The following is a 113,152-nucleotide window of genomic DNA, read 5'->3' on the forward strand; positions in this document are numbered from 1 at the left end:
TATGTGATTGCTGGCTGCAGCCCTGGCTTTATGGTGCAGTGCCTTTGTGACTATCCCACCTGCCATTTCCATGCTGGGGATAGTCCCATGGCCAAGTGCACGGAGCAGTGGATGGACACACTACAGCATGTGCAGGTATCACTGCTGTGGCAGGCAGCTGAGTCTGCCCAAAACTCATACTGGCTGCTGTAGGTACACAGTATGCTGTATCTGTACACAGATAACACCTGACATAGGATTTTAAAGGGCCGATTGTACACTCCACAAGCTGCTTTTTAACAATGTCTCAGTTGTCCAAGTCATTAAAGTGTTATCCTCATTCCTTCTATTAAAATTAATATTGATCATTCATACAATATATTGTGGTGTAATAATGTGCTTTTAAATTACTTTTTAATTTTTACTTGATGTAATAATGTGTTTTCACACTGCTGTGTCTCTAATGACAGATACATAACCAGAAACTGTCGGGTTCGGCTGTCCATCTCTGCCCCGACACGGGTAGAGTGGTTCTTGGGTGGCACGCGATTCAAAGGACGAGTCTGGACTCTTCAGCTTTTCGATCTTCAGGTTGTTTATTATTTCTTATCTACAAAATTTTCTGTCTGCCCAACAGAGGTCTGATCTGCAAGCAGTCACAGGCACTCTCTGACCACCCACGGGGCGGTCATGTCTTTTTATACTAAAATCTACGTACACAATATTTACCTTTATTTCCCAATGCTTTTCACCCATGTTAGCAAGTGCACCTTCACCAGAAACCAATCCCCAAGTGCCAACATCATCACAGGAGATGGAGGACAAGAAGAAGAAAGAAGAAGGACGAGACACGCCCTGATCCCTCCATCTTGTCTCCATAACCCCCCTGTACCAAAAACCTTAAAGTTTATATTTCACCCTCTAAATGTGTCTCTTTTACACCTTTTACTCTAAAGTGATTCTCTTGTCCTCAAACTCTTGTTACTTCTGTGGATGGATCAAAATCAAGCCACCAAACACTCTTGGCAACATTTCAGGATTTTCGAGACCTCCAAGGGTTCTCCTGGCATCTCTGGACATCGGGAACGATGTGCTGAGATCCCACAAGAAACTACTTTTTTTTTGACACTTCCTTCAATGAGAGTTCAAAACCTGACTGGATGCAGTCTGTAAAGTCAGACATTTTCTGTTGAATATCACATCTTACTACAGCTCCACCTTCTTCTTTCCTGTGAGGTTCTGGGGTAAAGGTACAGACATAGAAGAGGATGGCTGGGAAAAAAAAATGAATGCTTGACTCCTTTCTCAACTCTTAATGCCTATATAGGTATGACCATAAAGAAGTTTAATCATTATATTATTTTTCAGTTCCTAGAATCAAGATATGGAAGTGTTCAAGGAAAGGATCAGGTGTCTTGGTGAGAGCAATAAGATTGAGCAGCATCTCAACAGCAATTTATTTCTTTGCTGCTGGTACTTTCATAGCCTGCTGCTTTTGGGACAAGCCATATAAACCATGACATTTATCCTTCCACAGCATAAGAATCAAAAGGCATCTCTTCTACCTGTATGCTGCATAGATTATTACAGCAAGAGAAATTATAGTTCCTACATCTTACAAACCAAGAGAGAATCAGAATGAGCTGCAAATATAAGAGTCATGCAAACTACTAATTTGGTCCAGAATGTTTCCCAAGCTCAGTTTAAATGCATGCAACAACAACAACTATGATTTTGAGCATATACCTCAGTCAGACATGGTTCATACAGCACAGCATTTAGAATTCTGATGACTATTTTCCAACTCACACAGTTGAAAGACTAGAGCTGCTAAAGAATGAAAACAGTCACTTTGAGAGTAAAAAATAAATAATTTAATGCAAAATAATATCATCATATTACTCCTAAATAAACTAGTAATATTAGAAAGAGAAAAAAAAATTTCATTACATTTCTAACAGTACAAAATGCTTCTTAAAATAAAAGTTCTATCCAATAGTACTAACATTTATAAGACTATAAATAAATGACAAGATGTAGTTCACTCACATGGTAGTGAATATGTTCCATTCTGCATAAAGGTAATGCTTAATTTTTATGTTATAGCCAGTTGCTGCCTGTAACTTTTGTGCCACTCTGGCCTATCTCTTCTGCTCCAGCACCATCTTCTTGGCACTGATTCATTTCCTCTGGTCTCTCATCAACAAGAGCTACTATTTACTGCCTTATTAAGGCAAATACCTTACATCTGTTCATTTTTATCCCAGTGCTAGGCAGGAACTATAATTAAGGACATAGACTAGTCTTCAGATTTACAAAAACAGGTCAAGTATCTGTCTATTCACTAGTAGCAATAGCTAACTGTAAAAGCACACTGCTAATTCAACCCTTAAAATATTCCTGTGACATTCAGCTGCATTAGTGAACAAGACATGTCTCTTCATGCTGTTGCTTTCTTCTTTTGTATTTCACATTGAAGAAGAGAAAAATAGAGCAAGAGCACCTTATCCAAGGAGGCTGTAGGAAGAATAAGAAAATTATGAAAGCTAAAGCATTCTTAAGAAGCTAGTGCAAAGGCCTTGCATGTAATTAAAGAATACAAATACATATATATACACATACACACACACACATATATATCTATATTTAGGTTTTCAAGCTGTTTTACAAGGAAAGACCAACAAATAAATTTGTCATAAGAAGTGCGGAGAGAAAAAAATAACATATATGGATTTGAGTGGAAGTGAGCATTGAAGATGAAGCTGTACAGATAATTTTGCATAAGCCAAGAGAAAAAGAAAGGAGCCATGTGCAAGACTGCTTTCAAAGCTCATGCAGAACATTCAGATTTAATCATAAGGCAAGACAAAGCAGAGGTTTCAAAGTCAACAGAGCATGCATCAAATACATGACTTTCTCAAGGGTGAAACGGATTACTGAGATATAGAAGAAGGAGGTGGTGCTATAGCAATACAACACTGTCATATATATACCACATTTTCCATTTACAGTATTGCACCACAGGCAGTATTTACAGGACAACAATTTTAGAAGTATTTCTACCTAATGAATAGTTCCCTGCCCTGGGATTACTTGTAGATAGGGAATCGCATCTCTTCAAGGTAGTGATGAAGATGAAGAATCTTTCCATAATTTCTCTGAAAGTTAAAATGGTACTGTATTAACATTAAAACAAAACTTTAAACAGTCATTTCAACATATTCTTTCCTGTCCTCTTTTACACTCTTTTCCTAAGAATCCTGTCATTATATAAGGAATAAAATTCTTCTAAAAATTGGAACTCATGACCTGTTGATCTCGTCCCTTGGTAAGAATCCCATGAAAAACCAATACAAGTTAATTACAAACCTTACTTACCTACACTGCAATGACGAATTGTTAGCCTAGGAATATTCTAAAAGCACACAGGTGTGACTCAGTAAATTGGCACTGGGGGGAGGCAGTTCCATGCATTTAGTATAGCTTCAAAGCTCATAGGATTTTTATATGGGCATTTCTATCAGGACAAATATAAATGCATTGGAATCTCTACCTAGTCACTGGTAGTCATTGCCTAGAAAACCTGGAAGAATAAACATTTGTTTCCTTTACAGGTATTTCTGTATATAATAAATTTTCCAGAAAACTACAGAAAGACAAAAATCAGGACTCTTTTTCATCCCTTGGATTAAAATTTGTTTTGTTAGCATTCAAAACCAAATGTACAATAAGGAGAAATATTTTTAATTATTTGTCTCCCCATTATGGTACACATACATACAAGGAGAATTTTTCTGTACAGATAAAATGCAATATTAAATCAGAAAAGTTTGGTTGGAGTCCACAGCTAACCAGTCTCATCACTATTCCCTTTCTCATCAGAGGACCAAACAGTGAGTCCCAGGTTTTAAGTTAAGCATATCAAGACTTTCTGAAAGCTATTTTAAAATATCCTTAATACTGTTATGCAAATCATATAATCTAATGAATCTCAATATCTTTCTAGAAGTATTTCCCTCCTTTCACATAAATACTTCTGCTCTCTGTAAAGAAACAGTTTCTCTAAGGTACAGCACTTACATGTGAGAGAAGTCGGGTTGAGCTTTAACCTGTCACATTCAGATGTCCCAGGATTAAGAGTATCTTCATCATAAATATTTTGACGTAAAATGTTCCTTATAAAATCTGGGTTCATACTGTTTTCTATAAATCCTTCTGTTGATGGTGGTACAGAAAACACTAGCTGATAAATTACGGTGGAGCTTTCATTACTGAAAAACAAAGTCAAGGATGAATGTCTTCAAGTGTCAACAGTGTCTTTTCTTTTTTTTGAAAGACTGACTTTTCGTATCAATGTTGGGATAGATTTTTAAAAAAAAACATTTCCCCAAAAAAGAAAACAGCCGAAGATGCCAGTTTCTGCCTCCCTTCTCAGAACAGCTCTTGAAACTGGGTACGTACTTGAAGCCAGCCAGAGACATGTTTTCAAAACCATGAGGGGCAAATGGACATGTGTTCTGATGGGATGCAGTTTTCAGTACTGGTGCTTCACAAGAAGCTACTTAAAAGAAGTGTTGCAATATCCTGTGCATAGTTTCACTAGAAACCTGTAGGAATGTTTCTTTTCCTGCTAGCAGTATCTGTGACCATGCAGCTGTGCTCCTGACTCAGCTCTGGAGTGGATTACACAAACCAGTGAACTGGAGACCATCTGTGGAGATTTCATTTTTTGTGGTCTACCAAAACTGACTACAATTCAACAGCTATCTTCTATACTCACAGAATTCAAAACATTTTCAAAAAGTACTTGAATGGGGGAAAATAAAAGGAAAGAAAGAGAGGGAGAGAACAAGAGAGAGGCATCAAAGAGGCAGAGAGAGTTACTATCTAATCAATATATGTGTAGAACTACAGCTTTGTACTTGATGGTCTAAATCATAGTTAGTACCCATAAGGCTAAGGAGCTACAGTTCACTGTTGAACAAAGCTGGCATGCCCAAGGCTGGCAGGGCAAGGGAGCATATTGCTCAAGGGAGCAAAGTGCCTTTGCAACTGCCACTAGCCACATGGCAATGTGGCTATTCCTTTGTCATTGCTATCTCAAAGCACCTGGGACTTTGCAAAACTACTTCCCTTGATTTTGTCCCATCTTTCTAATTTCTTTTGTAAGAGTTCTTTTTCAGAAGTCCTTGGGAAAGCTCGCTGTCTTCCCATGCCTTTCTGCTATCTCTCCATGACAGGAGACATGTATATCCTCTTGCCTTTATGTTTTTTGGGAACAAAATGATTCTCTCCTCCCTATGAACCCTGTTTCATATATTTAAGATTATTTAAACTACATCAATCTTAAGCGTTTCCAGCAATTAATTTTTCTTTTAATAAGTATCCTTGAATATGTTTCTTAAGGGCTGCAATTGGAACCAAAGATAACAGAGATGATACTTCACAGCAACAATATGTTGCTGTCATTATGTAATTTTAGCAGCATTTACCACTTACATCAGATGATCCTTTGACCAGTTTTCACTGCCTATACACATAATTTTCCCCAAACAAACCTATTTTTCAGAGATTTAAATAGTGTACATATTTACATAAGCACATGTATGTCTTATCAGAAGCCTGTAATTTTCAGATAACTTTGGGGACAGAAATTGCTTACCTGAAAGAAATCACCTGAGCTGACCTAAAGTAACGTCCTAAAGCTGGAGATGAGCTGTAGACCTCTGTTAGCTGAGAGAGAGAGAAAAAAAATGTTTCTTCTATTCAATCTCTTTTTTGCTCTCACAAAGAAAAAAAAAGCACAGCAAATCATTTTCACAAAGTGCTTTAACTAGCATAAAAACAGGGGCCGAAGGTCAAATAACAGCAAATATCTGCCCTCGAAAAGGTAGAGAGTAATTTAAATTTGACAGACAAGTTAATTGTACATTTGAGTGATTGCTTTGTAACCTTAACACAATGGGGGCACTCAAGGTGAACTAAAAGTGTGTGCTCATGTTGCTATGTGCAACTAATGCTGTTAGGTTAGGGATCTAATTAGTACCAAAAGGCTCTTCTAACTCTTACTTTGTGGGGGGGAGAGTCTCTGTCTTGAGACTGCCTTCCCACCATGTCCAAATGATAACTGCCATGTATGCTGAGCATATTTCATCTGTAACGCAGAGCTGTGCTGGCTCAGCAGAAATCACATCTATAAACCCAGACTGTAATCATGTACTCATAAGAGAATGCTGCACACAGGATGTTTAGCCCATATTATGCTTGGATGACTTTCCCAGATCTCTCCTAAATTATTCAATGATTCTATGAAAAAGGTGAAGACAATGTCTTTACAAATGGTCAAATTTATGGGAATAAAGTCAATACTTTATTGTGCTTAAAAGCAGACAATTATTTTTTTTTCTAGATTGTGACTTTAAAAAGTACAACACAATTTATTTGTGGACTTGCAAATGACTGAGTTGCTACGCAGAGAAACAGAAACTTAAAAGGCAAAACACTGAAGCAGAATCAACTTTGCCAAGAATCACATAAACACTTACCCTCTTAGTAATGTCCTCGGAGGAGAAGTGTGGGAGACCACACATTAACTCCAATGTTCCTGAAAAATTATGAAAATTTCCATTGCTTAGTAATTCATCAGGATCCCAGTAGTCATCCTCATCTGTGTAAACATCTAATAATTAAAAGGAGACACAAAGGGGAGAAAAAAGTTTCAGATAGCTGAAGTATTGAAAAACAACCCACTTGGCTTTCTCATAGATTTCTTAGGTAAGGACTGACTGGGAAAGACAGAAAGAAAGTGCAAGTCACCTGAAAAAAGTGACAGCACCAGGAAGTGAACCACCAACCTCCATTAGCAAAAGTCATCTGCTCTGGGAGTCTGACAGGCAATGACCCCATGGGACCTAAGTCATCCATGGCACTTGTTCCAACATTACAAACATAATTTCTGTCCTCATATCCTAATCTCTGCTTGTGATATTTTCTTATTTTCTACAAACTTGAACTGTCACCTGATCAGGATACAAGTGGCTTGCTGCCTGCTAAGATAAAAGCATTCACAAGAACTACTGAACTACAATACCACCCTCTTCAGTCAGTATCCCAGTTCCTTCAGCAGTTTACTGAAGGACATTAACGGATGTTATTGTTGCATTTGTGTTCTATTAGAGTGTACATATTGCATGTTTGTATTACTGTAGTCAAGAGCAAGATACTTACTAGAATAAAGAATTAGGCTGATGAGAATGACCAGGAAGATCACTAGAAATATTGTAGATATAACCATCCATAGTTTACACTTCCAGAAAACTACATTCCTGCATGATTTCCAGGCATCTCTCTCCTAGGTATAAAAGAGAAGGGCATATTGATTAATCAAATAAGGCAGGAAAAAAATACTGAAAAATGTCTCGGCTGTCACACTTAGAAACAAAACCCCCACATAGATGGGAGAACCTCATTGGTAAGCAATGCCCTGCATCAGGGGTTCCCAGCCTTGCAGGAAAAAATGCAGACCTAAAGAAGGTAAAGGACATTCACTTGAGAGAGATAATTCCCCTTTGCGCAGAAGTTCCAACTCCTGAATGGCCCATAAAGCTAAAGTACTGCAAAGGTGATTTCTTGGCTCCACGTTTGTTTTTTTTTAACTACGTGAATTAAATTTGTATATTCCACAAGCGCTCCTTTTAATGTTTTTCATCTCTCCCAACTAAAAACGTGTCTCTGGAGGTATTTCCAAAATCATTCACCTCTGCAGCATTGATGATGTCAACCTGCACAGCTTCTGGATGCCAGCATCCAATGCAAAGGCAGTGCTATTCAATAGATACTATTGTCTTAAACCCTCTGTAAAATAATTGAGAATTTTATAGTTGACTTATTTTTTTTTCAGAAGATTGGAAACTTGAAGGCTATTGAGTGTATTTAACAGAAAATTTAATGCAAATCTCACCTGCTCTATGAGGTCAAAAGAAAACTTGACTCAAAGCAACTGTGCAGGTATGTACATTCATACAGGAGAGAAAGGATCTTGCCTGTTATTTAATTTTTATAAGATTTAAAACCATGACAGAAATTAGTCTTTTAATGAGTTAATCCAACAGGATAAGTATTAAAAAAAAAAGGTGGGGGGGAAAGGAGTAAGCTTAGGTGATGGCAAAACAGATAATTTCATCTGTTTTGTTCCACAGCCAGAAGAATCAGAAGACTGAAGCAAGGCTTGAATTCATAAGCAGACCATGCTGTCTTTTTAATTACTTCTCTCCCTCCCTCTCCAACCACCATAATGGTAGTAACAAATCCTATGTCTTTTCTGTCATCAGTACCAGGTAAGGAAAAGCACGAGCTGCAAGTTGTCTGGGACACACATGCAGATTGGCAGAAACCAGCTGCTGCTGGAGGCAATAATCCAGGTTTCCTTCCTTTAGTTTTTGAACTTTCTAAGAACACAGACTAACAGAGAGGCTTTTACTGAATTTAACTGAATTGAGCAGCTGGCTAAAAGCTTCCATGTGGTGGCAGGGGAACAGGGAGAGAAAACAGACACATAGAGAAAGCGCTTACAAGAGAGATTCCTTCAGGAACAGAGGCAGAAAAAGGAAAACACTCTCTGTAGACACCTCTGCACACAGAACTTTGCTCTGCTAGAGCATGAAAGGCAAACACGGGGTATGGTTTTGTTGACAGCACGCTTTCAGCTGTCATCTCATTTACTTTTTTTGTTATTCGATTTTTAAAATATTTTATAGAAATATATATATATTTTATAGAAGTATGAATTTCAATTTAATACTTAACACTAGCATATAGTTTTGTATTTTAAAAAATTTTAAAAGCCAGTAACCACTGCCTAGAGTGCAACTGTGAAATCAGCCATAGCCCCATCAGTTGAGACAGGCAGCTGTCAAGCCCAAGTTTTGATTGAGCCACCATATAGTAAAATCAGGACCCCCGACAAAGGCAAATTATTTGCATCTGACTCTAAAACTTCGGAATGCTGAATACTTGCTTTTTAAAAATTATATTATATTATGTTATGTTATATTATAACTATACTACAAAGAATACTAAAGAATACTTACCACTAACTAACAACTCGTGACTGTCTGCAGACCGACAGTCCACACAGCTTGGACCCGATAAGCTAATTAACATAAACAATCTCCGCCAGAATCCAGTTACCAAATTCCTTCAAGTAAACAACCTTCCCAACACATTCCACATGTGCAAAACACCAGGAGCAGCAAGCAGAGATAAATTTTTTTTCCCTCTGTGCTTCTCCAGGAAAAAACCTGAGAGAGAGAATTATGTCTCTGTTCAGAGGGCATGTTAATACCACACCACCGCATGTTTAGGCTATCACAAAACACAACTCTTAATCATACATAGCAAACTGGCTTGATCCCAAGAAAACATTCAGTTCCACAACTAGTCCAACACCTTCCGAACTTTGCCAATAGGCCAGAGGGAAGCAACAACAGCCGAGAAATATCTCTCCCTGGTGGGCAGGACAGCTCTGATTACTCTGCCAGCTGAGCAGAAAGCAGAGCACTGTAACTTCCAGTAATCTGTATAGGACGGGAAGCCACTTGCTATAATCAGCATAAAGACAGCTCAAATGAAAACTCAGCTTTGGAAAGGGGAAGGATAAGCCCAAGGGTAAGGTTTCTCGAGATAGTCCAGCAGACCTAGCTGATCCCTGGCTCTCCTCCCCCCTCTGCTGCTCCTCTTTGCACCTCCTGGAATGTGCCTGGCCCTGCAGCGAGCTGATTCAGCTTTCCAGACCACGGGAGAAGTAACTTGACCCCTGATACAAGAGAACAAAGGGGGTTTTTGCCTAGTCAGCGGAATGAATGAGCCCCAGCGATGAGCAGCGGGGCTCCCCCAAGGCAGAAGTGAAGTCACAAGAGCGGGAAGGGACGGGCGGTGCCTCAGGCAGACAGCTCCCGGCACTCAGCCGTGCCCACAGAAAAACAGGAAACATCTTCGCACAACCACAAATACTCCTGCAGTATGTAGTGTAATTCACTGTACAGCAGTCACGTATGAATATGTTATTCCTCTGCCAGAATTAGTCTGTTCTGTAGCTTTAAAATGGGGACTAGGAGCCACGTCCCTTAGGATTCACGTGCTGATCTTAACTGAGGGCTTGGAGCATTCTGTTAATACAAATTCATAATGGTTTGCAACTGAAAATTACTCAGAGATAAAGAGAATCCAGTGTGCTCTGTTCGAGGACATCTTATTTTTGTTGGGTAGCACTGTTTCCTGGTTAACTTCTACTGAAAGAAAGCCTGGTTTTAAAACTTATTTCAACTTTTCTGGTTTTGAGCCCAATCCCACTGATAGCACTTTAGAAGAGAAAGCAAAACTCAGAGAACCAATTATAGTTTCACTTCCTAAATTAATGCTTAAAATCCCACTCTCAGAACACTTTATTGATAAAGAAAAAGAATTACATTTAACATTTTTTTAGCCTCTTTCCCTCAAACAGGAAATTAAATAACCTCAACAAAATGTTCCTTCAAGTGTCATTTCTCTTGCTGTGTAGTATTTCCCCCACAGGAAGGATTAAATGACCAAATGAAATTCCTACCTTTCTCGTTTGAGCATTTAGAGGCTTGTCACGATCAGTCTCACTTTCCTCCACATTATGTTCCCGTAATTCAATAATCTCTTGCTCCTGAGCAGAACTCTGCCTTTTCATTGCTTTTGTCTCTGAAGAGGGTCCTCTGTGAGAACCTCTGTCTCTGAAGTGAGCATGGAGCCAGCTCATTTCCTTCTTGTTTCAGCTGCAATTATGGTCAGTGGTTGCTCTGACACGAGGCTGGAAACAGGAAGAGTGGGGATAGTGTTCACAGGAGAGGTCTCAAAATACTGTTAAATTAGGGGAATTCCGTGGAAGAGCAAATAAAGTCGGCTGCCCTAGCTGCAGAGAAAGGGAAGGCAGAGGAAGTATCGATTTGCATAGCCATGAGAACTCTGACTCTCAGCTGTGCAATACTAGGTTTTCCAGTTTGCCTACCTGCCTGTACCAGCCCTTGACAAGCAAGTGACTAAACCTTCAGCAATGCTGGGATGATTTTGAAAGGAACCAGTGTTTTCTCTGCTGCTGTCAGCCAAAACAATAAAATGTTATTACTGTTATCCATGTAGCTAAACAGATGCGGTGCTGATCAGCACGAACAGAGTAAAAGTTCATAGAGCATGTTGTTTGCTTATGCTGGGACTCTGTCCACACTTGTGATTCTAGTCTCCCTCTATAGTCAATAAAGAAATGAACACTAACGACCTTTGTGCTATAAATTGTTCTTCCTCTAGCTATTATATTGCCTAAAATCATATCTAGTGTTAAAGAACCATTTATGTCCTTTAACATACTATCCAACCTAAACCTGAGAACTGCTTTTAGGTAAAAAACCCCAGAGGACAGAGATAAAGAGAAGAGAAAGATGGGCTTCAATTTCATTCTGTGCTCTACAGGACATGCTTTTATGAAACAACCGTGGTGATTTGGTCTGCACTAGCTTCCCACATGCACTCTCATGTGCACTAGGAGTCACTCATAACAGCTTACTGTAGCCAGGGGCTGATTACGACCCCAGCCTCCTAAATATCCTTGATCCTACCTCATCTTATTTCTCCTGTTCACGCTCCATCCCCATTTTCTTCTTCCTTCCCACAGAACATCTCTCTCCCCTCTGACTCAAAAGGTCTGGGCAGACAGCTGGTGACCACACCCTTCTTTACTCTTTTGTCCCAGCACGGGGAGTATCATGCTCTTTTGAGAACCAAACACAGCCTCTCTCCCTAACCCCCTTTCCACTCACAGCACCAATCCTTTTTCCTGCCAAAAGCTCAGGGAGTTCTCCCCTTGTCCCACCACTCCAATTTTCTCTTTGTGCAACTCACCTTGGTTCTGCTGCCTGAAGTACACCCAGGGTTTGCATTCCTGATGTCACGTCACACCCATCCACACAAAGGCACTCCATGAAAGTGAGCATGTCTTAGGTTTATTCCATAAGTAAAAAGAAATACAAATTGTATACCCCACACATTTTGGTTCTGAGAATCTTTAAAGCTCTGGAGGACTGAAGGTGAAACTGAGCAGTCATCAAGATCATAACATGTATCTGGATCTACAAAATCTTACTTGGGACATCTGACACTAGAAAAGCCTTTATCTGGTTCTCACTACTCCTGCAGAATATTGGACTCAATTATTTAATTTCTACTCACAGTAGACCTTCCTACTGGATTGTCTGAAATCAAAACTGTTCCTCTAAAACAAAGAGTTAATGATTATACAGATCTCACCATGCAAAGGCCAAAGTCCTTATTTTATTTTATGTATTTATGAAGAAACTGCTTGAAGTCTTTCTTTCATCTGGGGGATCTAACTTCCACACTTTTTGTGCATTTCTTCCATGTGAAATTCTGACCCTTCAGCTTTGCAAAAACAGGAAAGTCCAAGGCACCAATGCAGTTCTGATTACACATGGAGTTTAGAGTTTCAGAGGCACATCCAAACAAACAAAACATAGCCCCTTGCAGTTTTAGCACATGTTTATTAAAAAGGAAGATGTGAATAATTGAGTAGCCACTAAAGAAACAACCCTCCTAATATACTGGCTTTGAATATAGCTTATGCTGTAAATTTGACACAAGCTGGGGCAAGATGCCCAACAGGAGAAAGGAAGGAAAAGAAATAACAGTGTTAGAAAGAGCAGTCTCACTGCATGCAGATTACAGTGCTAGCTCTTTTCAACATTTCACCCACATGCTGCCAAGGTACATCTGACATTAAACAAAGATCACATACTTATGTACTGCAGAGTAAGTGTGCTGTGTGGACAGCAATAAAAGGTGTTCAAACTGCCAGTTTCATCTTTTAAATATATATATTAAAGGTCAAAGCTAAACACTTCCAAATATTGAGCACAGCTTAAAGACCATCTAAATGATCTTAAGGCCATCTAGACAATTCTTTTATTAAGCTAAGTACTGTTATTCTGAAGTCCCATAAACAGCTTTGGAAACCTTAAATTGGCTAGATTTGGAGTGATAAGCTCATCAGGAGATTAAAATTAAAAAAGTTAGATTTACTACCAGGGTTAAAGGAATGTTGCTGTCATTTCTTATGTTACTTTCATTGAGCCCAAAGATGCATCCAACCACATAAATCCATTTTCCTTCTATGTCCATTTCAATTTAGTGTGGCCTTGTGGGGACAGCCCAGAAAGATACACAAAAAAAAAAAAATTTCCTGAGCCTGAAACTCTGCTTAGTGTGGACTGAGGACAGGACGAAAAAAAATCCTAACCTACCAGGAACATGCTAAAAATTCACAATGGATGCCAGAGCTGGAGAACTACACATGTAACATGTTGCAAATATTAAACCCTACAGTTGGTTCAAATTCTGAAGGGAATTTAAGAAAGCATTATAGTTTCTCTTTGTTCAATTTGAATGAATTACAACTCATTCATTCCTTCCTTTTATTTAGACATCATCCCAAAGAACCTAAACAATACTCTTCCAGTTACTTAATGAAAATTGCTTGCATCCTAGCATTTTTGAGCTATATATCTGGTATTTTTAAGAAAACACAGTAGAGACCCCAAAAGTTACAGCCCAGAAAGTAAAAGTCATGCAGTCACACATAACTGGAAAGAAATAATCTCAGGTTTATACACAATACACTATTTATATTTTTGAGAACAATGAAATAATTATTTATGTTTAGAATCCTGTAACATACCTAAAGAGTATGGTAATATATGGTATGTGGCCATTTTTATCCAGATAACATGTGGAAATAAATATAGATAACAAGGGACAAGGAAGGAGAGAAGGGTTATGAATGAGGTATGGCTGGATTTTTGTTACAGGTTATAATCCATTTTATTTTGTTTCTAAGGCAGTGCTGTTTCTGCAAATAGCCATAAGGAAGATGGATCCATAAGGAGCCTGGAGTTCCTCTGAGGCTGAACAGTTATTGCTAGATGAACCACAAGTGATAGTTTCTTCATTTAAAAAATGTATTCTTTCACCAAGGAACAGTCAATGGCATTTTCATGTTGTATCATCAAATTGACTACAGCAGGAAGCAGCTTTCACACAGAGGTGATCGGCATTTTGTCCTTGGCTCACCAGTTTGTATTCCGACGGATCCAGTCGTAAAGTCCTGTCACCTTGGTGTACTCACCAGGACGATTGCGCCGAGCACACCCTTCACCCCAGTTCGCGATGCCAGCAAGGTACCATCTACTGCCCTTCCCTGTGCAGGCCAAGGGACCTCCAGAATCTCCCCAAAATGAAGGAATCCAGCCATTAGTGCACACACAGAGAGCCCTGTAAGAAAAATTAGGTTATTTAAGAACAGTAAATACCTGCCCCTCTTTTTCTCAAATATTAATTAAACCTTACTTCTTGATATAATGTACCCAGCCAGATGCCATATTTATTCAATTGTTTTAAATTATGGATGCAGCACACTTACCAATATAAAGCAACAGTGAGAAGCAGTTTATAAAATTACTCTTTGATAATGTCTCATTGCAGGATTCATAGAATAACTCACCACAGCTCAAATAGGGAGAGAAGAAGACAGGGATGGAAATAGGGAATTCTACTACAACTTGAAATGGGGAATTCTACTGCAATTTGAAATCTACTATAAATTGTTCACAGGTTGAAGGCAGATCTCTTATACTGTGTGTTCAATAGGAACAGAAAAATACCACACACCCTGTGACTGCTGTCACAAGGGTTTTCAGGATGAAGAAGAGACGAGAATGTTGACTCCATGATCAGAAGGCTTGATTTATTATTTTATGATATATGTTACATTAAGACTATACTAAAAAGCAATAGAAAGGAAAAGGTTTCTTCAGCAGCTAGCTAAGCTAAGAATAGACAAGAATGAATAACAAAGATCTGTGTCTCAGACAGAGCAAGAGCCAGCTCTGCCATGAGTGGTCAAGAAATCCAAACACCCACAAGAGACCAATCACGGGTCTACCTGTTGCATTCCACAGCAGCAGATAACCATTGTTTACTTTGATTGCTGAAACTGCAGCTTCTCACAAGGAAAAATCCTAAGAAAGGATTTTTCATGAAAGATGTCTGCGATAACACCCCAAATCAAAAAAGCCAACTAACCAAAATAAACTCAAACCCAACAAACAAACCAGGCACAATTAAGTATTATCAGCAGTTTTATAATCAAGACTGACTCTACAGTAGACTACTTTGTAGAGGCAGAAGAAGGAACAAAGACTAAGGAATGTGCAAATAAGAACATGCTTCTCAAATGGAACATGCAGGTTTGCACAGCAGGGTAGAAAAATAAAAAGTTCTATTCAATTCAGTTCACAGGATCAAAGTGCATTTGGGCTCATCAATGGTTTTTTTTTGCCTTCCATTACTTTAACCTTGTGGTAGGCCAGGGACAGGCGCTCGGAAGATTTCGGGCTGTAACGGAAAGTTACAGGAATCCTTCTACCCCCCTCCCCATAGATAAGGATCACCCTTGGAATGTAGCCAGACGTGTAGCCCCCCTAACCTATGCATGCCAGTAACTTTCCACTCCATACTAACCCTAGAAAGTATAGCCAAACCCCTGTCTGACGTAGAGAGACCCCTTAGTCCATAAATACCCTTAAGACCCCTCAATAAAGGCCTTTAACCGTCCACCACATTGGTGTCAGCGTCCGTTATTGGCCACAAGGGATCCCACAAAGGAGATCGAAGTGCTGGGCCCCTGAAACCAGGTCATCGCGGCCTTCACAAGAAGGCAACATAGTGGTGCCGAAACCCGGGATCGGGACGAAGCGACGAGTCCGGGCGACGGGGGTACTCCTGGCCAGGGGACAGCACTCAACGCCGGAACGGCCATAGCGAAGAAGGGGGACGCCCCAGAGACCCGCGATTCGTATGGAAGCGATAGCGAAGGTCGTAAGTTTGATACATATGCAATGGGGAATCAAATGCGAGCTCAGGAATTTTAATCTCGCTTTGACGAGACTCCTAGAGATTGGGGTCATTTCTCGACCCATAGATATATTACACCCTGGGGTGTGGCAGAAATGTACTGTCGCGCTAGCAGAGGACACAAAAGCCACAGGCAGCAGCAAAAGCCTGAAAGCGTGGGGGAAGGCAGAAGCCGCCCTACGCAAAGCATTAGAAGAACAGGAGACGTGGAACGTTGCGCGTTCCTGTTTGTTAATCGCGCCACAGCAGGGGGAGGGGGCGGGAACGCGAAACGCCCCTGGTGGCGACTCGATTGAGAGCGGGGAGACGGGGGGGCCGGGCGCATCCCATCCCTCCTCCAGCCCAAAGCCCCCGGAGCCCTCGGAGCCCCCGGGGGACCCCCTGACCATTTCGGGGGACCCGCCGGGGCCCAGACCACCTCCGGAGCCCCCCGGGGTGCCCACGGACCCCTCGCCCAACCCTTCCCCGCCGCTAGCCGACTTAGCGCAAGAAGCGGAGGGACTCGCACGGTCCTTTTGGGAGGGGCTGGCGGCAGAAGCCCGAAATATCGAGAGGGCAAGCGCGCGGGCGAGCGGCGGAGGGGATCCGCCGCCCTACCCGTTTGAATATGGCGCGGGTGGCCGGGGAGAGGGGTGGAGCCCGCCGGCCCGCGGCGGGAAGAACCCAGAACCGCGGCCAGCCGCGAACACGCATGTGCGGGAAACCAGCGCTGAGCCCATGCACGGCCGAGAGCCGAGGGTCCCAGCAGACGCGCATGCGTGGGGGTGCGACAGAGGGCGGGCACTCGCTCGGGAGCCGCGCCCACTGATGCCACCATATATGGGAGAAATCCCTCCCTGCGGGAGGCAGGGCGAGCCCAGGGGGCGGCACCGCCAGCAATATCAGCACCGCCCCCGAGGGGAGGAGCGGGGCCGTAGCCGGACAAAACGGCAGCAGAGACCGGAAGTATATTGGCAGTCGACTTCCGACTCTGAAGGGAGCCACAGCTCCCCGGATCGCTCTACGGAGCCCACTGAGTCCAGCAGCGACTCGGAGGCAGAGAAAACAGAATCAATGCGGTTTCGGACGAAACCAATTAAAACTTTTAACACAACCGGGAACCAGCCCCAATACGAACTCACCGACTGGGGTAAAATCAAAATCGAATGCGCGGAATGGGCATCCGCAGCATCGGTGCATGCCTTCCCGGTGAGAATTACGGGACCCCAGGGGAACCAGCAAAGAACGTATACTCCCGTTAATTCCAAAGACGTTCAAACAACAGTAAAAGCCATCTCAGAAAAAGGAATTAACTCAGGGGTGGTTTCCACTCTCGTGGATGGTCTTTTTAGCAATGATGATTTACTCCCTTTTCATATAGTGCAAATAAGCCGTATGCTTTTTGAGAGGGAGGGGACGTGCGGGATTCAGCCCCCTCCCGCTATGGATGCGAGACGGCCCATCTATGCCAACCCATAGTGGGGCAGGGGATCTTCATACCCTATGCTCCCACAGGCAAAAGCACACAGAAAGGGAGAAACATGACCTACCCCAAAGCCCTACCCACAAGGGTCACCGACGTCCCGACTGGCGATGAGGAAGCCTTCCAGATAGGCCGCTCAGCCAGGTCAGGCTCGGACCCAATCCTTCGCATGTTGGAAGCTACCTTTCTATCCCTGAATGAATCTAACCCTAACCTAACCGACTCCTGCTGGCTTTGCTACGATGTTAAACCCCCCTTTTACGAAGGAGTCGCTTTAGATACCCCCTTCAGCTATTCCACAGCCGATGCCCCTCGCCAGTGCAGATGGGACACACCCCGCAAAGGAATTACCCTGAGTCAAGTCACAGGTCAGGGCAGATGCTTCGGCAATGCAACCCTAGCTAAGCGGAAAGGCGACGTCTGCACCGAAGTAGTTGAGCCCAACAGGAAGAATAATAAGTGGGTTGTCCCATCCACATCTGGGATGTGGGTTTGCCAGAGATCTGGAGTGAGTCCCTGCGTGTCTCTTGCCAAATTCGATAACTCTAACGACTTTTGTGTTCAAGTTCTGATCGTCCCTAGGATCCTGTACCACTCAGACGAAGAGGTGTACCACCTTTCCGAAAATAACAACCGGCTCCACAAGAGAGAAATATTAACAGGTATAACTATCGCAATGCTGCTCGGCCTAGGGGCGGCTGGAACGGCAACAGGGGTCTCAGCCCTAGCAACTCAACACCAAGGACTGTCCCAGCTGCAGATGACCATCGATGAGGACCTGCAGAGGATCGAGAAATCCATTTCCTTTCTAGAAAAGTCAGTCTCTTCACTCTCAGAAGTGGTCCTGCAGAACAGGCGAGGACTGGATCTCCTGTTCATGCAGCAAGGGGGCCTGTGTGCTGCCTTGAAAGAGGAATGCTGTTTCTACGCTGACCACACAGGAGTCGTTAGAGACTCCATGGCAGAACTCCGAAACAGACTGGCTCAGAGACAGAAAGACAGGGAAGCCCAACAGAACTGGTTCGAATCCTGGTTCAATCAATCACCATGGCTAACCACCCTGATTTCTACCCTAATAGGTCCATTGGCAGTGCTGCTTTTAGCTATTACCTTCGGGCTGAACAAGCTAGTCTCATTCGTTCAGGCCCGCCTGGAACGGGCTAACATCCTGTTCGTGGGGCAGCCACAATTCCTGTGAATTCAACAGGGAACGCTGCCAGTCACGAGAGACTTGCCTGGCAGAAACTCACTCAGGTTTCCCAAGACCCTTTTCCCTAGTCAGATCTCAACTTCCTACCTCATTTTAGTGCCTATGTATAAGACTACCTCGTTCATTTGTGAAAGAGGGGGGGGAAGTGTGGTAGGCCAGGGACAGGCGCTCGGAAGATTTCGGGCTGTAACGGAAAGTTACAGGAATCCTTCTACCCCCCTCCCCATAGATAAGGATCACCCTTGGAATGTAGCCAGACGTGTAGCCCCCCTAACCTATGCATGCCAGTAACTTTCCACTCCATACTAACCCTAGAAAGTATAGCCAAACCCCTGTCTGACGTAGAGAGACCCCTTAGTCCATAAATACCCTTAAGACCCCTCAATAAAGGCCTTTAACCATCCACCACATTGGTGTCAGCGTCCGTTATTGGCCACAAGGGATCCCACAAAGGAGATCGAAGTGCTGGGCCCCTGAAACCAGGTCATCGCGGCCTTCACAAGAAGGCAACAAACCTTCTCTGACCTAGTCTGTTGACAGAACTCTGGGCAACTACAGTGCAGCTCCTCTCTGCAGCTGTTCCTAATGCATACAGGGCAGTCAGCAGCCTCCAAATTCACTCCGGGGCTTGTTTGAGCCCCCAGGTGGAGCCAAAACATGTAAGAGGTCAGGAGAAAGCCATGTGCTGAGAAAAGAGTAATAACACAAAGCTTTCATCACCCAACCAAACAAAATTATCTATTATGATGGTACAAAATTATCTAGAGATAAGAAAAGCAGCCAGAGTTCTTCCTTTCTCCCAGGCTGCTGTCATACTAGAAATGTTGCTAATCCAAGAGACTGATGTCAAAATGACTTGAGAAAGGAGGCTCAGCCAATTACTCAGCCAGCTCTGAAAGACCAAAGGGGTTGTATATCTCTCAGGAAAGGAAGGATCCTAAGCAGAAGAACCAAGATCAAAGAACATTCTAGAGTGATAAGAAAACAGAATGAAAGGGTGATATTTTTATTTCTTGTGTATCAGGTCCTTTAAAGATGAAAGGTATTTGGAAGCTTCACTTGTGCAACATATGCACAGCTTACATGTCCAGGAAGGAGTAAAACAGAACAGGGCCCTCACAAGTCTGAAAGCATAGTAAAGCAGGTTTAGGGTGTTATGGGGCTTTCCTGAGTTCCCAGTGTCATTCCTCTCTAGCACTGTACAGGAAACACATACCATATATTACAGTGATATAATATACTGTGACAGAAAGTATATATAATATATATACTAGTATATTTAATATATATACTAGTGACAGAAAGAAAGGGAAAAAAAAAAAAAACAACCCCAAAAAAGGGTAAAGATGCTACCCAGACTAAGAACTTAAAGACCCAGAGGGCCAACATGCTAGAACTTAGACCAAGATGCTAAAACTCAGACATAGCATATCATGCTGGAAAATGTCCAGTATGATATACAGATGAATAGGTTAAAAATGCCCATCTGAAAATTCAAGGGCATTTCTTAAGCAACACATTTTTTGGAGGAACACCACCCCTTTGACATATTTTAGCAAAACAGTTCCAAGGTCAAAGTTTGCAGATAAACTCTATGTAATGTTAATAAAAATAATAATTAATTTAATTAGGTCTTTGACACTATAAGAAAATTCTACAAATAGTCTATTGTGTTAAATAAGTTTGACCCATCATAAGGTACAATCTTGCAAAAGCTATCCTATTGCATTAAAATAATAAAATATATACATTACGCAAAATTCATACCAAATTGCCTCAGTCTAATATTCAGTAACAAATTTCTATCCCTTTTGCATGGTAACTGGTACAAAAAACATGTTTGTAAAGTTGATACTCATCATCAGAAATTTGAACACCAATGAAGTACACAACTAGTGTACTAGGAGAAAGAAGGCAGAGTCAGGACAGGGAAGTATAACCAAAAGGCAGTTTCTGATTGTGCGTGTAAACAAGCTGGGGTTTATAACTTACTCTACTGTGATGTAGTCACAACTTGTAATTATACACATGAATGAATGTTCGAAATTTAAAAGCACCATTGCAGCTGCAGTTCCAAAACTTAGCTTAGCTTTTCCTTTTGTATTTCTTTTCAACTGTAACAATAAATTACTCATCATACTTTTACAGTATTTTAGCAATTCCACATTCAGATATTAAAAAAGATAAAAAGAAATTAATACAAATAGCAGAATTCACAGGTGGACCTTTTAGCTCAGATGATTCCTTTTATCTTTATATTTTTGTTCTCTGGTATGAAATATAACTGTTGAAGAAGAAAAATAACTCTTCTTGATACATTTTACTCCTTGCATTTGCAAAATGATATTTCTCAAGAGAGTCAGAGATTATCCATGATGAATTTTCTTCCTTATTTTGGGGGGCTTTTAGTTGCCATGTTAAATTAACCATAAATTTGCACTCAATAAAAAAAGAAAAACCAAAAAAACCCAAAAAAACTCTCACCACACAAACAACCTAAAACTGAAGAGTTTTCCAATGAAAGCAAACATTCCTTTGTAGTTTTCCTACCAGTTCCATATTACCTGGCATGTATGAACGCCACCATTAAGTTTCCCAGCACAGAGCATATGTGAAGTAGTAAGATAATCATAGAGCTTGTTGCAAACACTTTGGTTAATCATTCTCACTTGAGCTTCCTGCAGTTTTTTGGTAAGATGACCTAGAAAAAAATACGAAGAGTATTGCAGAGGTTACGGTGGCACAAATTTCTTACAGAGATACCAATTATCAAAACAAAAGAGAATTGATTCTAACTCAAAATCTACCCAGCTAATGACAGCAGAGTAATTCCCTTGCCTTCAAATGGTGCCTGCCCTAAATTTTGAAAGCTGGGTTGTTCACACTACCCCATAGCCATAGATGTTCCAATGCACCAGGCACCTCCTTTCCATTTCCCTAGCCTTTATCCTTATGACCTTATTCTGTCAGAAAGTAGTAAAAGTGCCATGCAAATTGTAAGATAAGACTGCACACAGGGAGACTAAATTTGAATGCCATTTCAAATTATGCCTGAAGCTTTTTGTTATTATTTAAACCATGGCCGTGCTCCAAACAACATCCCAGTCCTACAAAATGCAATTTCTATATTGTTTTCCATTCTCTCAATTCTAGGGAAGAAATTGAGGAATAAAGCTGAGCATGGAAAAACAAATAATTTTAAAGAAACACCAAAGAACAGTCTGTAACTCACAAATGATGCTAAGACTTTAATTCTGAACTATGGTATTGACATGAGGTGCCCTTGTGAGCTAAATGTCCTGATACCTCTGATGTGCTGAGATGCTGCCCAAGTCTAGGTTTCAAGCTGTCTAATGCTGAAACAGGGCAAGGATCCCACAGGCTCCATTGCAAGCCCTCTCTAACTCAGTGTGCTTTTTTCTGCCTCCCCAATGCAGCTGGCTGCTCCAAGATACACAGAGGCAGAACTTCATGAGGCCTTTGATTAAGACAGAGAAAATGAAAGGTCCTCCACATTTTTTTGCAATTGCAATTATTGCTGCTTATGGCTCTATGTTGTCAATCAGAAACAAATTCTATCTCTGCAATAGTTGCAAGTTATTGATCTCTTTACTTGCAAGGTTCTATTCATCAGATTAAATGAGTCATGAACATGAAAATGGGCACATTTTTATAAATCTATGATCATTTGCTTTTCAATGATCTGTGACACCTGAGTATGCATTTTGTCACTTATCACTTGCTATCCAAGCAACTATTCAGAATTCACAGACTGTAGCTAAGGAGATCTTTTCTGGCTTTTTATAGACACACTAAGTAAATGTCATGGGTTTGGTTTTGGTTTTTTTTGGGTTTTTTTTTTTTTTTTTTGGCTTTTTTTGTTTGGGTTTTTTTTTTTTTTTTTGCTTACAAGTATAAATATTCCATTGTTAGAGTTTAAAACCAAGCCAAACTTGAAAAAAGTGTATCCAGGAAATGAACATACTATTTTCTTTTATGGCTCTCCAGCTAGTTACATAGCAGACAGTTCCATAAAAAAACACTCTAGAGGTGCTAGGTAAACAAATGGGCTCTATCAGCTCACTGAAGAGTACAGGTGTCTCCATTTCCAACAGAGCAATGTCATAGTCTGAGATAGTTTGGTCAAGCTGTGGGTGTACAATAATCCTTACGATTGATCTCATAGCTACATGATTGCTCTTTTCATTTATAGTATGTGAGCCCATATACACTCTCCATCCCATTGGAACAGAGTATCTGTAAAAAAAAAGTATTTTTAGAACATCCCATTGGAAAGCAACACAATGTTAGTTCACTCTGTTTTAAGTACTTTTCAGTATTTGAGGACATTCATCAAAACCATGGTGCATGGAGTAGAATGTGACTTCAGAAGATAGATGCACTCTAGGTCTCTCTGCTAAAAGATTAAGCAATGTTTTTACTTGCTATTATGAACTTAATTAATCTCCTGGATCTATAAGAGCAACTCATTGCTATGCGTCATGCTTTGGAACTCATAAAAGTGTATTCTTAAACTCTATCTCCTTCTTAACACATGTAGGAGGTATGCATTTTCAATTTCCACTACCTAAACTGAACATCAATGAGGTTTTCACTCATTGATCAATATATAGGACATGTATTGGGATAAAAGGCCATAGTTCTATTCAGAAAATTCCTGCCTTTTGAAAAGCAGGGGAAAAAAACAATGGTGTTTACCCTACATCTAACAGAACAGTGTTCTTTCATCCAGGTTTTACTGGCAATGGAAGCAAAAGAATAACTTCAAAAACCGAAGACTTTTGAAGCCAGCAGACAACACCAAGTGTTTGTGTAGTGAGGTCATGTCACCGAGTTATTACCTGGATCAACTTATCTAGACAAGGAATAGCTTCTACAAATTATTGAAAGCACCTTTGTAAAGTTATTAAACTGCAAATACTCTAGAACAGTATAATTTCTTCACGCCTTGCAGAATCAGAATCCAGGAAGCAATGGGTAACAGATACGAGCCACCTGTTGGAGATCACAGATGCACCACACACGTGGCCACGTGCCCCCATCTGTAAACTTACTTGCCAAGGCCACTTCTCAGATCTCGCATCTTCACCTCCAATGATTCTGTTTTTTATAGGCTGGTGTCTTCCACAAGCTAACAGAAATAATTTAATAAATTAGTAAAAAGCCCACCAGTTAATTCACTTTGCCATGCTTGACACAAACTTTTACCCTTAGACCTTACTGCGCAATTGGTAAAAAGGTGAGTACTTGCCCATTTTCACTCAATGGGCAGGTCAGATATAAAGCATTGTCTATGTTCCTGTGTAGCTTTCTAAAGAGTTGAATAACTCAAAAAGAGGTTAAGCACAATTTAAAAGTTCACTTGAGTAATTCTTGTCTCTATTCCCTCCTTACAAACACAGCTTGACTGCATTTCATTCAGCTCAAAAAAGCAGCAAGACCTACCAGATTATCCAGGAAGTGTATTGCTTGAAATAAGTCATCATAGACAGAATGGATGAGCTGATTTGAAAGAAACAGTGCAAAATTCAAGACAGACATTTGCATACAGCGTTACCAGGAAATTAATTTTTTTAAAATTCATATTTGATTAACAAATTCTTAATCCAATAATGCTTAAGAATAACACAAATTGCTGATTTAGTTTCCCAAGTAACTAACAAATTTTAAAATAAATGTTACCACACCACAGTGTGATCCATCTGCACAGTCTCTTTTCCCATCACACTCCGGATTTGGTTTCAGCAAGCATTTTCCATTGAGGCATTTGTATGCATGAGGGGAGCAACTTTGGTGGGCTGAAATAAGAGAGAGAAGATAGTGTCACATGTTTGGAGTGATGCTTTCTAATTATTAACAACACCTTGCACATTCAGCAAGTTGTTCAAAGCTACACATTCTAGTCTGCTTAAAGTAGTAGTCTATGCTAGTGTAAACTGGTCCCACTATAGAGAGGGAACAGGGGAATGACCCACTCTAATTAATGATCACACTAATTTCAGTCTCCACTGTCCCTGACAAAAAAGAAGACCCTTCACCTTTCCGCACTCCCATTTTGCATAACTCTAACCTGAGTAAGTGAGGCTTCTCAGATCTGTTCTTTTGCCTTCACCAGAACCACAGGCATTACAAAGAATAAAAATTCACAGCATCTTTTAATTTTCAAGTGAAATTTAGAAAACTGCAGAAGAGCTTTATACCTCCCTCCAATAAATTTCTGACTAAAGACTATCACAGTTTACTATGTGAGAAGCCTGATAGATCTCATCAATTGGCTTCCATTACTATTATTTTTATTACCAGTTGTTTACAAGGACCTCTAAACAGTGGGAGGTAGGTTTTTTTTTGAAAAAATATTTACTCCTGGTTACCCCAAGATTGAAAGCAAGACAAAAAGTACATAAGCAAAATGAGGCAAGTCACTAGGGAGCCATTGGTAGTATCAGCCATGTCCTCAACCATTGTGGATCTACAGTAAAAAGACCATAAATGTGACAAAAGTCCCCAGCCTACTATGTCCCTGTTCCTTAAATTATGTGGTACTGATCAGGTAGCATTTGGGGGAAAAGTGCTCTTCCCACAGGATCACCAGCAAAATGTGGTTTGGTTTTCTTACTAAAATCCCTGTTATCTTGGATTTTTCTTCATTAATTGTCTAAACTCTCCCAAAACTTAGTTTTACTCTGCATGATTTATGTTCACGATTATGAAACTTTTACTTTGTGCCATGAAAAAAAAGAAATCTAGAAACAACTCATGCAACCATTAAAAAAGGTATATTCCTGCTTCTGTCTTCTACCATCTTTTGGAAAATACCTAAAATTACATACTTACAGCAGTTGTTTTCATCACTATCCTGTCCGAGGCTGTTATCATCTTTACAAGACTTATACTGAAGTTTACAGTTCCCATCACCACAGTTCAATTGTTCTGGATTACAACCTGAAGAAAAATTGTCTGTAAATTTCTAATACAAGCAGCAGACCAACAGCCACATGCTACACTCCCTACTAGAGGTCACCTGGACGTTTCTGTGCCATTTCTGTCAGGCATTTATCTACCTTGGTTTTGGTAGTATACAGCGACAGAGAGACTTGTGCTGTACTATCTGACCTTGGATTACCTTCTGGTCACTGTTTCTGGTATCTTTTGAATGTTCCCTATCTTCTTTGACATGCAACACCTAGTTTAGGTACAGTATACTAGCTGAAGCCTTCCCACTGGTGATCAGGAAGGCATTTTCAATTTCCTGTCTTATATCCTAGTGTGACACTTAAAAACCCCAGAACAAAGACAACCAACCAACAAAACAACCAACCAACAAAGCACTAAATACAAATAAAACTCACAGAGCATTTTGTGACTCTGACTCACAAGTCAGCTTTTGAGCAACAGTCATCCCCTCTGCCATTTTTTCACAAAAAAGCAACTTAGGCAATCCATGTCTGTTTAATTATCTCCATTCAGATCTTCACAGAATCACAGAGTATTCTGAGTTGAAAGGGACCCACAAGGATCAACTTTACAGTTCAACTCCTGGCCCTGCACAGCAACACCCCCAAGAGTTACACCCTGTGCCTGAGAGCATTGTCCAAATGCTTCTTGAGCCCTGGCAGCCTTGGGGCTGTGACAACTTCCCTGGGGAGCCTGTTCCAGTGACCAATCACCCTATGGGGGAAGAACCTTTTCCTAATATCGAACCTAGTCTTCCCCTGATACCACTTCAGACCATTCCCTCGGGAATGTCACTGGTCACCAGAGAGCAGAAATCAGACAGCTGCCCCTCCTGTTCCCCTCAGAAGGAAGCTGTAACTGCAATGAGGTCTCCCCTCAGTCTCCTCCACGCTGAACAGACCAAGTAACCTCAGCTGTTCCTCATACAGTTTTCCCTCAAGGCCCTTCACCATCTTTGTTACCCCCCCCCCCCGTGGACATTCTCTTAAAGATTATTATTTTTTATATTGTGGTGCTCAAAACTACCCCCATCACTCGAGGTGAGGCTGCCCCAGTGCAGAGCAGAGCAGGACAATCCCCTCCCTCACCTGGCTGACGATGCTGTGCCTGATGCACCTCCGGACAAGGATGTCTCTCCTGGCTGCCAGGGCACTGATGACTCATATTCTTGTTTTTATTTTTCTCCATACATATTCTACAGCACTTACAAATGCATCCCTCTTAAATACATCCATCTTTCTATTGTGTAACACTTTTCTATTTCATAAGCACCTACTCTAATCCATAATTTAGATCATGAACAAAAATTATGTGACAATCTGTAACAATATTGACAGAATGATTTTAAAAATAACCTTTCTCTTTGGCAATGAGTCTTGACCAATCATTCAGTGGAAACAGTTTCCTGTATTTTTTTCTCCCCACATTTTCTTTACTTATTGATAAGCTTGTCACAGAAAACAGTGTCAAAGTACAATTTATCTATTTATCCTCTCACAGCAGAGAACTAAAACAAAATTTTAAAGCTCCATGCTGGTTTTAATATTCTTTTCACTATTTACAAATAGCTTACTTTGACTATTTCTTGTGCATTTTTTTCCCTTTGGAAAGTTAACTTATAAAGATTGGTGTGAAATTCCCTCTTGATTTTTCTGTTCTCCTACTCTTTAAAGAGACACATTACACAGCCTCTTTTCCACACTTTTACATCTTCACCCACATGTTTCATGTGATCTTAAAGATTGCCAGCAGTAGTTTAGAGATAATTTCAACTCGTGTCTCAACTTTGTGGAAAAAAGTTGAGTGGAAAGAGTGGAAAAAGTCTCTTTACAGAAAACAACAAACAAGAAATAATTGCTCTACCCCAATCCAATTCAGCACTACTACCTGGGCAGCCTTTCCATCATTCAAACTAATTTCTTGAAGGAATACACATTCTGTCTGCATATCAAAGGACAAGCTAGAAAAATAAGAAATCAATGACACTGGAAATATTGATACAGCCTAAATGCAGTAATGCAGAACTCTACCATGAAGAAATATTAAAATTATTATTAAAAATTAAAGTTTGTGTAATTTGTAAAATAAAATGAATATTTAAAAAAAATCTTGGCACAATCTGTCAAAGATTTTTGTCAAGCAGTCTGAATTAAATGTGTCACCTAAATATACTTAGCAAATCGAATTTACATTAATTGCCTCTACTCTAAGGGTTGAAAGTTATTCACCACAGATACATAACTACTGATAGGAAGCATTTCTTTAACTTCTTAAGGAAAGTATTTAATACAGGAAAAGGAAAATAAAATCAAAATTTATTTTTCTAAGGAAAAGGAATATAAAATCAAAGCTAGGCATTCTCTTTAGTATTACAAATACATATTTCCTCATATTAAAATTCTGTACAAATTAATCTCTATGTTACTACACTCAGTATCTGATGTGAATAAGTGCTTTATCAAACACTTCCCAAAACTTGCAGTCTCATATGCAACAGCCCTTGACCAAGAATTTCTTTCACATTCACATTAACTAACTACTAGTTAGTTTAGATGGTAAGTTGTTTCTTTACAATATATTAAAATGTTTGTTCTCTTTGACTCTTTCAGATGTGCAAGAAAAAAAAAGTCTCTGAAAGACTAAGTGGCTCAAACCACTCCTCTTTCTGCCCAAGTGAAGTAAAATGAAATTTTCTCCGATTCAGCACCATAGGCAAATTAAGAGCTACATCAGATTGAAGGACCAAATCCATTTCTCCCACAGTCGTCTAATCAGTTCCAATCTGGAGTAAATTAGTCTTCTTCACTGCCTTGCATGTGATGTCAGTGGGAGGAAAGCACACACCACCCAGCCAGCACAAGCTCAAAGCAGGAGTGTCTGCATTTTCTTGTCACCTCTCCCTGAAGTTATAGAGCTGATGGCTGGCATTTGCTTTCCAGGTCAGCTCAGAGCAGAGCCTGTGATTTTTAGCAACTGTGCTTTGATAGGCACCCAACAATGGGGAAAAAACTAACCTTAGGTGGGTGATTGCAGGTACTTAAGATATGGGAAAACATGACTTTATTTTTTTCCTACTCCTGTTACTACTGCTGAAGGGAAGGCTGATATAGGCCAGCGCTCTCAATCCATGCTGGTGTCTGAGATAGCATTCCCCAAACTACTGCATCAACTTGATACTGACGCATGACAGCCATTCCACTCCTCCTGAGTCTTTAAACAGAGCCTCCTGACTGTGACTAAGAACTGATTAAATAACTTTGACCCATCTGCTTCCTGCCTCAGTGCTAGGAGCAGAGCACACAGATACACACAATAAAGGCAGTGGATTTTGTTAAAAGAGGTATTCCTAGGCTTAGACTCTTAACCATTTTTGAGGCAGAAACCAGAGTAACCACAGAACTAAGAATAGTTGGTAACTTTTTCTGGTAGAAAGAGGACCCACATTGTTGGAAGAAGAAATCTCTGAAAATTTGTGTCTTATAGAATGACTTACTGGATTCAGGACGGCCCTTATGAAGGAAGGAATGATGAGGAGGACTCCATCTTATCAGAAGGCTAATTAATTACTTTATTATACTATATTACACTATGTTACATTACATCAAAGCTGAATCTGCCAAGCACTCAACTGCACTGACTTGTGACTGTCCACTGACAGTCCTGACACACACATGGATTCAATTGGCCAGTGAATCAAAACACTCACACCAGAATCCAATTACCAATTCCCTTCAGGTAAACAACATTCCACAGTGCATTCCACTTGTGAACAACACAGGCGCAGCAAATGAGATAAGAATTGTTTTGATCATTCTTTTCTCTGCTTCTCTCAGGTTCAGAGAATGTGAATCCCACAATGACTGACCAAAAAATGTGCCATTTATTAGAGTGAAAGGCCATGAAACAAAAATCTTTACCAGAAACCTTAAAACTTAAATGCTTCTATGTCAACAATAAACAGAACTACATTCTGACAAGCAAGCTGAGGATTTGAAGAGGCTTCTCAAAATGAACTGATCTCATGAAATCACAGAGAACTTTAGCTACCTAGACATTAATTGGGTAAAAAACCCTGGCATTTAAAAAAATCTGAAATTGCATCTTTTCTAAGAAATGTCACAAGTAAATATACTTGTATCTCTTGAAAATTCCTGTTCCACCATCTGGAAGACCCCTAAAATCTAACATTGATCCAGAGCATTTTCCATTTCAGGGGAGGGTCCTGCCTTCCTTAGCAGACACCTGTCTGTCAATACCAAGACAGATTTTGGTGCCCAACATGAGGCTTAAGGGCATAGAAACAAAAAGGGAATAACAGTTCTTGAGTAATCTAATTTTTGTGTGCTGCTATAGAAACCTTGTTAAGTGACACCATGTGGTCCAGCTTACCCTAGTTTGGGTGGCATGTGATTGTGGCTATATTTCTTCCATTTGCAGACGCTTATCTAAACAAGGGTCCTATAACCAAGGCTACTGTGGCTGTTATCCAGTTTGTTTTATGGGTGAATAAGGTGAGGAATTCATGGATTTTTAATTTCCTCTGGAAAGCAGGCACCTGGATTCAGAGCTATCACACACTAACTGTATGTTTTTGGGCTTACTTTAATAATGGCACCTACCATAAGGAAATGACACTGGGGAAAATTTTCTCCCAACCCTTTAACCATCTCTTTGGGTCTGCCCCACCATTTTTTGAAGTGTTTAGATCCACTCTAAATACTAATGATATCATACAGTGGCTGGTGTTGCTGATAGGCTTGTTCTATTTAGCATTTAGAGATAAGGGAAGATTAACGTGGACAACCACCCTGACACCTACTCCAGAACCTGACATGGCACCAGAGACTAGGGATGCTGATGCCCCAGAGCCTAACCCTGCCCCACAGCCCACCCCAGATATGAACAACCCAGACTGGGTGGGGGGTCTGGTGAAGGAGATAAGTGAGATGGGCCGGATGCTGAAGGAGTACATTTCCCCAGCTGGTGAGAAACCCTTCCCCTGCCTCAAAGAGGGAGAGTCTAACAGCGCAGCAGTGGAACCTACAGATGTTGCAACTGTCCAGGTTCCAGCTGAACTGCAAAGGCAGGCATAGCCAGCAGCAGTTGCCCCTATAGAAACAAGGAGATCTAGGATGAAATCGGAGCACCCAGATAGGGGAGGGTCCTCACAACCCACAGGGGAGCCAGAGGTTGCAATTATCACTGAGTCCCTGACGTATGAAAGTCTCTGTTATCTGCACAAAGACATTGTATGATGGGGATGTCAGGCTTATACTTTGGGTCTGAGACCTTATGGGTAAAGGTGTCCAGCTGGCTACTTTGGGTCTGGTACCTTATGGGTACAGGTGTCCGGCTGGATGGTGGTGAGGCAAGGAATCTGGGACCCTTGACCCAGGACTCAGGTATGAATCAGATTTTTGTAAAGGAGCCAGGGTCCCTTTTCCTCTGGGAGTGGTTTGTAATAAGTGTCAGAGAGAGGTTTGTTGACAGGGAGAGAATGCAGGAACACCACCATAGAATGTGCTGGAACACCCTTGAGGAAGGGATCCAACAGCTGAGAGAAATGGCAGTATGGGAGGTACTCTTTGGGAGGGATGGACATCATGGTAATGACCCCAACAAGGTCAGGTTCACAGGGCAAATGTTGTGGAGTCTGGCAAATTTAGGGCCATCTCAATACACCACCTTCATTGCAACGATTAATGCTGATACCAACTGAGAGACAGTGGGTTCTGTTGCCAACAAGCTTAGAAATTATGGAAGTATGATCAATGGCCCAATGCAGGCTCATGTCTCTGCTGTGGTCAAGGAACTCAAAGAGGAGATGAGGGAGGTGAGGGAGGAGGTGAGGAGGAACAGTTCCCACATTGCACCAGTGCCAGTCACAGGCCCCAAAGCCAGAGCCCAACGTTCCCCAGCTAGAGAGAGAGGGTACACCCCATGGGCTGACCTATGGTTCTTTCTACGTGACCATGGGGAAGATGTGGGAAGGTGGGATGGGAAACCCACTTCTGTCCTGGCAGCGGGGGTGTGTCAACTCAAGGAGGGAAACCCTAACTAAGGGAATTCCAGTAAAGTGAAGGTAACCTCAACCTCCCATGATGGAGCTGCCGATTATGATCTGTCAGATCCCCTTGAAGGTACGTCTATCATGAATGTCCAGGAAAGAGATAATAACCAGGTTAAAGGGGCCCTGCCTCTATCCAGGGAGAGGCATGGGAAAACTGGATCTTCTGGATGGTGTGGATCCGATGGTCTGGCACATCAGAACCACAAAAATACAATGCCTTAGTTGATACTGGTGTGCAGTGTACCCTGATACCATCGGGACATGTGGGAGCAGAACCTCTTTCCATTGCCAGGGTGACGGGGGGATCACAGCAATTGATCCTGTTGGGAGCCAAGGTGAACCTGACTGGGAAAGAGTGGAAGAAACATCCTATTGTGACTGGCCCAGAGGCCCTGTGTATTCTGGGCATAGACTTCCTCCAGAATGGCTATTACAAGGACCCAAAGAGACTCAGATGGGCTTTTGGCATAGCTGCTGTAGAGGCAGAGAACATTAAGCAGTTGAACACTTTGCCTGGACTATCGGAAAACCCATCTGCAGTAGGACTCCTGAAGGTGGAAGAGCAACAAGTGCCAATTGCCACCTCGACGGTGTACTGCCAGCAGTATTGGACAGTTGAGATGCCGTGATCCCCATCCACAAAATGATCTGTGAACTGGAAAGCCAAGGCATGGTCAGTAAAACCCACTCACCCTTCAGCAGTCCCATCTGGCCTGTGCACAAGTCTGACAGAGAATGGAGGTTGACTGTGGACTATTGTGGCTTGAATGAAGTGACTCCACCACTGAGTGCTGTTGTGCATGCTGGAACTCCAATACGAGCTGGAGTCCAAGGCAGCAAAGTGGTACGCCACTATTGACATTGCTAATGTGTTTTTCTCCATTCCTCTGACAACAGAATGCAGGCCTCAGTTGGCTTTACCTGGAGGGTGCAGTACACCTGGAACCAACTGCCCTAGGGGTAGAAACACAGCCCCACCATCTGCCATGGACTGATCAAGGCTGCACTGGAAAAGGGTGCAGAAGCTCCAGTACATCAATGACATCATTGTATGGGGGAACATGGCAATGGAAGTATTTGAGAAAGGGAGAGGATCATCCAGATTCTGCTAGAAGCCAGCTTCCCCATCAAGAAGAGCAAAGTCAAGGGACATGCCAGAGAGATCCAGTTCCTGGGAGTAAAGTGGGAAGACGGATGGTGTCAGATTCCAACTGAGGTCATTGACAAGATCACAATATCTCCACCAACCAGCAAGAAGGAAAACAACCTTTCCTAGGTGCCATAGGTTTTTGGAGAATATACATTCCCGAGTACAGTCAGATGGTGAGCCCTCTTTACCTGGTGACCCGCAAGAAGAACACTTTCCACTGGGGCCCTGAGCAGCAACAAGCTTTTGCCCAGATCAAGCAGGAGATCGCTCATGCGGTAGCTCTTGGCCCAGTCAGGACAGGACCAGAGGTGAAGAATGTGCTCTACACTGCAACCGGGAACAATGTCTTGTCCTGGAGCCTTTGTCAGAAGATGCCTAGGGAGACTTGAGGCCAACCACTAGGATTTTGGAGTTGACACTACAGAGGGTCCAAAGCCAACTACACTCCCACAGAGAAGGAAATCTTGGCTGCCTGTGAAGGAGTTCAAGACACCTTAGAGGAGATTGGCATGGAAGCACAACTCCTCCTGGCATCCTGACTACTGGTGCGGGGGTGGATGTTTAAAGGAAAGGTTCCCTCTACCCACCATGCCACTGACACTATATGGAGCAAGTGGATTGCTCTCATCACACAGCATGCCCATATTGGAAACCTGAATTGCCCTGGGATTTTGGAGATAATTATAAACTGGCCAGGAAGTGAAAGCTTCGTTCTCACTGATGAAGAGGAACAAGAGCAAGTGACATGTGCTGAAGAAGCTCCACCATACAACCATCAACCACCAGAGAAAACACACTATGCTCTTTTCACTGATCGATCCTGTCGCATCATAGGGATGAACCAGAAGTGGAAAGCAGCCGTATGGAGCCCCACATAACAGGTTGCACAGGCTACCGAAGGAGAAGGTGGATCAAGTCAACTTGCTGAACTCAAAGCTGTTCAGCTGGCCCTGGACATTGCTGAGAGAGAGAAGTGGCCAAAGCTCTACCTTTATATTGATTCTTGGATGGTAGCCAATGCTCTGTGGGGCTGGCTGGAAAGGTGGATAAAGGCCAACTGGCAGCATAGAGGAAAGCCAGTCTGTGCTGCTGATGAATGGAAAGACATTGCTACTTGGGTGGAGAAGCTACCTGTGAAAGTCCATCATGTAGATGCCTGTGTCCCCAAGAGTTGGGCTAATGAGGAACACTGAAACAACGAGCAGGTAGATCAGGCAGCAAAAATAGAGGTGTAGAAGATAGACATAGATTGGCAACATACAGGGGAGTTGTTCCCCCTTAGCTCGATGGGCCCATGATGCCTCAGGCCATCAGGGTAGAGATGCCACCTATAAGTGGGCATGGGACCGAGGGGTGGATTTAACCATGGGCAGTATTTCTCAGGTTATCCATGACTGTGAGACATGTGCTGCCATCATGCAGGCCAAGCAAGTGAAGCCCCTGTGGTATGGTGGGCGGTGGTCCAAGTACAAGTATGGGGAGGCCTGGCAGATTGACTACATCACACTGCCCCAGACACGTCAAGGCGAGCACTATGTGCTGACCATGGTAGAAGCCACCACAGAATGGTTGGAAACCTACCCTGTATCTCACGCTACTACTCAGAACACCATCCTGGGCCTGAAAAAGCAAATCCTGTGGAGACATGGCACCCCTGAAAGAATTGAGTCAGAAAACAAGACCCATTTCAAGAATTGCCTTATCAACACCTGGGCCAGAGAACATGGTATTGAATGGATATATCATATTCCTTATCATGCACCAGCTGCCAGGAAAGTTGAATGGTGCAATGGACTACTTAAGACTACCCTGAAAGCACTTGGCAGGGGAACTTTTATAAATTGGGAAATGAACTTAACAAAAGCCACCTGGATGGTTGACACCCGAGGGTCCATCAATCCAGCTGGTCTTGCCCAGTCTGAACCCTTGCACACAGTGGATGGAGATAAAGTCCCTGTGGTACATATGAAAGATATTTTGGGAAAGACTGTTTGGATTAATCCCACCTCAGGCAAAGACAAACCCATCCGTGGGATTGTTTTTGCTCAAGGACCTGGTTACATTTGGTGGGTAATGCAGAAAGATGGAGAAAGCCATTGTGTACCACAGGGAAACCTAGTCTTAAGTGAGAACTGTGTGTAAGGTTTCATTGTGATGCAGATGGAAAATAGAATAAGGGATGGATCATGTCCTGGATTGCCAAGCAAATTGTTTTCTATTTGCCATCTGTATGGCAGTTGTCTTCTGTTAAGTGGGCAGTTTTCCTTATCTTTTCCACAACCAATCCTCTCTCAGGGGAGACATCTGCTGATAACAGCCTATTGAGTGTCACTGCATGACTGATAAGAACTATAGCATCCCATTGTGAGATGCTCTGCCCAAAGGGAGGAGCCAAACATTTCTACCTGGATATCATCTTGAGTTTCTGGAACACCAGCATGGCTTCTCCACTGGATTTCCCAGAGGAACAGCTGCCTCTTCCACCGGAGTTTCAGAGGAAGAATACACCCTTTCTACAGGATCCCTGCTCCAACAGAACCACACCTGACACTCCAGGAGGACTGCAGCCACATCTCCAATTGGACTGCTACCAACACCCTGACCAACAGGGCGTCAGGTTGTGTTCTGACTCAGTCAGCGTTGTTTTGGTTTTCTACATTGTTTATTTTATCTTTTTATTTTCTTCCCTAATAAAGAACTGTTATCCCTGCTCCCATATTTTTGCCTGAGAGCCTCTTAATTTAAAATTTATAGCAATTTGGAGGGAGGGGGTTTTTATTTTCCAATTCAGGGGAGGCTCCTGTCTTCCTTAGCAGACACCTGTCTCTTGAAACCAAAATAAGAAAAGATTAGGTATTCATGGTTAACTTTGGTTGGGAGAAGAGTCATGCTTAGAGGCCCTCTGCCATTCTATTTTCATATTGCAGCTTGGCTATTTTAAATTGTCAGCAAAGTGCCATATAGTAGATCTACAGAAATTGAGAAATTTTACTCCTCATTTTACAGAATAGTTGATAAATGTTAGAAAATAAGTACTAGCTTATAAATACGTCTTATATCTAAATTTGTAGCTCTATTTGGTCAACCAAAGACATAACATTTTACACATTTGTCTCCTGCAATAAGGTTAAGAAAGTAGGCAGGTTGAGTTGTATGCTCATCTGTCAAGCAGGATTTCTGAAAGATTTCTCCTTGAAAATTAAATTGTGTGCTTATTAACTTACGTTCTGTGGGACTGAAAGCTTTGTATTCAATATAAAACCCTCTGTGGGTGACCAGCTCATCAGAATGGAAGTTGATTGCAACAGAATAGCCATATTCTCTGTTTCTGTTGTTTTCTGAAAGAGTTTTACAGTATCTAGCAAGGCAAAAGTGAGAAATACTAATTTCTAACCAAACTGACCACTACCATCCAGCTATGTCTCCTTTTACTGAGTGGTAGTGATGTCAAAAAAGCTTTAAGATAATGCAGTAAGGATCAACTGTATTTTGGTGTTAAAAATGGCCCAACAAAAGTTTTAGAAAGCCTCTTTATGAATTTCTCCCACTCTGCAACTTTTTTGGGATTAGCAGACTTTGAAACAAAATACAGCAAGATGATCAATATCAGGGTCTACCTTGTAAACACAAGCTGCTTCAGGCATGCTTGATTTCATATTGCCCATTTAGGTTTGCAAACACAGAAGTTCCACATCCAGGAAAGGATTAAATCATTCAGCCAAATCCAACAGCTGTTGCTTGTTTCAATATGCTCCTTCCAAGAGACAAATTTCTCTGAATAGTGTTATTTTTAATGTTTGTGTAAAAATTTCAATCACTGAAGAGCAAGTGATAAAGAAAATTAAACTTCTGATTACACAAACTCCTCATCTGCATCAAGACCACAGCCAGGAATTTACAGTTCAGCTGCAGCTGCATAAGATCCCGTAGTTTTCTACATTATTGTTCTAAGGGGAACAAAAGAAAAAGTAAATACCTGCAAGAAAAAACCCAGGATGCTTAAATGTGCAGAACTTCAAAGTGTAAATCAATGTCAGAAAACAATGTATTTACTCACCTAACTCCACCAATTTCTAGCCAGTCTTTATCACATTTACTGGAGTCTGGAGACTTGTCTTGAATTTGTATTATAAGAATTTTTATTGAGAGTTTGTAGCCAGGCAATGATGCCTAAAAATGAAAAGATTAAAACCCTGACATGCATTCACAAAATGAAAACAGCCTTTGCTTCCAAGTTGTTCTACCAGTTCCTGGATTGAAAGTACTGCTTTTGTATTATTGAAATTAGTGCCTCTGAAGAGCCAAAAAACCTTGCTAATTTAAACATCTATAGGAGTCTTTTTAGACCCAACTTTGGCTAGACTGTGCCTGATGAAGGAGCGTAAGACTTTCTGCAGCCAGCATAAAGCACTATATCTGAGGTTCATGCTAGGTTTGTAATGCCATGTGTTCCTGTTTGGCACAGAGGTGAGATTTTTGTGCTATAAGCTGCTAATAATACTGTGAAAGGTAGAGATGTATCAAGTTATATACATGAAAAGTCTTCTTTACTGGGGAAACTAAAAAAGTAGTTAAATGCTGAACAGAACAATATACCGACACATTAAGCGGTTGGTAGAAATCACAAGTAGATTTTAAGTCCTGCCAAAGGACTTACTTGACATTCAGAGGTGAATTTCTGAACCAGAGAATGTCCTGGCTCTGCAGAATTCAGAGAAATGTGGTATCCATCATGTGAGGCATGATTTACATGACCATTTTTTCTTTTTGACATAGAAGAAAAGCTCTGATAATTATTAATTTTCTCTGGCTGCTGGGATTTGTCATCTTACACATTAATTTGTTGCAGTCAAAAAAATTCTCAAACTTCTGGAAGTTGGCAATATTTCCATCCCATAGTTCGTGCCTGTACATAGGACAGGAAAGAAATGCGTGCCTGAGAAGAAGTCAGGTTCAGTGGCTTCACTAGGTTTTCTCTGTTTCATCTACATCAAAAGCCATTTCTCCCAATTTTGTGTCTACATAAGATAAAGAAAAGTCATCAATACTCAGAAGAGTTCCTAGCATTTACCTTGATGATCCAGGTGCAGTCAATGTTTGGTGAGTAGTAACTCGGATAATAAGGAGAACTCAGTGTCACATTCCAGGCAATATATTGACCACCACATACTAGGAGAGAAATACATCATCAAGGAGCACAGTTATCTCAGCTGTATGAAAGTGCAGAGTCTTCTCTACATACAGAGGTCGAAGAATGCATTGTGACAGTATTCAACTCACATTTTTCCTGTATTAACTGAAAATCACTTAACTTCCACCTCCACATAAAACTGAATTTCTCTTTTCTTGGATCAAATTACAACTAAGGGTAAGTACAAAAAAACCTCTGACTGAAGTTTTTCTTTTTTAAAAAAACATTCTTTCATGGTAAGTGAAAGAAGCAACCAGATGTGGATGCAACAAACCTCCCCCTTCCAATCTACTTCTGACTGTTCTGTAGGTATTTTCAAAATTAAAAAGCAATCAGCCCAGTGAAGGGATAACTGATTAATTTAATGTAAACAAGGAAGTTTGTATATCAGTTCTCAGTTTGAAAATGCCATATTTGAAGAATTCCTTTGAGGTTTTATTTTCTACCAAGGACTCTATTAGATATCCAGTCCTTAGTGCTTTTGGTTCCCTTTAGGTAACATGGTGAATGCAAATATGAACATAACAGAAAATAAGATAATTTTGAAATTAAAAAAATATTGTAGCAAAACCTGGGCTAAATGTAATTTGAAATGCCCATCCTCAGAACAATAAAGCCATTTTAATTCATAATGTGCAAGGGATAAGTATTTGGATAAGCAGCATGCAGAGAGACATAAGCTGAAATGTGGCAGTTTTGGAGGAATTTGTCCTCAGTGACTTGTTCCACACATTAAAGAAAAGTCACTTGCTTCACTGTCAAAACTCTTTCACTTATACCTTACCAAATAACTGTGGCTAAACTTGGTCCTGTGAAGCCCCTTTATCTCTTCTAAAATTAGTACTACAGTTTGGCATTACTCAAAATATTTCACCCCACAGCACTCATGTAAAATCCATAGTACCTCATAGATTTGGAATGTAGGTCTTAGGTGTGGAACACATTTTTCTTATTCAGTTAACTACACTGAACAATGCATTCAGAAAAAGAACAAAGATAAACTAGAAGTGTTTGCTCTTTTCCATTTTCTTTAAACACACATTCTGTGATCTGTGGATACATTGCCAAAACTGACAAAAGTAGCTACTCTGTCACTGGGGCTATATAGTGCCTGTAGTTGTCTGTCTGTCTGCTTCCCTGCCGCTACTCGGTGTTACCCATGCAATGACTGGCAAGTAAGGCTTCAGTAGTTATCAGGAAGACAAAGTCTCCCAGGCCAAAGGGTGTTCTCTCTTCTTTGTTCAATTCTCAGTCTTTTGTAAAGTGGATCTCAATGATAATTCCCTGCTTTATATGCCAACATTCCCTCCCCCAGATATGGTCAAGGCAATATCAACTTTTTTAAAGGCAAAATCAGTAATAAGTGTGCTTCCATCAGATGCTTGTTTCTATTAACTACTTACTGATTTTAGGAACAGCTTGAAAGCGAACTTTTAATATGTTGCTTTCTCCTCTTTGGTCCAGTGAGAAGGTAAGCAACATCACATTACTCAATGAAGTTAAACACACAACCAAAGGAGTCCAGGCCCCAGGCCCACACCATCTGGAAGGTTACCAAAAAAAAGCATTAAAAAAATAATCCCAAAACATTTCTCACATTCCTGTTGTCTTTGCTGGGAAACTGGGCAGAAGTAACACTGATCTGGGCATCTGTGTTCCAGAATATTTCCCTGGTTACCATTTCCCTTTTATTCTTCCACCCAGCTGATAGTACACAGGATGCTTGGGCTTCCCAGCATTGATGACTAGTCACTCTGTGTGTACGTCACCGTTTTATTGCTTAACAAGTGCCCTGGAGTTTCTGTACCTATAGAAGCATCAGAAAGACAATGCCAGATTATGTTACTTCAGTGGTGATAGTGGCACTGAGAAACAGAGGTTAGGAATGAAAATGCGACAAGTGCCAGTGCAGCAGTGTTAAGCAGCATCTGTGCAACAGATGAACCCAAAGCATTTTCAATCTATCCATGTTCAGCCTGGTTTTGTGTCACAAAAACTATCACACAAAATGTGGAGCCCCATGCTTAGCAACTATTACTTCCTGCTGTTCTTTTACTTGTAATGTGAGATGCTATTTCTTGCATCTAATTCACTCTTATGCTTATTCCATTTTGCACCTGCATTGTATTTTGGACTTTTTAAATTTATTTATAACTCAATGATCCTCGTGGGTCACTTCCAACTCAGAATATTTTGCGATATCTGTGAATCTATACGTTAAAAATTTCTAACAGGTTTCTCTTTTTCTATGCACAGCAAATGAAAGCAAATAAGATTAGACCTCACAGTAACAGATTATTTCTATCACAGCCCTGCATCAAGTTCTTTGATGTAACTGAGGCCCAGATTGGCAGCATTAAATCAAAGTTTTTAACCTTCAATTGAAAGTACTTGTCTTCTCCTTTAGCAGGATATTCCTTTCATGCGTTTGAAGTGAGCCACTAGTGAATGAATCTCTGCTTTGCCTCTCCTGCAGACATTATTAAATACTTTCTATCATAATAGCTGACAAAACATTTATAAAATAACAATTTAAGTACCTCCACATTGCCATGTGAAAATATTTCAGCATCTTCATCAACCCAGTCAACGGCCTGGTTTATCTTCTATCTGTACCTTCTGTCACAGTATCATCAGAAAAGCAAGGCAAGCTATGAGAAGAGTTGTCCACGTGAGATACTTACTCTCACAGCACACCTCCCTATCTCAGCTTGAGCATGCTTTAGGATTTGTCACTGAACAGATTTATTACTGCAGTTTACAGAAACTGGAGAGAATCAGTTCAGTCACCACGTGTGACCCTGGACCTCAACATCAGGGAATAATGGCTATCATAGTTACTGGCTGTCACAGAGGGACATGCTGTTATTATTAGTTCTACTGCATGTGTAATAAGTATGTCACTAGGCTGCTTTTGATCCAAGAACAAAACGAATAGACATATGCAAAACAATGCATTTTTTAGGGTGGCAGTAAAAGCAACCGAAAAAGTCCATTTTTCTGAAGTACTATCAGGCTTTTAACATCATTTCAGTCACCAAATTCTGTTTTGGTTCTTTAATAGACAGACATCAATGCACATTTGTGACTGTGTTCACAGGGGTTCTTGGATGAGGGAAGAGACGAGAATGTTGACTCCATGATCAGAAGCCTTGATTTATTATTTTATGATATATATATATATATATATTACATTATAACTATACTAAAAAGAGAAGAAAGGAAAAGGTTTCCTCAGAACCTAGCTAAGCTAAGAATAGAATAGAAAAGAATGATTTTTGCCTAACAAAGGCAGCTCTCTCGGACTCTGCCTGAGATAGCTCAGTCTTGTTGGCCATTAATTATAAACATCCAAGAGGGGCCAATCACAGGTGGACCTGTTGCATTCCACAGCAGCAGATAATAATTGTTTACATTTGTTGCTGAAACTTCTCAGCTTCATCAGGAAAATCCTAAAGAAAAGATTTTCACAAAAAGATGTCTGACACACACATTCTTGAATTTTGTCTTACAGCTTACTGCATCAATATTCTCTGAATGTCTTATATCAGACACCTGTGTTGGTCTTGCTGTCTTCCAGGTGTTTTCATGCTCATGGCCAGCTCTACATTTGTGGTTCCTAAAAAGCTGAGCCAGTGTTAATAATACACAATGGAGTAACAGTCACAGCAATAATCCATAATAAGTAGCAGAACAAATGCAGGCCTACATCAGGAACAGGATTCTCCTTTGAAGTTTGAGAGTAACTCCTTACAAAAACCTTCTGTCCATTTCATGCCAACAATGGCAATCTGTTATGTCTTGTTGCATAGAGAGCAGTTAATTTTAGTACATTAATAGAGCTGAAGAGGACTACTCAATTTAGTTAAACCACTCCTAAACAAGTGCATTTCAGATTCCTAGCTGAATCTTCATGCCCAGCTAACCTCTTCCTGAAAGTTCCAAAAATTTAAGTAAAGTTCCCCTCTTGAAACCATCCATCCTCAGATGCTACAACTTGTTCATTCATTTGATTGAGGAAGACAGATTCCTTGTGCTCATACATGAAATTCAGCTCTGAAAAGTAGGAGCAGTGTAGCCTCTCAAATTTAAATATCATCTGAACCCACTTATGCAAATACACTACAGTGACTCTGAGGATGTAGCCTTCCAACCCCCTATTATGAGGAGGAATTCAGCTGTGACTGGACTGCCATAAAACGTACATTTTCTGAAAGTAAGAGAATATAATACTCTAAAATAAATTCTGTATGTTTTTGAGTTGTAAATGTAATTTTATGGAAAGGAACCCATTAGAATTAGTCATAGTGTAGAATAAACCCCACAGAAATTTGTAATAGGTTCCCCAGGGAAGGGGTGATGGCACCAAGCTTGTCAAAGTTTAAGGAACATCTGGACAATGTTCTTAATCAGATGGTTTCATTTTAGGTAGTCCTCTGAGGAGCAGGGAGTTGGACTTGGAAACACTTATCAGTGCCTTTCAACTTTATTAGAAGATATTTTTATTACACTATCCAAGACTTTTAATTAAGTTGTATTTCAAATCTCACATTTTATCCATCTGGTATGGTTTCAGAGAGCTTCTGTACAGCTCAGTAAAACGTCTTTGCTCTGTATATTACTTCATAATGATCTTGTTCTGCAGTGGAAGAAGGAAATCATATGTTGACAAGTGGTATGATGCACAGCTCTCTGGAGTGACACCATGCAGAGTGATAACTACCACGTAATTAGGAGGAACTTACAGTCTCCATTGATAAAAAGACTTTTTGAGATTCATCAGAGTTAGAGTCCTGTTGTTGCCTGGCTTGGCATACAGGTCAAAAGATACTGCTACAAAATAGAGTGTAGATCAGTATGGAGAAACTGTTAGATTGAAAGATAGGTTCTTGGGTAAGATTTCTGACAAGGCAGAAAAAAATCACCTATCCATATGACTCCTCTATTCCTTTTTTGCTCTTACGTTTACAGTTCTGTTCCCTTTTTCCTATCAGACTGCATCACCTTCTCCTGCTCTGGCCAAGGGAGTACTAAGCCTCACCATCATGAGCAGGAACTGATTCAACTGCAATTGGTATGATATCTGCCTAATTGTTCACTAACAATATAAAACCAAAATTATCTAATCACAAGCCAAATTATGTACAATTTCTTAGAGGTTTTGTTGGGTGTTTTTTTGTTTGCTTGTTTGTTTTGTTTTTGTTTTTTTTTTTAGAAATGGCAAAAATTGGAGCCACAGCTCACTGCAATAGTGGGAGCTATTAAATTTCAGCCATTCTGGAAGACTGGAACATCCAGCCTTCATTTGAAACATAAGACATGGAGATTCCATAGCCTAGTTTAGTTCATAAGCACTACAGATATAAGAATAACTCAAAAAATGCCATTTTTCTATCACAGGATTCCACTCCCCCTCAAAGTGGCATCACTTGGGATTGAAGCGTAATTTCCTGATTTTATCATCACATCATATTCTCTGGAATCTGAAACTGAAATGTAATAATTATGAGCTACACAAGCCAAAGACACAAAGTGGAGAGAGAAAAATAGACAGAATAAGTATTAAATGACAGGTACATTGATACCAAAAAGCTCCATGGTAACAAGATCAAAATCTTCTTCCCCAGAACTGAGCAAGGGAACTGCTTGTTTACTACAGATTTCTTTTTGTTCCACTGGGGTTAGTTTTTTAAGAGAAGCAACCATATCTTGTGGTGCCCAGAATGTATTCCAGAAGTAAGCTTGCAGCCCACATTCTCCTTCACTGTGAAAGGAAAAGAAATTCACTATAAATAGTCTAATTACTATTTTGGACATGGTTTTCACTGGTCTGCATTTTTGGCTGGCACAGTTTCATAGGCAGCTGAACTTCTGTGCCCGATAGTTGCTGCTAAACATGGTGACAAAAAGCTCTTTTGTTTAACAATTATTTTTGTTGCATTTTTATACAGTAAGACTATTTTTGACATATACAGATTAACCAGCTACACACTGAGACTGAAAACCACACCTTGAAATCCTTCAATAGGATGTTACCATCCCAGCTGTATAATTATACACTTTTAAGATCATATGACAGCTCCAGACACATCGCAATTAATTTTTTAATGGAAGCTATCACCATACAATGACATGATTTTACGCTCGCGATTTTTTTGCTCACACAATTTTTGTTGAAATAAAGAATCCTTGAGCATACACATACAAGTTAGTACTACAGTGATTCCACCACAATCTATTTGAAATCACCTGTGCACTGACCCTTCAGGATTTTCAGAAACTACCAGGATTGTAATAAACTGCTGCTCAGTGGATTTACATTTCTTACCAGGAGCTCAAATAGTGTTTTGCCCCAAATTACATATATAAGGATTTGTTTACAGAGGTTGAAAGATAACTTTATTTGAATGGATGAAATAAGATCCTGCAAGAGCTGAATTATTATTTCAAAAATTAAAAGTAGATTAACAGACAAAAAAAATACCCATAGACTCAGGAATGATTAATCAGACTTCATTTCTCACAAATTCTACAGGGCAGGACAGAAGTCACACTATAAGCTTAGATCATATACTTAAATGCATTTCTGCATTTTTAATTCTCTTACAGAGATGTGCATTTTCTTCTAGATAGCAAATTTAAAATGCATTAAAGAAAAACAGGAAAACAAATCTGAATATATCAAATTGCTACCATATGCTGAAACAGCACCTACCTGAAAGCAGCCACTACAGACTTCAAGTAGTACTTTCAAGTAGTACAAGGAAGTAGTACAAGGAAGATTCATATGTTTCTGCCAACTGACAATGAAATAGTAGTAAAAGAAAATAGAAAATTATATTGGAATGCCAACATAATCGCTAATACTATAAAGTGCTTGTCTTTTTCATTCTTTCCTCTTCCTCGCCACCCTCCCCCACATTACAAGCACTGTCCATAATTTTCACAAAATGTATCAAATAAGGATCATAAATGTGCATTAAATTCCCCTAAAAATTTGCTTTTCCACATCACATTTCAAGGCCATTGAGACAGTTCTTGATAACTAGTTGTGAAAAAAGTCTTTATGAATACATTTATATTTTTGTTTCAGTCTTTAAACTTCCAGAATCACTAACTTGTATTGGCTATGCACAAACCAGCTTTGAGACACTAGATTAGTTCTTTTGGGAAATACAAGCTAACAGAGAACAGCTTTGTATTCAAAACTGCTGTCCACATGTACCTAGCAAACAGTACTGATCTCACAAATAGAAACTCATAAGAAGGGCAAGAAACCAAGCACTGTTGTGAGTGATAAGGAAAATTTAAAAAGTGAAGCACTGAATTGGAGGTAAAATTAAAAAGAAAAAGGAAAATGTAAAAGGAAAGGAGTTTGAATAAAGTAAAATAAAACAAACCCCACTCTCCTATTTCCTTCAAGACAAGTAACTCGTCCATAACCCTGAAACCTTATTACCTAGAAAATATTGACCTTACTCTTAAGACACACAGCCCCATCTGTCTAGCTGCATTTCTAAATCTGAAAGCTGCCAAGGTTCTTTCTTTAAACTTACTATTTCCAAGGGAAATAAAAAATGGCTAACCCTAGTCCTCTCCTCATTCCCAACTGCTTCTGTATAAATATTTACAAAATATTGCTCTACTTATGTGGAAACTTACATAATTTTGGATTGCGTTTGTTTGCAGGGAAGGGAAGGGAAGGGAAGGGAAGGGAAGGGAAGGGAAGGGAAGGGAAGGGAAGGGAAGGGAAGGAAAGGAAAGGAAAGGAAAGGAAAGGAAAGGAAAGGAAAGGAAAGGAAAGGAAAGGAAAGGAAAGGAAAGGAAAGGAAAGGAAAGGAAAGGAAAGGAAAGGGATAAAGGTTTAGGCAGGTGTTTTTACTAGAAAGATTTCATTGTTAAGTTTCCATTTCTTTTGCAGTACTCTCCTCCTGAAGAGGCATGGCTTTAATGGCTATGTGTTGACATTTGGGAAAGTACATAAACAATTTAAGTACCCATTCTGTTTTTAAAGAAAGTGAAGAGAAAATAGACAAAGAATTCCTATAGGTTCCTGCAAAAGATAACATTTAATACCAATAATGATGGTATTCACAAGCACTGACAAAAAATAATTAGTGATAAAATGCTCTTTCAATATTCTTGTGCAACTACTCACTGCTAATTACTGTGTATTTTGTTGCTTTAACAAAGACATTAAGAAGGGAAAGTCAGTAGTTTATATATGCACATTTTGTGCTCAGCTGCTTAGTGCAGAGCTTTTCATAGTGTGAAACATCCATCCCACCTAATCCATGCTGAGGAGTAACACTTACAGAGTGAGTAGTGCAGGACTAACATGATTGCTGTAATTGTTAAAGAAACTGTAGGTAATATTCCTAGAAGACATCTCCTCCAGAAACACAACTTCATCCATTTGGAGAAATGATACTTTTGGCACAAACCTTCTTGGTAGGATGGGCAGTAGCAAACATCCAGTCTTTCCTAGAGAAAGACCATGGATGGCATCAGTGTAAAAAAAGAAGAGCTATTGTATCATCTTTTCATGTATTTACTCTCATAGTTTTAAAGAGATAAAAATATTGAAAATTGAGATAAGATCTTTCATGTTATCAGCTACATCACACCTGAAACCCTTATCTCTCTGGGCTATTTCCTTTTTGTATGCATCTCAGTCTGGGAAAGTGTGGGGAGGGGGGAAGGGATTTTTTATAATTTTAGTTAAGAGCAATTTATGAAGAATGGGGGTCAGTGGACACAGGAGTAGACAGAGATAATTTTTTTACTCTGTTCCTACTGCAAAGCTTAGCTGGTGGCTCTTACTTGCCCTGCAGCCGGTTCAGCATCTGGAACTGGAATGCTGTACACAGAAATCCAGCTGGAGGGAAAAGCCTGCAGCATGATGCCATGACAAATGCCTTTTGACAAAGCTAGCAGCAACCCCATAAATGAACCCTGTTTCTTAAACAGAATAGCTGCTCTCCCCACTGCACGTCCTGAGCTTCTCTTATTTCACCTTTGCCGTACTGCTTCAACTGGGAGCCAGCTGATTTGCAGTCAAAGAAGGTGGGCAGGAAAAGTTACCATCACTGTAACTCTTTGTTTACCTGACAGGCTAAGTAGGATATGGATCCCATCATTTGAAAATAGATCACTTTGTGAAACACGGGAGTAGGGAAATCATTTATGACACAATACAAAGGACATGCAGACATGCAATTTACAGATAAAAGGTCCCAGGGCAATATGAATGAGGCAACTTCTAGTAAACACCCTGGGGAATTAATAGAAATATCTGTAAGAGAGGAGAAATGTTCAGTTCCACATATCACCTTAATTTTCCAGCTTCAAGATGGTACCACAGAATAAATACGGTAAATAAATTGAAAACCAATTTCTGTTCACATTTCCTGTTTGAAAGGAAAAGCTGCTTTAAGTCAGCAAACCATCAAGCTCAGCATGTTATGCTTATAAAATAAGAAAATCAAGGATGTATGTGGGGAAAGAACATATTTGATACATGTTGAAAGAGAGAGCACAAAGAACAGAATCTAGAAAAGCAAAAGGAGATGGAGAAATCTCAGCCCCAGAAAAATAATACAAAGGGAACAAAGGGAATAAAACAAATCTGAACAGTTCATACAGAGATTGCAAAAGGGATTGATTGGAAGGCAATCCTCACAGCTCAGAAATTCAAACTACAGCTGCAGACAGATGGCTTTGTTCAAGTCCTCTGTTTTTCAACAGCCCGTCTCTGCTACACATACAGAACCTGCTGACTGATGCTTTGCCCCTTCCTTCATGGAAAAGGCAAAAAAAGACACCCAGAAAAAGGCCTAGAGGAAACAAACCCACTTTTACATAAATATTATACCAGGACCTTTTAGAAATAATGGTTTTATTTCATCAAGGACAAGATCATTGCAATAACACACATCACCATGTTTATTCATCTTGATAAGGTTGCCTGAAGCTTGAGAATTCAAATTCTTAGGTGGATGAACTTGAAAATAAAGAAATGAAAGCACAAAAGAAAAGTTAGTAGGTCCAAATCATGCAGTTAATTAAAATGAAAGCAGAAGGAATAAGCATGCGACAAATCACACATAGCAGCAGAATTTGTGATCTTCAAAAATTTGGGCCCTATGGGTTTGAAGGGATCGAGTTCACTTTTTACAGTGTCTCCTCTCTCTTTCTCCCCATCAGCTGTCCTTGCTGGAAGAGGTAGTGAAAATAGTATTTACCACAGTGCAAACAGTTCACTGCTACTTCACTGTTACTTCTGTATTAGCTGCACACATCTCAGAAGAAATTATGAGTAAGCCTCTGTAGAGAGCTTTTTGGATAATTGGTTAGCTGAGAAAGGACATTTCAATGTGATACCAATGGATAAGGATAGGGGAAACAAGCTGGGAACTGAGCAACCAGTGTCCAATCACTGACAAAGGTCACAGTGACCTTCCCTGAAACGGGAAGACGGGGGAGAAAATCGCTTGCCAGAAAATGTAGTTATCTTAGGTAGAGAAGTTAGAAGAATGCAAACATAGAAGCAAAATAATTGTTAGAAGATAGAAGTAGGTGTGTTTGATCTAAGTGTGCTTTAACCAATAATGAGCTCAGCTTTTGCAATATGTATAAGCTTCATTAACACCAATATAAATATGTGTGGGGTTTCAATAAACTTCGGGATTTGCTATTCACGCAGATGGTGTGTCGCATTTCTCCCGCCGTTCACGACAAGCCTCAAGCTCTCTGTTTACACAATCAATTGTATCTTCAGCTTCCTGACAGGTGAGTGCACCTGCATTTAGTTGGTGCCTTGAAAACAAAGTTTATTGTTGCACCTCCCCCCATGTCTCCAGACAACTGCGTGAAACAACCACCACAAGGAATAGCCTCCTCCTTTTTCACCAGAGCTCAAATCCCTGGTATTCATTAGCCCCATATGTGAGTCAGAATCAGCAAGAGACATGCAAAGAAATTCCACCCGTGAACAGTTCCTCCAAATATGGTTTTAATGAAGATATCCAGGACATGTTTTATTCCAAGGAAACAGTTTTCAAGTTACAAGACTGAAGGCACATATTTGTGTATCCATGGTGCAAAATTTGACACTCTTGTGTAGACACCTGGAAAATTTGGTCTTCCACATCCATAACCCCAGCTCACAATGCCAGTCAAAAACCATTTTCCATCTCCATTGCTTTGACATGACAGTGGTCCACCAGAATCACCCTAAAAATAATGTATCGAGTTATATGTGTTTACAACATGAATTATGAAAACTGGGGAAAAATCCACAGGAGATATTTTGCATAATTCCAGTGATTATATTTTCAAATTCAGATAGTTCAAACAATTGATAGGGGTTTTTTTCAAGTAGATGGCATTGCGCAGTTTTACCAAAGTTTGCTCTTTCACAAGAGAGAAGGTAATTCTCACTCTTTAAAGACACTAATAAAAATATTACTTTGCATGGACTACATTTGAAATTCACTTTTTCCCCCTAACCTTATACTTAACCATAAACCCCAAATCTGCTACGTAACATGTATGCACATTCATAGGTTACACACTAAAACTCAAAAATAGTACACTTTAAAAAATATTTTTAAATAAGATAAATACAATTAAGTATTTAATAATTGTATGACTTAGTTCAAATTAAAGGTAAATGGAAACAGATGGAATCCCTAAATTGTTTTTTGTTGGGTTTTTTCTTGATTTTTTTTTTAAAGAAGGAAAATGAGCCTAAGGATTGTCCTCTGGTAGATACCAGTCAGCATATAATGTTTAGGGGCCCATAATGTCTTTGTAATTAGAGCAGTTAAAATTAAGTCTGTTCTAGACTTCAAAATTTTTTACAGGATCTCATCATGCTGTAATACAGGACAAAGCAACTAGGACTCTTCCTTTACAGCATGTTCTTTTAGAAATACATTGGCGGACCATCAGGTATAAAACCATTTGCCACCATGTGGGGAAAATTCCTTGGACCAAGCTGATACTTCCCTGTAAGGCTCTGCCATACACAGACCATGTCTGAAAGACACCCAGTGGCAAAGTAAACTTTACCAAAATATTGGGTGCAAGAAACAACTTCTAAAAGCAAAAGGTGCATTTGGCAAAATTCAGATGTTTTGCAAGAGAAGTGCCTTCTTGCTAGATGAATATTTTGTTAGAGCAAGAAAACTATTTTGCTTTCACTCTATAGGTTGTTGGGATATGCAGGTTGGAAGGGACCTCTTCCAAGGTGCTAAGGTGCTACTCACTCCTCAGAGTAGGATTAGATTGAATTGCCTCAAAAAAGGTCAAGAATTTAGATGACTTTTTTTCCTTCCATGACAAATAAGATTTCACATTTAGAGAGTAAAATTTGAGAGTTTTCTCCTTCATTCCTAGGACAAAAGTAGAACACCAGCACTTTTCACAAAACAGGAATACCACAATTTGATTAGCTCTAACAACTGCCAGACACAGACACAAATCATTTACCTCTACAAAAATGTAGCCAAAATGATGTCTTTCCCTGGCAATATCTTGAGTGGCCATAAATAAACAAATTCTCCAGTTACTGAAAACAATACTTAATATCAATGGCCTCACTAACCTCTAAAAAACAGCTGGAGCATTATACTCCCTCAGCCATTGTAGGCTCACTCATTTTTATGTAGATCAGTGAAAGTTAGGACATCTTGAAGATTCCAGATCTCCATCATAAAAAAATTGTCTTATTATTATTTCAGCAGTAAATGTGTATGGTTTATATAAGTATACTATAATACAATATGGCATATAAGATCTGTAATATTAAGTGTCTTATAGATGTATACAGCATATCTATGGGGTTTTACTACTTTTCACTAGAAGTAAATTCAGCACTTTACATTTATCATCTTTCAGTTTTTCCAGATCAGAAATATCTTACATTTGCAAATTTATGCCTAATTGTCTGCATCTCATCATACAGTCTTGTAGTTCCAAGTTGGAGGTGAGGGATTCTGAAAAGACACAAGCTACTTTCTCAGTTTGTTTTTTTTTCAGCTGAGAACCTATTATGCTGAAAATTGCCTGATTTCAACTTGTTATTGGGACATACAGTTTGATTGGCTCTTGGCCTGCAACTGAAATTTAGCGATGTTACTCATGCACATAAAGCAGCAGAACTCTGAAATCACCCACAGAAGAGATTTGCTGACAGGCAATACTTATATTGCTCTTTTTCAGAACTGAAACATATTGACCACAGAGTGGTCTGCCAGTCAACTTTACACCTCCTCATGCAGCAATGAAAGACCAGATAAGTTCTTTGCAGAGTTCACTGAGGTACATACTTTACACCCGTCTCTTTTCCCAGATGATAGCCCAGCACAAAACATCCTAGCTGTGATAATCCCATATGTGGAATGACATAATGTCTGGTCAATAATTTCTATCTCTGCTTTCTGAAGAACTGCTGAACCTTCATCATCTGGAAAACAAATTCAACAGCATTTTACTCATCTATTGAAATATAAAACAAGAAGTCTTTAGAAAATATCCATAGATACTTTTGACCATTGATTTATTCCAGATTCCAAACAACTAACTGCAACAGAGCAGAAAGCCTCTTCAAACTATCAGTCAGTTGGTTAATGTGATCTGGGTCCTTCAGACACACAAAATACAATGACATAATCACTAGGATTGGCCAAAATGTTTTTTCTTTGTTTTTGTTTTTGGTTTTTTTCTCCAAAACATCTCAGGATTTCTTCGTTTGCTCTCTTTTTATTTCAAAAAGGAAACTGAATTTTAAAAGATATTTAGACCATCACATGATAGATTTGCCATGAGGGCAGCATATATGAAGGAGCCAAATTCAAGATTAAGATTATGAGTCAGTTTCAGAATGCAAATTCTCACAGCATAAAGAATCAATTTCCACATTTGCTTCTTTCCATCTGAAAGATTTGGTGAAACACCTCTTTTTTGTAAGGTATATAACTTAATAATAACAGAATTGAACTAAAGTTTCCCCTCCTTTCCATACAGCAGGCCCAATCTCATCACCAGGTGATCCTTTCAAAATCTGGTTATAGCCAAAAAGCCCTCACCCACATACTCAGATATGCAAGCACTGGTTTACATAATGAAACTTTATTTTAGGATTTGATAGAGCTAGTATGTAATAAAGTATACTTTGAAATTATAAAAGATTGATTTGGCACTTGTATTATAGAAGCTGACAAAGGGAATAGAGGGGAAAAGAAAAAATACACCCTCCTTTTTTTTTTTTTTGAGACATTACATTATCTTTCAAATAACCAGCTTCTTAATTTTACATATGATTAACCAGCAGCCCAAAGAGAAACCACACCATGTGTCCCACACCTCTGAAGGGAAAAGAAGGGAAAGACAACCCTGTGATATTTTGGTGTAAGTGTAGCTCCCTACACTAACAACACAATATGGATGACATTCAGATGCGTGGGACCAGCAGCCAAGTTTCCTGAGTGTACGAAGGTACATGCACACTGCCCCACCTGTGAAGGCTCCTGTAACAAAATCATATCAATGGAAGGAATAAAATTCACCTGCTTCCTGCTTTTGGCCCCAACCTGTTATCCAGCACTTGTCCCCGCTGCGGGCTTTGTGGGAATAGGGAGGTAGGCAGATGGGCTGGATGAGGTGGCCCATGGTGTCCGGCCAGGGTGTGCTCAGCTGCAGCAGCGCGATGTCGTAGTCATAGTTCCTGCTGTTGTAGTACTCGTGCACTACAATCCGCCGCACTGCAGACACAAACTTGGCACGGCCTTGCATCTGCATGCCCAGGTGGGCACGCCATGCTCTGGGGTCAGCCAGCCTGGGTGGGAGCAAACAAAGATGTTTTGTCTTAAAAAAGTACCTCAAAACAGTCACTCTCAGCAGGGCTGGGAAAAACAGAACACAGCACCTCCATGCAGTTCAAACTCCGGAACCTAAAGGCACTTGTGGATTCTGGCCATGTTTGGGACCAATATAGAGGGAAGACTGCTTACTTGCCCCCTTGAAAGCAGTGGGCTGCAGACACAAGCCATTCTTTCGATATCACTGATGCTCCACAGTAAGCAGCTCCCACAAAATGAAGGCTGACCTGCCAGGGCCATTCACCTTCCTCAGTGTTTGAGCCACCCACAATCCGAGGGATGAGGTTGCTGATCTTGCTACTGCCACAACCTGCAAGAGATATTTCAGGTTATAATCCCCATTTCCAGTACTTTCCTTTAGTGAGGGGGCTTCCCACACGTGGCATGAAAGAATATTACACTTTGAAATATTTTGTAATCTATGTCATTCCTCTTTTATAATAATAAAACTTCTCTCTTTGGCTATTCTATTCTATCAGTGAAATCAGAGATGACTCCATAAAAAGGCACCAGTCTGGAAATTTTACTGAGTCCCTTTTCCATCTCTGCTACAGAAATTAGCCCGAAATATTTCTTGTGTCAAAAATGTCAAGGGATCCATTGATTTAATAAGCATCACAGTGAATATATACAAATAGGCAAACCCTCATCTCTTTTTGATACTGCCAACCCTGACCTGAAAAGAGACCAACCAGAAAGAAATCCAACATCATCAAAACACTTCTTGCCAAAACAGTGGGAATGATACAAGAAAAATGTATGTGGAGACTGGATATTTATTTGAAAACAAGGTGGTACAATCATTATTTTGTATGGATATGACTGATTGACAATGTATAATACTAACAGGTGAAGAAGTCATGTCTTATCAGCACAAAAATCTGAACTCTTAATTGGAAAAGCAAGGAAGAAAGACCCTTCTGTAGAGTCTCTCTCCATCCCTAGTGCTTGCACATCTGCTCAGGGGTTTTAGTCCCACGCTCCCAAACACAGGTGTTAATATTTCTGGATCCTTTCCTGAACACATCCAGAAAGTCAAATGTAGCTTTAATGTTTCCAAATAAAAATAGGCATGTGGCTAGTCTCTTAAGACATCCTACTGGATCCAAGGCAAGTGCTGACAGATTTGTCATACAGGCAGCAAGCCAGAGACAGCTGAGGGTCAGGCAAAATCCTAAAATGGTTTGGTTTGGAAAGGGAGTTTAAAGATCATCTAGTTGCAACTCCCCCTCCCATGGGCAGGGACACCTTCCCACTAAACTAGATTACTCAGGGTTCTATCCAGCCTGGCCTTGAACAATTTCGGAGATGAGGCATCAATAGCTTCTCTGGGCAACCTCTGCCAGGGCCTCACCACCCTCACAGTGGAAAATTTCTTCCTTATATCTAAATCTACCCATTTTTATTATAAAGCCATTCCTTCTTGTTCTATCATTACACGCCCTTGTGAAAAGTCCCTCTCCAGCTCTCCTGTAGGCTCTTTTAGGTACTGGAAGGTACAAGGAGCCTTCTTCCTAAAGCTGTCTCTTCTCTAGGCTAAACAACCCCAGCTGTCTCAACCTGTCTTCATAGGAGAGGTGCTCCAGCCCACAGATATCTTCACAAACCTCCTTTGGACTTATTCCAACACATCCATCTTATGTAATATACTTGAGACCATTCAGTTTAAGCAACTAATCCTAACCCCACTTTTATTGCTATTGCAGTGACAATCATCTGTTTGCTTTACATCAAAACAAACTTAAAAGATTGCACAGAGGTTACTTTAGGAAGATTTAAGAGTAGAACCTGACTTGATGCTATGAAGTATTGGGGTCTTCACCATCTGGAAGAATCAGAGAAATGAAAAGTTTGTGGTTTTTTTCCCATTGCAGCCGTATCACTCTGGAAGTCCAAATACAGTTCAACTTCAATGAAATGCCTGGCATTGCTGCAGACAACAAAAGTTGCTGCCTCCCCAACTAACTAAGTTCATTCTGTAATTAACCCTGATGCCCTAATCCTCAGCACAGCTGCAATAAGCAGTACAGCTTTTTAAGGCTCCCCATAACATTAAGCCCACCCTCCCACAAGAACCTAGCAAGTTCTGAAACTAGATCTGTGGTAAACTGATAGCTGATCATTACCCAACCATCGCAGAGAGAATGCAATAAAAATTTAGTACCTGCAGCCTGACTTGTACCCACTCCAAAACAGGAAGAAATAAAGGTCTTTATTGTGTAAAAAGTTCAAAGTTCAAAAAGATGAATATTTGAAAGGAACTTACTGCAGCTGCTTTCATCACTTCCATCAACACAGTCCACAGTCCCATCACACCTTGCATATTGTTTCCTAATGCAAATGTTATTCCTGCACTTGAATGTGTGGTTGGTGCAGGGAATACCTGAAATAGTTGTGAGGAAAAAAAACCAAAACAACCATTGGCTCAGCTTAATACACGAAGACATGTCTGCACAGATAGAAGATGTGCATATATTAGTAGGTAGGAAGTAATATGACAAAAAAAGCACTTTGGTGGGGATGGCTTAACCTCTAAAGAGAATAAGCTATTCAAATAGAACTGCATCTGTACTTGGGTGTGCATTTACTTGGCCAAGTCCAAACAAAGTTTTCTTCCCATCCTTTCCCACAGCACTAACACATACAGATATAATAGTGAAAATTAGATTTAGAGTGTAAGGATAGCAAGAGAAAACATCCAGTACTCTGGAAAGGAGCTCTCCTTTGTATTTCAGTATTAAATGTGAAATGAAGGACTGCAGTGAAAGCAGCCTTTTAAACTAGTATCATTAACTAGCCTTATTAACTACATATCCAGTAAAACAGCAACGCCCAAACCTCATCATTTTCCTGTTTCCCTGTGACTTGCAATAAATGCACTCAAACCCAATCCATTTTTCTTGTCAATGCACAGAAGTATCCTGTAATCATTTAAACAGATTGTCTTGTGGGAGGAGTAAAAAAGTTTTCTTTTATAAAGTTACTTGCAGAACTTTGCAGTTGTGCTCCCTTTCATAAGACCCTTCCATCGGTCACAGCATCCATTTACTCTAAAAAGTTCAAGAAAGTTCTGATTCAAAATTTTTATTTGTCTAATGCCAAATTTACAGCTTCTGCTAACCTTATAACCCTGAAAAATATGACAGAGAAACTATCATTTTAATAGTTATTTTACAGATGGTAAAATGGATCTAGGAATTAATTTGCACAGATTATGCAGTAAAGAGATAAAATCTCAGCTTCCCTTTTAAATCCCTAGATTCCCATCATGCACCTGAAATACTTAATTCTTCTGCCAGTATTTTGCAGAAACAGATGTTCATGGGCTTATTAAAAAGAAATAGTTTAAAATCTGTAACAGCTTGTTTCTAAGTGTATCAGAAGGATTAAACAGAATTATATAGCCCAAGTGAGATTTGACAGTGCCTCTTAACCTTTTGAATGCAGCATCCAGAATTCAAGTCAGGAATGGACAGATGACAAAAGAGAGGAGAAAAGTTATTCAGGAGAACAGCCTTACTGTGGGTGCAGTTCTGCTCATCTTTTCCGTTCTCACAATCACTTACTCCATTGCAGGCAAGCAAGTTGTCCTGTATTGCAAAGCTGGAGTTACAGTTCCACTCAGGGACAACTTTAAAAATATAAGCCAAATCAGGTACAGAAGCATTCCTGTAAGTGCTAACACATCCCCTTCTGACTATGTCTGGATACAACATTCATTCCTTCAAGGATGGGCAATACAAGGCAATACATTCCAATACAAGGATGGGCATCAGTGCCACATTATGCATGGACAAACTAGAGCACAAAGGAGTTCAGTGAGTGCCCCAGGTGGTGATGCTTAGTGTCACTCTCATCTACTCTGTGAACCCCTCTTTGTTGTTCCCCCACAAAAAAAACTCACATCAAAATGGCACAGAACTTCATTAATAATTGCCAGCTTTTATCACATATGAAAATACATCCTACTACAGCTATTACTGCACATCTAAATTTCTTCCTCGTGCTCTCCACTGCATATCGTCTTTATTCTTGGTTTTGTCCCTTGCCAATTAGCTATGAATTAAGCATTCAAGAGACTGACAGATAGTCTGTACCCAGATGTACAAAGGATGATGAAAACATATTTTGTTATTCTCATTAAAAAATTTCACCTTGTTTCAGCTGCCTTCTAAGATTAGAGAATACATTCACTGTTTTCCAGTCAAGATCTCTAATAAGTGAATACAAACCACAAGAGAGTTCATCACTTTCATCGAAGCAGTTGTTTATGCCATCACAGCGCTGCATCTGCTGGATGCATAAGCCAGTAGAACACTTGAAATGTCCAAGTGGACATGCTGGACATGGGAAAAAGGGAAAAAAAAAAAAACAAAACAACAAAAAAACCAAGCAACCAAACCTCAAGATTTCTTTTTCACAAATATTGCCATCTTGTTTCAATTTACAGTCACTAAGCTGCTCCAAGGAACAATAAAATTGATTTAAATTTAATAGTCTGTATATATTGCCAGCACTTAAATTGAATTCAAATGTTGAAAACTGGGATTTAAAGAAGAGGAAAAAAATATCTCTAAAGTTCCAGTTCAGCTGTTCCTGGAATATGGTACCACAGGCTCTCTAGTGCTGGAACAAATAAGCCAGTGTTTTATGGTGCAACACAAGACTACTTAGAAGGCCATCTTTGTTTTAAAGGACATCTCACTTCCAAAAACTCAAATTTGTAGTACTTTGCAACTTTGGTAAATAACCTGTGTTGAGGAGGTGTATGAACTACATAATTCTGCCTTATAAACTAAAATAATCAAATTTCTCCTCTTTTTACATACTCTACATATACATATTGAATAGAGTTCCTCTAATGCGACAAGTAACTATGTCTAGAAAACACTACTTTTCTACCACCTTAAAAAGAATATATAAGAGTAACACAGGTGAAAAAGTACCAGTAAACAGGTTGTATTTTACAGACTGGAAAAACTCAAGGTCTCAGAGTTTATTAATTTTTTGAGCTGTTTTTTTCAGCTCAGATTTCAGATTTGCACACACTGTATATAAATACATGGAAACACTGAAATAAGCAGATGGTTATTTGGTACTCTTTTCATTACCTATAATCCTTATAGCAATAGAAACATTGCAAACAAACTGTTGGGGATTAAAACAAACAGGAACAGACTTCAACTGATTTCACCATGGTTATAGTCATGCAGGAAGCTTTGAGAACTGTGCAGAAGAGAACAGTGTGCATGCAGGAAAGCAGAGCATGCTGCACATGCCCGCAAACCTTAGATGCACAGCCTAGAAAGGTTCTTTGTTTGCTAGTCATCTGACTTAGAGAGATTAGAAAAGAAAATTAACTGAAGCCCAACAGGTAATTTCCTGCATAAACTTAATTAGGTCCTACTGGACCCAAAAAATGCTACTTCACAGATCTGAAATGCAAAGAGGGGTTGAAAGAGATAAAGTCCATCTTACGCTGGTCGATGTTATAGCTGCCATATTCCACCAGCAGGGGCTTCTCAGAGACCTTGGAACTGCATTGCAACTCCACGCTGACAGCAGAACTTGTAACGTGGAACACTGTTTGGTGATCAACATAGTAACCACAGTACCTGAAAGTGTCCAGGGGAGTTCTAGAGCAGCCTTCACGGGAAAACTGCCTTATATACAATTTAAATGTCAACACCACTGAAATTCAGAAATACAGTCAGCTCCCATACATTAATTAAGAACCATAACCAAAACTATTTCTCAGTAGTTACCCAGCCTTCATCCACCATTAACATTATAGAAATTTATTCTGAATGTCCCACCTTCAAATAAATAGTCCTAAAAAGAATGCCTTGGGTGCACATATACTTTTAATTGCTATTTTGGCAAAGAGGTTCCTTGGACTTCTGCCTAGGTGCCACTTGATTCAGAGAAACCTAAGTATTTTCTGATGCCAGCAAATATTTAATCCATCCATTTTAAATGAATTTCTAATGTTCCTTTCATCAAATATGCCATTCTCTACCAGGGGATTGGAGGTGGGCCACAAAAAAACTAGATTAAAAAAAGCAAAGAAGAAAAAACAAACCCCAAAGCAAAAAAAACCCACAACCAAACAAAGCCTCTTTGACAAGGGAAAGGTTGTTGAATCATTATTTTAAAATTGGAGACTGTTTTAGAGGTAGTATATCAGTGAACATCAACAGTACAGGTTGTTCCAGAAGTGGAAATAAAGACTCCTTCCTCTGCTCAACTAAAATGCCTCAAAAATGCAACACTTAAAAGAAAAACATCTGGCTTTAATATTCCTGCCAAAATAAAAGTACATATGAATCTTAAGTAGATTTAAGAGCACAAGTGGCTGTATTGATTTTTAGCAGACTTGGCACACACACTTGTTTGACAGCAGTACAAGGTCACTCACTGACAACAAAATGCACAGAAAGAACAAAAGAAAAAAATGGATTGTTGTATTGTTAAATGGAGCAGTGGACTATTAGCCAGAAGTAAATATTCCCCTTGTGTATTTTTCCACATAAAACATTGCACCAGGACTACTCTTCATGTCACTGAATGGAGAAAAATTGTTCAGTGATTTCCATGTGAACAGATGTTGCCTCAGTGTCCTGAGCATCCCAGTGAGGTCTGCCAAAAGGAATGGACACATTCATATGTTTTCATGTACGCCCTATTTCACTGTACTAAAATCAAACATCTTGTCAACATATCTAGGGGTATCTGTTCCAGCAATGTGAAAAATAAAGGAAGAAAACAATTTTAAAAATAAGACTTCTCTTTGACATCCTGGAAGCAGATACAAAAGTCTGAGTTAATTTTACAACTTCTTACTATAGGAAAATTAATTGTAAAAGAAGGCCCAAACAAAGAAGCAAGCAAACAAACCCTCAAAACCCCCCAAAAAACCCCAAAAAACCCAAAACCCAAAACAGAATCCAAAACCAAACCCACCAAAAGCAAACCAAAAAAAAACCAACACCACCAAACAACAACAAAAACCACAAAAAACCCCCCAAACCAACCAACCAACAAAACAAAAACAAAACAAAAAAAAACCCAAAAAACCCCAAACCTCAAAAAAACCCACTAACTACAGTCTTGGGTTACAATGTAAGGTGTAACCAAAAGTACATATTTCTACTACCATCTATGTGAGCTGTTAAAATGAGAGAACACTGATAACTCCCTCTGGGGAGGCAGTCACCACTCTGAGGGGGCCAACTCTGCTAAGTCAAGGACTCCCCAGAATGACTCACAGAATTACATTATCCCATTGTGGAATTCCCTGCCCTGGGGGATGTACCAAACAGTCCTGCCTGTATATAATTTGGGGCTTGGGACACCACAATACCACCACTTGATACCCAGAGGACTCTTGACAGCCACCGCTGGATCTCCAGAGAAAGAGGAGACCTTTTCACAGGATCACTGCTTCGACAAGGCTGTATCCATCCTCCAATGGCACTGCAGCCACCATTTAGTTGGTGTAGCCAACTACTACTGTAGTTTAGTAGCCACCAACAGGGTGTCAGGTCGTATTCTGACTTCCTCTGTTTAGGCCGGTGTTTCTGTACCTCTTCAGTGTTGGCTCTATTGCAATTTTCCTATTAAATTGTATCTCTGACCTGGAAGCTCTTGCAAAATATTCATGTGAAGCTAATTCCTCCTGCTGGTTTGCCTTCAAACCAGTACACCCACCCACCAAATCAATCAGTGTTGAGTGCAGACTTCCTATAACAGGAAGTCTAATTGTCACCAATTTTAGTGTTTGTCACCAATGCTCCCAACCTAAAACAGCCTGTCAAGTTCACAGCAAAATGCTGTTTACCAGTCTGATTCCCTTCAAGTAGCTCACAGACATTTTCTACATTTCTTCTTCTGCCAATGACTGACACAGTCTTCCTTCCAACAAACCCTAGCAATATAAAAAACACCAAACAAACAAAAAGCCACAAACAAACAAACAACAAACAAACAAACAAAGGTTAAAGTCTGCATTGAGCCCTTCTCAGACAAATAAAACAAATTCATCTCACCAAAAGCAGAAGAAATTACTGCCCATCTCTGGAAAAGCTGGAACAGGTACATCTCCTTTGTACATTGAGAAAGGCCATATGCTCATGGGATTGGTAAAAGAAAGATACAGGCCCTCAGGAGCCTTTTGCTGGTGTTTTACTGGTCATATATACAAGTCCAGGGCAAATAGAAGTTGCAAAGCACCATCCGTAACTCTGTGCCATTGCTCCAGAGAGAAACTGATTAAGGGGATCCTGCCCATATGTTGGAGAAGTGAGTAGGATAATTTTTCAGGGGATGAGCAAATTCATGCATGCTGTAGCAGAAACAAGGGGATATTGCACTAACAGTTTTAAGACAAATAAAGCACCTTTGTGTTCACATAAAGCTCTGGTAGTCTCCTCATAAGACACTCCTGGGTATTCCTGCCTCTGAGAATTTTAAGTAAGAAGTTCACCAGCTGTAACTTCTTTGACAAGGCAGTATGTTCACTGGAAGAAAGACAAGGAAGAACTGCATGGTCGTGTTGAGTGTCTCTGGTTAGAGAAAGCTGTCCCTAGAGGTCTGATGGAACCTTATCTGCACCACCTGCTTGTTCACAGTGTTTACTCATATCAGTATCCCAAAGGTTCTTAAACATTTTTATCTAAGATAGCAGAATAAACATCCCGTAGGCTGCAACTGCAAGAGGCTGAAAAATGGGGGTCCCCTGCCTGCCCCCCCCACACCCCCCCACCCCATTTCATTAACAATTAAAATTTGGAAAACAAAAACAAACAAAAAAACCCCACATCACCACGTTTCATGCTTGAAGTCATATTTTTTCCCCTTCAAAAGTTAATATAGGACAGAAAAATCAAAAGCTCAAAAGCCTTATTTTGAATGAAAAACAGTTGTTCAAAGGAAAGCTCGTCTTGATCTATAACTATAGCCAGCAACTTGCAGCAGAAAGCAGGAACATGTGTTCTTGTGCAGTACTTCAAAAGTAACCCTGAGTGAACTTCTAAGAATCATACCATGGACATTTGATTCTGTGGAACGCATAATTGGCAGGTTTGTCAAAAAGCTGCTCATATTCTTTCAGGATTCTCTGTCAGAGAATTCCTCAGTATGATCCTATTATAATATTTTTCTCCAGATTTTGCCTTTGTTTTTTATCTCAACCATCCCAAATAGCAGAAATCTTTCAATTTATTTCGTAAAAAGACCCCCAAAAATCACACAAACAGACTACGTGTGGTGTGTTTGACTGGTGTTTTTATGTACTCATCTAGTCCAGCAACCAATTACCATCAAGGTACAGTTGTAGGAGATTCAAATTGAATTTTCGCTCTATAAATACAACATGCTGTTCAAGAACAGATGAAGCTTTTTCTTCTGTATGTTATTCTTTCATTGTACTCTTAAGGGCCTAATTCACTTAGTTCCAGTAGTGAGTTCAGAAACTTAAGTTTCAAGACTAATCTTACTGAGGTTCCCATTTGAATGAAGTTTAGGAAAAAAAAAAAAGGATGTTTTAAATCTAGCCTTGCCTCATCATCCTGTATTCTAAAGATACTGACTTTGAATCTGAGAAAAGCATGGATGGACAATATGCTGGGAAAGCAGTGGCATCTTAATTAAAAACCAGCAGCAATATTTTAATAAAAAATACTTCAAAAACAGTGGTTCCTTGAAAGCTACTTCGTGCAGTTTCTCTTTCAAGAGTCAGTGACATGAATGAGGAAGCAGTTATAGTTCTATTCCAAATCATCTCATTGCAATGGCTTTCACCAAAAAGTTAATTAGATTCATTGTCCTCTTGAGCAATCATAGAATTAAATTACACTTAAAAGGGCTTTAACCGGACCTTGTTTAGTGGCCCCAGAAAACACAGATTTATACACAGATTTATTTTAGAGTTCACAGGACACCAATCTTCATCCAACTCTTTCCATTTCTCTCTCTCCAGAGTACCACAGCCTCTTGTCTTCATCTTTCTGGTACTTTTCAGTAGAATATATATTTATATATATATGTGTGTGTGTGCGTGTGTATATATATATATACGTATATATGTATATGTATATATATATATACACACACATATTTTATAAGGATTGTTACATCATCAGCTAAAATGAAAGAATGGTAGGACACCCCAGTGAATTACTTCTGTCCTTGTGGAAGCTTTTTGAGTGAGCTGCAGTAGTAATGTGATGGTTTATTTGGTACCATTACATTAATAATCCATGCAGAGTACTTACATGTGTTCATTAATTTTCCACCATCCTCGCTCACAGCCTTTAATATTCTTCTCACTAATGGTATAGTTATGGAACTTCAGAGCTATACCAAGGCTCTTCTGTGGAGTCTGTTGTGAGCAAGAAAGATAGTGCAAGCAGTCTTCCTTTTCCTTTTGTGGGCATAGAACATAAAAGTGTATAAATGTATTTCAGGAATTACAGAGCTTGGCATTGCCACACTCTGGGAGCTGTGCTGGCTTCACCACCTCAACAGCCAGCACTTTACACACTTGCCAGCATTCAGTCCTGAGTCTAGGGTTGACACAGGCCCACCACAGCTGCAGGCTTTCTCCCCCTCTAGCCAATAGTCTTCTCATCTTTAGAGAGCCACTGGCCATAGAAAGCAGCTTTTGTATCAAGATCAAAGCACTCAAACACATCCAAATTACTTGTGTAGGGACACAGAGCCCCAGAGGATTTTTAGAGTTAAGATACTGCCTGGAATACTTGTGTCACATTTGTAATGCTAGGAGTTACTTCTACCACATTATTATAGTCTTCTGCTAGCACCTGCGCAGCCATGCATTCTTTCACATTTTACAGAACATTTCTAAACCCAGCAAAATCACAAGTGTTCATACTTAACTGGAAATTGCTTTCATAAAAAGGAACAGAACCTTTTTTTGCACAGCAAAGAAGTGTTCATTTAAAAACAAGAACTGATTCAGGGCAAAAAACCAGAAATGAAAATTTTTCTCCCTCTCTCTTACAGAAAATATAACTGGGGAAATGAGCAAATTTTCAATATTGCAAAAAAATACAACACTGAAAATGAAACTGGTTTGAGCAATAAACCTTTCTATCAGAAGTCCAGGGTGAACTGAAGACTGTAAATTTAGCCCTCCAAAAATCACTTCATCATTTTAGAAGAGGAAGAGGCTGTAGGCTAGCTGGACTTCATTTATATTGCTGTTATTCATTGTAGTCAGTCACTAGATTAACAAGTCATGAGTACCATAAGCAGAAAGATGGGTAAAAAGTGGATCTTATCATATCCATTGCTACATTCCATAGAGAGGAAAACACTGAAGAGCAAAGCCTGTCAGAGACCTTATTTCAGCAGCACTGATAAGGAAACACTCATGTCAGAGAAAACAGAAGTACTTTAAAACAACATCAACTTTCAGCAATTTGCTTTCAGGAGAGTACATGAAATGATGCAGAAAAAGGATACCAAATTAAACAAACAGCACAGGATTGTGCTGATAGGACAGACCATTCTGAAGACAAATTAAATATATTAGGCATATGAAAAGATACCAGAGAAGTGGCAGTAATAACTAGGTTAGGCTTTTTGTACATACCTTTCATTCAGATTTCTGGGGGTGGGAAGAGAAGAGTTAAAAACATTCAAGTCTTACATTGCCTGCCATGAAGTAATTCTGCAGGCTTAATATCAAAACTCTTAACTCTTCACCTTTGTAATAGGACAGCTTAGATACTATATTCTCTTCCTTAAAAACAAGTGCACAGAAAGAGAAAAAACTGATACAAAACACCTGAGCACAGCCAGCTATTCAGCAATACCATTTCTTTAAACTACTGCATCTGTGAGGATGTAGGTTACTGCCAATTCAATAACTTCTGCTTTACTTAAGCTGTATGTGGCCAAAACACACAGCAGTGCCTAAGAGAGAAAGAATAACGCTACCTGGAAGTTCCATGCACACAGGCATTTTGGAGGATAATAGCTTGGGTAATATGGACTTGTGATTCTCCCTTCATAGCCAGTTTCCTCTTTTGTCACTATTGCTTTCCCACACCCTAGGGAAAAAAAATTAAAAGAGGCAAAATTTGGCAAACCTTAATATACTTTCAGTAAAGCTATTCAGTGGGCTAAAGCATCCAAATTTATCAGAAGTCTGTCACTGCAAAGCTGGGCAGGTCAGGAATTATGTTTAGCTGGATTCAAGTTGTAAAAAGGGACCCTTCCCAATAGTGCACACAGAAGACAAAGGCTGTAAAGATCCAGGGATGAGTGCTAGTCTCTGCAGGACCAGAAGAACACACTGTAAATCTATTTTACTTCACTGAAGACAGTTTTGCAAACAAGAATGCCAATACATCCACACTGCAGTACTACACAGGGACCTCTAGTCTTAGAAAGCAGCTAACTAGAAGTGAAGTAGACAATATACTAAACTAATCAGCTTCCTGGAAACCAAACTTTCTTGGATGACAGCTCAATGGATTTACGGAATTCATTAAAGACAAACTTGCACACGCAGAGAAACAAAGAAAACTTCAACTTGAACTTAAAGAAAACCAACCAACCAACCCACAGCCCATGCAGAATAGATCTTGAAGTTAATTATTATGGAGAATTTATCACATGTTTTTATGCTTAATATTTTTATTAAGCATATTTTTTATTAAGATATTTTAATGCTTAATTACTCAACATTAAAAGTATGCAGCATCTTTTTTAGCAGCTTGAATTTCCTTGCACTGAGTTGTGTGAGATTTTTCTTGGGCCACTAGCATGATATTCCTTGCACTATTTGTGATTATGATCTCAGCATTTCTTAAAGATTAAAGCAATAAAGACATGAGCTTGATGCACAAACGTTACAGACTCTTTTGTGTTCCTGAGGAGGCAGGGACTGATAGCAAATTCAGACAAAGCAACTGAAGTTTTGTTTTCTGGAAGCAGTTTTTAGTGCTGTCATCCTTCCGCTTCTAACATGATCCCCGAGTCCCAAGGCAGAAGGGCGACCACTCCTACACCTGAAATAATAGCCCCATCTACTGGCACACTGCAGTCCTCGCCAACTGAATTCAGGGCTGCTTTCAGCCTCTTCTATTCATACTTCACAACCAGTCTGATCGGATTACATTACTCAATAGGAGTAATGCAAAGAAGGTGAAAGGGAGACAGGCACTTGTAAAAAGGAGAAACTCAGATACAGGAATCATTTTGCCATAGTCAGAAACATGACAGACACTTCAGAAGAAGAAACAATATAATAAACACACTTCCAAACACAGAACAAACCTACTTTCTTGTGTAATGACCTCAAAATAGCCATGGAATTCCTTTTGCTCCTTTACTTGTGCTGCCTTAAATATTACCAGCATGAGATTATTTGTGGACACAAGTGACACCAATGAATCAGCTGGTTCACAGGCTCTGAGGGAGAAGAAAGAAGAGCAAATACATAATTAACACATTATTCTCACTCTATGCATAAATTTTCCACTGGTTCAGATCTTACCTCCTTCAAAGTCCAGTCAAATCTCCATGCTCTTGAACAAAAATGTACCTGTTACAAGGGCAGTTTAAAACTCAATAATGGAAATTCTTCTTACAAAAATGAAGGAAATGGCATGAAAATTAATATGGAATGTTTCACTCTATGAGATGATGACTTCCAGCCTTCACTCCCAGTAAAAATGAATGAAGAAAAAATTAACAAAAAGCTTGAAGTAAAATCTTATTTTATTAGACCAACAGTGTTATCTTCTTATTGGGGAGTGGGAAAGACAAGAAAGTTATTCTTCAAGTCAGAAATTAAGAACCTAAGCAAATCAAGTACTCTCATTAAAAAAAAAAAAATATTACTTTCCATATGCATTACCTAGCAGACATCTTCAGTCCTCTACAGATACTAACATGTGAGTGAACACCATCCAAGTCAATTGGAAATACAGATTAGTACAGGACAGCTCTCAAAAAGGACTGAAAAGTCAATGCTCCAGTTTTGAGGCTTATCCACAGACTGAAATAGCAGAGAAAAGGTTTCAGAGGTGAAAATGCTGAGCATTTGCCTTCTTCATGGAGGTGGTGCTGTTTCCTTTTGACTTACAGAGTCCTTTGGAATTAATTATCAGGGATTTAAAAGAAAAAGTTCCTAAACGAGCATAATGGATCAATAAAGAGAGAGAAGACCAAGAAAAAAAGTGGTAGTCCACATCCCTCAACCCATCACAGCTTCAAGTCAAGATTTTCATAGCCCTCTAAACAAATAGAGCAGATTAAAAAAGCACTGAACTAGTGAGTGCCAGTTAGTGAAAATCACAAGACTTAGTTTCAGAACTTCAGTCTTTATCTGAAAAGCACTAATCTTAATACAGAGTAGCTTGCTTAAGGGAGGAAATTTTGACATTCTCTTTCAGTCAGCATCTCTTTCCTGATAAGAAACAGAAATTTTTGCCCAGTAGTGCACAAATTTTTCATAGTTCTGTAGCTAGGTGAAGATGCACTCCAGTTGAAAAAAAAAAGAGAAAAAATTGAAGAAAATTTTCCCTTTTATTAGCAAGATAACTTATCCAAGAAATTTTAATTTGTCAGGTGTTGTGTGAGTAATACATGAAGATCAGAACAGTTTTAACAAAACCAAACTAACCAAAAAATGAAGATGATAGGTCTTCAGAAAAAAACCCAAAAGTTGTCAATTAATTCTTAATAGAAATTTATACTCACCGATAGAGTATCTTATCTTTGATTGGCATCAGAGAATCATAAATGGTGAGCGAATCAGTGATGCAGTTATCTGCTTCAATCTGAAGGGATACTATGGAAAGGCGGACAAGGTGGCCCACAGAGGCAATAAGCTTAAAATAGCAGATTGTTCCCTCTGAGGTAGCTTGAGTATCCAGAGGAAAGTGCTCATGTAGTTGGTCAGCATAGAGATCATACATGCAATTTGTTCCTGTGAAAATGTCACATTTTCAACACTGGACACAATCACTCCAAAACTCCTAAATCCACATGGCATTAAAACAAAAAACCCTAAAACTTGTGTTAAACTAAAGCAAATTATGAAGGCATATCTAACTTGGAAAACAAAGTAATAATAGAATTATAGAGTGGTTTGGGTTGTAAGAGATGATCTAGTTCCAAATTCTCTGTCATGACAGGGATACCTTCCACTCCACCAGGTTGTCCAAACCCCCATCCAACCCAGCCTCAGACACGTCCAAAGGGCATCTACAGCTGTTCTGTGCAACCACCCTTACAATAAAGAATTTTTTCTTACCCTAAACCCAAACTTATCCTTTTTCAGGTTAAAACCATTCCCCTTTGACCTTGTGAAGCCTCCCTTTCTGGCTGTTTGTGTCATTCACTGCTTTCATCTTAGATAAAACTCTGTGGTCCAAGAACAGTCTATTTATAACAAGTACAGAGCATGGCCAACAGTGCTGTTGCCAGGGTATTTTCTTGCAGGGTATTTGCACTAAAGCAGTGCCATTTTGTACAATTTGCAGTTAAAGTTCTGCAGAGTCTCTAAAGGATAAATTACTTAATTCTTCACTGGGACATACTCATCTACTTTCAAAGCATAAATGTACTGCTTGCCCCTGCGGACATTAGGATATTTAAAATACATAAAACAAAATCAAAGGAAAAATACAGTTGCATGTCTGTATGCCCCCAGATTTTTATTGATCAAGTGTCAGGGTTCTCAATGTTTTATCATGACACGAGCTAGAAGTGCTAGTAACAAATTCAGATTCACCAAGTCCTTTAGTTTGGAAGGGATGCTAGGAGTTTTCTTGCTTAACATTCTGCTCAAAGCAGGATCAAAATGAATTCAGACCAGGACTTTTTTCTGCCCAGTCTTGAAAATTTTTGCTGTGCTAGAAATCACCATTAGAAATGGAAACACTGGAAACAAATGGAAACAATGGAAATAAAAATTATGCAACTTACCCTACACAACATTTATTTTAAAAAGGGTAAAAATTTGTCATAATTTAGACAAGGATAATAAAAATATTACCCTACTTGCATCCAATTTTCCAATTAAGCGGGAACAACTGCAATTTCCAAATAAAATATATTGAGGTCTTTATTTCAATTCAATATTGCAGTTAGCAGTCAGCAAAATGCTTAGGGAATTTTTGTTTGGTCATGTCTAAAACTCTTAACATAGCTCTTTAAAAAGGTGAGAAGGAAGAAAAATGCAAATTAGGGAGAATAAGATCAAAAGTGAGTATTTGCTCTAATTTCTGCCTATTACAAACATAAGTCTCTCAAATAGTTACCATCATGGAACACCAATTAAGAGCACTGTGAAAGTTTACTACCAATTGTTGACTCAAATTAAATGTTGACCTTTTAACCAGTAGCTAATCAAGACAGGAAGTGGCAGGCTTTGTCCAGCTTCCACTTTTAAATTACAATCTTGAAACTATGATTGAATGTAACATGAAACTAATGCTATGAATGTTTATGAACAATCTGTAAGGGTCACATTCCATTTAAATGAATTACAGTTAAAAGCTTTGTTTAAGTAATTCTTCTTCCTTCTTCCTTGTTCTTATCTCTTCACAACAACATTTTTTTTATAATAGTTATTTGTGCTTATCTAGTCACCCTTAGCAGAACCAACTTTGATCATAATCTCTAAAATTATATGTAACTACCATTATTTCTACTAAGTAATTAATAATGGGATAAGGTCGCTGCTGCTATGGGGCACAGTCAAATACAGACCTGACTCTAGAACTACAAGTAGTTGAAGCATGCTGGCTTGAAACCAAAGCTGGATAAAGTCTTTACCCAAGGAAACCCAGCACAATCAGATATTATGGCAATGCAAGAACCTCACATGAGCTGGATGTCCACAAGTCCCTTCTCCAGCACCACTCTTCAATAAATCTGCACTCCATTCTGTGCCTGAACCAAACACTGGGTTCATCTCCATACCCAAAGTTCATACCCATTGCTCTCAAAATATAGCCTGCCAATGCTCATTCATTTTGTGCTGCTGCATGTTCACTTTTACCTCTGCATCATATTCTATAGTCCTAAACAGACACAGCCAAAGAACCCCAGCAAATAAAATTGCACCAGTATAAGATTCTCATGTGCTGTGGCCATCCATGCTGTTTGTCCCCAAACTTCATTATATACCCACTCCACACTTCCCACAGATACCATCTGAAACCTGTGGGTACCTATACAAAGTCTCTGAAAGATGTCTAGAATATGGCAGGTCATTCTTCTCCCTTTGTGTAAAAGACACCATGTAAGTCCTACAAAGCCTTAGCAACAATATTTGTGTTGCGTTCTTCTTAATTTCTTCTCTTTTAGGGGCTGCATTCTGGAATAAATTGGAACCACGTTCCAACTGTGCTAACTTCTCCACCCTGGAACACGGAAATGGGAAATGAAATTGCTATGCAAATAAACACCAATACGTAAAACTCTTTAGAGAAATAAAATGCACATTAATGAGATGTGATAGAAGCCAATATTGTTATGCTTTGCAGTTTAAATTGGGAGGCTTATACAAATGAATGATATAGCAAACTTGACTTGAGTTTTGAGAAATTATGGGCTGTTAGCAATATAAACATTGGACCATGCTCTGTGACCTGAAGTCTGCCTGTGGACCTCAGAACTAGCAGAGCTTGACTTGGCTGCATGGCAAAAGTAGTTGGATTCCAAAAAAAAAAAAAAAAAATGCAAACTAAAACCTTTACAAGGTAACAGAAGTGAAAAATCACAGGTAGAAGTGCAACCAAATGTTTCAGGAAAGAAAAACACAAACATGGAAAGATATAAAGCCCTTGAAAAACCAAAAAATTGAGATTTCTCAAGATGAAGAGTCAGTCTGTGTCAAGTAGCAAGGGAGGCCAACACACCCCAGCTGATTGATAACTGTTGGCACAACAGAGTCTTAGCAGGTGTCCCCATCAGAGGTGCAGTACTATTGCTCAGCCTAGTAGCACCTTTTTTCTAGATGCCTGCTCCATGTACTATTGAAGGTAGATGTACTGTACTTTTGACCTGCTTATTCAGTGCTTTGCACACTGAAAAAGAACCCTTCTGGGAGGTTTACAAAATGAAGCCAAGCAGGTATACAAACAAAATGTGTGTCTCCCACAACTGTGGCAAAACTCAACTGCCTAAAGTAATTACTGTTAGGGAATTCATTCAAAGGAATAACTCACCATTAACCTTGGAGAAAAGGGAGTTAAGGTGAATAAAGAATGGACAAAAGTATGGACAACACATGCTCTTTTTCAGCATATTAAATTCATTACTGTCCAGTTAAGAAAAGGTTAATCTGCTGGTCAACACAATTAATAGCAAACACCTGATTTAGTTAGTTTCTTACTATGTCACCAGGTACATCTAAAAATTTACCAGGCAGATTAAAGGTAGATAGTTCCTATATTTGTTACATGCAAGATTCTTGGTCATCCTTTTAGTAAGTCAGGACTTAAATGCCAAGGCTGAATTTAGCCCTCTTAAATTAACACTGAACAGTATCTAAGTCCAAGTCATGAACTAAAAGCTTTGTTCTCCACCTCTCCTCTACAGGAAGCTGCCAAAAGGGTGAATTACCTGTTCCTGTTGTTGACCAATAATCTGACCGAAGACCTGCTGCATAGAAAAAGAGTTGTGTGAGTCCTCTTGTTTGCCTGAAATCCAGAATTCAGGGTTTAATTCAATCACACCTCGGTCCTAACACTGAACACACAGGACAAAACACTTTTCTCATTGAGAGGGGTTGCCCTAGCCCCCTTTATTTCTGAAAATTCTGCAAGCAGCTTTGGAGGTGAGGTAAGAAGATACTGCATGGCAATTAAGCAATCAAAGTCAGTTGAAGGACTGAGACAGAGGTACCCTGGACATCATTTTCTGGCTGATGCCCTTAGAATAGAAAGTCATGAAACATTTTGTAGCTTAATACATTAAATATGCTTGAATCACAAGTTGTGAGTTTGTCCCCGGACAGGAATGGCACAAAAGTTATTTAGCAAATGAGCAACTTATTATAATCTGTTCTTGAATCTTTGATAAAGGAGTGATAAGAGTCTCATTTTCAATGAAGGGGTCCACCTTAACCCTTCGTGTTTTTATGGTTTTAAAATCACAGACTAACCCAAATCTGCCTACAAAGGACTCCATTTTACCTCCTGACTATGAACATAACGACTCCCAATACAGGAAGTTTTGCAATCACTGCTTAAAAGGACAATTTGTACCTTGATTTGACCTCAAATCTCATTTTTATTTTTCTTCACAGTTTTTTTCCTCTATTACAATTTTAGTGATAGAAGCTAGAGATGTAGGATCAAGATTTTAGTTTATTTATAGAATTTTCTACTCCAAAGTAAAAATATTTGCTTAATGAAGTATTTTGTCAAGGATATGTTCTAGTACTAACCACTTAGGACAATGGAATCCATGTCGACTGCAAGGCCCTGAAGACTTCCCACCGAAGTCCGGTTGATGATACTTGTCTGAATGGAATCCTTTAAAATGGCAGCCACACAATCCTCACACAGCACTTGCCCCTTCGCCTGTGGTACCACAAATACGATCCAGAAATGAATAAGAAGGCCTCCATTGTTGTTGTTACTGAAATAAAGAGCACAGGTTATCACCACCCTGTTGGAAGTCCTCTGAAGACAAGACTCTTTAGCCCAAGCTTCTGAAGCATAAATTCAGAAGTGCATGGCTCATTTCCATATTTTATAATTACTTTAACCCAGTGAATGTATATTTTACCCTTAAAGAAACAAACAAACAAGACAAATCTCAAAACACCAAAACACGCTCTTCACATCCAGTTGGCAATATTCAGTAGGCTGATTTCCTGAGGGCTCCTAACTGTGGAGATTCTATGGAAATCACATTGTCTCCACATGAATTAGAACTAGACTATTTCCTAAAGATCAAAACAGAAATAGTAGAACAGAAACAGTAGAATTATCATCTCCAGAAATGCAGAGCTCTGCAGTAGTATGTATTTCACCCTGCACTGTGTGTTGCAGTATGTAGGAAATGATTCCTAGACTATTTAGGTAACACATTAGAGGCCATGTATGATCACACTAATCTCTACCTCCTTAGTGGGGAGAATGACCTTTAAATCAAACACAGCCCAAAAATGTCCAGTTTCTGAACCAAAACTGTATTTGGTTCTGGATGATTGAAACTAACTAAACTTCTAACATTAGCTCAAACATGAATATTAGAGTAAGAATACTTTATTGCATAGATTTCCTTCATCTTAAGTAGAAAATGCTTTTATTCCAGTAACATAACTCACAAAATATGTGTGATTTAATCAATAACACAGAGTTGTGCTCCAACAGCATGTTTAAGTGGTTAAACTTCTACATGAGCCAAAGGATTACCAAACCTCTTAATTGACATTGTTTCTGTTCATCTTGCATTGTATTTCTGGCAGACAAGGAACTGTTTATATGACTTTAGTTTGGCCTTACTTTTGTTAAGTGAATTGGTATAGGTTATAAACCTATTTTGCTATCAGTTCAAGTACATAGCAAAGACATTGAATTATAACTATTAAAAATAAGCTTGTTTTGTGGGCTTATTACATTACCTACTGCCCAGCAGAAATGCAATTACTTTAACCACAGTTTTACCTGACTTCTGAGACAGTGGACTGCTTGTAAAATTTGGAGAAAGAAGAAGTTGTGTAAACCAAGTTCATCTGAAAGACAAAGTATAAAGATTTAGCATTCTGAAAACCAGTTACCCCTGGAGATGCTATATGCCTAGGCTTTTCTAGGAGCAACCTATTTTCCACCAAGATTACGCAACATGCACACACTTCCAGACATACATCAGCCAAGCTAGGCAGAAGAGGAGATGAACAGACCAGCTCCTCAATGCATCTGTAATAAATCCAGTATTCCTAGGAAACAACAAATCTTCTCCCTATGGCCAGTTGGTATATATAATAATGCTCTTTCCATATAAATGAATTTTGACAACAATGCACATCCTTCACCCAGAAAATCCCAAACACAGAGAGCATCCCTATCCTGCTGCTAAAACTTAAGGCCAAACTTCAAAAAATGTGCACACACTCACAACGCTTTTTGGCGTTGTTACTAATGTGCAGTGAACAGCACATACCACAGCTTTTCCCACAGAATCATAGAAAGACCAAGATAGGAAAGGGCCTCTGGAGAGCATCTAGTACAATCCCACTGCTCAAAGCAGCGTTGACTATACCACATTGCTCAGGGCCATTTCCAGTTTTACCTTTAAGAATGGAGACTCCACACCTTCCCTGGATGAGAACCCCAGTGCTTGATTCCAATCTTAGCTAAGGAATTATCTTTTTTTTAATGTGTCCATGGAATTTTTTGCACTTTGATTCCTTTGTGTCTATTTTCTTCATCAACATCTTAGTATTAATATATTTCTTTCCAATAACAGTGTAAAACGTGGAGAAGCAAAATTCTGCCTGTTCCCTGCCAAAGGACTGTCTTTGGGTAAAGCAAGCTCCTGATTCTCCCTGTTGCTGGGCTGTGATAATACTGGTGTGACATTAACTTTCCTCTCCCCATCCTGTTCAAAGCCACAAGGTGGCATGTACCTCAAGCTGTTTGGACCTCACTCTGCTACTTTATGATTAAAACTTATGCGCAAAGGACTATGACACAGAATATTGCAAAAACTAAAAATCACATCCATATTAACCCCTAACCTTCATCATTTGAAACAGAAAGTTTAAACAATCATTTTAAGGGCCTAAATAAGGTGGGTAGAGCTCAATTTTGCTCTAGATTAAGGTACAAGAGATTTTATGTATTACTGCTACTATCAAATGGAAAGAACCTATCTTGAGAGGTTTTTCTACCACCACTTGGGGTCTCTGGACCAGAAGCCAGTAACAAAAGGGTTTTGAGGAGAACAAACAAAATCCCAAATCCCCCACTTCCCTACTAACAATTTTAGTCAACAGTTGAGTTTGTCAGTTTCAGCAATTCAAAATCCATTGATGAGTTCAGGCAAAGCTCACAGAAAAAAAATAAATTCCAAGTAATGTTCAAGTAGGATGTGGTGACACTGGCAGCTCAACACCTTCTCCCTGTTGCCTCTCTCCACTATGTATGACATGGGCAGGACAAGAACAAGACACAAGAAATACAGGACATTAGAGCTGCTCCATGGATAGCAGGGAAAGGTGATGCCCTGCACTGTTATCTAAAAGAACTTCAACGATTAATATGCAGGACTTGGAAAGAGCTGGAAAACAGGAACATTAGTTCACACTATAAGGTGACAAAAACTTAGTAATTATTGAAAAATTTCTTGATTTCATCTAACTTTTTTTGTTGTTATTGTTGTTGGTTTTGTTTAGCAGTTTTGATACAGTCACTTGAATCCTTATGTGGATAGCATTCCTGGCAAAAATGTATTTTTGCTGCCTACACCAAATGTCTTTAAAGTCAAATTCCCATTTTAACCAAGATTCCCCCTCACCCCTTTCTTCCCACTGGAGAGCAGCTATTGATCCAGAGTTCTATTTTTGCTTTGACTGATGCAAGGTATTTGGGAAGTATAATGGTCTTTAGAATACCTTGTATTAGAAGGAAATGTAAATTTCTGTCTGAAATATGTTTGTGATCCCTAGGGCAATTATGGATGTTTTAAGGCAGAAGATACCAGTGTAAATGCAAAAAATTTTGAGATTTTGTCTGTTTGATGTTTCAAAGGTGGCAATTGAGTTTAAGAACTTTTGTAGAATTTTAGTCCCAGATCATAATTTATGGGTGAAAGTATGGAAAATTTTAAGTCAAATGTAAAAACTAGATCCATTCAAAACGGTTTGCGATTAACAAGCTGAAAGCAGTCAATTCCTTCATACCTCCAGACAGCTACCGCTTGCACATAATCCTCCAAGAGGGAAGGGGTAGAAGAACACCACAGCAGCCTCAAAGGCATCTAAACATCACTTGTCCACAGCTCTGATCTTTTTTTGCTAACCAAGCAGCCCGCGCATCTTACCACATGCTGTACAGTCTGTGCCATAGAGAGGAATTCCTTTGATTCTTTCTGCCTATATTCTGGAAGAAACTCTATGTTGGCAACACGAAACAGTCCAACAAAATACAATGCATCTTTGTTTTCTGCCTGAACTGCAAGAAACAAAGAAGACAGTTAGCCTTTTTTTAATAACAATGAAGGTTTTTTATTAAATTCTAAACCAAATTAATCTATTTGGCCTAATCAACTTTGTAGTTTGAAACAACTACCCAAAGAACACTACACTTTTATAGCCAAACTGTTCTAGATGTGTACCAAATTATGGTTAATGAGCTCCTGTTACCTACACACAAGATAAGATACCACCATACAAACAAGCCAGCATAACTGAAGGCAGTAACAACATCCAGATTCTGAAGCATCTCTAAGGTATCTTAGGCAGTATTAGTATCAGGGGCCTAAAGAGGAAAACATAGCTTTTAATGCTTAATTACACACAAATTTAATTTACTCCCCTTTTACTTCCTTAAATCCATTCTGAAAAAGAATGTACTTATCTGAATCAGAAGGCCAAGAAACACAATGGAAGGCAAAATTTCTGAGGAATCAAGCTCATAAAAACCTGTCAGGTCTGTGCAAATCAGCTTGCACATTAAAATGTTTTTCATACCCCTGAAATAAAGTCACGCTCCCTAAAGCCAGCTTTTCTTATTACTTGTTAAGTCTTAGCAAAGACAAAAGTTTTTCAGACCCCATTTTAAAATTTCCATGTTTACTTTAGAAACAGCCTTCAGGACAACTGAGATCCTAAAGTCATCTGAAAGTACTATTGGCGATAATGATATATAGAGTTGCATGAACTTTCAGCAACTCACCAATGAAGAGCCACAGTAATGTCCATGTTACAACTCCTAAAATGAATAGAATGAGAGTAAAGAGAATTATTTTGTTTTGAAAATTCCATAGCAACTTATCTTTTTTCTTCAATTTGTCATGCTTTTTCCTTGCCAGAATCCTCTTTGCCAACTTGTCTTCTGCAGATACCATTTGGACTGAAATGTTGGCTGCCTAAAATAAGGTGAAAGACAACAGAAATCGTGGAATGTTTCTAGCAGGAATTTACTGATAAACAAGTCTCAACCAATTTGCTCCTCAGAGAAACGTCTCCACTTCCTTCAGGCTGTGGAGCAGTGGCTATGGACAGGCTCTTCCTCCATATCTGGCTCCCTCTGAGAAGTTACCTCCAGTGAACAGGAGAGCACAGCACAGTCTTGCTGAGATGGGACCTGCACAAAATCACCTGGATATCCAAATGCTTGACAGTTTATTTTGAACTACAGTCTCAAATTTTCTAAGCTGGATCCAAAATATGTCCTGATCATCTCATCTAGGTACAAAAGAATACATGACCATTTCTATATTTGCAGGAGTAGTTTCCACTTCCTATAAGGTATCTACATCTTGTCTGTTCTGGAAAGCCCATTTGTATCGGACACCACCACCATGCCTCAGGCATTTTCCTCTGCAAATCAACACATTTAAGCAGACAAAAAATGTTTATCAGTTGCTGTAGGCACAGCAAGAGCTGCCTGAAAAGTCTCTTGCACTTCATAAAAGTCTGTCTTTAGGGTATCTCCTGTCACAGTCAAATGGTTTGTTGTGAGATCAGCTAGAGATTCAATCACATTTCTCAAGTAAATTCATCATCTTATCTCTTCAGAGTTTAGCTGGCAAACTCCTGGACCACTCAGAGTATTACTGACCACGTGTACTAGATATGAATACTGTTTTAGCTGTTACACCCAGCTGCACCAGAATAAAATTACAAGAAAAAACAAAAACCAAAACCCCCACAACAAAACCCCAACAAACCAAAACCCACCACGCATTTCCTCCTTACATAAAAATTATAGCATAAGTTAGATAATATTGCTACATAAACAAGGCACATTCACGAAAAATACTCTAAAAGCATGTTGATGCCAGTGAGAGGGAAGCTCTCAAAGAGTGGCTTTAGGTAGCTGTGGCTTGTCCATGACTGGAGGTGTTGACAAATACCAGTCAGCAATCAGCAGCAAGGGTTTCAGTGCACAGTCTTTTATAAAGCACAAAACAGTCTTAGACAAAATGACGTGGCTCAGGAGCTCATATATATGAAGATTAAACTGAACTTCATCAAGATGAAGACCAAAAAAATAGATTTTTTCCCTTGGTTTTGGAACAGCTAGATTCATTTTAATGGCATCTTCAAAGCATGTCTCCCTCGCCTCACAGCTGAATTTATGCCACTCAGAGGCCTCTCTATGTGGTACATCATTTCTAAGCAGCGCAAATCAAAAATGGCCTCTGACAATGGCCTGGTCTATGAACATAACTGGTCTGTGCTGTGCTCAAGATGCTGACAGCCTCACTCTGAGGGACAAACTGCTGTCCTATCACCTATCTCCTTCTGCACCCACACAAAAATACACTGAGGAATTCATACTCACTCTTGAAGATACACACTGCCCCTGTCTTGGGGAGATCTAGCTGTTCCCTGTGCTCAATAGGCCTCTGCAGAGCTACAGCAGGTAGATGATGAGGAGAAAGTGTGCAACAAGATGCTCACCTATTTACCAGCACTGCATTGTTTGAAGCCTCTCAGAAGGTACCCTGCAAAGAGTGTGTGATCTGTTGTTGACTAAAATATGTGGACACAACTGTAATTTTTCATCCATACTAATTATATTACACTTGATCAGAAAAAGAACATGAAAGTCAGGAAACAACCAGCTGAGAATTTCACTCTTCAGTTTTCAGTGTGGGATGTCAAATTTAATACAGTGGCTACAAAAACTCTGTGCTGATGCAGCTTGACACACAGGAAATGACAAGCACAACTACCAGCAATTTGCAAAAGGGGTTGTGAAATAACCTACAATAAATGCTTCTTTCCTTTTGCTCAACAGTAGGAGATGCCCATCTGTGTTTTGGGCCAATCAGGATATGAGAGATATTGATTATCCAGAGTGATTCCAGGGGAAGATCACAGAGGTAGGGAGCTGGAGGATATGATGTACAGCAAAAAGCTGAGAGCCTTAGGGTTGTTCAGCGGGAGACAAGAAGGCAAAGACAGTGTGAGTAAATCTAATTCTAGATTTCCATTTCTAAAGTGGGCTATGGAGAAGGCAGAGCCACACTTTCCTCACAGGTGCACAATGAAGAGAGAGCCACAACAGCCACACACAGCAGCAGGGGACATTCTAGCTGCACTGTGGGAGGGGGAAGAATGTATTTCACCACAAAGGCCATGCACCTGGGCCATGCCCAGAGAGGTCAGGGAACCCCCATGCCTGGAGTTATTCAAACCTCAGAGGATCAATGTTCCAAGAAATCTGTCTTTGTTTTGATGTTAGCCCTGTTCTCAAAAAAAATTAAACACTTGTAGAAGTCTTCACCAACATATTTTTGATACACTTCTCTGATATTATGCACTAGTAATACTATCAAGAAGAGACCTTTGTGTATCCTCAGAGGAAGCATAAGAAACATCCCCACAACTATCCTGCTGGTCCCATAGTCAAATGCAACAGATAGCATCCTCAGGGTGGAGGATGTTCTAAAAGGAGAAGAAAACATGATAATAATTAATAACAAGTAGAGTTAAAAGACTAAGTATGACCCGCTACAGTTTCCTCAAACAAAATCTTTAAACACAGAATTGGAACATTTCAGATTCATGTCTTCTATTTAGGTAATGAACTGCTCTTGTTTTGTGCGCTCTCCACTTGATTTACCCATCTTCTTTATTTTTTACAAACTTTATTGAGTCTCTTTAAGGATGAAAACGAACATTTGTTTAAAGCTTTGGATTGTCACAAAGTTCCTTTATACTCTTAGGTTCAGTAGGCCAGCTGGAGGCAGTTCAATGAATGCTGAGTTCTGACATCTGAAATTTCATCAAGAAATGAAATTTCGTTTCTTTCACTTTCATCAAGATTCTCACAATAATATTTTATATTAACATTTTCCCATGTAACTCCTTTTTGTGGCTCTAGACCTAAACAGACAGATTTATTATTAAAAATTAAATCCTGTCAAGTATTGTTAAAAATTACTCAAAACTGACATCACTGGATATATAAGTGGGCACTTGAAACAACTGATGTCTTCATTTCATCTACTGTAATCCTCATCTTATGCTTTTAAAATAAAGCAATTCATGTATCAAGCTTTCCAGGACAAAGTTCTCTGTTACATGGGATTCATAGGAATATTGAAAGCTGTGTGCTACATTATCAGTATTTTCATAGGTTTTATTAATTTACCATAAACCTTTTACAGTAAGGAAAGCAACAGCAAAGTTAAGCTGCTCCCTTCCCTCAGTAAGGACCATAATTCTCAATCCAGCTTTCCTCTACTGCAACTTAGTTCTTGTAGTCTAGAATTGCTTTCCAGCTAACATTACAATTTGACTATCACCATACACCAAATTATATAATTACATCTTTTTCATGAGTTAGCACTCATACAACAATCCCCTTCTCTATTTTCTCTGGGAAAAGCAAAACACTTTGCCTCCTTTAATGTTGCCTTTCTTGCCTAGAAGTTAACTTTTTTTGAAAAACACACGCTGCATGACACCAATATAAGCTTTTATGTTGTCACACTGACATGTCCATTATTTCAATTGTCTGAAAATATATAACATTAGCAATCCAGGGATAAACACATGTTGACATTTTCAGACTGAGCTATAAACCAGAAAATTATACCAAATCTAACCATCATATTAAATTTAATACTTGAGAATTATATCACAAGACATCTAATAATGTCAAGAAGCATAGAAAATCAAGAATGTTTAAGTCACCTACTTCATTTACTTCAGCTTCAGGTTTAGCTGTTGAGGGATCATTTTTTTCATCCATTTCAGCAGAATTAATTTTATGACTTGCCCAAGCTAAGATAGAGCCTTGCACCTTTCTTCAGGCACCCTTTCTTCTTGTGAAGCTGAAGACAGCTAATTGCAAGGTCCAGGACCAAAAGAGGCATCAATTTACTTCAATGAGTATCCAATTGTAATCTCATCTGCCCTACTGCACCTTTGCAAATGTTAGAAGACTGCTATCATGTAACTTCAGGCTTTTCATGGTCTTTATAAAGCTGAAATAATAAAATACAAAACTGCAGTGCTAAAATCTATACATTACTGATCCTCATGGGTCCTTACCAATTCAGCATATTCTATGATTCTGTGAAAATGTCAAAACATTACTTGCATGAACAAGAAAAGCAGCAAGCAAAATGTAAAAGTGAGAGCAAAAACATGCTAAAATAAGGAAAATAAATGTAAGCACCCTAAGTAATAGTGTTGAAAATCGCAGATAACAACAGCCAATCAAGATGAGCATTTGGACTATCTTCTAAAATTTTGTAATGTACACTGTTGAACACTCAAATTTGCTTCTTTTATTATAACTGAAAAATAAACTGCTCCAGGCAACTTACTTCATAGTATTAAAATAGATCAGGCTTCAAACTGAGAATTCTTTTTGTAAACAGATGCAGGAAGTCACTTGTATTAGAACAGTTCTGTCCTATTGTCTTTGTTAATGATTTATAGAGGATGTAACCCAGTACTTTCCTCAGTGAATGCTAAGTATAGAGCTGTCTTTCCTTTTAAGTGATTAACAATCTCAATGCCTTCCTTGAGTCAACTGCAGAAATTGTACAGGAGATATACAATTATTATTTTTAAAATAACCCTTCTATTAAATTATCTTTGAAGATATATTTTTTAAAAAAAGCACTACAATAGAAAAGATGTACTTATTAAGCTCTGGGTTGTATTAAAGCTTAGCAGCATAGGAAAGTGTATCCATGTATTCCATATTACTATGTTTAATTGCTTCAAAGTCCCTATTTTTTGTTTGTTTGTTTGCTTTTGTTTTTATTTAATTATGCTTAACTTTTAGGGGCTACTCTGGTCTCAAAGTGTTCATGTAACTCCCCAAAGTCTCCCACTCCCCCATGCACAGGGAGTTACTATGCTGTAAGTGCTATTTCAGAAGCTAGTCCATAGATTGAAAGAGCATTGACGAATAAGTCCCCATCCCCTGCACTACTTGTGGTTTGGGAGATGAAAGGGTAAGCAGAAGAGCAGCAAGCAAAGAAGAGGGCCTGGGAAAGCAGGGAGGCACAATGTTGTTTTAATGTTTGCCTTCTAGTTTCTCACTACCCACATGAATACTTCAATTTCTATTTGAATGTGTAATAAATTAAGTAAATTTTCCCCAAACTGAGTTTATTTTGCCTGTGACAGTATTTGGCAAATAATCTCCCTGTCTTAATCAGAAAACATTTTCCCTCCTTCCTGTTCCACCCATTTTCTCCCCTGATCCTGCTGAGGAAAGGAGGTAGGGGTTGAGCAGCTGGGTGGGAGTTTGGCTGATAGCCATGGCTAAACCATGACATTGTTGCATTACCTAGTACATACTTTCACTTCCTCTCCTTTTAAAAAGCACGGGTTTGAGTTCTGTTCATGATATCTTTACTTTGAAATAGAATGCACTCAATATAAAGAGACTGACAAACTGAAATAAAACATGAAACACATTAGAAATTAAACCATCTTACAAAAGGGAGCACTGTTGTTTGCTTCTGTTTAATTAATTGCATATTCCCTACATAAAAAAAGAAGTCTGAAGATTAAAAAAAATTAAACTTCAACAGACTTCTCAGATCATTCACACACTGACCAAAACACTTATTTTTACTCACATCATTCTCACTTAGGGGAGTAACTTCCTCATGCACATCTGTTTGGCAGCCTTTCTTTTTCCCATCTCATCAAGACCCTCTCACAACCAGGGAAATTTGACATTCTAATCTGTGACCTCCCATGATGGGAAAAAAAAAAGAAAAGATAGTGAAGAAAAGATAATTGGATCTTTGGTGCATCCTCCCCTACACACACTCTCTCCCTTTCCATTCTGATGGGCAATGTGGTTTGTGCTGAGAACACCAGATGGTTTTGAAGGAGGAACAGTATGGATGTTCATGTAATGAATGCATTCCAGAGTTTGGGGAGCTGTGATGTTTGGATTGACATTGGTGCAGGCTGGCTTGCAAAAGGGTATATAAAATACCACTGGAGACCAGGTGATCTGGGCAAACTAATGTCACACACAGACGAAGAATCCCTAGATTGGAAAAGACTTCAAGATCATTGAGTCCAGCCCACGCCCCAACACCTCACTAAACCATGGCACTGAGTGCTGCATCCACTCTTTTTTTAAACACATCCAGGGATGGTGACTCCACTACCTCCCTGAGCAGACCATTGCAGTACTTTATCACTCTTTCTGTAAAAACTTTTTCCTGATATCCAACATATATTTCCCTTGACACAGCTGAGGACTGTGTCCTCTCATTCTGCCAGTTGTTGCCTGGAGAGAGAGAGACCAACCTCCACTTGACTACACCCACCTTTCAGGGAGTTGTAGAGAGTGATAAGGTCACCTCTGAGTCTCCTTTTCTCCAGGCTAAACAACCCCAGCTCCCTCAGTTGTTCCTCACAGGGCTAGTGTTCCAAGCCCCTCACCAGCCTTGTTGCCTTCCTCTGTCACTGTTAGGTTGGATGTGACATACACACATGATCAGGGTCCAAGAAGAAAAAAGTTTTTTATTCTGCATGTTCTCCAGCTTATATACTCTTAACAAAGCGTGATCTTAAGCCATTAACTACATCACAATAACTTCTTATATTCATTGGTGCAAAGCAATTAGCGTCAATATAATTGGAGAAAGTTTTACAGAAATTTAATAAGGCACGTATACACATCTACTTATGCATGTAGTCTAGCTTACAAAAATTTTCATGTATCTTTTCTAATCTGTTTCCATGCTGAGGGCCTTGTCTTCTTCCTTGCTATGGATACACTCGAAAATCATCAATTGTTATTTCTTCTATTAACTCAGCTTTGTTTGCAGGCCAGCTGTCAAGCCCCTCCATACTCCTCTGGATGCACTCAAGTGTCCTTCCTAAACTGAGGGGCCAGAACTGGACACAACACTCAAGGTGTGGCCCCACCAGTGCCAAGTACAGGGGAAGGATGACCTCCCTGCTCCTGCTGGCCACACTGTTCCTGATACAGGCCAGGATGCCTGGACTTGGACTTACTAAATTTCATCTTATTGGACTCTGCCCATCCATCCAACCATTCCAAGTCCAACAAATTGACACACACTCCCAGCTTAGTGTCATCTGCAAATCTACTAATGAAAGGCTCAACACCTTCATCCATGTTGTCAATAAAGATATTGAACAGAACTGGCCCCAGCACAGACTTCTGGGGGACACCACTGCTGACTGGCCCCCAGATGGATGTGGCACCATTCACCATCACTCTCTGGGCCCAGCCATCCAGCCAGTTCTTAACCCAGCAAAGAGTGCTCCTGTTCAAGCCATGGGCTGCCAGCTTTTCCAGGAGTGTGCTGTGGGAGACAGTGTCAAAGGCCTTGCTGAAGTCCAGGTACACAACATCCACAGCCTTTCCTGCATCCACCAGGCAGGTGATCTGGTCATGAAAGGAGACCAGGTTGGTCAAACATGACCTACCCCTCCTAAACCCATGTTGACTGGGTCTGATATCCTGGCCATCCTGCATGATGACACTCAGTACAAACTGTTCCATAACCTTACTGGGTACTGAGGTCAGGCTGACTGGTCTATAATTACCAGGATTCTCCTTCCCACCCTTTTTGTGAATGGACATCAGATTGGCCAGCTTCTAGTCATCTGGAACCTCACCAGTGAGCCAGGACTGTTGGTAAATGATGGAGAGCGGTGATGTCTCACAAGCTCATCTGCCAGCTCCTTCCTCACCCTGGGAAGGATCCTATCTGGTCCCATAGATTTATGAATATCCAAACAACTCAGCAGTTGTCTGATTGACTCCTCCTGGATAACAGGAAGACCATTCTGCTCCCTGACAACATCTACCAACCCAAGAGGACAGTTGTTCTGAGGACAAGCTCTCCTGAAGCTGCAAGCACTTCAGGGTGGATTCCTTTAATAGGGAAGACAGGGAACACTGACTTTTGGATAAGTGACTAAAAGTGCTAATATCCTGATAAATACAGAGATACAATCTTGAATTAGCTACATAGGTGCTTTCTAGCTTTATAATTGAGAATTCTGCAGGGCCAAAGACTGTAAACTTACACATTTCTAGACAAACTTTCTTATATTTATAACCCTTTAGATATTGTAATAGATCATAAAACTTTTATTTATATGCTGCATTAGCAATATTTATATACTGTACTAGCAATGAACCTAATCATGATCATGCACACATTGATTGTGTCCTGTTTCTCATATCTGGCTGAGAACACTCCCTCAACTTCTCAGCTGTACCCCTCAGCCCACTGAGTCCCTGATTAAGGGAAAGGTTACAGAAGATCCACACAACAGCCTCAAGCCACAGCAGAGATGTCTGTCTGTATTACACAGATGCATCCTGGAGGAAACTGGGATACCAGCAATTTGGCCTTCTAGGACAAAAATCTTGTCTTATGCAGCACGCTGCGCTGAGGGGAGGTAGGGTTCATCTCACCTGTCTTAGACTGTCTACAAGTTAGGTATGTAAATCCAAATTTGTTTTCTAGACTGAATCTATACATGATGGTGGCAGAGAAGATGAATCACACTTTCACTACTGAGTACAGATAGAAAAGAGGCAATTTTCTTACCAAACCTATCTTCTACAAAATCATCTCTGTGTAATAGAAATGTTTCCCTTCTGACCAAAGCTGCCTTCATGCTCAGCTCAGAGGCCTTCTTGCTCCTTTAACTGATGGGAGCCCATCAGAACCAGTCTGACAGCATCAGCCCACTAACACAGCAGTGAGCTCCACAGAGCTACTAACCTCAGCATGACATTTTTTCCAAACTATACATCTGAAGTGACAGAGTTTGCTTGTGTTGAGGATCTTCCATTGCTTACCAGAAATGTCTAACAAGCTACATGAAATCATGGAGGAAAGTCCCTGCACAAAGCAAAGTTAATTCTACTACAGCCTGGTTTTATTACCTATAAGAATTCTCTTGCATGCTGCTCGTATCTGTTTTTCTTTAATCAAAACTCAGGTAAAGCACAGATTTTAACATGTCTGTGAAAACTAAACAAGAGTTTAAGAGGCAATTTATAGCAACCTTTCAGGAGGCATTAATGAACATCTTTAAATCAATCAATTTTCATTCGTACACAATCCCACTGTCTGATTCCATACTTTGTCACTCCAATAATTTCTTCAAATTACAGCCGAGATTACTTCCAACAGAGGAAGGAGAGGTTTTGACTGTCCTTCCTAATAAGCCAGCTGAATTTGTTATTCAGCTTCATTTTGAAAACAGAAAAAGTAAAATACCTATACCTTCATTAAGCATGTACTAATAACTACTGTGGTATTAGTAGTCTGTGAAGATCTGCATACACACAGGCAAGTCATTAACATTTTGACTACATCCCTTCCACCCTTGAAGACAGAACCAGCACAATAGATGCTATTTCAATTTTTTGAAAGCTGAAGTTGTGAGCAAGATGAAGTGATGCTTTTATCAAAATATGAAAGTGGGTGACGATTACTAAATACTAAATTATTAATAACTGTCTAGTAACATATATTTCAGTATCAACTTTGAACCTCTTTTCCCCTCCTCCACTGAATGAGTACCATGTTGCTTGCTCTCCAGGTCTTTCTTGTCTAGAAATGCAACTTGGAATCACAGTGCTTGTATTTGTTTTTCTTCTCCTTGACCTCTTACTCAATTTCTGATTGCTGACAATGCTTGACTATGCACTAGAGGTCTCTGATGGTCTCTCTCTAACAAAACATTTTCCAACAGACATGATCGCTTTGGAAATTACAGGCAGTTGAGCTGCCTTCAAGGATCCTGAAACAATACATACATACATAACTGCCATTGGCAGAGCACATCACCTGAAATGAAGCAGCTGACCATCTTGCATAGCAGTGCTAATAGAGCTATTTCATCTCAACAAAGGACTGAAAATAGCTTAGTAATTTGCATCACATCAATTTAAATTAAATTTAAGAGGCTAAGTGAGCACATCTTTTGGACACAACATCCATTCATCAGTCTGTGCCATTTTAAGGACAGCAAGCCCTGCTATTTCATCAGTTAATGGTCTTGCACTATTCAATGCTCATTGGTGCCACTAGGTAATTTTACTCCCCATTTCTGTCTTGCTTATGTGAAATTGTTATGTGTAGCAGGGCAAGTAACAAGTCAAGCAATACTGACACAGCATACATGGAGTAATACTGCTGGATTAAATGTGACTTATTAGGACAATCACAGTGGTATGAAACCTGCTGTGTTTCAAATAAAATAAATACTATAAAAATAAAGTTTCTGCAATAAATGAGGTTGACCCAGCTGAAGTAGCACTGAAACCAATGGTAACAGCCTCTACAGAGGCCAAGTTAGGGCAGCTCTTCAGTCAAGCAAAAGCCACATTTGTAGCTTTTCAGGTGATTTCCTGATGTGCAAACTCCCAGCTTTCATAATGCTCAGTGATGTGTGCTTGGATAGGTCAGGCCTGAGCAGAGTCTGACAAGCCAAGTCAAAGCACTTTTACTGGTGAAAGTTTCTGTGCCTGTCCCAGAAGTTGGTGACCTGGCCCTTAATTGGTTAAAAGTGAGCAGAGATAAGATTTATAAGGTCATGGCTTCAGCTTGTAGGCAGTGCTGTACAAAAGCACTGGTCCATGAGGCTAAGACCTCCAGAAATTTTTATGGTTAATGGATACCCTGTTCTCTATCACCAAACCCTGTGTGCCACATGGAAAGCAAAGAGGAAAACATCCCTTCTCTCACTTCCTTAGCAGTCATATCTGTTGACACAACAGATGCCAGCTGATGTGAGTCTAATGTTTAGTGCATGCAAACCACAAACATTTTACTCATGCTTATCTCCCCAGGAAACCCAAAGCCCCATGCCAGCCTAGCCTCAGTGTTTGCCACAAAAAAATGCCCTACAAAGTTCTAATATAATCTGCTTGTTCTGCCTTTCCACCATTGCATTTTCCTTGCAATTAGGCAGAGAAGATCTGGGATACCCTGATAGAAGACCAGCACTGGAAGTTTAACTCCTTGTCTTCCCTCCTCTTTCTTTCAAAAACCTACCCATGCCATTTCCTTTCACGTTTTGATTATTTCTATTACTCTGAGCACATCCTAAGTAGGAGGATAGACCAAAAAAGCCTGGGGGAAAAAATCCCAAGAAATCCAACCAAAACCCAATCCCTAGAGCTTTTTCTGCTTTATTACTTTTACCTAAAAGACTTCAGGAGGGCACGGATGCCACCTGTGATACTTTTATTTCTACTCTATCAGTCCTTCCATGTTATGATCCAGGCAGGGAGAATATGGCAAGCATATACAACTTCAAACTGTTAAGGAGCAATTCAGATTTTTTCTTTCTTTTCAAAGCAAGTGACTCAAACTAATCTACTAATAAACAGTTAGATCATTTGCACTTTCAACTATTAAACAAACTATTTCACTGAGTCTGGTGAGTTTGGGGTTTCAGTTTCTTTGTTCAGGAGTTATGGCGCAGCTCAACATTTCATCCCTAGAAGTGACTGACACTGCTGTTGTCATCCCTCACCCACTAAAGATTTTGATTAGCAAAGTATGCAGAAGCCCTGAGATTAAAGAGATTAATTCAAGAACTAAAAAACCTACTTGACAGGGAGGGGCACCAGGAAGTTAATCCACATAATTTGACAAAGAAAAGTTTACACAAAAGTATTCTTAGTATTTGAATAACATAGTTCTGCTATTTCCAGATAACTTACAAGAAAAATCTGGTTTTCAGAATAAAAACCACATGGAAGCACGGGCAAGCCTGTCAAGATGAACAGCTCATGAGGGCTGTTAACCATGAATATAATTGACCAAGATTTGCACTGGGTCCAATTGACCAAACTGCCCTGTTGAAATTTTATTATTTTTTTCCAGAAATGCTCTTGCTGTTCTGCCTAGGTCACTGACCACTTCTCTGACCTTGACACCTTTGGGTACTAGCAGGCAATTTCTTTATCTAAACTGCAGGGATTCTAATCTTCATTAGAGGTTGATCATCAGCTGAATACCTGCTTGTGCCCTTGGGCTGAGTGTCAGGAAATAAAAGACAGAAGTTAAGAGGATTTGGACTGATGGAAACAAATGAAAGTCTAAATATAAAACTTGTTACTGTCATCTACACAAGCTGCTTTTTCCCCCTTGCCTGCTTCTAGGTTCTGCATTACAGGGATTGCTGTTGGTATGTTGGTTAGAGAAGCAGGACTTCAAGGGTTGGATGTGGGCATGTTCTGCATATGGCAATGTCCTTACACATTCACTGCCCTGTGAAGAAATTGTAAGAATTAAGGAACTATAAACAGGAGGGAGCTACAGCCCTGTCTGCTTCTTTTACAGTATAATCACTTTTAAAAAATTTAAAATCTTAGTGTAGTTTGAACTGGAGCTGAAGTGATTTGGTTTTATGTTTTGTGTCTGAAGGTCAGCAGAGAGAAATACCATTTCCAGCTGCTGGGTCTCCATACAACCTCAACACAAAGAGCTTGTGAGCCTTTCTTCAGCAACATCGTGTTATCCAGCTCCATCAGTCAAAATCTCACAGTAACCCCACCTGAGCCAGCTTTTTTGGACAAAAGCTTTACCTGGGATTTAAATACTGTATTATCCCATTGGCAGGTCCTATCCCATATTCTTTCAAGAAGCTTCAACTCTCCCAATGTTAGAGCCAATCACCTTGTGAAAGGTAAAATAATGCTAATCAAGATCATTGGGGTAAATCAGTCTTATCAGCAATTTGCCAAATCAGGCAAGCCACCTGAGATTTGTTTAAGGCTCAGGTGGATATCACAACACACAAGCTGATCACACATATACAAACACAGTCACTAGTAAGCGCAGCTGGTCACATAAGCCGCACCAGCCTACTGCAGCAAAATTTCAGTAGCCTTTGTCATCTGGAAAGCATGGGATAAGATCTCCACACTTTGTGTACAGTAAATCCTTTGTGTACAGTAATGTCAGAACCTGCACAGACTGCACTTCCTGCACGTAACACAGTAGTGCCGAATGTCTGTATCTCTTGACCTTCAGACACAGGGAGCTCCCTAGATTCACTTCCATGTTGGCTACCTACCTAGATTTTGCCTGTCCAGACTTGTAGTGGATTTATTTTAACAGGCCAGATAGATTCCTTATGGTGTTTTGATGAGTCAAAAGCAGCAGAGACCTAACTTAGGATCATCTGAGATGCTGGCAGAGCCACCTTTTTACTGCCAGGGCCACAAAACAATATAAACAAGACAAAAACCACCTACACTTCTAGAAGGACAGTCTGGACCCCTCCTCACACAGCTCAGAATTTTGTGCACACTCATGTTGTCTCCGCTCTTTGTTTTGCAAGTGACATGCAGGGCTGTCAATATTTCTCCTCCAGAGTATTCATTACACACTGAACCCATTACATGGTTGGGATCCTGTTCAAGACATCAAATCTTGGAGCTTGCCTCAGCCTCATAATTTCTCAAATTTCTTTCTCATAATAGTTTAAAGAATATATTTAACTCCAATTTCTCTTTGGGGGTGGATGTGGGGAGGTGAGGACATGACATATAACTGTATGTATATGATTTCAAATTAGTTATAGATATTGTATTTTTCAATGGGTCTTCATAATACCCTGCATTTTCAGTGCAGCCCACCTCATGATGATTATAAAGAACCCCCAGACACAATAATAAGAGAAGCACTAAGAAGTGCTTTGCATTTGTAATGAATCCTAAGGGAGGAAATATGATTCATTCTGTAAAACACTGAGCACATGGCAATAGCCACATCCTTGATCCCAAAGGACAAAGTGTACTTAGAAGCACCCAGCTCATAAGTGATATTCTTTACAGAATTATTTTTGGAGTTACTCCAAGGAGTAAAACAGTGTTCTTAAAAATCAAACTTTAAATAAAATGTTCTTTTTGAGGTCCTGGTTGCCTTTTGATGGATAGACACTCATCTATATTGGAATAAAAACACTTTAGTCAGAACACTGTCTTTTATTTCTTTGTTCTTTGAGTAGCTCCTGCTGGACACAGGAACAGTTTTTCCCAGCGCAGCAGCTCTGCCTGCACAGAGGAGAGGATCTGGAGACAGCATGTGCATTTTGCTGTGCATTCAGTCTTATTTTAAGACAGCCAAGTAAACAAGCAAATGCCAGTTCTCTTTAAGCAATGTACATTACCAGTGTCCGCTATGAACAACTTCCCACTAATGTGAATAAAGATCTGCCTTCCCTCGTTCCTAGCCAAGGTGACAGGACTTGCACCTTCACTTGCTATATATAGATTTAAATTAGAAGTATTAACTGAGCCTATACAAACATTGACCAAAGGAACAACTAAAATTCGAGGTGACCTTTGATGACAGAAGGGGTGGTATTGATGACATTAAATATGAGTGATTTATGTTTCCATTTGTAGAGGTCATTCATCTCTGTCTTCTCCCAAATGAGGGAGATACTCCTTTTTCTAAAGGAATAGCTGGTTACCCTCCACTGTAGTCTTTTGTTCCCAAAAATTGTATTCTGTCTATATTTTCCTGGGCTTTGTCGGTTATATTTTTCTGTATTTTATTGGTTATTTCAAGTCTGCTCACAGGAAAGACAGCTTTAAACCCATTTATTCTTCCAATTTTTTCTTTCTAATTTGCATTTTTTTTCCCTAAAGACCTACCACATATACAAAACAGGCAAGTTAGCAGCAGGTAGGTTTATTTGCTATCAGACTGCATCTACTCCCCTTTTCAGAGTTAAGCAAGGTACCCAGAAGTAGGAAGAAAACCAACAGCAACAAAAACCCCTCTCTTGTTTGCTCTGCCCATTAGAAGGTGTTATATTCCTCAGCCCCAGCTAGGCCAGCCATGACCACTGCACTTCAGTTCCCTGCAAGCTTTGCTGACCACACAGCACTCTGTAAGGACTCACATCTCACCACCATGACACAGCAAGCAAACAAATAAATCCAGTTGTTTCCATTCTGCATCTTCTCATACTCTAAAAATATCACTGAAAGGTTTTGAAGTTTAAAACATGCTAACTGTTCTCTGCTGGCCTTGATCACATGTGTTATACCTACAGTACAATTAAACTATCATTTTACAGTTGTTCTCTCAAACACAAAGCTAAAATGCCCCTTTCATTTCAAAATCACTATAAAGAATGAAACAGTTTCTGAAATTCATTGTGTTTAAAACTAAAGATTCATTCTAGATGTAGATTAAGGTTTATGATTCATACCATTATAGCTAGTACAGAGCCTCTTAAACAAAGAAGACAATGTTCAGAACTAAAACCTCCTTCCTTTATCCCTCCTGCTTTTGTAAGAGCCAGCATTTACACTGAGCTGAAGGCAAGAGCATCACTGCTCCTGCAGTTAAGTGCTCCCTGGGCCCCTTTATCTCCAGCTAATCCAATTTGCCTGGATGTACTTGACTCCAGTAGGAGTGCAATTCACAGAGCAACTGCAGAAGGTAGTTCTTAGGGGAGTCATCATATTACTCAGAGACAGGCATTTTAAATAGAGAACATACTCTGTCAGAGTGAGGTACACTCATGAAGCCTGCTTCAGTGACATGGCAGTACTATGACTTGCTTTATTTCACAACTCCCAGTTAAAAAGCAAGCAGCACAAAAACTGTTTAATCATTCATGGATTCATTTTACAGAATGCAGAGGGTGTAAACAGTAATTTTGGTTTTGATTCTCATCCTACACCAAGTATAAAGAAAGTGAAAAAGACAGAGGTAATAAAAAAATTACCATATCACAATAGTGATGTAAAAGCATCACTCTCTTTTTTCTACTTTGATTCAATGGGCTACAGATGTCTCACATCCAGAAAACACAGAAATATACCACACCAATCACTTTCACATAATGCTTCTCTTCATATTCTTTCTTGAAAGGCTATGGAAAAGCATGACTTATTAATGCATAACCCTTCCCCCCACCACCACCACCACCACAAAAAAAACCCCAAACAAACAAAATCTCTCTGTTCTAGCCATTGTATTTGGCACCTCATTATCCACTCCCATTATGGCAATGCTTCCGGGGGAAGGATTTACATAATTAAACATGTCACAACACGAAAAGAATTATGCTTTTAAGCAAGACCTCAAGAACCAAGTAAATTTCTTACAAAACACAGTACGATTTCAGTGGATCTTTGGGACCCCAGCAGAAATGCTTTTTAATTGCAGTAAGAAGCCCTAAAGAGAAGATCTCCAAGAAAAAAAGGTAGAGAATGAAACTGAATGCATAGGAGCCTCAAGAAAAAAAATTTCCCAGTTCTCAGAAACTGCAGGTCTGTTCCCTAAAACTCACTGCGCTGACCTTCACGGTGACAGGCCAGCACTGTGAGCAGGCTGGCCTGGTGCAAGGGAGCCAGCTCGGCCCTCAGGACTGACCCCTGGCACAGCTACCTGCAGGGCTCACCTTCAGCTGTGCTACTGCCCTGCTTAACAACAGCCCCATCGTCATCCAGCAACAAACCACACTTGGTAACAAACAGCCAGGGAGGATTAGCAGCTGCCTTCTACAGTCCCAGCAGCCCTGCCCCTGCTGAGCCCTTCTAGAGTTCCCTAGAGCAAAATCCCCCACAAAGTTCACTCCAGCTTACACACACGAGGCTGGGTGTTGTTTACTTCACCTTCTCTCTACTCAGGAAGGGCTGAACCTTCCACTGCAAGTCTTTCATGCACTCCAGCTACCAAATTCACCTGGCTACAGCTCAAGCTCTTGCTTTGCAGTAGCAGAACCTTCTTCAGCCACTATTTGTGTGAGGACCCAGCTGTAGCTCATCTTCACAGAATCATACAATCATTTAGGTTGGAAAATACCCTAATATTGAAATTTTAATGGAGTCTGACCATTATCCATGTTCCAGAATACACTACCGAGGTAGGACAATTTAAGAAATACTGCTTTGATTTAACACCACTGTCAGAGCTGTCATGGCAGATGTGGGGAAAAGGTCTTTTTAAGAATGCTAGGAGATGGTGAACATTCCTGGCACATGTACAGAGTCCCTTGGTCTCCCACTTGCACCTTCCAAACCTGAATTACTGATTTTTCCTCCTTGAATCAAAAGGCTTTGCTAGCCTCCTGGAAAACTAATGTTGCCAGACCTGAATTTATGTGACTTTTCCTGAAGATGAGGAAGGGGATTTGCCCCCTTTAACCAAGAATGACACCACCAAAAACACGTCCAGTGCTCAGCAGCCCTGGGAGTGCTGGGGCATACCCATGGGTGCAAGCACTCTGACAGCACATTTGAGAATCTGGTAAAATAGTGCTTGGGCTGAGTGCTGGAAAGAACTGGAAGCAGCAGAGTTACCCTTACATTTACATTATGTGTGGGAGGTAATACAAAGACACTTAGAATGAAGTGTTGACTCATAATGACACTAATGCAGAACCTGCTCCTAGAAACAAACCCTGTTCATTTTTGCTGGCCTTTCTGTGTCTTGACAAGAAATTAGAGAAACAGAGGATTTAGTTGATTCTCGTGCAAACAAAAAAGCTTTCATTCACCTCACATCTTTGCTGACAGGAGAACAATGCATGCCCTTTCTTAAAATTCAGTTTGAAAGTACCCAGCAGTGATGCCTGAAGATTTTTGCTTTTCATATATTTTTCACATACTTGTAGTTTTGTAGACTGTTAATACATTGTTATACAGCTTCTAGTACTTTTCCTGCCCTTTCTCTCATATTTTAGAAAAATAAGCTAACCCTGTCTAACTCATTCCTAAAATTCTGTTTAGTCTTATTTTCAATAAGAGGAATTCTAACAAGGACATTGTTTTGCATTAGAACTTAGAAGATGTAACAAGAAAAAGGGCAAAGACGTCGCTGGAACAACTCCAAGGTGCAGACCCCAAGGGTGGGTTACTGGGGCAACTGGTCTCTTATTGGATGTATCTGCTAGATATACTAATTAATTAACCTTATAAAATTTGTAGTAAATCAATTGTGCTTGTGTGCAGAGCTGTATTTGTGCATCTGAAAGCTTTCATTAAATATCTGATTTTAATATAAGCACTCTTAATATTATTTGGAAATTTTTGTCTTTGATTTTAGGCAACAGCAGTCACCAGCCCGTCTCAGACATGGGCTGCTGCCAGCCCCCAAAAGCCTGAGGCTGCGTGCTCCCTCCCTCTAGCACTGACTGTGCCCTCACCAGGAAGCTGGGCCCTGCAGATCTCAGGAAAGTAGAATGCTCTCCTGAGTTTCTGGACATCACTTCTTCTGAACCTACACATAAATATTGAAGCTGCCACATGGTCTGCAGAGCACTGGCTCACTGGAGCATAAGATTTACTGCTGCCCAATTACAGAGTAACATTTCGACCTAAGTGAGTCCTTTAACAGAAAGTTCATTAGTGAGAAAGGTCACCTTTCTAATATCCCCTATAAACCCAATAGTATCACAGACAAATCTATTTCTACATCTGAGGAATAGCATTATAACATCACTTGAATGTCACAGCAACACACACTGTGTGGTAGTGCAAACAATGCAGGTGAAAGCAGAAGAATTTCCTTCAATCCAAGGCAGTGATTTTACCTCTGTGGTAACAGTTAACAAGTTTTTTTGTCCCCCTCTGCCATTTTATCTCATTGTTTTGTACTGCTCAGCCTTAGTTGTAGAACTGTGGTGGTTTTATTTTGTAGATTCATGTGGGCAGAGCAACCTCAGCAAAGTTAAAATAGATACATTGATTTTTTAGAGTGTGGAGTAGTGGCTACTTCTGAATGTTTTCCTGCTAGTGGCTTCTGCTGTGTTCTTGCCTGCCCTTTTTGCAGGATGGCAAGCCCCATAGAAAAGGAAAATAGTTTGTTTCCTGTCATGGGTATACTGTGCACAAAACTCATGTTGACAAAATTGTCTGTTACTCTGTCTGTTTGGTGACAGCCTTAAATTTATGGTGTTGCATATTGTTTCCTTTGGTAGCATGCATTAAAACGATCAGCTTTTATGTTTCTCTTAAAGTTTAGGGAAGACAAAATAGCTGTAAGAAGGTCTGTGTACACAGGCCTATCTGCAGCCTTGGTAACTCCTCGCTCTATTGCTCAGCACCTACTGTGGCAATCATAGAACCACAGGCTTAGAGTAAATGACTGAATTTCTTTCCTCTAAAGGTGCTCACTTCTCTTCTCAACATATTTAAAGCTTATTTCTAGTTAGGAGACATTACCATAACAGGGATGCTATTAATATCTGAGCTGTTCAGACCACCACTGGTGTTAGTAGTTCCCATTAGAGGAATGGAGGTAGCCAATCCCAACAATGAGACCAGAGCCAAATGCAATCAATTACTGACATAGAAATGAAACTTTTATGTCCTGAATTCTTATCCTTGCTCCTTGGGGGCTCTGTTTGGACCTAAGAATTCAGTAAAACAGGAAAGCTTAGTCTGAACGCATTGTGGCCTGTGAACAGCACACACAGACAGCTCCCACGTGAAAGGGACAGGGCTGCTGCTGCCTATTGCTGCAAGGAGCACCTTCCTTCTACTCTCATTCCTGCTGAGTGTGGGAGATGCTGTTTAGCACAGGCATCTTAGAAAGTGATGCTGTGGGCTGATTTACTGGAGAGCAAAGCTTCTTCATGATGTTCACCCTCATTAGTTTTTATTTTAAACAGATCTTGTTATGCTAGCCTGACAGCCCTCAAACTCCAGCTTAATTAAACTGGCTGAACTTAATACTGACTTTTTGTTCACCGTATTTTCTTTCTGCTCTTCTTATACATGGAGATAAACTTGGATCCCATACTCATATATGCAGTTCTTCCTCCCCAACAAAGCTGTTGACCATCCTTTCAGAGGGCCATTAGATGCCAACTTAATGTTAAAAAGAAGTTATTTAGGAATTGTGCATAATGAGGTCATGGTCTCAAAACCTCTATAAAGACAGATAAATGTCATTTACTTGTCTAGAAGTATGGCAAACTGAAGCTCAAGAATGACAATATTTAAGGTGTTTCTGGTGCAGCCTGCTCTGATGGGCTTTCTCTAGCCGTTGAAGGGCATGATATTACAATGTTTTTTATTTTTAATCACAAAAATATTCTATTCTATTCTATTCTATTCTATTCTATTCTATTCTATTCTATTCTATTCTATTCTATTCTATTCCTGGCATAGCTCATCAAGTTACAACCAGGCTTCAAACGGGACTATAGGCAGTGTGTGGGGAATTTTGTTTTAGTTCATCCTTGCTGTTAAACTGAGTCCAAAGCCTTCAGTGAGATGCTGTTCATCATCTGCTTAGGGGAAACTCCCCCTAAGCATTGGAGAGCTAGGAGAGGAAACACATAAACCCCTTCTCCCAAACATACACTCTGCCCCTCACTGTTCAAAGCTCCTGTATGTCTTTATTCTAATGTATATCAAGGCTTTTAACCTAGTAACAATACACAAGGTTGTCACATAAATTAATTATCCTTCTGGGAGACCTGCATAGGTGCTTTTGATGCAGTAGAACCAAATTTACAATGGCTTATTGCTAATATAAGAGAAGTGATGATGTTTTCTGTTAACTTGGTGGCAACTAACATGGTTTTAACTGTATTCATTTACTTCTTAGATTAGGATGCTTGTAAAGTTAGTAGTAAGGATATTTTAATAGAAGAACATTAGTAGGCCAGAGTATATTAGCATTTAATTAACAGTAACATTATTATTTCTATATCTGCCTTATGGAAATATAAAAGGATAAAGCTAAATCCCAGAATAAAGTATACTTTGCAGCATTGACTGCCAGGTACTAACAGCTAGATTAGTTTGATGAATTAAGGTAATGAAAGAATATGTTACGTTTATGTTACATTTACATTACATTTACGTTACGTTTACGTTACATTACGTTACGACCTTGGGGACTGGTTTCAAAAAGTAAGATTCTGGGGAATCAGTATTTTTGGCCATTGTTCCCACACCAACCAGGTCCTGTGTCTGGAGCTATATGGAATAGATTTTCTTTCCTGGAGCACTTAGCTGTTTTTCCCTAATAAAGTTGGTTACTTTTTTTTTTTTTTTTAATATGCAAGCACAGAATGTTTCCTATAACTTTAATGAGGCTGTTAGCATCAGAAATAGGGAAAGCAATATATCCTGGGAATTTAATTGTCATGTAGCTCTTAAAAATGGTGTTTTCAGAGAGGACATATGAATGGAAAATGGAATGAAAATTCTGCATCCAGAGAGGGGAGGCCAAGGTCACCAAGTTTGGGATTGATCCTGCAGGCTGTGTCCCCTGTGAGGGTGGTGTGGGGCAGAGGATCAGGTTAGGACCTCTCAGACCTCTTACCTGTCTGAAGGCAGTTCTTCCAGCTCCTCCCATCCAGCCATTTCACCCACTGTGGCTATGACTTTGTAGTTTCTATTAGAGGATGGTGGCTGCTGTTCACATTCACCAAGGTGAAATTTCTGGTGGCAGGCATTTGTCTTGCCATCAGCCCAGATTTCTTAAATCAGCTTATTTGCTTTTAGTAAGAAAACCTGCTGGACTCTTCATGCTACAACCAATGTCATATCTAGGAGGAAGTTATGTACTATACTTTGCACTGAACTACTGCCCTACCACGGCTGAAATGTGAGCTCTTCTGTCTGAGATGCACCCTTTGGAGCTGTCATCTGCTCCTCTGCTGAGCTAATTCCCCTAAGTAACAGAAGAATAGCCCTGAACAGGTAGTAAACACAAACCAGTGTGACAGTGGCACAGTGGTGGAGCCAAGATGCCCTGGCAGCTGTAAGAGGAGGTACAAGTGGGGACAGGACCTTTTCAGTGGCAGCTACTGCAGATCCACTCAGCCCCAACGATATAGCATGACCTTCATATCACTTTCTATGCAATGCTTGGCTGAAGCAGGGAGATGTTATTCTCTTCTCCTGACAGGGAAGACAGAGCTTCCCATGGGCTGAAGGAACCATCTTTTCAGTTTACTCGGCGGTAGAAATTTTTGAAGCCACATGAACCTGTGTGTGGCTGGCCCTAGGGCTACTTAGTAAACATGCTGTTAGCGCATGCCACTGGGTTCAAAGCCAGACAGAAATCACCCCATCTATATATGTAGGCACTTAGAGAGCTGTAAGGACAGATTAATCTTCATTTGTTACCTGCCTACATATTAGGTTTTCAGGCCTTCTTGGAAGACTTTCATGAATTAAAAAGAAAAAAACCAAAGAACCCACAGGGTTCAATTATCATGTTTCTCTTCCCTCTTGCTTGTGGGGAAGAGGTGAATGGGCTTTGTGGGTGAAAGCCAAGAGACAGTCAATATCAAGGAAACCTGCATAGAAAATAGTGTGCACCCCTCAAGTTTGTGTGGGGCACAGCCCCAAGGCAGTTGTACTGACTGGCAAGTACTCAGAGAATGCTCTGGTAGCCTTTGGTGGCCAGGTGACTGTGTCAGCCACTTCTTCTATTGACACTGCAGCAAACTGTCTCCAAATGAAGCACTAGCCACATTTACAGTCCTTCATTGAGCATAACAGATTATTTGAATTTGAACTGTGGGTGTTTTTCAGGTCAGAAGTATTCTGGTAGTTTTGTTCTATTTCTTGCTTTGCATTTAAAACACCATTTGTTTTGTGCTTTGCTTGGTATAGTAGCAACTATCACAAGATGAAGCCTGTTCTCACCTCTGTCTGACAGACTGTTCATTCACAGTGGAGAATTCCCTGAGTCTGCAGACTCACCTGCTGGTGGGTGTACTGAGTTTGGCTGGGTGCTGTGCTTTGGACTGGGGACTAAAGAAGTTGATAACTCACCAGTAGTGGCTACTGCTAAACTGCCTGCACAGTGCCAAGTCTTTTCTCTTTCTCATTCTGTCCCCACAACTGTGAGTGGGCAAGAAGCTGGGAGATGCACAGCTGGAACAGCTGACCGCACCTGCCCAAAGGATATCCCATACGTATTGTGTCATGGTCAGCAGCAAAAGCTCAGGGAAGAGGAAGAAGAGAATAACTGTGGTGACAAGTAACCATCATGCATCAAAGCTGAGGCCATGCTTTCCAGGAAGCGGATAGATGTCTACCTGCCAATGGGAAATAGTGAATTAATCCTTGCTTTGCTTTGTTTTCACACATGGCTTTTGCTTTCCCTATAAAACTGATTTTAGTTTGCTCTAGAAGTTTATGGGCTGTAGATGACCCAGCATACTAGGTCAAGAAAAATCTGAACTAAATTGGCTGGGACTACATGAATCAGACTCAGTGGATAATAAATCTTCTTTTCAGGAAAATTCTCTGGGTGTGCCTTTAGACAAACACTAAATTGAACATGTAACACAGACTGTAAGCACTATAGCAGGGAGTCACTCAGAGAGCACTCTGGGTTAGAGATAAGAGAGATTGACCATTGAAAGTATTTAACTCATCTGCACTGTACCATGTGGTTGTTGGTTTCAACTTTTACCCCCTTTAAATAATGAGTCTTTGAGGTATCTTTATTTTGTCTTTATTCTTCAGTCAAACAATATCATCACTAATTGAAGAATGAGGTTATTGGTTGAAATACAAGTGCAGTGTGAGACAAATATGGACGATAACACTTTGCAAATAAATTAATACAGAATAACTGTCTTTGCATAGTTCAGAAGTGAAAAGTAGGAGGCAGCAGTGCAAACGTGCTGTGAACTGACACACACCACCACAAAAACCCAAGTTCCTAGGTGAGCTCTTGCAGCTGCAAAGAAAACAAACCAAACCAAAAATACCCCAAACCTTAGAAAGCACTAACTTTTACAAACCAGGCAGAAAAGGAACTAATAAGCATTTTTTTTCTTTTTCTTTTTTTTTTTTTCCTTAACAGACCATGCTGCAGAAAGAGTGTTTTCTCCGCAGAGAGAGATGCTTTTAGATAATCTGCCTTGGCATCCCATAGCCTGTCATACCCGACTGTGATGCTCCTTTGTTGCTCCCCATCTGAAGGCCTATTACATTCTGTCCCTGCCGAAGCTGCTCTTCTGAAAATCCTCGTCGATTCTGCTGTGCTTTCCTGTCCAGATACACACAAAAAAAGCAACATACGTACATATCATTCTGTGTAGGATCATGAAATCACACAGAGATTGTGATCATGAAAATCAATCTGGAATTGGCTCGTATCCCTTGTAATGCATTAAGTCATTTGCCCCATCCCATGTGCTGGACAGTACTGGCTGGGCTAATTGCTTTCCTGCAGAATTAATGCTCTACTCAAATCTACAATACTTTAGACCTTTACTGTCCCTGTTATTGTAGAACCCCAAAGGACTTCCCCAGAAGCTGTGACAGGTAAACTACTTATACCGTGTTGTATATAAAACACAAAATAGGGTTAATTTATGTTGAGCACTATAGCTCTTAACAGCTGTAATCCATGGGATCTGATCCATAAGACACTTACCTGTGCTGTACTACAAGTTGATACCCATCTAGAGCAACAGTAAAAACTGGTGTAATTTAATTCAGTGGACTAAATAAAAGCTGAGTGTACCCAGAACAGCAGTGGGTCAGAGAAGGGACTTAATAATTTTTGCAGAGGGGACATTGGTTGTCGGCAGGACAGAATGTTTGCCTTGTTGCTGTTTCCAGATCTCTCACCTCCTAAGCAATAGGCTTTGCCCCCTGCACCTGTGTCTTAACTGTATGACAGTTCTTTATCTTCTGCCAAAACATACTGACCACTTTGTCCAGTGTCCCTGGTCTCAAAAGCCCTTTGGATCAATGAACCTTTGTTGGAGCATAAAAGAAGCCATTTTCTCCCTGAAAATAGCACTGAAGGCCAAAGTGGCAGCTAAGCAGAAGGAGAAAAGTTTGCACTCTGCTGCCTCACAAGAAAATGTTCGTCTTGGATTCATCTTTCATTTCTACTAGGTGAGGAAAACAAGCAATTTAGGATGGAGAAGGACCAACCTGTTGTTATCAAATGAGCCATATGAATCGGCAGAGTCCCAGACTGAGGGACTACCAGACTCTACTCCCACGTGGGTCGAATCTATTTCTCTGCTGTGTCTGTCCTGTGATTAGGTTACGCAGCAGTATGGCATCAAGTTATAGTTCCCCTTTTCTTTCCCACCCCTCCACTAGATGAGAATACTAGGTTAGGTACCTGCTACGATTGAAAATCATCAACATGATTCTCTCTATGAGGGTCAGATCCTGCACTGTGCTGACAACCCTGGCTCAAGTCTGAAAAAGCACTTAAACCCTCTGTTAGGCTCAGGGTGTTCAGGAAATTGCAGGAGATGAACACACGTCCACGTGAAAGCCCAGCAAAATGGAAGGGGGAGAAAGACCCACAGGACACCAGGGCTGACCAGTCATTTTCCAGAATGAGTCCTCAAGTGTTGAAGTATAGACTAATAAGAGGGCTTATAGAGGCCCGCCACAGGCTCTCAGATCCCACAGCTCTTGCCAGAAAACTCACTGTTTTGAGGGAGGCACACAGAACTGCGGTGTCTCAGAAAGCAGGCCCCTCTCACTGCTGCTTAATTTTTTTTTCCAGAATACTTACACAGGCAGCAAACTACTGCCAGGATCTTCATGAGAGGATGTTTTTAGAACAACTCCTATTACCTAATTGAATCTCAGGTTCACTGTGTCTGCCTCTATTTTAATTAAAAGAACAGGAAAGTATTCTACTGTTCTTTTCTCCTTCCTCCTAGAATTTTTTGCTATGTGGATGAATACTTCCACAGAAAGTCAAAAAGTAATTAAACAGAGAAAAAAATGAGAACTGCAAAGAAGAAATAAAAGAAGAGACTAAAGGATAGCCTGGCTAGGCTAATAAAAGTTGATTTCATATATGGCTTGGATCATATAGTGTTATTTTTACCATCACAAGCCCCACATTTAGTATATGATGGTCTTACAGATAACATGTATGAGATTTGTTTTTAGATGAGTGGAAATGGCCCTAACTGAGACTAAGAAAAGAGATGAAGGCAAATCTACTCACCTGCCACGTCTCACACTATGTCAAGTTCTGTTTGGCCTGTCTGCCATCACTCTTACCTAAAACTGAGCCCACCAGATCTGTCAAATTTTTGTGCCAACTTTACACTAGTGCTTGTGTTTGCCAAGCCACAGAATAACAATGGATCCGTGAATCTTGCTATGCAAGGACGGGGACATCAGTCTGATGGCATTGGGAATGTGAGACACTGGCAATAGAAAGTTAAATGGCTTATACCTCAAGTGCGGCATTATCCTAATCACTGTAGATCCCTGCATGGATATTCTTACTCTGTTTGATACTGGTCTCTCAATTCAACTTAAGGCGATTAAGAATCATCCTGAAAGCCCTGAATTATGAGTAACACTGGGTGGCAGTGGGAGGGTTTGGTCTGCCTGAAGGGATAGGGAAGCTACTCAGGAAACAGCTCCTGACTGGCAACATGCCATAACACTGATTTTCCTTAAGGCAGCAACTGTAACATGGTACTTCACAGGGACTGCAATGGATATGGGTTGGCTATCCAAGTAGTATGGGTTGGACAGAGCTAGAAGAGAAGGGAGGTGATCACATCTTCATCCATGCCAAAAAAAGCTGTTCCCACCCACAATTAAGACTCCAGATTAAAACTATTTTTTCGATGTGGGACTTTGTTTTAGTTACATAAAACAAATAAGCCTGTCTGGGTCATAGTGATTTCATGTCTGGTTTATATTAAAGAATGTAACTGGATTTGAAATAAATTTTAAACCTAATTATATTCCATAAATATAAATCTATTTGTGCAGTGTATTAAGTTAATGTAACCTGATTTCATAAAAACAATGCGTAGGAGTTTGCATTTATTCACCTGAAATTCAAATCTCAGATTTAAACAGAGTTTAACCAGCTCGGTGTTGAAGACAAAGTGAAGTTTGCTTTATTTTTGCTGAGCCTCACCTAGACATCAGAAAATTCAAGCAAAGAAAAGACAAGCAGTCAGAACTCTTTTTGCTAACCTGCCTTTGACATTTCTGTGTAAGAGATACTCTTGGATGGCAGAAACTTATGTCAATAATATGCCTGTGGGGCAGGAGAGTAACTGTGGGAGGATTTCCTTTTCTTCCTGTCCCTGCTTTACAGCCTCCCTATCCAAAATAAATGGAACTTCAGAACAAATAAACAGCTTTGCCAAGACAGAGACTTCTTCACAGATAAGCAGTGCTCCCCAAGAATAAAGAAGCCTAGGAAATTAAATAATTTTTGTCTGGATGAAAAAAGTAAAGAGACTTCATGCCTTCTCTTTGCTAAGTGAAGGGGTTGCTACTTGAGGGTTCACAGACATCCTCAACAGCCTTGTCCTTCGGTCCTTAGTCCTTCTGTCTGCTATCTGATGTGAGAGAGCAAACCTGATGACAAATGTACACTTTTCCTGCTTCCCGTCTCTAGCCTCCAGAGAGAAAAACCTCACTATTACAAGGAAACTTGGGAAATATTCTTCCCTTCCTTTCTGAATAAATTTCCTTAAAGCCTAAAGGCAGATGATATTACCAGCTTCCCAGGGAAGACAGCTCTGGGCAGCTGAGCTCTGGACTTTACCTGTGGAACCAGGACGGATCTCCTTTGTAGCAGCCATCATCCTTGGTGACCGCCAAACTGCCCAAAGCCATTAAGGTTCTTTGCACTGCTGCCATGTCCTTCCCTAGAAAGCCAGACAGTGAAATTAATGTAGGAAATCTTTGCTCAACAAATAGCTTGGCACATTGAAAACCAGTTTTATCTGATGTATTAACTAACTCTCCCAGATCCCTGAAGATGTGCATTATAAGAATTATAAATGCTATTTTACCATTGCTGAAATGAAAGTACTGACATGCAAGAGCTTATTAAGGTCAACAAAGGGATGGAGTTAAAGCAAAACTTACTTTTTCAGGCATTTCTAGATTTCCAAGCCTTTGATTATTTTAATACCTTCCTCCATACCATTTTAAGTCTATAGAATCACTTTGACAAAATTTTCTCCTAAGGAGAGATTATTCTGGTATGCAAATAATGGTAATATAGTCAGTAAAATGTGGCTGAACGAGAATAGTGTGTTAAATAGTGTGTGGTGTGTCTCAGTTTATTCAGAGTCCGTTTAATCCCTGTGCTAACAAAGCTCACAGCAGTTCTGGGAGATCCTGTGCAGATAAATTCTATCCGTCCTTTCCAAATTAACCATCAAAGCACCTTCCTAAACCTTCCTGCTTACTATGATGCTATTCAGTTTCATACCTTTAATTTCTCCCATTTGGCCCACTATTTTTCCATGTTCTCCCTATGCTATCTTACTTCATTTCTCAGTTCAGAAAGTCAGGGCTAAAGTCTCAGCTTTAGCCAAATAAAAGTTACATAACTCATTACCCAATCCAGACATGCTACCTTTTGGAATACTTTCTAGTGAAAATAAGTTGCAGCAGGTATTTCCAATTTGTGTGAAGTAGTAAGTTATTGGAAATCTGCCTTTTGCCTCTCCCTTCTGAAATTCTTCCATGAGCATTTCTTTTACTCCCCTTGCCTCTTTCATTCCAGTTCTTCCTCTTTCCTAAAGTAATGTATCTAGTTAACAGATCTGATTCTGGCTCTTCACATGTGAAAACAAGCAATTCAGAAAAACAGAGACACCAGAGACACGATGATAACAGAATTCAGAAATACCTCCAGTGGACCAATATTAATGGGCATTACTGTAGATGAGTTGGAGTGTAGAGGGAAGGGAGCAGTGCACACTCTATGTTTCTGTAGTGCATCACCCTGATTACAGGCAGATGCAGTCCAGGGCTCTGTAACACAGTGGCTGAAGTGAGGACAGCACACTAAAGCTGAAAACATCTATCAGCTTCCAACTGTGGCTGTGATACAGACTACTAAATTTTATAAAAATCCTATCTGTAGGGGACCATTTGTTCAGAAAATAAGTTGTCAGCCCTCCAGAACTTATTTATTTTACTGTATTTAAGGCAAACTGCATCAGAAGGGTCCTTGCAGGGGAGGGCAGCCACAGAGCCGACATTCCCAGCACGCACATCTGCAGGCGCACCCAGAGGAGCATGAGGCAGGAACCCTGAGAGCTCCCACAGCAACAGATATACCATATGCTGTAACAGATGCCACATACAATGTCCTTGGGATGCCTCCTGTATAGCAGGAGAGCAGTGACTGCCTCGGATGAAAAGAGATGTGGAGAAGGATTTAAAAGTGAATCAGCTGAATAATGATGGCAAGCAAAGGAAAAAAGCAAAAGGAACAAAAGACAGGCAGTGAAATATGATGATCAGCCTTGCAGAGCCATCTGGCAGCCCCCCCACGCTCTGCGCTCAGCTCTGCTTTATTTGTCACATTTGACAAGTGGGAGATGCTGCAGGGGGAAAACTGGGTAAATGGGAGCTGAATGACATGTGACAAAACAAAGCCACAGCTCTGCTCTTCAGAGACTCCTTGCTACATAAGAGGAGTGCTGTGGGTGAGGGAAGACCTGAATCCAAGTGGTCTTGTGTTACTTGCCCTCCTCCAGCAAAGGATACAAAGGGCTTGATCGTCAGCATAAAAAAAAAAAGCAGGGAAAAATTTTAATTTTTCAGTGCAGTTACCTGACAGAAGGGATCATACACCTTCCCTGAAGCCAGGTTCCACTCTGGTATTGCAGCAAATTGTAGTCAGTGCCTTCCCTCAGCTCCAGTACTTGTTTATTGACAGCCATGTGGGCTGCCCACCTAGCTCACAGCTTCAGCCTCTCTTCAGGGACCCACACTGATGACACTCCTGCATCTCAGTGTCCTCTGCAGTGTGCTTTGAATAGCACAGCGTTGTAGAGGAATTTGGCACTGTTTTTAAAATGAGGAGGAAGGGGTCTCTGCTCACTTCTTGTTCCAAGCCTTTCTCTTTAGGCGAAACCTATCTGGAAGGACCTCCTCTCCAGGTCCAGAAAGGAGAAAGTTCAAACAAAGATGGAGAACCACTCTGCAGAGTACCCCTAAAATGCTTTTTTTGCAAATGTTGAAAAAATACCCAGTGATTCACCTGCCTCTTGCCTGCCTGGAAGTATATCAAGGAGGGATCTGTAAAAGGCAGCGAACATGTCTTGGGTGTGGATCAGGGAAAGTTGTTCAGCACAGTACATTTATGCAAGAAGGGGCCAAAAAAGAGGTGATACTTCCCCTGGATCAAGAAGCCAAAGAGATGAAGAAAAGTGCAACAGATGGACTGAATGAGTTTGAAACAGCCAACAGCAGATCATATCCTAAAATATTTTCATTAATCATTGCTAAGAATTTCAAAACAAAAGCTCATGGAAAACAATTAGTGCCAGGGGAAGGCTGTTTCTCAGTCACACACTTTTCTTTCCCTATAAACATACATTGACATTTCTCTTTCTAAAGAGATTATGGTGTGAAGTGTAGGAGCGCTGCAATTATGAAACAGTGAAATAGAGATTGTTCTTTCTGCCCAGCTAAGGCATCCCTGTCCAGACAATTCAGCCCTGAAGCAGCACAGATGCCAGAGGTCAGAGTTACAGTGAGACACAAAGAGTTTTCCTACTGGACAGACATACTATGTCATCCCAGCACTGAAATGAGCAGCAGGAAGGATGAAAAGGGAGTGGGAAAGTGAGGAGTTACAGATTAGGTTTGGGAAGTCTTAAAATTACAGTGAAGAAAAACCTTGTATGTCTTCCTCCTAGGTTGCAAGTTCTGTTTTGACTTCCTGTCCTCTAGAAGTTACTATCTTTTCACCTTATGTCTGTTGAGAAAAGGTGATGAGTGAAAGGAAATTAGGAGACAGCCACTAGCAGTAAGAGCATTATGTCTTCAAAGCAAGTGCTTTTCCTCATAAGGATCAATGTACCATATTTTCATATGCATAGTGGGAAGCCATTATGAGTTGCAAAAGACTGTAAAGAACAACATCTGAAATGAGCAATTATCATCCCTTACAAGTTAGATGGAGCTTCTCTCTCAGCAGTCTGCTAGGCTGAGGGGTGGGAAGGTGCTACTTCAGGGAAGTGAAAATCCCTTCATTTAAGACATGTAAAGATAGATTGCATAAAACACTAAAAACTAAATTGGAAGAAACAATCCTGCCCTTGTGCCAAGGGTACGGATTTGTCAAGCAAATCTGTCACTCTGAGACATTTACAGATCCCAGTAACACCATCTGTCAGTAAGTCCTGTCCCTCTAACCCATTCATGAAGAGCTCCCTAGTCTTTCATTTCTCCAGCTGTCCTTCAGAGGAATGATCTCTTCCACATGTATTCCAACTGCCTGTGAAAACACACCCCACTTATTTCTCTTGATGTGTACTCCTACACAAACTATGCTGGCCAGCTTTCTCAGTGGATTGTTTTCCTCTTTCCACTGTTTGATTCTCATGGAAGATTTTTGACCCTTTCATAGGTGCCTTTCACTGCTCTGCAGCTGTCTTTGCTCTGAGCACTTAGCCAAAGCATTGCATCACCTTGTCCAGGGAGATGCAGGATATACAGTGTGTTTGGTTTGAGCACCAGGATGGGATGTACCACCATAGAAGTGAGCAAAACCAGCCCCATGAATGCACAAATGACTCAGCTCTTCAACAACTAGAACAAGAAGTTTCCATTTCGAGCCTGGGAGGGAGACTTCACCTGCCTTACTGTAAAACCACAGAAGCACCCTGAGTTTTTCTGCTCTTGCCATACTGACCTCTCCTAAAAGTCTCCTTAGAGAGAGAAGGTCAGCTAACATGGCATTAAGCAGTGAGTTTTGTTTCTCACGAGTCATAAATGAACCCTCATAAGCTTCACAGAGGCACATATGTTCCTGGGAATGCATTTCTTAGCTCCAATTTAAGCTTTGCTTATAATTTGAAGACTGCAATAAAATTCTGTCATCAGAAAATCAGGGTTTTTGATGTTCTTATTAGGAGCTATTTACTTTAAAATAATTAGCAGAGAGAACAGTTGTTTTATTAGGCCTGTGAATTTCTATCAGAATGATGGGGTTTTGGATAACACACGTGATCTTGGAAGGGTTCTGTTATGCCCTCAGGGCAATATAAATCCCTCAGAGGAAATAATACAGCACTGGAAGAACATGGTAATGAGGTAAGGCAAACAGAAACAAAAGATAATTTCATTAGAGAATATGCCAAGACAAAATGCACATCAAAGCAAAGTAAAATGAAGACTGTAAACTGATTTTCAGCTTATTATTTTTACCTTCCCATAAATCCACTGTCTGGAAAATATCTGTTGTTCTTACTCCATAGATTTCAGCAGCTTTTAAGAACTGAGATATTTGTTCCATCTGCTTGAAAGCCATTTTTGATTCAGAGATCTTTGCAATAGGCTCATTTCCCTTTGGATGCAAACTGTTTATTAACTTGCATAACAGCTGAGAGATAAAGACAGAAACAAAATTAGAAAGCAGGCACCAAACTAGAAGGCAATTTGTGCTCATGAAATGATGTTGCAAAATGCTTTTGACCTGGCCAGTTTCGGTTAGGGACATAATTTCTTCAGTTAAAAACAAAAAAGTGAATTGATAATAATCAAAGTATATTAGAAAAGCATTAAAGCTTTCATTAACTGAGGCAAAAGCATAACCATATAAATCCTAATCTGCTAGAAACAACAAAGCAATCACTGGTAGAGGTTATGTAACAACGGACAGAGAAGAAGCCTAATGCCCAAGCCAAAAAATAAGCAATATCAATTGAAATGTTGTTAAAGTCACTTTGGCAGAGATTCAATGATTAGCATAGTCTTACAGCTGCTGCAAACAGCAGCATCTGCCTGTTGTTCAATAAACCAATGGAATACAGTGTTTTAGCTACAGAATTATTCCCAAGAAGACAGTTATGACACAATTCTGTCCTTCAAATTTGCTATATCTCTTTGCCTTTCCTTGTCAACACTAATTATTTCTTTAAGATAAAAGTATACATGTTGTTTAAAAAAAAGATCTCATTTAACTGCATGAGAGAAAAAGCTGAAGGAATGAGTCATACTTATATATAAAACATGCATGACTCATAAGAATCATGAATATTGTACTGATCTCAGTGTACTAGTAGGATAATTTATATTCTGAGATTAAGACTCTTGGTCAAAAGGAAATAAATCAGATTCTAAGATGTATATTTCTGCACTGACCATGAGCTCTGATCAATTTATCTAAATGAAGACAGAACACAGGAGCACTGTGCAGATAAAAACATTAAAGTGGGAAATTGGGCAAAACACTCACTGTTCCATCCATCAACCAGGTCTGAAAATGTTGCCTTCCAGGAGGAGGGTGCTCTATCTGTTCTCCACACTGTACAATAATCCAGTTCACCAGTCTAGACTCTAATTCCGCGTCGTATTTCTGTTCAATCTTTTCCTGAACTTCTCGGCTTAAGCCATAGCTTGGTCCTCTGTTAGCCATCTCTGGAAACAGAGAACTTATTCAGTGGGCAGAGTCCCAGTCCACACCTTTGAAGTATGCACAGGAAAATTAAAGGATAAAAGAGTGAGCAGCCTGCCCTAAATATTAGACAGTTGAACAGATGTTCATCAGCACTGCAAGTAACTGTATATGCACCGAGTTATAGCTCCACAGAACAGGGGAGGGATCAACGAGGGAATGTCCTTTTCCAAAAGCACAAATTAGCTACATCTTTTTTAAAAGGAAGGAGAAAACAGCAGTCCCCCCTACCCAACCACAAAAACAGAAAAAGCAAGATTTAAAACACAGTAGGTTTTAAAGAGAAGCTTCTACTATGTTTATAGAGAATGCAATAGGGTTGTCAGATCAACATTACAGCTGCCTGCAAATCCAAAAGCATTTTAAAATTGCCTACCTAATACTTGCTAATAAGAAGAAGGTTGTGCATGGGAGCTCAAGCAATCCGATTAAAGACGCAGTCAGTCTTCCTCAGCAGAGATGCAAGGATGGATATCCAGAGATCAGCACACTGAAAAGCAAAGATGAATTTAAGAGATGAAGGCTGCCACAATGCCCTGCTGCTGCTGCAGCATTGTGGTTTGAAGAACAGTATATTGATTTGATTTTCCTCACATATAGGGAGGGTCAGAGCAGGGGCGTTGCTAAGAGCCATTAAAGAGACCTGCCTCCTCAGTCAGAGTCCATGGACCCTGTTTATCTTGCCCATCTGTGGTCTGTTTTCATGCATCTTTCCTCAGCCTTGCACTGCTCACCCCACTGGCTCAGATTTACTCCACCTAGTCTGCATCAACCCAAATTGCATCAAGCATCCCAGTAACAGGCAGAAACACAAATAGAGGCACTCTGTTAAATGCATGTGACAGAAATCACCACACATCTAGTTTATTTTTAGTCATAAGCCAGAAACGAACTTTTTTCTCCCTGTTCTGCACCTCAATAACAGGCTGAGAGTGTGACAAATAATTTTTCCTCTTCCCGGTTCAAATGCTGATAAAAAGTTTGAACAAGGGGACAATAGGATGAAAAGTGAAGGAAGAGAAGGCAGGTAGTAGAATCTTATTATTGCTCTCTCATCACTATATATTAGGCTATCAAATAGTGGAATGGTGTCCTGAAAAACAACTCAAACCACTGAAACCAAGGGGAAATCACTGAAAAGTGGCAAACCTACTATAAAGCACAAGGATTTTACTTTCTGCTGCTATGAGTCAGCTAACCTCCAGTGATAGAAAGGCAGCTAGGCCCATGTACAGTCATTTAAATTTTGATTATATCACTCACACAATGTAGAAGGGGAGAGAAGAGTTAAGATGAGACTTTTCTTGTGGTCTGATTTAATCCTATATTAAATAAAATCACTTTGCATCTTTCCGAGCTCTGCAAGACTGTCAAATATCTTTCATTCATGCTGCATTATCCACCTTAGTAGGAAATAGTTTCCTTTTAGCAAATGATTAATGTTCAGCTTGATATGCAAGGAAGTTGATAAACCCAAGATGGACACAATCGTTTGGCGAACAAAAGTCCTGCTGCTGTATTCAGAAAGGAAAAAAAAGGAGAAAAGCAATACAGCTCCATGTATATCTGTTTCATAATGGGCTCTTCATCCATTACTTTCTCATTTTAAGATTCTGAATTCTCAGACTTATACTGCTTCTGATGCTGCTGGGCTTGAACAGACTCAGAAGATGAAAAATTTAATAGATGACCTAATTCATTGTTGTCCTCCACAGGCATTTAATTTAGTGCTTTCTCTTCTCTGCACTGGTAGTTCTAAACCCCTATGAAGCACTTGATTACATAACTCAGAGCATGCTATGTGACAGGGCCACCGCTTGAGCACTTTCTGTCTCAGTGAGCATGGGGCTGAAGGCAGAGCGGATGTGCAGGAACCAAGGCTGCAAGCCCAGCCTGGAGATCAGAGAAGGAACAGGCTGTAGCTGTAACAGGAAGAGGTAGTATATGAACTTGACATCCCTTCCTTTCAAGCTACTGTTAAGGGCTGGGCTTCACACCCTTTGGCCAGTGGCACAACCAATAAGATTTATTTTGCACTTTAAGATCTTTTTGTGTTCTTCTGTTTAGAAGGGAGCTACCTAGGGTGCCTGGCAGTTTCTGGTCATCTGGTCACACCAGGGGGCTCAGTGCTCCTTGGCAACAAGATTTCGTGAAAGTCACCTACTTTTGCATCAGCCTCTGTTTCCTAACTTCGGGGCAGGGATGAGTAATTCAGCTCTCTGAAGCTACAGAGCAGAGGTCTCACCCTTCACAGATGTTTGTGACAGTGGTCACAGGGGTTCTTGGATGAGGGAAGAGATGAAAATGTTGAATCCATGTTCAGAAGGCTTGATTTATTATTTTATGATATATATATATATATTACATTATAACTAACTAAAAAGAAATAGAAGGAAAAGGTTCCTCTCAGAAGGCTAGCTAAGAATAGAATGGAATGAATAACAAAGGTCTGCGGCTCAGACAGAGAGTCCAAGCTATCTGGTCTGTGGTTGGCCATTAATTGTAAACATTCAAGATGGGCCAATCACAGACACATCTGATGCATTCCACAGCAGCAGATAACCATTGTTTATATTTTGTTGCTGTAGCTTCTCAGCTTCTCAGCAGGAAAAATCCTAAGAAAAGGATTTTCACAAAAGATGTCTGCGACAG

General features: G+C 40.0%; 3 protein-coding genes and 1 pseudogene across 9 annotated transcripts; all 4 read right to left on the reverse strand.

The window, feature by feature from the left end:
* Positions 1-2,367: 2,367 nt before the first annotated feature.
* Positions 2,368-10,967, reverse strand: CUNH3orf52 (chromosome unknown C3orf52 homolog). 3 transcript variants are annotated; one of them, XR_011680153.1, is made up of 7 exons: positions 10,583-10,967; positions 7,207-7,330; positions 6,525-6,658; positions 5,642-5,712; positions 4,060-4,250; positions 3,043-3,137; positions 2,368-2,496 (listed from the first exon to the last, which is right to left on the reverse strand). XR_011680153.1 is itself a non-coding variant. In XM_071433438.1 (6 exons), coding segments are annotated over exons 1-6 (627 nt in total). In that variant the 5' UTR covers positions 10,763-10,967; the 3' UTR covers positions 2,999-3,135. The 3 variants fall into 3 exon arrangements, 2 of the variants coding, with proteins under 2 accessions (XP_071289539.1, XP_071289538.1); XM_071433438.1 differs by lacking the exon at positions 2,368-2,496 and having other exon boundaries at positions 2,999-3,137; positions 6,525-6,583; XM_071433437.1 differs by lacking the exon at positions 2,368-2,496 and having other exon boundaries at positions 2,999-3,137.
* Positions 10,968-12,770: 1,803 nt separating this feature from the next.
* LOC139593233 (suppressor of tumorigenicity 14 protein-like) lies at positions 12,771-46,940 on the reverse strand (annotated as a pseudogene).
* A 2,096-nt stretch (positions 46,941-49,036) lies between these two features.
* Positions 49,037-77,009, reverse strand: TMPRSS7 (transmembrane serine protease 7). Of its 2 annotated transcripts, XM_071433439.1 has the most exons (18): positions 76,822-77,009; positions 75,968-76,098; positions 73,591-73,658; positions 72,363-72,556; positions 71,537-71,575; positions 67,661-67,889; positions 66,237-66,367; positions 64,889-65,001; positions 63,199-63,305; positions 58,403-58,539; positions 57,157-57,264; positions 56,359-56,555; positions 55,191-55,307; positions 54,713-54,749; positions 53,057-53,234; positions 52,613-52,881; positions 51,374-51,510; positions 49,037-49,274 (listed from the first exon to the last, which is right to left on the reverse strand). In XM_071433439.1, exons 1-18 carry the CDS (start codon positions 76,991-76,993, stop codon positions 49,104-49,106), a joined length of 2,535 nt encoding a protein of 844 aa, XP_071289540.1. In that variant the 5' UTR covers positions 76,994-77,009; the 3' UTR covers positions 49,037-49,103. The 2 variants fall into 2 exon arrangements, with proteins under 2 accessions (XP_071289540.1, XP_071289541.1); XM_071433440.1 differs by lacking the exon at positions 54,713-54,749 and having other exon boundaries at positions 56,445-56,555.
* A 23,533-nt stretch (positions 77,010-100,542) lies between these two features.
* TAGLN3 (transgelin 3) lies at positions 100,543-111,251 on the reverse strand. 4 transcript variants are annotated; one of them, XM_071433446.1, is made up of 6 exons: positions 111,095-111,251; positions 110,877-110,990; positions 110,282-110,508; positions 109,252-109,426; positions 104,618-104,720; positions 100,543-101,098 (listed from the first exon to the last, which is right to left on the reverse strand). In XM_071433446.1, the coding sequence occupies exons 3-6, from the start codon at positions 110,459-110,461 to the stop codon at positions 100,957-100,959; spliced, it is 600 nt and encodes a 199-aa protein (XP_071289547.1). In that variant the 5' UTR covers positions 110,462-110,508; positions 110,877-110,990; positions 111,095-111,251; the 3' UTR covers positions 100,543-100,956. The 4 variants fall into 4 exon arrangements, with proteins under 4 accessions (XP_071289547.1, XP_071289545.1, XP_071289546.1 ...); XM_071433444.1 differs by having other exon boundaries at positions 110,282-110,463; positions 111,095-111,250; XM_071433445.1 differs by lacking the exon at positions 111,095-111,251 and having other exon boundaries at positions 110,877-111,070.
* Between the last annotated feature and the right edge of the window lie 1,901 nt (positions 111,252-113,152).

Source organism: Agelaius tricolor, unplaced genomic scaffold (assembly GCF_023055355.1).
Source record: "Agelaius tricolor isolate 1412-34295 unplaced genomic scaffold, bAgeTri1.0.p SCAF_9, whole genome shotgun sequence".
Taxonomy (NCBI): Eukaryota; Metazoa; Chordata; class Aves; order Passeriformes; family Icteridae; genus Agelaius; species Agelaius tricolor.

Bases quoted from the DNA above. Each gene is read 5' to 3' on its own strand.
- CUNH3orf52 (XM_071433437.1), bottom strand. From the start codon at position 10,762: ATGAGCTGGCTCCATGCTCACTTCAGAGACAGAGGTTCTCACAGAGGA. The intron at 6,659-7,206 runs GTAAGTATCTTG...TTTAATTATTAG, and splicing joins CAGCCTAATTCTTTATTCTA to ATGTTTACACAGATGAGGAT. The intron at 4,251-5,641 runs GTAAGCAATTTC...TTTGTTTTTCAG, and splicing joins GCTCAGGTGATTTCTTTCAG to TAATGAAAGCTCCACCGTAA.
- TMPRSS7 (XM_071433439.1), bottom strand. From the start codon at position 76,993: ATGGTATCTGCAGAAGACAAGTTGGCAAAGAGGATTCTGGCAAGGAAA. The intron at 56,556-57,156 runs GTTTGTATTCAC...ATATTTTTAAAG, and splicing joins AAGTGATGAACTCTCTTGTG to TTGTCCCTGAGTGGAACTGT. The intron at 53,235-54,712 runs GTTCTACTCTTA...TATCTCTTGCAG, and splicing joins ACTTCATAGCATCAAGTCAG to GTTGTGGCAGTAGCAAGATC.
- TAGLN3 (XM_071433446.1), bottom strand. From the start codon at position 110,461: ATGGCTAACAGAGGACCAAGCTATGGCTTAAGCCGAGAAGTTCAGGAA. The intron at 109,427-110,281 runs GTGAGTGTTTTG...TTTATCTCTCAG, and splicing joins CCTGGTTGATGGATGGAACA to CTGTTATGCAAGTTAATAAA. The intron at 101,099-104,617 runs GTAAAGTCCAGA...GTATCTGGACAG, and splicing joins GATCCGTCCTGGTTCCACAG to GAAAGCACAGCAGAATCGAC.